Raw genomic sequence first — 144,179 nt, 5'->3', positions numbered from 1 at the left:
GCGGTTCAGAATGAAAGTGATGACAGGTTCTCTTTAGGAACCCCTCTAGGGTTCATCATAGTACAAAAAACGAAAAAAAGTGATCACCTTTAGATGTGGATATGAGCAAAAGCAACTCCTCTAAGGAGTTGTTCACATCACGTTTTAGCTGTGCTGTTATAATTCAGGATACTGTCAGAAAGGTATTTTACTTTATGAAAAATACCTTATTCCTTATTATACACCAACGCATTTTGAACCCTCTTAATCATGGTCTCTTAGTTGCTGTGTGGCAAAGTTTCAATCCATGTGAGGAGCAATGGTAGATGTTATAAACACCTGGGCCGGCATCCTGAGAGGAAACATTCCACACACGCTACACATCTGATTAGAGCTGAGGAGAACCAGTCCTCCATTTTTTATGTCATGAACCCCGGAGTCCAGGGGCACCTCTTACATGCTCAACCTACAGGTTAATCAACCAAGAGACGTATTCAACAATTCTTGTCGGAGTGCTGACCATTATACTACTTGATTTTCCTGTGTAACTTGGTGTATCCGCATGGTGTATGTACTTGCATCTGTAGGTTGCTGTTGCAATTTTTGCTTTTTGTTTAGAAGATCAGGCCATTCTGCAGAAACATACGGCCACACTTATAGCATTTCTTTCTTATAGGATCCTGGTTTGTGTGCAGATTTCCATCCTAATGGAAGAGAAGTTTGTGTGGGTCTGAGTACAGGAAAGTAAGAACATAAATCGATTTCTCACTTTTTCTTTTGTCTTTCTATAACACATCTATTCTTTTGTATCTCCATATAATTTTCCATGTGTTACGTGCTAGCGGCTGTAATCTTCTGTCTCTGACTTTCAGTGTTTTTATCATTTAAACACACTTCTGACCTGTTATAGCAACATGTGTATTGTGGGGTCTGGGTGCTGAGACCCCTGCCAATTGCTACAACGAATCATCGCTTCTATAAACTGCTAATGCGAGCGGTCTATGGTTATAATGAAAGCTTATGGAACTTCCAGTAGACGGAATGGTCAGAAGTTCCATAGGCTTCCATTATAATTCTGTCGACTAGCAATTTTAGCAGTTTTGAGCGGAGATGAAGTGGCAGAGTGCGTGCTGCTAAACATGTCTGCCTCTTCATTCTAGCGATTAGAGGGGGTCTCAGCACCCGGACCCCCACTAATACACACTTCTGACATGTTGTTATAACTTGTCAGAAATGTATTGAAATGATAGGTACCCTTTAAGGCTTTGTTCGCATAGTGGTAACATTTTATGACTCCTTTAGACATCACTGTGTGTTATAGCCACATGTTCCTCCCCTACAGGTGGCTGGTCCTGGATCTGCAGTGCAGCAAGATTCTATCTGTGCACTCTGATGGAAATGAGCAGCTTTCTGTGGTCCGATACTCTCCAGGTGAGGAAAAGAGGACATACGTGCTGCTTTATGATATAAAAAAATGCATTGTACAGTTTGTATTCCAAGTATGTATCTTTTAAGTCCCCCATTGACCAAAAGAACCATCTCCTTCTGCAAGGATCATCCCATGGAAATGTCAAGCAGTTCCATGTTTAAAACTCTACCTCGTAGATGAAACCTTTCTTTTATCTGCTCCTATTTTGTCCTCTTCCACGCTGCATGGTTTTCCTTATACTGTGTTTTTTTTGTCCTCTCTTATAGATGGAAACTTCCTTGCCATTGGCTCTCATGATAATGTAATCTACATGTACAGCACAGGCCAGAAGGATCATAAGGATTATTCTCGTGACAGCTCTGTAGAAGAGAAATATAGCTCCCATGAAGAAGGTGAAAGTCCTGAAGGAGAGGGGGATAGCTGTGTGTATGAGAGGACGCAGCAGTACACACGATATGGAAAGTGTGTGGTGAGTTATCATGCTTTATACTTAGTTTTTCTCATCCTCTTATGATCCTGCCATAGTTCATGATCTGCATTAACACTAATTTTAGAATTGAGTCATAAGATGTAGTACAGTGCCCCCCCCCCAGGTTACAACAGCCTTTCCTGGGCCATAGTAACATGAAACCATATTTACAGGGTTATTCCAATCTGAGACATTTATGGACAGGGAGGTCGCTATAGAAATAGCTGATCCCACTGTCTTCTGCTGTTTCCATAACTCAAGTAGAAGAAATGTAGGTTATAGAGGCAGTAGGTTATAGAGGAGGTGATCTATGCCGTCTCCAAAATTTCCATTCACTTCTATGGTAGTAGTGTAACACATTGATTTCAGCTGTTTTGTAATCCAGGCTGCCTCTCTTTTCAGTTCATGCCTGGATACAGTAACCAGTAGCTTCCTACCAGGCAGGACGGTGGCTGGGGACCCCAGTTCTGGAGATAGATGTGGGTCCCACAGGTACAACCCAAATCCATTAGACATTTATGGCATGTGGTAATAAATGCCAGATCTGATCTGGTCCCGTACAAGACATCCTCAGATTCATCATAAGGTTTTACATTTAGTTGACTCCTGCTATAGAGGACATCTAGATCTAAGAGAGAGTTACGAGGGGAAGAGGAAGAGGGGAAGGAGTCAGTTAAAAGAATGGAGGCTCGCTTTGTACAGTCTAAGTTGGAATCAGACAAAAAAGAGTGGGAAGAGGCAAGTTGGAAAATATAAGTTAATCTTAGAGAACAGGGCCGATAGTACCTTGTTTTTTCAGGGGTAACAGAAATACCTAGAGGGTGGCAGGCCTGGCAGACTTCTGTCCTCCATGCTAAGGGGTAAAGCAGGTCCCACAAGAATTCTGGCAATACGTAATGATAGAGGGGTTATTGAGAAGTCCCATGAGGGGATTAAAGAGGTATTCCGCAAATTTTATAGTGAGTTGTATACCACAGAATTATCAGTGGGGAATAAGGAAGTAGAGGATTATATGAATTCTTGTGAACTGCCACAGCTCTCGGAGATACATAAAAACATGTTGGAAGCAAGGATTACGGATGATGAAATCTGGAGGGTGGTGAGAGAGGCCCCTTGTTCTAAATCCTCCGGGCCAGATGGTATCCCCTATGAAATTTACAGAGAGTTTGGCATGGTACTGGTACCTAAGTTAAAGGATTTATTCAATAGTATTGTGGAATTGGGGGACCTCCCGGCCTCAATGTATGAAGCAACAATTACTATACTGTTGAAGCCAGGGAAAGAAGAACTAGATCCAGGATCGTATAGACCAATCTCTCTGCTGAACTCGGATGTAAAGATCTTAGCCAAGATTTTGGCAAACAGACTCGTGAGAGTGGTAGAGGGGTTGGTCTCTAGGGATCAGTGTGGGTTTATGCCTGGTCGCTCTACAGCGGAAAATATTCGGCGGTTGTTTGGGAATCTGCAGGGGGGTTGGGGGGATGACCGCTCCATCCTGTCATTGGATGCGATTAAAGCCTTTGACAGGGTGGAGTGGTTGTTCCTCTGGGTACTTTTAAAGGGTTATGGGTTTGGACCTAGATTCATACAGCTGTTAAAAATAATGTATCGTAGTCCTAGGGCAGCAGTGTTGGTTAATGGCGACCTATCGGAGCAGTTTGTTCTTGGTCGGGAAACGAGACAGGGTTGCCCTCTCTCGCCTCTCAGAGAGAGAGGAAAAAATATCATTATTTGCGGATGATAGATTTGCGGGAGAGTAGATCAATGCCCCTTGTTCACTATGGCGGACAGAGTTTGAGTGAAAGCAAAGAAAGTAATCGAGCCTAGGGGTGTATCTCAATGCACCCCCATGTTTAATAATCTTCATTTTGCCAGAGTTGGCGAAAATTAAGGAATGGAAATTTTGGCACTCGTATGGTTTGCGATATGTGGCACAGTTTTTTTTTTCGGATTCTGGGGTGTGATAAAGAGTTAGAAACGCCCAAGTCTAGTCAAATGAACGGGTAAAACAGTATTGGGTTATGGTAACAAAGGCGTACGACAGTTGATAATTTGACCGTAAAATAATATATGCAGAAAAGAAATACACCCGTTTAATGGCTTGAGTAAGTGGCTTAGTAAGAACCAGTGGTGTAGGTTTTCCATGATTCTTATAAAAGATTGTGACCTGTGGAGTACACGAGAGGCTCTGGAATTTTGGTGTTAACTAAGGGGAAGATCAAGAGGGTGGTCGTGGGGGGGGGGGGGGCAGGGCCGTCTTAACAAAACAATGGGCCCCTGGGCATAGCTGTGAACTGGGCCCCCCGACCCAAGATCAATTCCCTGCATCCCCCCTACCCCCAACCTTGTGCTGTGCAGCCCCATGTGGGTGTATATTGTACTGTATAGTTCTGTATGGGTGTATATTGTACTGTATGGTTCTGTATGGGTGTATATTGTACTGTATGGTTCTGTATGGGTGTATATTGTACTGTATGGTTCTGTATGGGTGTACTGTATATTGTACTGTATGGTTCTGTATGGGTGTACTGTATATTGTACTGTATGGTTCTGTATGGGTGTGTATTGTACTGTATGGTTCTGTATGGGTGTATATTGTACTGTATGGGTGTATATTGTACTGTATGGTTCTGTATGGGTGTATATTGTACTGTATGGTTCTGTATGGGTGTACTGTATATTGTACTGTATGGTTCTGTATGGGTGTGTATTGTACTGTATGGTTCTGTATGGGTGTATATTGTACTGTATGGGTGTATATTGTACTGTATGGTTCTGTATGGGTTTATATTGTACTGTATGGTTCTGTATGGGTGTATATTGTACTGTATGGGTGTATATTGTACTGTATAATTCTATATGGGTGTATATTGTACTGTATGGTTCTGTATGGGTGTATATTGTACTGTATGGTTCTGTATGGGTGTATATTGTACTGTATGGCTCTGTATGGGTGTATATTGTATTGTATGGTTCTGTATGGGTGTGCATCGTTCTGTATGGATGCATATTGTTCTGTATGTGTGTATCCTTCTGTCTGGAGCAGTTTTGCAGCATCTGTGGGGGGGTCATTCCTCTCCTTTAATGCTCAGGAGCAGAAAAAACAAAACAAAACCACAAATAGGAACCAAGCCTAACATGTGTAACGATATATATATATATATATAAATAATCTTTACACATGTTAGGCTTGTTTTTACATAGTGCAAACCTGGCCATACATGCAGTCTGGGGGGGGGGGGGGTACATCAGCCTCAAGTGTATGGGGGTACAGCAGCCTGAAGGGGAGAACACAGCAGTCTGGGGGGGAGGGGGTGCACATTGCAGCTTGGGAGGTACAGATCAGCTACAGGTGAACAGGGGCAAAGCAGCCTGGGGGAGAGGGGGCAGCTATGGGGGAACAGGGGTAGGGGTGTGTGTGTGTGTTCTTCTCCCTGCCCAGATCTGCACACTCCTCCCTCTTCTCTGTCCCGACCTCCCTGCTATCTACAGCCCCAGGTACCTGACATTTCCTGCAGTGGAGCCCAGGACAGGAGGGGGATGGTCAGGAAGCCCTGTAGCTGTAGGTTAGCAGCCTGTAGCCTCCTGCTCTCCACACTGCTGATCTCCTGCTATGGCAGCACAGGCTGCAGCTGCTGTGAGGCCCAACACATAACCATCCCAAGGCCTGCTGGGGGCAGGAAGTCCCAGGCCAGGAGGAACATGGGACCAGTCCACAGGGGGCGGGGCTTAATGGAGGGGGGAGCTTCAGCCGCCCACATCACAGACCGGCCCTGCAGCTTATTTATGTGAGGAGAGGAGAGCGCTGGGGCAGTGCGCAGCGTCAGTGCGGCCCTGTAATGTACTGGGGAGAGGGGGGCACAGCGTGGCTCATCAGCTTCCCTTCCTTTCTGCAGGGTAGGCGGCTGCCACTGGGGCCCCCCATGAGTCATAGGCCCCCGGGCAGCCGCCTACCCTGCCCAATGGGAAAGACGGCCCTGGGGGGGGGGACTGCCTGCGTGCGCTCGGGTGGGGGCTGCGCCTTGGTCCGGGGCTGGGCCGGACAGACATGTATATGGTTTTGATATTTTTTTTTTTGTAATATAATTAAAGGTAGGATATCCTGTATTTCAGTGACTTTAGGTGGAATTTGCCTTGGTGTGGCCTCCGAGTTGATTGTGTTAACAAAATTTTATTTCTTGGGGGCCATGGTTGACTATAATAAATGGTTGGCTTGCCACCAGCGGAATATGGAAAAAGTGTGAGACCTCCCTAGTGTTATACAAGGGTTTTAAGTGCTAGGGGGTCTGGTGGTGGTCCGACATCCATCTGGGGAAGGTGGGTGTCTGGTGGACCCGCTGGGTGTGAATGAACTGGTGAATGAGGGAGGCTGCGCAGGCTTGATCTGCTGAAGAGGGTCGTGGATGTAAAGGGTAATCAATTTTGATAGGAAGGAATTTTACTTATTTATTTATTTATTTTTATTTGTGTGGTGTTTTGTTTTGATGTAAAAATTAATAATATATATTTTACTTTTTAATTTTTTATTTAGAATTATATGTTTTATGGAAGTAGGTTTTGTAGTGCAGTTATGTGTCCGGCTTTGCCTGGGTGGAGGGGCGGCCCTCGCGCGGGTGGGCGGGGGCAGGAACCCTGCGCGAGTGCAGGTAAATGCAGATTGTACAGCTAATGGGAGGAGGAAGTAGGGGAGAGATAAGCATTACCACAAGAATTGTGAATTAAGTTCGGAGCCTCTCGTGACTCCACGGGAGGAATAGGTTTTGTACTGGTTTAAGGGTATATACGAGTAACTGTTCCTTGTGAGGGTGGGAAGGGGTATTTATGAAATATTATGATTGTGAGTGATTTTATAAGATATGTTAATTGTATATTTGTTAGGCCCCGTTCCCACTGAGCAAAGCTAGCGACGGAATTGTCCGCCGCGGAATGCCGTTAGCCTCCCGCTCATAATGGGAGTCTATGGGAGGCGCGCGCTCCTGCCCTGTCCGCGCTGAAGAATGAACATGTTCATTCTTCAGCGCGTACAGAGCAGCAGCAGCGCGCGCCTCCCATAGACTCCCATTATGAGCGGGAGGGTAAACGGCATTCCGCGGCGGACAATTCCGTCGCGGAATTCCGCTAGCTTTGCTCAGTGGGAACGGGGCCTAATAAAGATTAAATTAAAAAATAAATAAATAAAAGGTTTTACATTTAGTTGACAGTCTTGCCGCTTGTCCCAGCGGTCAGAGCCCCCGCAGTCAGACTCCAGGATTATCACATGACCAATGTAGAATTGCCACTTATTCTTTATTTTATTCCCATAGGGACACTCTAGCTTTATCACACATTTGGACTGGTCAAAAGATGGAAATTACATCATGTCAAACTCCGGAGACTATGAGATACTATACTGTGAGTATTGAGAGCAATATATTTTTCAATCTTAACATTAATGGATAAAGATGGAAGTTTTCCACTTTAAGGCTAGGTTCACACTATGTAACTGTGTGGCTGTATTTTTTATGCGGCTGTAAATGTGCGGATGAAACTACGGCCGTGGGAAAAAATAGACATGCGGCTGAAAACATACGGTCATTTACTTGGAAATCTGTTTCAACTAAAAATAACAAATAAAATCTTAAGAAAGTGATGCAAACACCTCTGGATGCATCTGGGAAAGCAGGGAAACAGTTTACATGAATTGCTATTACCGGGGTTTGCGATCCTCTGCAGTAATGCCGATGCCTCTCATGGTTAATATATTGAATCAATAAAACACATTTTCTTTGTAATAAAGTCCCTTTCATTGTTCAATAATTTAATTGTAACGAATCCATCATTTTGCAATTAAATATACTGTTAAAATAAATATATATATAAATAAATGTATATTTATATATATATTTATTTTTTGACAATATATTTAATTGCACAATGATGGATTCGTTAGAATTAAATTATTGAACAACGAAACTGATTTTATTTCAACGAAAATGTGTTTTATTAATTAAATATTAATTAGTACAGGAAGCTCCAGTAAGCCGTTAATTCATATGCCGGCAAAAGAGCTTTCTGTACTAATCATCACTTTACTTTAATGAAAACATCAAATGTTTCTTCTAATTATGTTATGACAATAGCATTATTAGAAGAAACATTTAGAATTATATGTGCGCTCAGCTGATTGGCTGATCGGCTCAGCGCACATATAATTAGCGGGTCCGCAGCACAGTGACTTCATTGTGCTGCGGACCAGCGAAGAGGACACATCGGGGTGAGTATAGAGCTCTCCCCACCCCCTCCCCAGCACTGCACCCCTCCCAGCAAGGAAGGGGGGTCACTTAACCCCTTCCTTGCTGGGATGGGTGCAGTCTGACATCAGTCTGGCCCCCAAGGGGTTAAGGGGGATACAATACATCCTCCCTTAACCCCTTGGGGGCCAGACTGTAAGCAGCGATCTGTAAAGATGCTGCATACTGTAAGGAGCACAACACTGCTCACAATGATGGGTGTTGTGCTCCTGTTTGTGTGTTTTTTGTGTGTTTCTCCCTTTTTGTTTTTCAGATATCGGTATCCTGGGGATTACGTCGGATTCCGTGGACTACGTCGATGACCAGCGGTTGTTTGTTGTTTTTTTTTTAATAAAATGGTCAATGAGGGGTGTGGGGGTGTTTTTATTTGAATCAAATGTTTTTTTAACTTGTGTGTTGTCTTTATTTCTTTACTTTATAGACTTAGTAGTGGAAGCCGTCTAATAGACGGAATCCATTACTAAGTTGGGGCCTAGTGTTAGCCGGTATAAAATGGCTAACACTAACCCCCTATTATTACCCCAGTACCCAATGCCACCAGGGGTACTGGGAAGAGCCGGGTGCCAGTGGTCCCGGAGCGTCAAAATTGGCGCTCCTGGACCGGGCGGCAGCAGGCTGGTAAGATTTAGGCTGGGGAGGGCCTAAAACAATGGCTCTTCCCACCCTGGTGTTACCAGGCTGCTGTCGTTTGGTTTTTAACCCGGCTGGTTATAAAAATAGGGGGGACCCTATGCGTGGTTTTTTTTAAATAAATAAATAATTTAAAAAAACCGCATAGGGTCCCCCCTATTTTTATAACCAGCCGGGTTAAAAACCAAACGAAAGCAGTCTAGTAACACCAGGGTGGGAAGAGCCATTGTTTTAGGCCCTCCCCAGCCTAAATCTTACCAGCCTGCTGCCGCCCGGTCCAGGAGCGCCAATTTTGACGCTCCGGGACCACTGGCACCCGGCTCTTCCCAGTACCCCTGGTGGCATTGGGTACTGGGGTAATAATAGGGAGTTAGTGTTAGCCATTTTATACCGGCTAACACTAGGCCCCAACTTAGTAATGAATTCCGTCTATTAGACGGCTTCCACTACTAAGTCTATAAAGTAAAGAAATAAAGACAAGACACAAGTTAAAAATTTTTTTTTATTAAAATAAAAACACCCCCACACCCCTCATTGACCATTTTATTAAAAAAACAACAACAAACAACCGCTGGTCATCGACGTAGTCCACCGAATCCGACGTAATCCCCAGGATACCGATATCTGAAAAACAAAAAGGGAGAAACACACAAAAAACACACAAACAGGAGCACAACACCCATCATTGTGAGCGGTGTTGTGCTCCTTACAGTATGCAGCATCTTTACAGATCGCTGCTTACAGTCTGGTCCCCAAGGGGTTAAGGGAGGATGAATTGTATCCCCCTTAACCCCTTGGGGGCCAGACTGATGTCAGACTGCACCCATCCCAGCAAGGAAGGGGTTAAGTGACCCCCCTTCCTTGCTGGGAGGGGTGCAGTGCTGGGGAGGGGGTGGGGAGAGCGCTATCCTCTTCGCTGGTCCGCAGCACAATGAAGTCACTGTGCTGCGGACCCGCTAATTATATGTGCGCTCAGTCGATCAGCCAATCAGCTGAGCGCACATATAATTCTAAATGTTTCTTCTAATAATGCTATTGTGATAACATAATTAGAAGAAACATTTGATGTTTTAAATTAAAGTAAAGTGATGATTAGTACAGAATGCTCTATTGCCAGCAATATGAATTAACGGCTTATGGAGCTTCCTGTACTAATTAATATTTAATAAATAAAACACATTTTCGTTGAAATAAAATCAGTTTCGTTGTTCAATAATTTAATTCTAACGAATCCATCATTGTGCAATTAAATATACTGTCAAAAAATAAATATATATATAAATATACATTTATTTATAAATATATTTATTTTAACAGTATATTTAATTGCAAAATGATGGATTCATTAGAATTAAATTATTGAACAACGAAAGGGACTTTATTACAAAGAAAATGTGTTTTATTAATTTAATATATTAACTATTAGAGGCATCGGCATCGGCACCATTGCCGGCTATTTTTGAAGTACTCCGTACGGACCGCCTGTCAATCCACGGCCGCGTTTCCAGCCGCAAACAATGGTCTTGTTCATTTTTTACGGGTCCGTTTACGATAGGGCCGTAGATTCATACATAGTGTGCACTGTGCAGCCGTATATCGTATACTTTCCAGCGTACGCATGAACCACCAAAAATACCGCTGCACAATTACAGCCGCAAATACAGCCGCACAGTTACATAGTGTGAACCTAGCCTAAGGGTACAAACCCACACACCGTATACGCAGCAGATACGCAGCAAATACGCAGCAGATTTGATGCTTTGTTCAGTTATTTAAATCTAATCTGCTGCGTATCTGCTGCGTATCGCAGCAGTAAATACACTGCATATACGGTGTGTGGGTTTATACCCTTAGGGTAGCTTCACACGTACCGTATCGCAGCTGATTTTCTGCTGTGGATACGCAGCAGATTTGGCTAAATGAATGAACACAGCATTAAATCCGCACTGAAAAATCCACTGATCCGCTGCGGATTTTACAGTGCGGATTTAATGCTGTGTTCATTCATTTAGTCAAATCAGCTGCAATACTGTACATGTGAAGCTACCCTTAGGTGTTTTACAAATGTGGTTGCTGGCATTCTTACACCTAGCTGCTGAAGTATTACCAAAAAACTGCACAAGCAAACAAGAGTTAAAGGGACCCCCCCACATTGAATGCTAAATGTAATGTTAAAATACATAGTGCTCTGTATATATATATATATATGTCCCTGTCCCTGATTCCATGTTACCTCTAGTTTCTGGTAAAGGGGTCGTCTGTTATTCTGTGCACATTGGCCTGGATTAGTTTGAGACATGCAACCCTGTAGTGCTCATCATTAATGCTGGTTCCTCTGTGAGCAGGTGAGTGTGTCGCAGACTAGTATAGCACTTTGTGCATAGGATACTTTGAGAAGCAGACATCCACTTTATCGGAATTAAGGGGCAATATAGAATTGGAAGAACCAGGGCAGAAAGAGGCCGCAATTATTTTAGAAATGCAGCATTTACTGTGACCTTGTAGGTGAACGTAGTAGGCATATTGACAGGTAGCTATCTGTTTGAGGAAGGAGTAAGAGGCAGAAGTAATCTACACCTGGTTGTGTTGGTAGATAGATATGCGTTGCATGTAGATAGATGTGCGGTACAGTCACTAGTACTAGCAACACACAGAGTCTGTTGTAGTAGTAATTAAAATCCGGGTATAGATGCAGCAATAGACGATTCTTTATATGGTCACCACCATCATCAGGGTCCATGCCAATTGTGTGGTGTAACAGGGCCCTCTAATGGTAGAACAGAGTAGGTTTAGATGTAATAAATCTTAAATCTATGCAGATTGTGTAATTCAACCTATAGAGGTCGTCCAGGAAAAATTTACTCGGCCCCTATCCATAGGATAGGGAACAAGTAAGAGATTGTGGGAGGTCCAGCGTTCGTACCCCCGCCAATCTCCGTATCGGCCCCTGGCTTCTCTGTTATGAATACACTTTCCAGCTTTCTCACAACAAAGGAGCCAGGGTCCTGATACATAGATTGAAGGGGGTTAAGGAGGTTGGATCCCTGGATCACTTCAGTTCGATCTCAGTCTCCAGAGGCGAAAGCAGTGCAAAGTGGGTGGTGAAGCAGGAGCAGGAGGTGGTGGAGTTACGGTGCCTGCAGTTGGGTGAGTCAGGAGCTGACCTGTATGAAGTGTACCTTCTCTGAAGAAGATCCTGGCAGTGCCACCTGTCTGTCAGGTAACGGCAGGCAGGGTGAAAATGTACCAGTGGTGAGCCCCAGCAGGAGGAGGGTAATGGAGGCACTGTGCAGTCTGAACAGGGGCATGGAGTGGCTGTGCCCCAGAGTTGGGTCTGCCTTCTGGGGGTTGAAGGTGCTCCTGAGGGGGGTGCCTAGCTGGTAGATTAGAGTTGGGATGGGCCTCAATAACATGAGGTAGACCCATGCTGGATGTCCTGCCCACCTGATGTTTCACAACCTTGCATTATATAATAATATACGCTTTATAAAGAATTTTTCCCTGTAAGAGATGCCGGACTTGTCTTAACTTTTATGTTTTTCAATTCTCCTCCTATCAAGGGGACATCACTGGAGGCTGCAAACTTCTCAGAAATCGTTATAAAAACAAAGATCGTGAGTGGGCGACATACACATGTGTACTAGGGTACCACGTGTTTGGTAAGTGACTTGTATATAGCTACTGGTATTATAGGTATTACACATTGACAGCCTGTAGGAGGAGGAACCTAAATGGTTTCTTTTTTTTTCATAGGGGTTTGGCCAGAAGGCTCTGACGGGACAGATATTAATGCGCTCGCCCGCTCCCATGGGATGACCATGATCTCAGTTGCAGATGATTTCTGTAAAGTTCATCTCTTTCGCTATCCTTGCAATAAGCCTAAGGTATAAAGCCTGACAGCGTTTTACCAATTACAATGTAAGACTATTATTGAAAGCGTAATATAAGTCTTTAATTATTCATATCACATATGTCTCCAATAGGCACCAAGTCACGTCTATTCGGGTCATGGAAGTCATGTGACCAATGTTCGCTTCACTCACGATGATAATTTTCTCATCTCATTGGGTGGAAAGGACGCAAGCATCTTTCAGTGGAGGGTTGTTAAAGCTGGCACCATTCCTCGCAGCCAGTCACTGTCCTCCACCTCCTCCATAGACGCTGCTCACTGAGCGACATCTCTTAATACACAAATCTTTGATGAACTACTTGGCGAACACAGACCAGTGATGACTTTTGTGTCTGCAAACATCCATTGTTGTTGTACTTAATAGTGTCACATAAGGTAACTCTGAGCCAAAGTCGCGCAGGTAACTGCTGGCACTGGTGACAAATTAACAGCCTGCCGCCATTGTCAAAGAACCAGATGTTAGTACGGTACAACAAAGCCAATAGTTTCCGACATGCTAGCTGTGCTGCTTTAAGCTCACCATATTTCCCTTTTATTCCCCTACACCGCTTCCCTTAAGGTGGTATCTGATATAATAAAAGGTGTGTGTCTGGGCTGTGGCTAAAAAGCAATCAAACAAAAAACCTTACTCACCTGCCCTGATCCCCTACCCTTTAACATGAAGGAAGTGACCGCTCAGCCAATCACTGGCTTTAATGGTGACCCATCTCTGCCAGTGATTGGCTGAGCAGCTCTTGATGTGTGTCAAAACAAAAGCAGAATGCATTACTCAGCCAAGACTCAGCATCAGGACAGATGTTGTGGGGGTTGAAGCAGGTGAGTAAAAGTTTTTTTTTTTCCCTCTTAACTTTTAGCTCAACCTCAGCCCGAATACACACCTTATATTTATTCAGACAACCCCTTTAAACTGCTATACTGCTCAAGACTGAGCCATAGGTATTAACACCATCTTAACTACTGAAGCACGAATACACATAATACTGCAGTAATAAACTCACAATGTGCCTCATATACTGTATCTTGAATATATATATAGTATAAGTCTCCAGATTTTTTAAAGAGTGAAGGATAGCACATCTATACATATTAAGGCTATGTTCACACTACGTATATTTGAGGCTGTATTTGGTCCTCAAGTCAGATCCTCATAGCAACCAAAACCAGGAGTGGATTGAAAACACAGAAAGGATCTGTTCACATAATGTTGTAATTGAGTGGATGGCCTTCATTTAATGGCAAATATTTGCTGTTATTTTAAAACAACGGCTGTTTTATTGAAATAATGGCAGTTATTTACCGTTATATGACAGCCATCCACTCAGTTTCAACATTGTGTGAACATAGCCTTTCTGTGTTTTTAATCCACTCCTGGTTTTGGTTGCTATGAGGCCTGAAATATACAGCCTCAAATATACGTAGTGTGAACCCTGCCTAAAAAGTATTAGCTTTAGGGTATGTACACAATACCGAATCCAGGTGGATAACCCACCGTGGATTCCTCCGCTCCCACACATCTCCGTCCGTCCCATAGACTTCATTCTATGCACAGGCAGATTAAGCCGTCGGCCCAAAGAATTGACTTGACTTGGACAGCAGAATCCGCCTGACAATAGAATGAAGTCTATGGGACGGACAGAGATGCCCACGAGTGGGGGCGAGAGGTTGGTTATCCTCCTGGACTCCTTAATATGCACATACCCAAAGAGAGGAATAGGCGAGAAATTGAAGAGGAATTTCCGCTTGAAATTCCTCCTGTAAAATATGAACAGAGCAATGTCCCATTGTGTTCAATGGAATTTCCGCTCTGTCGTTCACACTGCAGAATTTTCGAGCAGTATTTTCTGCAGCAGATCCGCTTTCTGCCCTTAGGGTTTGTGCACACTACGGAATAGGTTCATTTTTGGGCAGACAACGGAATCTGCCTGTGCATAGAAGGGAGTCTATGGCACGGGCGGAGATGCGTGCAGCGGGAACGAGCTGCGGAATCCGCAGAAGGTATTCCATCCAGATTCCGTAGTCTGCACATACCCAAAGAATTGACATGTCAATTGACATTGACATGGCAATATTCCTGAAGTTTAATTCATTTTTTTTTTTTTTTAGCTCAAATACATCCATACACATTGAGCCTTTTCAATATGGCAGCTGGGTATGTATTCCCCACTCAGGCCCCCATTATATTATATGCTCTACTGACTTCTGTGTGACTGACTGACTACAGAATTACAACATCACCTCAGGGTGGGTTCACACTATGGAATTTGCACAGGATAAGTTCCCAGGGACACCATTCTATGGTCGGGCGAATTCCGCCGTCAGCTGAAAGAATAGAATGTCAATTCTTTTGGCAGACGAGGGAATCGGCCCGGCCATAGAATGGTTTCTATGGCACGGGCAGAGATACGCGCCACCACGATCGAAGGAATCCGATACGAGCGAAGGAATCCGCCGGAACGTGTCTGCGTGGATTCCATAGTGTGAACCCACCCTTAGAGATCCGTCCTGGCAGCTCAGACCCCTCTCCATACAGTCCCATCCTCCTTGTTCCTCTGTATATGCCCCCCCTTCATTCACAGAGATGAAGGTAGAATATCTCCTTGCTCTAATTGACCAGGAGAGCAGTGATATAATGGGTGAGTCCATACAGTGTGACTCGAGCAAGGCTGTATCCATGTTTTTTGGGACTCCTTGTGGCTGCATCCAACTTCGTCAGCCTTCTGTATTTAAATGCCAACCGGTCGCACTCGCGCATGCTAGAGTCACGCTCATCTCTACTGGAGTGCTTCTTTAAACATGGAGAATCCCTGATTTATATGAAATGCTACTAGCAATAATTACACTGTAGACAATCCTGCAACTTACGCTCAGTGACATGAAGCTTTCTATTCCATAATGTCTCATTCCATGCAAACAATGCAGACACCGGGCCACAACCCTTACATGAGAGCCGCACCTGCTGAGTGGAGAGCCACGTGCCTTAGATTTATACACCCCCTTCCCCACGCTCTCATAGTGCATCTTCCCTCTTACCACCTCCAAAGCACTTTCTGATGACCCCTTAATGTATATAAAGGTATATGTTTCTTTATTGTCCTACAGTTTATATGGATTTTTATTAAATAGATATATATGAAATAATAAAGACACAGCGTTCTTATTAGTGTGCAGAATTTTTTATTGTTTATTCTAAACGTTTGTCACCTGCACATCAAACATAATCATGTGACCTTAAAGCGACTCTGTACCTACAATCTGTCCCCCCCCAAACCGCTTGTACAGTCAGATAGCTGCTTTTAATCCAAGATCTGTCCTGGGGTCCGTTCGGCATGTGATGCAGTTATTGTCCTAAAAAACAACTTTTAAACTTGCAGCCCTGTGTCAAACTGGCGTGGCCTAGAGTGTCTGTGCCCTAGGCTTGAACCGCCTCTCCGACCCTCCTCCCCACCCTCTTCACCATTAGGAATGGCCCTGGCAGAATTTTTCCTATTCATCACTTGTCTGAACACTGCACTTAATGATCCAACTCATGTGCCGTGCTCACACAGGTGATGAATAGTAGAAAACCTGCCTGGAGCATTCCTTATGATGAAGAGGGCGGGAAGGAGGGACAGAGGGGCGATGCAAGCCTAATGCACAGACACTCTAGGCCACGGCAATTTGACACAGGGCTGCAAATTTAAACATTGTTTTTTAGGACAATAACTGCATCACCTGCCAAACAGACCCCGGGACAGACCTTGGATTAAAAGCAGCTATCTCACGGTACAAGCGGTTTGGGGAGGCAGATTGTGGGTACAGAGTTGCTTCAAATTACAGTACAGTGAATCCTTGGATTACACGTAACTTGGTCTGAGAGAGTTTTGCAAGATAGTGACATTCCACTGTGGTGAAATGCCCTCATACATCAGAAACAAGATGGTGCACACAGAAATAGCTCCTTGGGCATGTAAGTGTAAGGCTGTGTTCACACATATTGTTTAATAAATGTTATGTTGCTGCGAATTGCTGTAAAATATCGCTATTTTACAGTGATTGTGCAGTTTGCTCCAAAATAGCACTAATTAAACCCTATGTGTGAACATAGCCTATAAGTGTTGCTAAACTATACCTTGTTATAAGTGTACTTACCTTAGAGTGACACCTAGTGGAGGAACATAAGTAAACATAGTATGTAGTACACATTCATCCTTTGGCTAGCAGTGCCACCTGTTGGTGTGCTTAGTGATCCATGTTATACTGATGGTGCGTTTACACAGACAGATTTATCTGACAGATCTTTGAAGCCAAAGCCAGGAACAGACTATAAACAGAGATCAGGTCATAAAGAAAAGACTGGGATCTATCCTCTTTTCAAATCCATTCCAAAATCTGTCAGATAAATGTCTCTGTGTAAACGCACCCTGAGAAAAGCCCATTGACTAATTGACTAAAGGATTATCCAGCACTACAAAAACATAGCTACTTTCTTCCAGAGACAGCACCACTCTTGTCTCCAGTTTGGGTTGGGTTTTGTAATAGAGAGGAGCGAACCGGGTTCGGGTTCGAGTCCATCCGCACCCGAACTTTCGGCATTTGATTAGCTGGGGCTGCTGAACTTGGATAAAGCTCCAAGGTTGTCTGGAAAACATGGATACAGCCAATGACTATATTCATGTTTTCCACATAGCCTTAGGGCTTTATCCAACTTCAGCAGCCACCGCTCATCAAATGCCGAAAGTTCGGGTGCGGATGGACTCGAGCATGCTCCAGGTTCGCTCATCTCTATTTTGTAACTCATTTCCATTGAAGTGAATAGAGATTAAAGGGGTTGTCCAACGAAAATCTTTCAGAGAGCACTGTGTCAGACTGAAAATAAAACAACCTTTTTCTGCAGGACATACAGCAGCTGATATGTACTCGAAGACCTGAGATTTTTTTAATAGAAGTAAATTACAAATCGATAAAACTTTCTGACACCAGTTCATTTTAAAGAAAAAGATTTCAGTTGGACAACCCCTTTAATTGGAAACCAAACCTGAATTGGAGACAAGAGTCGTGTTGTCTCTGGAAGAAAGTGGCCATGTTTTTGTAGCGCTGGATAACTCCTTTAATGTTAAAGGGGTTTTCAATCGCTACAAAAACATGGCCACTTTTGCACCACTCTTGTCTCCAGCTTGGGCAGGGTTTTGCTCCTCAATTCCATTGAAGTAAAAGGAGCTTAAAGGGGTACTCCAGTGCGGCGGGTCCCGCATCACGTCGCTCCAGTGCCCGGTTCCCGGCCGCTTCCGGGTGACTGGTCACTGACTGGCTGAGCGAACCTGAGACGTCACATCTTGGGCCCGCGTCAGACACCCGGAAGCGGCCGGGAACGGTGCACCGGAGCGCCGCGATGCAGGACCCGCCGCTGGCGCGGGGAGGTAAGTGGACGTCTTTTCCCTCAGCCACCCCTGGAGTACCCCTTTAATTGGAAACCACACCTGAACTGGAGATAAGAGTAGTGCTGTCTCTGGAAGAAAGTGGCCATGTTTTTGTAGCACTGGATAACCCCTTTAAGCACCAAAATATTGTAAAGCAGTGTCCCCATGTCCCCAGTGGGGATTATAATCTAATCACTCTTATAGACTTGAACTAGGGCAAATGTCATAGGAAATAATCTATCAGTATTTTGTGTAAAAGGAAACCAAAACCCCAGAGGAAACCAGCACGGGGAAACATACAGTGTACATGCAGATGTGTAGTGCTTGATCTCAAATCCAAGACCCTGATGGTGCATGACAACAGTGCAAAGCTGTAACATCTTGTTAAACATCAGGACCAATGTACTTTGCGGTCTCTCATACATAGGAAAGCATGACGTCAACCCCCCCCGCACGGGTTCACCATGATGTTGCTGAAAATGGTAGGCAACATTGCAATGCTACTGGTGAATGAATGGGGCGTAGTTTCTTCCACATGCTTTCCTAAGTGTATGGTAACAATTTTCCACTGCTAAATTTTATTTTCATATATTTTTTAAGTCCAACTTTTTTTAGTTATATTTTAGACCCCCAGGAAGTGAACATGCATGGGTGTTCAGCCCAATGTCAGGAAGACCTCAATCTAACCCTCAGAGGCCATATTAGACCCGAGCAACGACCTAAAATCTGCAGTATCCCTGAACTCTGTCCAGGCGTACCAAGTCCTGGAGAAGTTGGAGTCCTACATTAAGTCTTCCATTCTCATCAACTCATTGACTTTGTTGATCCCCAAGAAAATTGGTGGGGGAATAGTTAGTTTCCAATAGAGAGGTATACAAGCTCTCGCTGCCATCACTAAGAAGCGCAGGAGCAAGCACCCCAGAAAGAGCTGGGGTGAGGTCCAGTGAAAGTCCTGTTACCTTGCGGGTAACCTCTTTAACCTTATCCCAGAAAGTTGTTAATAAAGGTCAGAACCAAAAAATGTTTTTGAAGAAGGTGCTGCAGTACTTTCCAGGGCCTGGCCTGGAGGACCTTATATAAGAGATTATCCCTATTTCTTCAGCATCTAAAAACTAGCCAGATCGGGCTGCTGTCCTGCGGTGAGGCTGCTGTAGGCCAGGAAAACGGAATCCTATCCATGTTGGGGGATTAGCTTCTCTTTTCATCCTGATAACTTGACAAGTTTCAAAGACAGCAGTTGGGTAAGAGCAATTAAAGCCAAGGACTCTGCTGCAAAGTGCTAGGTTTCCTTAGGGCTCTCCCCGATGACTATCGTTACCCACTATGTGGCGCCTGTGTTCCTGGAACTGTGTCACTCAGTTTCCAATGACAGCATTAGGCGGAAGTTTACACCTGTGGATAAAGGAACTCCTTCTACTAAGCCCCCACAGCTGAGTACCTGAGGATCTGGATAGGTCCAAACTTTTTTCCTACCAAGCAGGTGGCCCACTGTCACCACCGGCAGTCAGTCAGTCAAGGTTTATTGAAGTCAGTCTATTCAGTCAAGCTCAAGTCTATTCAAGAATACCTGTTAGGAAAGCAGTGATTGTCTTAGGCTGCGTGCACACTACGGAATTGCCGCGTATAACCCGCGGCATATTCCGTCGCTCGTCTCCGCACGCGGCGGCGCGCATTTCCGTCCGTGCCGTAGACACTATTCTATGCACGGGCGGATTCCGCGTTCCGCCAAAAGAATTGACATGTCAATTCTTTCGACGGAACGCGGAATCCACCCGTGCACAGAACAGTGTCTATGGCACCGGCGGAAAAGCGCGCCGCCGCGTGCGGGGACGAGCAACGGAATACGCCGCGGGTTATACGCGGCAATTCCGTAGTGTGCACGCAGCCTCATGCAGTATACCAGCGAGCAGCTGTGAAGTCTAAAAGTATATTCCAAGTCCTACACCTATTCTCAAGGGATCTCAGTCAGCAGGTTATCTACTGTGTCTGTATTGCACCTTTATTGAGAAAGACTGTTACTCTCTACCATGCCTTTAAGAAGTTCCTACAGTACAAATTTGCACCTGTTTACTCCTCACATGGGTGTGTGTCTGAGACCCGGGGAGGGCACATACCACTCGGGCCCCGTGACAAAAACTGAAAAGGTACACCACCTGCCCTAGCTAATACCACCTGGATACCCTGGGTCAGGGCCGGGACAAAGGGTAGGCCAGGGTAGGCGATGGCCTAGGGCGCCATCTAGTGGTGAGTTACAGGGGGCGCAATTTCAATCTCCAAAAAAAAAAAAATTACTCCAGGCTCCTGTACTCCTGGTGGCCTTAGAGTGCTGTCCTTCCCTGCTCACCTTCAGCATCCTCATGTCCTCCCACTCTCTCCCCCTCCTGGGCAGGCAGTGTGAATATCCCCTCACCCCGAGCAGGATCATTGCTCTGCCCTGAAGATGGCCTGCAAGGACCTGCTAGGACCTTTCACTCGGACTACAGAGGCTCCGCCCCCTCCTCACCATGTGACCTCCTCACTATCTGGCTGCTGTCTGGTGAGTTCACTGACTGATTCTCATCATCCTGTAGGTGTAGGGAGGCTGGGAGTGCTGGGAGAGGGAGGTCACCTAGGTCGCAGGGCTGCCCCATATAACACTGCCCCATATCCCTGCACTGTTCCTCTATACACAGCACTTCCCATATTGTTCCCCAACCTGTGGGTCACCAGCTGCTCCAAAACTACAACAGTCACAGCATGATGGGAGTTGTAGTCCTGCCACAGCTTGGGACCCACAGGTTGGTGAACACATGTGTTTATTATGTACAGGCTAATTCTCCTGACGCTGGTGCTTTATATCCTTATTGTATTGGGTCCTTGTACTGGGTCAGGCAGGATCAGTATATGATGTGTATATGGCGCTGTGACTGTGCTGTCATGGTATAGGGGGGGCGTATGTGGCAGGATCAGTATATGATGTGTATATGGCGCTGTGACTGTGCTGTCATGGTATAGGGGAGGTGTATGTGGCAGGATCAGTATATGATGTGTATATGGCGCTGTGACTGTGCTGTCATGGTATAGGGGGGGCGTATGTGGCAGGATCAGTATATGATGTGTATATGGCGCTGTGACTGTGCTGTCATGGTATAGGGGAGGTGTATGTGGCAGGATCAGTATATGATGTGTATATGGCGCTGTGCTGTCATGGTATAGGGGAGGTGTATGTGGCAGGATCAGTATATGATGTGCATATGGCGCTGTACTGTCATGGTATAGGGGAGGTGTATGTGGCAGGATCAGTATATGATGTGTATATGGCGCTGTGACTGTGCTGTCATGGTATAGGGGAGGTGTATGTGGCAGGATCAGTATATGATGTGTATATGGCACTGTGACTGTGCTGTCATGGTATAGGGGAGGTGTATGTGGCAGGATCAGTATATGATGTGTATATGGCGCTGTGCTGTCATGGTATAGGGGAGGTGTATGTGGCAGGATCAGTATATGATGTGTATATGGCGCTGTGCTGTCATGGTACATGGTATAGGGGAGGTGTATGTGGCAGGATCAGTATATGATGTGTATATGGCGCTGTGCTGTCATGGTATAGGGGAGGTGTATGTGGCAGGATCAGTATATGATGTGTATATGGCGCTGTGCTGTCATGGTATAGGGAGGTGTATGTGGCAGGATCAGTATATGATGTGTATATGGCGCTGTGACTGTGCTGTCATGGTATAGGGGAGGTGTATGTGGCAGGATCAGTATATGATGTGTATATGTGACTGTGCTGTCATGGTATAGGGGAGGTGTATGTGGCAGGATCAGTATATAATGTGTATATGGCGCTGTGCTGTCATGGTATAGGGAGGTGTATGTGGTAGGATCAGTATATGATGTGTATATGTGACTGTGCTGTCATGGTATAGGGGAGGTGTATGTGGCAGGATCAGTATATGATGTGTATATGTAACTGTGCTGTCATGGTATAGGGGAGGTGTATGTGGCAGGATCAGTATATGATGTGTATATGGCGCTGTGACTGTGCTGTCATGGTATAGGGGAGGTGTATGTGGCAGGATCAGTATATGATGTGTATATGGCGCTGTGACTGTGCTGTTATGGTATAGGGGAGGTGTATGTGGGAGGATCAGTATATGATGTGTATATGGGGCTGTGCTGTCATGGTATAGGGGAGGTGTATGTGGTAGGATCAGTATATGATGTGTATATGGCGCTGTGCTGTCATGGTATAGGGGAGGTGTATGTGGCAGGATCAGTATATGATGTGTATATGGCGCTGTGCTCTCATGGTATAGGGGAGGTGTATGTGGCAGGACCAGTATATGATGTGTATATGTGACTGTGCTCTCATGGTATAGGGGAGGTGTATGTGGCAGGATCAGTATATGATGTGTATATGGCGCTGTGACTGTGCTGTCATGGTATAGGGGAGGTGTATGTGGCAGGATCAGTATATGATGTGTATATGGCGCTGTGACTGTGCTGTCATGGTATAGGGGAGGTGTATGTGGCAGGATCAGTATATGATGTGTATATGGCGCTGTGCTGTCATGGTATAGGGGAGGTGTATGTGGCAGGATCAGTATATGATGTGTATATGGCGCTGTGACTGTGCTGTCATGGTATAGGGGAGGTGTATGTGTCAGGATCAGTATATGATGTGTATATGGCGCTGTGCTGTCATGGTATAGGGGAGGTGTATGTGGCAGGATCAGTATATGATGTGTATATGGCGCTGTGCTGTCATGGTATAGGGGAGGTGTATGTGGCGGGATCAGTATATGATGTGTATATGGCGCTGTGACTGTGCTGTCATGGTATAGGGGAGGTGTATGTGGCGGGATCAGTATATGATGTGTATATGGCGCTGTGACTGTGCTGTCATGGTATAGGGGAGGTGTATGTGGCAGGATCAGTATATGATGTGTATATGGCGCTGTGCTGTCATGGTGTAGGGAGGTGTATGTGGCAGGATCAGTATATGATGTGTATATGGCGCTGTGCTCTCATGGTATAGGGGAGGTGTATGTGGCAAGATCAGTATATGATGTGTATATGTGACTGTGCTGTCATGGTATAGGGGAGGTGTATGTGGTAGGATCAGTATATGATGTGTATATGGCGCTGTGACTGTGCTGTCATGGTATAGGGGAGGTGTATGTGGCAGGATCAGTATATGATGTGTATATGGCGCTGTGACTGTGCTGTCATGGTATAGGGGAGGTGTATGTGGCAGGATCAGTATATGATGTGTATATGGCGCTGTGACTGTGCTGTCATGGTATAGGGAGGTGTATGTGGCAGGATCAGTATATGATGTGTATATGTGACTGTGCTGTCATGGTATAGGGGTGGTGTATGTTGGAGGATCAGTATATGATGTGTATATGGCGCTGTGACTGTGCTGTCATGGTATAGAGGAGGTGTATGTGGCAGGATCAGTATATGATGTGTATATGGCGCTGTGCTGTCATGGTATAGAGGAGGTGTATGTGGCAGGATCAGTATATGATATGTATATGGCGCTGTGCTGTCATGGTATAGGGGAGGTGTATGTGGCAGGATCAGTATATGATGTGTATATGGCGCTGTGCTGTCATGGTATAGGGGAGGTGTATGTGGCAGGACCAGTATATGATGTGTATATGTGACTGTGCTGTCATGGTAAAGGGGAGGTGTATGTAGCAGGATCAGTATATGATGTGTATATGGCGCTGTACTGTCATGGTATAGGGGAGGTGTATGTGGCAGGATCAGTATATGATGTGTATATGGCGCTGTGACTGTGCTGTCATGGTATAGGGGAGGTGTATGTGGCAGGATCAGTATATGATGTGTATATGGCGCTGTGCTGTCATGGTATAGGGGAGGTGTATGTGGCAGGATCAGTATATGATGTGTATATGGCGCTGTGACTGTGCTGTCATGGTATAGGGGAGGTGTATGTGGCAGGATCAGTATATGATGTGTATATGGCGCTGTGACTGTGCGGTCATGGTATAGGGGAGGTGTATGTGGTAGGATCAGTATATGATGTGTATATGGCGCTGTGACTGTGCTGTCATGGTATAGGGGAGGTGTATGTGGCAGGATCAGTATATGATGTGTATATGGCGCTGTGCTGTCATGGTATAGGGGAGGTGTATGTGGCAGGATCAGTATATGATGTGTATATGGCGCTGTGACTGTGCTGTCATGGTATAGGGGAGGTGTATGTGGCAGGATCAGTATATGATGTGTATATGGTGCTGTGCTGTCATGGTATAGGGGAGGTGTATGTGGCAGGATCAGTATATGATGTGTATATGGCGCTGTGCTGTCATGGTATAGGGGAGGTCTATGTGGCGGGATCAGTATATGATGTGTATATGGCGCTGTGACTGTGCTGTCATGGTATAGGGGAGGTGTATGTGGCAGGATCAGTATATGATGTGTATATGGCGCTGTGCTGTCATGGTATAGGGGAGGTGTATGTGGCAGGATCAGTATATGATGTGTATATGGCGCTGTGACTGTGCGGTCATGGTATAGGGAGGTATATGTGGCAGGATCAGTATATGATGTGTATATGGCGCTTTGCTGTCATGGTATAGGGGAGGTGTATGTGGTAGGATCAGTATATGATGTGTATATGGCGCTGTGACTGTGCTGTCATGGTATAGGGGAGGTGAATGTGGCAGGATCAGTATATGATGTGTATATGGCGCTGTGACTGTGCTGTCATGGTATAGGGGAGGTGTATGTGGCAGGATCAGTATATGATGTGTATATGGCGCTGTGACTGTGCGGTCATGGTATAGGGGAGGTGTATGTGGTAGGATCAGTATATGATGTGTATATGGTGCTGTGCTTTCATGGTATAGGGGAGGTGTATGTGGTAGGATCAGTATATGATGTGTATATGGTGCTGTGCTTTCATGGTATAGGGGAGGTGTATGTGGCAGGATCAGTATATGATGTGTATATGGCGCTGTGACTGTGCGGTCATGGTATAGGGGAGGTGTATGTGGCAGGATCAGTAAATGATGTGTATATGGCGCTGTGACTGTGCTGTCATCGTATACGGGAGGTGTATGTGGCGGGATCAGTATATGATGTGTATATGGCGCTGTGACTGTGCTGTCATGGTATAGGGAGGTGTATGTGGCAGGATCAGTATATGATGTGTATATGTGACTGTGCTGTCATGGTATAGGGGTGGTGTATGTTGGAGGATCAGTATATGATGTGTATATGGCGCTGTGACTGTGCTGTCATGGTATAGAGGAGGTGTATGTGGCAGGATCAGTATATGATGTGTATATGGCGCTGTGCTGTCATGGTATAGAGGAGGTGTATGTGGCAGGATCAGTATATGATATGTATATGGCGCTGTGCTGTCATGGTATAGGGGAGGTGTATGTGGCAGGATCAGTATATGATGTGTATATGGCGCTGTGCTGTCATGGTATAGGGGAGGTGTATGTGGCAGGACCAGTATATGATGTGTATATGTGACTGTGCTGTCATGGTATAGGGGAGGTGTATGTGGCAGGATCAGTATATGATGTGTATATGTAACTGTGCTGTCATGGTAAAGGGGAGGTGTATGTAGCAGGATCAGTATATGATGTGTATATGGCGCTGTACTGTCATGGTATAGGGGAGGTGTATGTGGCAGGATCAGTATATGATGTGTATATGGCGCCGTGCTGTCATGGTATAGGGGAGGTGTATGTGGCAGGATCAGTATATGATGTGTATATGGCGCTGTGACTGTGCTGTCATGGTATAGGGGAGGTGTATGTGGCAGGATCAGTATATGATGTGTATATGGCGCTGTGACTGTGCGGTCATGGTATAGGGGAGGTGTATGTGGTAGGATCAGTATATGATGTGTATATGGCGCTGTGACTGTGCGGTCATGGTATAGGGGAGGTGTATGTGGGAGGATCAGTATATGATGTGTATATGGTGCTGTGCTTTCATGGTATAGGGGAGGTGTATGTGGTAGGATCAGTATATGATGTGTATATGGTGCTGTGCTTTCATGGTATAGGGGAGGTGTATGTGGCAGGATCAGTATATGATGTGTATATGGCGCTGTGACTGTGTGGTCATGGTATAGGGGAGGTGTATGTGGCAGGATCAGTAAATTATGTGTATATGGCGCTGTGACTGTGCTGTCATCGTATACGGGAGGTGTATGTGGCGGGATCAGTATATGATGTGTATATGGCGCTGTGACTGTGCTGTCATGGTATAGGGAGGTGTATGTGGCAGGATCAGTATATGATGTGTATATAAGACTGTGCTGTCATGGTATAGGGGTGGTGTATGTTGGAGGATCAGTATATGATGTGTATATGGCGCTGTGACTGTGCTGTCATGGTATAGAGGAGGTGTATGTGGCAGGATCAGTATATGATGTGTATATGGCGCTGTGCTGTCATGGTATAGAGGAGGTGTATGTGGCAGGATCAGTATATGATATGTATATGGCGCTGTGCTGTCATGGTATAGGGGAGGTGTATGTGGCAGGATCAGTATATGATGTGTATATGGCGCTGTGCTGTCATGGTATAGGGGAGGTGTATGTGGCAGGACCAGTATATGATGTGTATATGTGACTGTGCTGTCATGGTAAAGGGGAGGTGTATGTAGCAGGATCAGTATATGATGTGTATATGGCGCTGTACTGTCATGGTATAGGGGAGGTGTATGTGGCAGGATCAGTATATGATGTGTATATGGCGCTGTGACTGTGCTGTCATGGTATAGGGGAGGTGTATGTGGCAGGATCAGTATATGATGTGTATATGGCGCTGTGACTGTGCTGTCATGGTATAGAGGAGGTGTATGTGGCAGGATCAGTATATGATATGTATATGGCGCTGTGCTGTCATGGTATAGGGGAGGTGTATGTGGCAGGATCAGTATATGATGTGTATATGGCGCTGTGCTGTCATGGTATAGGGGAGGTGTATGTGGCAGGACCAGTATATGATGTGTATATGTGACTGTGCTGTCATGGTAAAGGGGAGGTGTATGTAGCAGGATCAGTATATGATGTGTATATGGCGCTGTACTGTCATGGTATAGGGGAGGTGTATGTGGCAGGATCAGTATATGATGTGTATATGGCGCTGTGCTGTCATGGTATAGGGGAGGTGTATGTGGCAGGACCAGTATATGATGTGTATATGTGACTGTGCTGTCATGGTAAAGGGGAGGTGTATGTAGCAGGATCAGTATATGATGTGTATATGGCGCTGTACTGTCATGGTATAGGGGAGGTGTATGTGGCAGGATCAGTATATGATGTGTATATGGCGCTGTGACTGTGCTGTCATGGTATAGGGGAGGTGTATGTGGCAGGATCAGTATATGATGTGTATATGGCGCTGTGCTGTCATGGTATAGGGGAGGTGTATGTGGCAGGATCAGTATATGATGTGTATATGGCGCTGTGACTGTGCTGTCATGGTATAGGGGAGGTGTATGTGGCAGGATCAGTATATGATGTGTATATGGCGCTGTGACTGTGCGGTCATGGTATAGGGGAGGTGTATGTGGTAGGATCAGTATATGATGTGTATATGGCGCTGTGACTGTGCTGTCATGGTATAGGGGAGGTGTATGTGGCAGGATCAGTATATGATGTGTATATGGCGCTGTGCTGTCATGGTATAGGGGAGGTGTATGTGGCAGGATCAGTATATGATGTGTATATGGTGCTGTGCTGTCATGGTATAGGGGAGGTGTATGTGGCAGGATCAGTATATGATGTGTATATGGCGCTGTGCTGTCATGGTATAGGGGAGGTGTATGTGGCGGGATCAGTATATGATGTGTATATGGCGCTGTGACTGTGCTGTCATGGTATAGGGGAGGTGTATGTGGCAGGATCAGTATATGATGTGTATATGGCGCTGTGCTGTCATGGTATAGGGGAGGTGTATGTGGTAGGATCAGTATATGATGTGTATATGGCGCTGTGACTGTGCTGTCATGGTATAGGGAGGTGTATGTGGCAGGATCAGTATATGATGTGTATATGGCGCTGTGCTGTCATGGTATAGGGGAGGTGTATGTGGCAGGACCAGTATATGATGTGTATATGTGACTGTGCTGTCATGGTAAAGGGGAGGTGTATGTAGCAGGATCAGTATATGATGTGTATATGGCGCTGTACTGTCATGGTATAGGGGAGGTGTATGTGGCAGGATCAGTATATGATGTGTATATGGCGCTGTGACTGTGCTGTCATGGTATAGGGGAGGTGTATGTGGCAGGATCAGTATATGATGTGTATATGGCGCTGTGACTGTGCTGTCATGGTATAGAGGAGGTGTATGTGGCAGGATCAGTATATGATATGTATATGGCGCTGTGCTGTCATGGTATAGGGGAGGTGTATGTGGCAGGATCAGTATATGATGTGTATATGGCGCTGTGCTGTCATGGTATAGGGGAGGTGTATGTGGCAGGACCAGTATATGATGTGTATATGTGACTGTGCTGTCATGGTAAAGGGGAGGTGTATGTAGCAGGATCAGTATATGATGTGTATATGGCGCTGTTCTGTCATGGTATAGGGGAGGTGTATGTGGCAGGATCAGTATATGATGTGTATATGGCGCTGTGACTGTGCTGTCATGGTATAGGGGAGGTGTATGTGGCAGGATCAGTATATGATGTGTATATGGCGCTGTGCTGTCATGGTATAGGGGAGGTGTATGTGGCAGGATCAGTATATGATGTGTATATGGCGCTGTGACTGTGCTGTCATGGTATAGGGGAGGTGTATGTGGCAGGATCAGTATATGATGTGTATATGGCGCTGTGACTGTGCGGTCATGGTATAGGGGAGGTGTATGTGGTAGGATCAGTATATGATGTGTATATGGCGCTGTGACTGTGCTGTCATGGTATAGGGGAGGTGTATGTGGCAGGATCAGTATATGATGTGTATATGGCGCTGTGCTGTCATGGTATAGGGGAGGTGTATGTGGCAGGATCAGTATATGATGTGTATATGGTGCTGTGCTGTCATGGTATAGGGGAGGTGTATGTGGCAGGATCAGTATATGATGTGTATATGGCGCTGTGCTGTCATGGTATAGGGGAGGTGTATGTGGCGGGATCAGTATATGATGTGTATATGGCGCTGTGACTGTGCTGTCATGGTATAGGGGAGGTGTATGTGGCAGGATCAGTATATGATGTGTATATGGCGCTGTGCTGTCATGGTATAGGGGAGGTGTATGTGGCAGGATCAGTATATGATGTGTATATGGCGCTGTGACTGTGCGGTCATGGTATAGGGAGGTATATGTGGCAGGATCAGTATATGATGTGTATATGGTGCTTTGCTGTCATGGTATAGGGGAGGTGTATGTGGTAGGATCAGTATATGATGTGTATATGGCGCTGTGACTGTGCTGTCATGGTATAGGGGAGGTGAATGTGGCAGGAGCAGTATATGATGTGTATATGGCGCTGTGACTGTGCTGTCATGGTATAGGGGAGGTGTATGTGGCAGGATCAGTATATGATGTGTATATGGCGCTGTGACTGTGCGGTCATGGTATAGGGGAGGTGTATGTGGTAGGATCAGTATATGATGTGTATATGGTGCTGTGCTTTCATGGTATAGGGGAGGTGTATGTGGCAGGATCAGTATATGATGTGTATATGGCGCTGTGACTGTGCGGTCATGGTATAGGGGAGGTGTATGTGGCAGGATCAGTAAATGATGTGTATATGGCGCTGTGACTGTGCTGTCATCGTATACGGGAGGTGTATGTGGCGGGATCAGTATATGATGTGTATATGGCGCTGTGACTGTGCTGTCATGGTATAGGGGAGGTGTATGTGGCAGGATCAGTATATGATGTGTATATGGCGCTGTGACTGTGCTGTCATGGTATAGGGGAGGTGTATGTGGTAGGATCAGTATATGATGTGTATATGGCGCTGTGCTGTCATGGTATAGGGGAGGTGTATGTGGTAGGATCAGTATATGATGTGTATATGGCGCTGTACTGTCATGGTATAGGGGAGGTGTATGTGGCAGGATCAGTATATGATGTGTATATGGCGCTGTGCTGTCATGGTATAGGGGAGGTGTATGTGGCAGGATCAGTATATGATGTGTATATGGCGCTGTGCTGTCATGGTATAGGGGGGGCGTATGTGGCAGGATCAGTATATGATGTGTATATGGCGCTGTGACTGTGCTGTCATGGTATAGGGGAGGTGTATATGGCAGGATCAGTATATGATGTGTATATGGCGCTGTGCTGTCATGGTATAGGGGAGGTGTATGTGGTAGGATCAGTATATGATGTGTATATGGAGCTGTGACTGTGCTGTCATGGTATAGGGGAGGTGTATGTGGCAGGATCAGTATATGATGTGTATATGGCGCTGTGCTGTCATGGTATAGGGGAGGTGTATGTGGCAGGATCAGTATATGATGTGTATATGGCGCTGTGACTGTGCTGTCATGGTATAGGGGAGGTGTATGTGGTAGGATCAGTATATGATGTGTATATGGCTCTGTGCTGTCATGGTATAGGGGAGGTGTATGTGGCAGGATCAGTATATGATGTGTATATGGCGCTGTGACTGTGCTGTCATGGTATAGGGGAGGTGAATGTGGCAGGATCAGTATATGATGTGTATATGGCGCTGTGACTGTGCTGTCATGGTATAGGGGAGGTGTATGTGGCAGGATCAGTATATGATGTGTATATGTGACTGTGCTGTCATGGTATAGGGGAGGTGTATGTGGCAGGATCAGTATATGATGTGTATATGGCGCTGTGACTGTGCTGTCATGGTATAGGGGAGGTGTATGTGGCAGGATCAGTATATGATGTGTATATGGCGCTGTGACTGTGCTGTCATGGTATAGGGAGGTGTATGTGGCAGGATTAGTATATGATGTGTATATGTGACTGTGCTGTCATGGTATAGGGGAGGTGTATGTGGCAGGATCAGTATATGATGTGTATATGGCGCTGTGACTGTGCTGTCATGGTATAGGGGAGGTGTATGTGGCAGGATCAGTATATGATGTGTATATGGCGCTGTGACTGTGCGGTCATGGTATAGAGGAGGTGTATGTGGTAGGATCAGTATATGATGTGTATATGGCGCTGTGACTGTGCTGTCATGGTATAGGGAGGTGTATGTGGCAGGATCAGTATATGATGTGTATATGGCGCTGTGCTGTCATGGTATAGGGGAGGTGTATGTGGCAGGATCAGTATATGATGTGTATATGTGACTGTGCTGTCATGGTATAGGGGAGGTGTATGTGGCAGGATCAGTATATGATGTGTATATGTGACTGTGCTGTCATGGTATAGGGAGGTGTATGTGGCAGGACCAGTATATGATGTGTATATGTGACTGTGCTGTCATGGTATAGAGGAGGTGTATGTGGCAGGATCAGTATATGATGTGTATATGGCGCTGTGCTGTCATGGTATAGAGGAGGTGTATGTGGCAGGATCAGTATATGATGTGTATATGGCGCTGTGCTGTCATGGTATAGGGGAGGTGTATGTGGTAGGATCAGTATATGATGTGTATATGGCGCTGTGACTGTGCTGTCATGGTATAGGGGAGGTGTATGTGGCAGGATCAGTATATGATGTGTATATGGCGCTGTGACTGTGCTGTCATGGTATAGGGGAGGTGTATGTGGCGGGATCAGTATATGATGTGTATATGGCGCTGTGACTGTGCGGTCATGGTATAGGGGAGGTGTATGTGGCACGATCAGTATATGATATGTATATGGCGCTGTGACTGTGCTGTCATGGTATAGGGGAGGTGTATGTGGCAGGATCAGTATATGATGTGTATATGGCGCTGTGCTGTCATGGTATAGGGGAGGTGTATGTGGCAGGATCAGTATATGATGTGTATATGGAGCTGTGACTGTGCTGTCATGGTATAGGGGAGGTGTATGTGGCAGGATCAGTATATGATGTGTATATGTGACTGTGCTGTCATGGTATAGGGGAGGTGTATGTGGCAGGATCAGTATATGATGTGTATATGGAGCTGTGACTGTGCTGTCATGGTATAGGGGAGGTGTATGTGGTAGGATCAGTATATGATGTGTATATGGCGCTGTGACTGTGCTGTCATGGTATAGGGAGGTGTATGTGGTAGGATCAGTATATGATGTGTATATGGAGCTGTGACTGTGCTGTCATGGTATAGGGGAGGTGTATGTGGTAGGATCAGTATATGATGTGTATATGGCGCTGTGACTGTGCTGTCATGGTATAGGGGAGGTGTATGTGGCAGGATCAGTATATGATGTGTATATGGCGCTGTGCTGTCATGGTATAGGGGAGGTGTATGTGGCAGGATCAGTATATGATGTGTATATGGAGCTGTGACTGTGCTGTCATGGTATAGGGGAGGTGTATGTGGCAGGATCAGTATATGATGTGTATATGGCGCTGTGACTGTGCTGTCATGGTATAGGGGAGGCTCCTGTGCTGCATCATTTTCTCTGTTCCTGAAGTCTGTAGCGCTGTATATTCCTGTTAATACCTATAGCACAATGTGCACTATCATTATACCCGAGGGGCCTGGTGTGTGACACTACTACATTCAGGTGGCATGGTGTGTTACCGTCAGGGGGTACAGTATACACGGTCCTGTTACAGTCAGGGGGTACAGTATACACGTTCCTGTTACAGTCAGGGGGTACAGTATACACGGTCCTGTTACAGTCAGGGGGTACAGTATACATGGTCCTGTTACAGTCAGGGGGTACAGTATACATGGTCCTGTTACAGTAAGGGGTACAGTATACATGGTCCTGTTACAGTCAGGGGGTACAGTATACATGGTCCTGTTACAGTCAGGGGGTACAGTATACACGGTCCTGTTACAGTCAGGGGGTACAGTATACATGGTCCTGTTACAGTCAGGGGGTACAGTATACACGGTCCTGTTACAGTCAGGGGGTACAGTATACATGGTCCTGTTACAGTCAGGGGGTACAGTATACATGGTCCTGTTATAGTCAGGGGGTACAGTATACATGGTCCTGTTACAGTCAGGGGGTACAGTATACATGGTCCTTTTACAGTAAGGGGTACAGTATACATGGTCCTGTTACAGTCAGGGGGTACAGTATACACGGTCTTGTTACAGTCAGGGGATACAGTATACATGGTCCTGTTACAGTCAGGGGGTACAGTATACATGGTCCTGTTACAGTAAGGGGTACAGTATACATGGTCCTGTTACAGTCAGGGGGTACAGTATACACGGTCCTGTTATAGTCAGGGGGTACAGTATACATGGTCCGGTTACAGTCAGGGGGTACAGTATACATGGTCCTGTTACAGTCAGGGGGTACAGTATACAAGGTCCTGTTACAGTCAGGGGGTACAGTATACATGGTCCTGTTACAGTCAGGGGGTACAGTATACAAGGTCCTGTTACAGTCAGGGGGTACAGTATACACGGTCCTGTTACAGTCAGGGGGTACAGTATACACGGTCCTGTTACATTCAGGGGGTACAGTATACACGGTCCTGTTACAGTCAGGGGGTACAGTATACACGGTCCTGTTACAGTCAGGGGGTACAGTATACATGACCCCCACATACAGTATAGCCTCCTGGCTGTCCACGCATAGCGTACAGTCTATTCTGGGGGGGGGGCGCCATTTGTCTTCTCTGCCTAGGGCACCAAAACTCCTTGTCCCGGCCCTGCCCTGGGTTACTGCATGTGTCAAAGTGTCACAGGGACTGCAGAGACCACCACCAATAAGGAGAATTAACTGGGAGAAGCACATAGTAGTGCTTTTCCCTCCCCATCTTGCACAAATCTCCACCTAGAAAATCCATTATAAGTCTACGGGGCCCTGGATGAAAATTAATGACCTTTTCCTGTGACATGTGAAAAGTTTCCCTAAAGGGAAACAGCAGACACATCTAACCAGTTATGTCCCGACACAGGACACTAAGGATGAAGGTAGTTTCCATTCCTTGATCCTCACTGCCTTTTTTGTTAAGTTTGTAGTTTATTTCCTATGCAAATGAGGCAAATTGATGCACTGGGGCAGGGCTACTTCCCTCGGTGCACCGACCGGCTGACCCCTCCTGATGAATATTCATTCGACACTCTGCTGTGATGAGTGCCGGAGTGACATCACTAAAGAGCATGCCCTCAAAATTCATAAGGAGAAGTGGTGCAGATCGGTGTTTTGACGGTGGTAGCCCCGCCCCCAATGCACCAAACCACCTCGTTTGCATAGGGAATAAATTATGAATTTAACAAAAACGGCACTGAGGAGCAATGTTAGGAAACTACCTTCATCCTCAGCACCCTGTGCGCTATCAGGACATAACAGCAGGTTAGAGGCGTCTAACCTGCTGTTAGTTTCCCTTTAATGATACATATGCTTTAAATATTAAAATGTACATGGCAACCCAAACCTCCACCATCAACTGTGTCTGCACAGAAAAGTTTAAACCACTGTGCCAGGCAAACTGTAAGGCTAGGGCTTCATGGTGAATTTGGCCACGACAAGGGTCACAGCCAGAGATTACTCTGTCACACTGAAGAACGTAAGTGGATAAGTCAAGAAGGTCCAGAATTCCATCCTTGGTGGATTTCTGGTCATGACTAACTGCAGTTTACACCACCACCCCATGAACATACATTAGCTGCCATGCAGTAGTGCCACAAGGTGATTTTTGGCCTTAAAACCCTTATTGTGGCGTAACTCACCATGTAGCCCTAGTTTTATTGGTGGGTCATCTAGTAATGATGAAATGCGGGACAAATAGATTAAAGTTATGGCTACCTGTAAAGATCTGGATGCAGGTCTTTGCTGTGGAACAGCTGTAGTATGAATAAATGGGGCCGCAAGTAACTGCAACCCTATGATACAAGTAACTGCTCCAGGATAGATTTCTTGGAACCTAAGCCACACCTGTCAAACTCAGGCCCTCCAGCTGTTTCAAAACTACAATTCCCATCATGCCTGGACAGCCAAAGCTAAAGCTTGGCTGTCCAGGCTTGATGGGAATTGTAGTTTTGGAACAGCTGGAGGGCCTGAGTTTGACATCCCTAGATCTATAGTAGCGGCCACTTGTAGGCCACAAGGTGACCACGTACTCATGTCCCTTGGTTACAATGCAGCACAGTCAGGATCTGGCAGAATGGGAGCTGAGCCGGGACCGGTAAGTACGACAGCATGGGCGGCGGGAGGGAGGTCAGTACTGTTATTATGTTACTGTACAGGGAGGAAGCACAACAAGAAGCCTCCATTATATAACATGTCAGGGCCCAGGCTGGCTCCACATGTTCTGAACCCGAGCTCCCATTTCTTCTACAAGAGCCGCTGAAAATCCCGACAACATCCGCAACCGGGGAAACACAGCCTCAGACACGTCTTTAGACTTCATTTACTATCTTTTCCTGGTTTGAAAAAAAAACGTGTGAACACAGCCTACTGTAGAGGATGGCTAACTAGCCCTCTGCTACTCATCCTGACAGGTCAGCCACGCCGCACATGCGCACTACTGTCGTGTACCACACTACACTGTGACAGGCGTTTGGCCCGCCACCATTGGTCACATGATTAGCAGTGCTTGAATCTCATTGGCTCCCTTGCTAACTAATCACTGACCTCGACCATGTTCGGCTATTTCCGTTGAACCACCTCGTGTATTTTCGGAGTTCCTCGTCTTACTGCCGGAAGTAATTCTTCTCACCAGCTTTCCTTATTCTGTGCCCGGAAGTCCTCCCCCCTCCTCTTCTTCTCCTTACCGGAAGTATCCCCCTTTTCTTCTCTCCCCCCCCACCACGGGCACCGGAAACACACTCGGCGCCCCGAGTTATTGTGCGCGGGAGAGCGAAGGATGGCGGCGAATATGTACCGGGTGGGCGGTGAGTACCGGTCCTTTACCGTTCATAGACACAGGAGAGGCTGCGGTGCGGGTCGGGTGTGCAGGGAGCCGTGTGCGGGCCGGGCGGCGCGGCTCCTGCATAGCTCTATACAGCCCGGCCCGGGGAACCAAGGCCGCTGTAGAAACCGCAGAGTAACCGCACTGTACAGGCTTCACTTCGGTGCGGTAATCTGCCAACCCAGGTGTGTCTGACAGAAGGGGCGGCACGCCGTCATTGTGCCCCCCATTACTATATACCCTGCCTGCAGGGGGCGTATGAGGAAGAGCCGGTAATGTGTCTCCATACCGGGGGGATGTGTCCGCATACCGTGCGGGTGGTTGGAGGATTCCGGCCTGAGCCCCAGGGATGTAGCCGCTCACTATCCGCTCTCTCCTCTTCTTGTTACTTTATTGTTATATTTATAAACAGTGGAAACAAAATGTTACAAGACGAAGCAGCTTTGTAGCCGCACATTCAGCAGTATAAAGGACAGTTCACACTGAGGAATCAGCAAGGAATGTGTTCTTGGGAAATTCTGCGTGGAATCCACAACGAAAGTTTTCCACCCGGAATCGCCTCCGTAGGATTTCTGCGCCTAAAAATTTCAGGGCGGAAAATCGCTGCTCAATTCCCTTCCAAAGGGATTCTGCCGGTGGTATCTGACGTGTCAATTCTTCTGACGGAAAGTGGATCCACCGCAGAAATTCGGCTGGGTTTGCACTGCGCTTTTGCGATCCTTTTAACGTATATGCATTTGTGTGCCATCCGTTTGGAGCCGTTTTTCCATTGACTTCCATTATAAAAAAAAAAAAAGCATCGAAACAAATTATTTTTTTTTAACGTACACATAAATAGTGTTGACTGTTTTTCTGTCCGTTAAAACTCACCATTTAAAAACGGATATGTTGAATGGATAGGAAAAACGCAGTGTGAAATCAGCCTTAAAGAGGTACTCCGGGCTGGGGTCATTTTTATTGTACTTCCTGGTCTGAGCTGCGGCTTGAGACGTGACTTCTCAAGGCAGCTCAGCCATTTAGCGGTCGTAGTGGAGTCCCGCCTCAGACGCTAAATGTCTGAGCTGCCTTAAAGTGACTGTACCACCAGGCCCAGGCTGAAGCACTGGATACGGGCCGACCCACCCTTAGTGGGAGGAAACCCCCAGCCCCCTATGATAGGAGGGGCTGGGGTTTCTTTCCACTAAGGGTGGGTCGGCCCGTATCCAGTGGTACAGTCACTTTAAGACGTCACGTCTGAAGCCTCAGGTCAGACCAGTAAGTGGCAGCCGGACGGGAGAACAGGGCGGTGCGATCCTGGACCCGGCGCTGAAACCCGGCAGGTAAGCGTCCGACACCTTTTATGTGCACCCCCTCCTTGGCCATACAATAAAAATGACCCCAGCCTGGAGTACCTCTTTAACTGCAGAATGTAAATTCCATTGATTTCCATAGAATGTGGATCTGCACTGTATTTTTACGTGGATTCCTCCGTGTGAACTGGTCCTTAAATATAGACAGGAACAAAGTGTGAACTTAGGCCAGGGTCACCCTGTGAGCAGTATATGTATACTAGACTTTTATAGGTTCCAGCTGCTGGATAGAAGAATGCTGTAGCCTCCATCTAGGTAACCAGTATACATCTCTGACCCAGTATACAAATGACCCCCTCTATAGATCTGTTTAATGCATGTGTCGGCCCCAACCTGGTGCTTTTGTTATACTAAGGTGCCCTTTTAGAGATGAGCGAACAGGGTTCGGGTTCGAGTCCCTCCAAACCCGAACGTTCGGCATTTGATTAGCGGTGGCTGCTGAACTTGGATAAAGCTCTAAGGTTGTCTGGAAAACATGGATAAAGCCAATGACTATATCTATGTTTTCCACATAGCCTTAGGGCTTTATCCAACTTCAGCAGCCACCATTATCTGACAGGTTTGTGCAGCCAAAGCCAGGAAGGATTTGAAAAAAAAAGAAAAATCTCAGTCTTTCCTTTATGACCTGTTCTCTGGTTAGTCTGTTCCTGGCTTTGGCTGCAAAAATCTCTCAGATAATCTGTGTGTGTAAAGGCACCCTAAGACAGGGGAGGGAACCTTGGCTCTCCGGCTCTTGCAAAACTACAACTCCCATCATGCTTGGACAGACAAAGCAATCACTTTGGCTGTCTAGACATGATGGGAGTGGTAGTTTTGCAACAACTGGAGAGTCAAGGTCTTGTGCACTTAATGGTGGTTTTACACGTAACGATGTATCGTTCGAATTTGCACGATAACGGTCAAATTGGAACAATAATCGTACGTGTAAACGCAGCGAACGATCAAGCGACGAGTGAAAAATCGTTCAATTTGATCTTTCAACAAGTTCTCAAATCGCCGTTGATCGTTCGCAAAAAATTCGCAGATCGTTCAGTGTAAACAGTCTTTCAACGATTTCCCCTATGTGTGAGATAGGCTTAAGCGATCGCAAAACGAATATTCCGTACGATTTATCGTTCCGTCTAAACGCCGATCGTTCTAAAAAAAAAATTGTTCGTTCAAAATCGTTAATCGTGCGATTGGGCGAATTATCGCTCCGTGTAAAACCACCATAAGCCTTCCAGACAATGCTTAAATGCAGTGTGAACTTGGCCTTAATCAGGGGTATGTGCAAGATTTCACACCTGTGTGACAGCACCCATAGGCTAAATGCATGGATTTTCTGCATGGAAAATCACATCTGCAGCAGAATACAAAGTAGATGTGATTATTGAAAACTCATCTACACACAGCAGACATTTTCCTTATGCACCATAAAATATAGCCACATTTTCAATACAACAATGCTCTTCATTAAAGTCAATGGGAAAGTGGCCACGATTGATTCCATATCTGCAGATGATAAACATACTCATTTACCTGCTTTTGCAAAAAAAAAATTTTCTTCACCTGTTCACTCATTGGATAAGGCTCTGTTCACACTTGCATTCAGGGCTTCCACTCAGGATCCTTTCTGTTCTCAAGTGTGATTCTTACTGTTTGGAAGACACTTTTATCTTGTTATAAACAGAGGCCACGTTACATACTCTCAACACTAACAAAATAAAAGGCTAAACTGTATTATTAATTCTGCTACTGGCCTCAAATACCACAAAAATCCCAAACATGTGAACGCACACAGTCTAATATAAGGGTGGGCAGATTTTGAGCCCCAATTTGAGAATTGTGCTTCAGATTATGCTGGAGCTGTTCTCAATCTTCCCATTGGCCTGTCACCAGTGTTGCACCATAGGAATGACAGCTGTCCAATTATAACGGACGTCATATTGACAGCGTGTGAACTCAGGCTCAAACATGCTTGCATCATATAAACGTAGACCTTTCATTGATGGTCTTGTTTGTTTTGGTCCGAGTATTTGGTGCTCCACCAGTTAGGGCTGTATTACACGGGCCGATCACTTTAGTAAATGAGCGCCGCTCTGGTAGATTGCAGAGCCTATTACATGGCTCGATTATTGTGCTGTATAAGTTACCTCTCCCTGGTCTCTTCCTGGGTTCTCCACGCTCCCTGTAGCCGCCACTACAATGTCAGAGCCGGTCTCTAAAGAGACAGGCTGCTCAGCCAATCACTGGCCACGGAGGACCCATCCCGGCCATTGATTGGCTGAGCAGCCTGACGCTGCGGGGAGTGTGGTGAAGCAAAGGGAACACTGGGGAGTGTGGAGAGGTAATGTATACAGTTTATTATTTTCTTTACAGATTAATCACCCATTGGCCACGCATCGCTATTACATGTGGTGATGCGCGGTCGGCAGCCAATCATTTTAGGTCAGGACACGATCATCAGAGGATTGATGTCTTTATTACATGGAGCGATGATCTACCGAATCCGTGTATCTGACAGATCTTCGAAGCCATAGCCAGGAAGAGACTATAAACAGAGAACAGGTCATAAAGGAAAGACTCCTGTATTTCTGGCTTTGGCTTCACAAATCTGTCATATAAACCTGTCTGTGTAAACGCAGCCTAATTGGGCCCTTTGAGATTGCATATTGATTAGATTAAGCTATCTATATCATCCTGCTTATGCTGCATTTACACGGAGCAATAATTCGCCCAATCGAACAATTAACAATTTTGAAGTAACAATGTTTTTTTTTTATAACTTATCAGTGTTTAGACGGAACAATATATCGTTTGGAACAATCGTTATTGCAATCGTTTTAAAATCGCTTAAGCGATCTCGCACACAGGGTGAATCGGTGAAAGACTGTTTACACAAAGATCTGCGAATTTTTAGCTAACGACCAACGACGATTTGAGAACATGTTGAAAGATCAAAATGAATGATTTCTCGCTAGTCACTTGATTGTTTTCTGTGTTTACACGAGCCAATAATCGCTCAAGTGCAATTGTTATCGCAAAAATTTGAATGCTAATCGTTCCGTGTTAACACACCATTAGAGATGGCTTAATCTAATTAATATGCAATCTGTATCATTCGGCAAAGTTCTTTGGATATCTTGTAGCCTTGTTCACCTGTCTGGCACATGCTGCGTGTGCTGGCATTAATGTTTAATTTTTTTTCCTGCACAAAGCCATCAATTGATTATGCTGCGCTTACATGGAACTATTCAATTTTTCGCGATAGCATTTGAGCAATAATTGGCTTGTGTAAACACAGCGAACGATCAAGCGACGAGCCAAAAATTGTTCACTATGATCTTTCAACAAGTTCTCGAATCATTGTCGGTCTTTCCCTAAAAATTAGCAGATCACTTTGTGTAAACAGTCTTTCAAAGTATTCACCCCATGTATGAGATGGGCATAAGCTGTCTTAAAAACGAACATATAACAATTTTTTGAACAAATTTTCTAGCAATTATTCGTCTAAACGCTGATTGTTATAAAAAACATATTTTACGCCGGACTTATAAATGCCCCAGCAGCTCCGGCGCTACGGGGATTTATGTAGAGGCGGACTGCCTCTACATAAATCCCGTGCGCACCGCCGAAAACCTACGCCAGCTGAGGACTGGAGTAGGTTTTCGGCGTACATTTGGGCGGAACGGACGGTAAATCGCGCGGACTCTGAGTCCACGCCCACTACACGCCCCCTTTCCGCCCCCCTGGCGTACTCGGCGGAAAGTGCCGATTTGCAAATATATTATTCGCAGATCGGCCATTTGCGTATAAAAAAAATACGCAAATCGGCACTTTCCGCCGAAAATCATCCGTTTGCCGGATGATACATGTGGCCCATTGTGTGTAGCTGCTCTTGCTATGGTGCTGTATACAATCCATGCATCTGCCGCTGTTACCTGGATCTCAGGTGTTTGGGGAAGTGCTTTGTGTTAATTTCAATGGACTGAACGTTGAGAGACATGCTGCTGTTGCCTGAGGCCGTCTGAACATGTTAGGTAGCTGTCAGCCAGACAAGTCACTCCTCCACACATGGCAGAATCCATCTTCAATTACATGTTTATAGGACTTCCTCAAACAACTCACACCATACCCCACCCCCCACCCAGATAAATGGAAGAAGGGGGGGGGTAAACATTGATTTGTATTGATTTCGACATCTGGACATATGGCAGATGGGTCTGGCAGAAGGTTGTCTCCTTCATCCCTGTTGAACAATTCTCATGATCTAGAACCATCTTAGAGCATGTGCACAGGTCTGGTAGGTGGGGGGTCCTAGCTCCTCATGCTCCTGGGGTGCTCGCTGTCTGTAAGGGGAAGTGTCATCAGTAATAGACTAAACACTGCAGAGGAGCAGCCATTGCAGTCATGCAAAACCAGCTGCTGAATTATTTAGAAGCTCAATGTAAGATAAAAGATATCTATCTCCATAGGAAAGCAGCTTCTAGGGTGTAGTACAGAACAGATCACAGCTGCTGCCAACCTGATGGCACTGAAGGGTATTTCTTACAACCACAAACAAGTGTGATATAGATAGATGTAATACATTTCACTTCCTCTGTAAAACAAAAAAAACAATGTACAGCTGATGTTCTGTACTATATACATTTTTTTTTTCCTTTTAAAGGGGTTATTCTGCATTAGAAAACCATAGTTGCTTTCTTCCAGAAACAACACCATACCTGTGCATGACTGTAGGTCTTTGAACTAAAGACAAAAATAACCCTACCCCGTTCTCTGTTTTTCCCGTGTGTGAACATGACCTAAGGGTACTATTAGACAGGCCGATAGGGGCCCGATAACAACTGTAGACGAGTGCCGATCTGCTAGATTGGCGCTCATTTACTGGGCCTATTACACGGCCCGATAATGGTTTAACAAGGGCTGTAAGGACATCGTTACCGATGTCCTTGCAGCCCTTACTTAGAAGGTATACATCACGCTCCAGGACAGGCCGCTCTGAAGCTAGAGTGTGCGGGACCCGGGGAGAAGCGGACTGCAGCAACAGCCCTGGAGCGTGGTGTATTACATGTAGCGGTGCGCGGTCGCGTCCGACAATTATAGGTTCTAACCTATATCAACGATCAGCTGATGACAACGATCATCGGCTGATCGTTGTCTTTATTACACGGAGCGATAACCGATTCGGCCGATTATCATTCCGTGTAATAGTATCCTAAAGCCGCGATCTCCAACCTGCTGCTTTTTACCTGTTACAATACTGTAATGCTGAGCATGCTGGGAGTTTAACTTGCTAGCATCTGGACAGCCTGAGGGTATGTTCACACTACGGGATCAGCGCGGAATTTAAAGTGAAGCTCGCACAGCGGACTCTGCTTTAAGCTCCGCTTGTCCCATTGATTCAATAAAATGTGTCACGCACACTCAATGTCATGACATTGACATGTCAATTCTTTGGGCGGATGACAGAGTGCACCTGAGACATCCTGTTGATAAGTTCTGCGCTGATTCCGTAGTGTGAACATACCCTCAGGTTGGGAATGACTGCCTAAAATCCACTTTTACACTGGTCTTGTTCTTCCAGTTGGGGCACAGGGGGCAGTAGGCCTTGTACTGGGTGACCGGCACTTTATGAAGGGACCCTGCAGTTGCTCTCAGAGCTGTACCTCAAGCTGCAGACATTCCTGTTGATGGCTCCTGACAAGTACACTGATCATGCAGTTTTCCTAAAGGTGTTCTGTTGCATGTGACCTTTTGCACATTGGGTGGGTCAGTTGCCATGGAAACTGTCCAACATTTGGCCGGTATTGTGCTGTCGTATTCTAACGTGCAAGACGTGTACACAGTACCTGCCGGGTGTTGGAGGCATCTGTCCCACCCAGTGTTCAGCAGCGTCTCTCCATTTCTGATGTTAGATCATATGCAGGATACCCTTTCAGAATTCCAGCATTGATGTGGTCTGCTCTGAAAGGGAGGGGTGACTGAAACTACTGGAAGTGCCATAGATTTGCATTGTAATACACAGGAAAAGCCATCAACATTAGATCAGTGTGGGTTAAACTCCAGGCACCTTGGTGGTGCAGCATTGCTCTGTTCATGTGCATGGGCTAATGCTGCTGTACCTGTCACCGCTATTGCAGTATGGTGACTATGAGCTCTCAAAAGCACCAGGGCCCCTTTATTTCATGCAGCTGATTTTGAGGGGTGCTTGAAGTTGACCCCACAGAGAACCAGTATTGACAATTGAACCCATTTATGGATCCAGAAAACCCATAACATCCTGTATATGCCCCTGCATGAAGGCTAAGCTTGTACGTGCATAGAGCAGTGGTGGGTAGACATATTTATCCCCCACCCCCCTTTCCTTAATTCAGTCATTTCTTTTAGACTGGTATATGAAACACCATTCTTGGCAAATGTGCACGTCTGCCCTATTAGCTCCTAATGTCTGTAAGGAGACAAAGTTCTCTATATGCCAGTAATGGAGTCCTTGCAGAAGCGTCACGCTCATTGCCTCTATGTTTGTGCAGTCTATATGCTGACACCATTGCAGTAGTGCTGTCATTTGCTGAAGGGGAAGCTTGTTAGTGTGCGGGTAATCCTGTACTGTCAGCAGGAGGGTAGCTCCCCAGTAACCGAAATATAGCAGCATATAACTATAATATTAATATATATATAAGCACAGCACTGCTCGGTATATAATGTAACATCCCTAACCAGCAGTGTAAACAGGCCTGTTTGTGGAGATGCATTACATTTGTGTGTATCTGAATCTGTCATGTAATAGCCTCCAACACACCCAGTTCTGATATGCCAGGCCAGCATGGGTCTGTGTACTCTTTTTCCGTATAGTAAAGCGTTGTCGCTTTTAAGCTGAACCAGTTTCTGTCGCTGCCTGAATAGACGATAAGTTATTAGAAGTGGAATATTAGATATATTTCTTTGTTTTCTCTGCAGATTATGTGTATTTTGAAAACTCCTCAAGTAACCCGTACCTGATCCGCAGAATAGAAGAACTTAACAAGGTGAGGGAACGTCATTCATAGAGCCTTTTGATGTAATGAATTGTGATCAGCAGGTGATAAACACGTCCTTTTCTATTATAGACTGCGAATGGTAACGTAGAAGCCAAAGTGGTCTGCCTCTTCCGACGCCGAGATATCTCCAGCAGTCTAAACAGCTTGGCGGACAGCAATGCACGTAAGTTTGGATTTGTCATTTGTTACGTTAATATATTGGCTAGGGCTGCTTAAAGCACAGCGGGTGACTACGGCTGCACTAACACGTTCTGTGAAACTGGGGATGGTTAACTTACCCCCCGGTCTTCTCCCTGCCTTCTTTCAATCAGCAGCTTAGCAGAGAACTTCAGCCACGGATTGGCTTACTATGCCAGCCTCTGGTGAAGAATGAAGACGTCTGTGGCGAGTATGAAGGCTACCCCCCCCATCTCAACAAGGAAGGGGGGCACTTAACCAGGCTTTGGCTCTAAGCCAATCAGCGGCTGAAGCAGTTTCCTTGCTTAGCTGCTGATTGAGGGCCCTTGCACATTGAGTAAAAGAGGCTGAATTAACAAGCTGAGTCTGCGTGGCAGATTCCACTTGTCATTCCTATTGCTTCAACATGTTCATTCTTTGAGCGGAGAGCCGAGGCGCAAGAGAAGTCCCAATAAAGAAATCAGCTGGTTGGCTAACCGCGGGGAGGCCCCGAAGCAAGCAGGAGCCTGGAGCAGGTGATGTATGCTCCAGGGCTGTGGGAGTTAACGGTGCAAGTATGTCAACCTATTCAAATGTATGGGCAGGTATCTGCAGCAGAATTTGCTGTGTGTGAAGGCAGCCTTATTGCATAAATACATTGTTAGAATATGTAAATGTTTTCTAAGGGGTTGATGAGCAAGAACACCTTGGTGCGGTAAATTGAAGGGTAGGGGACACAGTAAGGTTGCCTTTTTGGCATTTTTAAGAACTTCTTACAGTAGCCATTACATGTTCTTTAATATCCTGTCTTGTTATCCTGTGGATATGCCATAAATGTCCAATAAATCTGGCTCTCCCTTCTGGGATTTGCACCTATTCAAAGATTGAGGGCCCTCTGGTCTGGTTCCTGGAGATGGCCCAGAAGCCAAAAATGGCTAAGAAGTATGACCCCTCATCTATTAAATGTTTATGGTGTATCTTGTGAATATAATGTGGTACTGTAAAACTATTTTGGGCCAGTTTATATGGAGTAAAACTGGTGGAATTCTGTGCCGTGGAATCCTGCCAGCCTCTGTGTCATACAGGCAGTCTATGGGAGGGCTCGCACCTCCTGTCTACGCGTGGAAGTATTGACATGTCATAGACTGCTTGTATGCCACGGAGGCTGACAGGAGAGTTCCGCTGCGGAAATCCGCCCGGACTGGCCTGGCTTCTTTGTGTTGCTGGAGACTGTAATATGTCTTGAGATGATCCAGGTGTAACATAGAGGTCTATTGCTAACTGACCACTTATTCCTCTATGTAGGGGAATTTGAGGAAGAGTCCAAACAGCCGACTGTGGGTGATCAACAGAGACACCAGCTAAAACACCGTGAGCTCTTCCTCTCCCGTCAGTTTGAGTCTTTGCCTGCTACACACATCAGGTAGGTGCTTGGTACAGGCACAGTAGCCTCCATATTTCCTCTATAAGTAATATATTTTCTTAATAAATTTTGTTAGTGTTTTGGGAATGAAGGAACCTTTTTCTGTGTGTATTCATTAAAAAAAAGTTTTAGGTCGTGAAAAAAGGATTCTTCAATTGGCTATAAGGAATTTTTGTTAAACTAAGCAACTTGTTAATAAATACATAGTCATTAACACTTTTTTTCTTTTTCCTCTACAGGGGTAAATGTAGCGTAACTCTGTTAAATGAGACAGACATTCTGAGCCAGTACTTGGAGAAAGAGGTACATTCATTCTGTCATTTCCACCTCCTTGCTCCTCATTTTGTCTTTGACACCCTGTAGTAATCTTATTTGCTGTTTTCAGGATTGCTTCTTTTACTCGCTGGTGTTTGACCCAGTACAGAAGACGCTTCTGGCTGATCAAGGGGAGATACGGGTCGGTTCCAAGTATCAGGCAGAAATTCCTGACCAGTTAGCGGAAGGTAAGTGACAGGATTGGAGTAGCTTTTATCATAATGGGCCTTTTAGACTTGGTTTGTTTCCACTCATTCTAATCCTTCTGTAGTTTTATGCGGTTATAAAAAAAAAAAAAAAAACTAAGAAAAACTCAGAAATGAAAACATTTGCTATACTGCTCTCGCTGTGATATGTCAGAGGTTTCATAAAGTAATACTTGCCCTTTAAATCCTTGTTCATATACATGTTCTTTCAGGTGAATCTGATAATCGAAACCAACAGAAAATGGAAATGAAAGTGTGGGATCCAGAGAATCCTCTTACAGACAGACAAATAGACCAATTTCTTGTGGTTGCTAGGTAAAGTGTTTTCTGCTTTTATTATTTGTTGGGACATATCCCCCCACCCCGTTAAGCCATGTATCTGGTCCTTTTTAAGTGTCTCTTATTATAATCTCACTATTGTATGTATCTCTTTCTAGAGCTGTTGGCACATTCGCAAGAGCATTGGATTGCAGCAGCTCAATAAGACAGCCAAGCTTACATATGAGTGCAGCTGCCGCTTCTCGTGACATCACACTGGTTAGAATAACCTTCCTTCCTTTTTTTTTTTTTTTAATCTTATTAATCCTTTTACAGTACGGATCTGTGGAACAGGATATAGGAAAGATACCATGTGTTTCATTGCCCTAACAGCTATTGGACAGTGTCCACAGGTTGGAATCTGAAAGGGTAACTATTATAATTAGCGGGCGGCAGGATATGCTTTAAAAAAAACAAAACAAAAAAACGCTGTGCTCCCGATGCAGGCACACACCAGATACATATTTCTTCCAGCAGCGCAGTTTATTGCACTGAGCAACCAACTGCGCTGCTGGAAGGAATCCATATCCGGCTCATGCTTGCATTGAAAGCGTGGCTGGTGCAGCGGGTTTTTTGATAGCGTGTCCTGTCGCCCGCTAAACATTAGTTACCCTTTAAGTTATTGCTATGGCTAGTATAATTTGGTTAGGGCTTATCTTCTAATATCCTATTGTGCCCATATTAAAACCCAGATTACTACAATACAGGGTGCAGGCCTCATTTAATATTGGGGCAGCTTGAATGTTATGACCTGGTGTCTTTAAGAGAAGGATAAATCTTTAAGTGACAAGTTAATTGGAAACTTGGTTCTATTTACCATTTTAGCTGCATCTCCCTGCTCGGCTTTCTGAGCTGTTTATGTTTATAGCTGGTTGTCTACGTTCCCAACCAACTCTGTGTTATCTGTGTTGGCTGGGCTGATAACTTATTCCGCTCTGCTCTGAAGGTAGAGGTGGTCGGGATCTCAGAGCATAGCTCCTCTGCTTTGCAATGTTATCTGCAAAAATCCATCTTCACACTGACCGCTTCCAGCCCCATGGAGCTGTCAGGATGGTACTTGGCATGGCAGAGCTGAACAGAACAGCAGTGTGCAGAGCAGAGGAGCATAGTGCTGACTGCCATAACAGCCAATGGCTGTGATGATGCCCGCTTTTCACCCAAAGCAGGAAATAAAAGCAGGCCAGAAGTATGAAAAGGGGGAAGTTTGGCAGCAGAGAATAACACTTTAAGAAAAATCACAGGCTCTTCCTGTCCCCATCTCCTTCATGATCTGTAGGGAAAGGAGGGGTGGGAGGGATACAGGAATTATACATGTTATCGGCCCTCTTAAATGTAATGTAATGCATATGTATATGTGAGAAAAGCACTATAGTTTGCCAAAAAAGACGCAACACCCTCAGCATACTGCTTTTTTGGTAAACTGCCACAGAGCCTCAAATGCCAGAGAAGAGAAAAAAAATGTCACGCTAAAAAGATGCTGTGTGTGTAAGGCATATCATAAACTTTGGCGCATAAACGCTGGCAGTTTTACAAGAAAAAAACAACAACAAAATTCCTACTTATCACAGACCGAACAGGAAGTTTTACAGGGAACCAATCACCTAAAAATCGCTTATTAACCTTGCAAATTATATTTTTATATAAAGATAATTTTTTAAATAAGTATAAAGTAGCTATCAGAAGCATATAGAAGTAAGATGAAACATGCTGTAATACAACAATATAGCCAAATTAGTATGGAGAAATATCACTTGAGCAAAGTGGTCAAAAAAGAAAAGAACAAAAACACAGACAGACAATAGATGAGTAGAAAGAAAGGAGAAAGATAGGGTGGGTAGGGAGGGGTATGTGCAGCTAATTTAGAAATTAAGACAACTAGACAAAACAATCTGCACAGACCGTAGTTACTTAATTAACGAGACCTTCTTAAGATTAATTGTAAACTCTTGTTCTTTTACTTTGCTGGCGTCTCTCAGAGATACCTCCCAATGTAATATATGAAATTAGAGTTCAGAGATTGAAATGCAGGACATTAAAGATTAATTCCAACATGTGACAATGCAGATGCGAGTGGGGTTAGCGGATTCTTTTGAAGTCAGCGAATGAGAGATAGTATGTACATCATTGTCTCAGTATAATATGCTCTTTGATCAATTGCAAACGTTCTAGTATTCAATGCTGCCTTCTTTTGTTTTGCGGAGGTGTCTCCGAGGCGCCAAAGCATGGAATTAAAGGGGTATTCCCCTCAAAACTTTTATTAGTTAGTTAAATCTAGAAGCATACTTACCAGCGTTGTGTAATATGCTTCTATTTCCATTTTTGCACCGTTCCTCCACTTGCCAGGCTGTTTCTTCCTCTCAGTTGATGCAATCAGCTCTTCTCCACATCCACTCCGACACCGCTCCTCTTCTTTTCCTCCCTCCGGCCGAGACGGGGACACGTGATGCATAGGCAGGGCAACAAACCAATGAGAGCTAACCCAGCCAATAGGAAGCCACAGAATGATCATGTGACCTCTGAAACCTCTTCAACAGCATCTGAGAAGATTCTGCTTTCTCCCATTGAGCTTCACAGCCCTGTCCCCCAGCCCCCGTCACACATGTATCACCCTGGCCCACCGCAACATGGCCCTCCCCCTCAGACAAGTGTCAGCAGCGTCTCACTGTGCTGGCTCTCCCCTGATCAGCCTCCGTGCAGCCCCCCCTCCCCCTCAGACAAGTGTCAGCACCGAGGGTGATGAGGGGAGAGCCAGCATACAGTGAGGGGCTGCTGGACACTTGTCTGTGTGAGGGAGGGGGGGCTGCACGGAGGGTGATGAGGGGAGAGCCAGCATACAGTGAGGGGCTGCTGGACACTTGTCTGTGTGAGGGAGGGGCTGCACGGAGGGTGATGAGGGGAGAGCCAGCATACAGTGAGGGGCTGCTGGACACCTGTCTGTGTGAGGGAGGGGGGGCTGCACGGAGGGTGATGAGGGGAGAGCCAGCATACAGTGAGGGGCTGCTGGACACTTGTCTGTGTGAGGGAGGGGCTGCACGGAGGGTGATGAGGGGAGAGCCAGCATACAGTGAGGGGCTGCTGGACACTTGTCTGTGTGAGGGAGGGGGAGGGGGGGCTGCACGGAGGGTGATGAGGGGAGAGCCAGCATACAGTGAGGGGCTGCTGGACACCTGTGTGAGGGAGGGGGGCTGCACGGAGGGTGATGAGGGGAGAGCCAGCATACAGTGAGGGGCTGCTGGACACCTGTCTGTGTGAGGGAGGGGCTGCACGGAGGGTGATGAGGGGAGAGCCAGCATACAGTGAGGGGCTGCTGGACACCTGTCTGTGTGAGGGAGGGGGAGGGGCTGCACGGAGGGTGATGAGGGGAGAGCCAGCATACAGTGAGGGGCTGCTGGACACTTGTCTGTGTGAGGGAGGGGGAGGGGCTGCACGGAGGGTGATGAGGGGAGAGCCAGCATACAGTGAGGGGCTGCTGGACACTTGTCTGTGAGAGGGAGGGGGAGGGGGACCTGCACGGAGGGTGATGAGGGGAGAGCCAGCATACAGTGAGGGGCCAGCGGCTGGGAGGAGATGATGCCAACTGATACATTTGTCCAGGATGGGGGGGGGGGCTGCTAAAAGAAGATGCTGCTGCCAATGCTGGGGTTGTGCAGGATAGGGTTGTGAATTGTGAAGGTCCTCTGTTTACTTTCTAATGTGCTGCATGTGAGCTGGGGGCGGTACACATGTGGACCAATGACTGCGCCGCAATGCATGATGGGAAATGTAGTTTCCAGGGCAGTGCCATGTTAGCTGTACACTACTATTCAGAGAAGTTCAAAAACAAGAACGGCTGCACACAGAGAGGCGTGAGACTGCTCAAATTACTCAGAAGAAGGTGGTGAGTATGACTGGCAAGGTTATTTAGCATAAAATTTTTTTTGCTCCTGAGGGGAATACCCCTTTAAGTCAGCTGCACAAGAAAGAGAAGGGACAGGACACAATAGGATAAAAAAGAAGAGAAAAAAAATCGCTTATTAACCTATGGAAATATGCACTGCATCACCCAGCACACCTCTCACACATGTTTTTCTACTCTGTCCATAAGATGTATAAGCCACAAACTCACTTTTTAAAACGTGCTGTACCGCACTGACGTGAGGAACGGGGCACGCCTGTGTGACGTCACAGCAATTATGCATTTTGAATCACGCCCAGAAGGGCGCGATAACAGCTGAGGAACGTTCAGGGGACCATGACTACCTGAAAGAGGCTCACCGCCCAGATGACTGCCTGGGGCTAATTTGAGTACAGCACGCCAGTTTTAAAAAGTGAGTTTGCAGCTTATACATCTTATGGTTGGAGGGTAGAAAAACATGTGAGGGGTATGCTGTCCAGGCATGATGGGAGTTGTAGTTTTGCAACAGCTGAAGAACCAATATTCCCTACCCCTTAGAGCCCTATTACACCGGATTATCATGGGGAAAAACCGTTATATCATTCAAATTAAAACAATAATAATTTCATGTGAATGTAGGCAACAATTGAAAAATAGTTTGTGTCGATTGCATCGATTGTATAATTTTACATTCGTTCACTAATCGTTCAGTGTAATTTCATTTGCTGGGATCAGATGGTGTAAACGATTGTAGTAACTAATGGTACTTTTACACGGAGCAATAATTCGCCCGATCGCACGATTAACTATTTTGAATGAACGATGATTTTTTTTTTTATAACGATCAGCGTTTAGATGGAACGATACATCGTACGGAAAAATCGTTATGCGATCGTTTTGCGATCGCTTAAGCCTATCTCACACAGGTGAAATCACTTAAAGACTGTTTACACTGAACGATCTGCGAATTTTTTGCGAACGACCAACGATAATTTGAGAACATGTTGAAAGATCAAAATGAACGATTTCTCGCTCGTCGTTTGATCGTTCGCTGCGTTTACACGTACGATTATTGTTCGAATTTGATTGTTATCGTGCAAATTCGAACTATAAATCGTTCCGTGTAAAAGGACCATAACAGCTATCCTTCTGTGTAATATGTAAATTGTGAGATTTTAGTATTATTTAGGAAAACTTGATTTAAATCCTCATTTTCTAATGATAAATTCCCTTTAACTTTTGAAAAAAAATATGTGCCCTTTGATTATTCCTTTTAGCATGGGGTCTTGGCAATACCGCCCCCCTAAATAAATGAGTGAGCAGGTAGATGTCATTATTCTGCCCGTAGCTATAAAGTCCTGGGTGTCATTTAGGCCATTTTTTCCCCAAAAGTTTGAAGACTGTTCTGGCAGCAAGAGGGTTAGGATTAGAGATGAGCGAACAGAGTTCGGGTTCGAGTCCATCCGAACCCGAATGTTCGGCATTTGATTAGCTGGGGCTGCTGAACTTTGATAAAGCTCCAAGGTTGTCTGGAAAACATGGATACAGCCAATGACTATATCCATGCTTTCCACATAGCCTTAGGGCTTTATCCAACTTCAGCAGCCCCAGCTAATCAAATGCCGAACATTCGGGTTCGGATGGACTCTAGCATGCTCGAGGTTCGCTCATCTCTAGTTAGGATACATCTGTGGATATAGAGATGCTGTTAGCTTTGTGTTGATCTTTCACTACCTTTTTTTTAGTTTCATGCCATGGATACACTACAGAGGAACGGTTATGATCTTGCTCGTGCCATGTCCACTCTTGTCCCTCAAGGAGGTCCTGTTCTGTGCCGGGATGAGATGGAAGAGTGGTCTGCATCAGAAGCCATGTTATTTGAGGAAGCATTGGAGAAATACGGAAAGGATTTTAATGACATTCGGCAAGACTTTGTAAGTTGCATGAATGCTTTGATCTGTGCTATACCAATCACTTTCCTTTTAACCACAAAAATAAAACACTTATTTCCCCCCTTCCTTTTTAGCTGCCTTGGAAGTCTCTGGCTAGTATTGTTCAGTTCTACTATATGTGGAAAACTACAGACAGATACATCCAGCAAGTAAGAACTATATATGTTATAAATATTGCTTGTACATCAAACCTGTAAGGACCTGTTAACCATCCATATTGTTCCTACAGAAACGTCTGAAAGCTGCTGAAGCAGATAGCAAACTGAAACAAGTCTATATCCCAACCTAGTGAGTAAAGCACTTGTTTTTTTGTCTGTCTGGATGCATCTATCTACCGCTTCACACTGCATTTTTGCTGTGTCTGCTGGGGGGTATATGTCGTGAGATGTGAAGTTCTACTTATGAGGGATTCAGAGTGGTATTCATCATACACAGACTTTCTTTGTAGAAAAGTAAGCACAGACTCTTTCTTTGTGGAAAAGCACTGTTCCACCCAGCAAACAAACAGAAACCCTGATGACAGCCACCCAAATGGAAGCCAAAAGTTCCACAATTTTTGGTTTCTGTCGGGTGGTTGAGGGTCTGTGGATAAGGGCCCTATTACATGGAAACATATTTGTGCAAAAAAATTAAATAGTTCAAATTTAAGCAATAATCTTTCTGTGCGTATCTAGGCAAAGATCGAACAACTAAAGGCTGTTGGTATGATGAGGAAGCGGGCACCACCTGTCAGGTGACCAACCTGTAGCGCTTCCTCATCATTGCTCACTCGCTGTCTGTGCTATTACACACACACACTCACACACACCAAGCGGGAAGTGTTGTGGGGGGGTGCTGCAGGAGGGACGTCATTCCCAAAAGGGCCCTAAGTTCACACCACGCTGTATGAAAAGTTGTGAAATAAGTAGGAAAAGCGCCTAACTCAAGTTTTCCTATTTAGCACCAAACCCAACCCCAATCAGATTATTTCCGTTGGCGCCAAGCCAGGACTGAATGGAGCTGGATTCCAGAAAGGTCTAACCTGTGAAAGCTGCCACAGTAAGCTCACTCTTCACTTACTAGCTGGTCCTACATGTTACCAGTTATCTGTACATATTTCACTCTTTGGGCTTTGTCTCAGATAAAAAATAAATGTTTTCTCTCTTGCAGCCACAGTGTCGGCACAGTGGTATGCATGGGGCCCCCCCAACATGCAGTGTCGACTTTGTGCTTCTTGCTGGATTTATTGGAAGAAGTATGGAGGACTTAAAACGCCAACGCAGCTTGAAGGTGCAACTCGCAATATTGGGGTATGTTGTTTAACATTGCTGCTACAGCCATGTGAGTTTTCAGTAACCTAGAAAATAAGCGGGAATACTAGGTGAAGGAGTTTACTAAAGTGAATTGCTAAAATATTTAAAAGGGTTATCCAGTGATATAGATATAGATATATATTTGTGTTTATCTGCCCTGTTGGAAAACATATAAAACATGTTATGCTTACCTCTCCATGCTCCCCCAGTGTCCCCTAATGACTGCAGCTCCGCTACATCTGAGACTAACTTGTCTGGGGAGTTATGGTCCGCGCAGCCAATCACTGGCTGAGACAGGGCAGTGCTGCGGCCAGTGATTGGCTGAGCGAGCTATAAGACAAGCTAGTCTTGGAAGTGGGGGCTGCAGTAAACGGGGACACTGGAGAGGCCACATCAGGATACCGGGGGAGCATGAAGAGATAAGCAATACCATGTTTTTTTTTTTTTGTTTTTTTTTACCAACAGTGCATATATATATATATATATATATATATATATATATATATATATATATATATATATATATATATATATATATATATTGGATAACCCCTTTAACTTGACTAGTAGTAGTGATTAGTTGAGAAGGGAATATCTCTTTTTAAGGAATGCAGTGAATGTTGTAACACTATTGACTTTCTTATAACTTTAGGAGGCTCACCCTCGTAGCCATCTCTCTCGGCCTGAAGCTCAGAGCTTATCTCCATATACCACCAGCGCGAACCGTGCTAAGCTATTGGCAAAGAACAGGCAAACGTTCCTTCTGCAGACGACCAAATTAACCCGCATTGCACGTCGTATGTGCAGAGACATCTTGCAACCTAGGCGAGCTGCACGCCGACCCTATGCCCCGATCAACTCAAATTCCATTAAAGCAGAATGTGAGTCTTATTCTACCATGCGTCATGGTCCCCTCCCTTCCCACACCTTGTAAATGTACAAAACCACTTAGCATGGGATCTTTTCTTACCAGGTTCCATTCGCTTACCGAAAGCAGCTAAAACGCCTCTGAAAATATCGCCCTTGGTGCGTCCACCTCTGGCAGCCATAGTAAAAGAGCTTGGTAAGTAGCAGACACTTTGTGCATTATTTATGCCATTTATATTAAAACTTGTAATGTTCTGATAAAGGTTTATTCTTTCCTAGCTGCTCAAGCACCTCTGAAACCGAAGACTCCTCGTGGGACAAAAACTCCAATAAACCGTAACCAACTGAGTCAGAGTAGAGTCAGTAGTATTGGTGTTTTACCCGCCAAAAGAGCATTTGAAGCTGTAAGTATATGATAACTGAGAAAGTGTCTGCCAAATTATTCCCATCTTGGCTTTGAGACTTAAAATTTTTAATGTCCTGCGTTTAGGCCTGGGTGACATGGCCAAAAAATAAAAAGTTTAAATCTCAATTTTCTTTTCTTTTTCTTTGCTAAATCCCCAATGTACCTATTCCAAATTTTCCCTGCTGTAGCCTCCCTACCTCCACCCCCTTTGTAGGCAAGGAGAGGAGAGCTGCTTCTGCAGACCCTGCACTGCCACAGTATATATAGACTCTGTATACAAAGCACTGAGGCCTGCACAGTGTACATGGAAGAGACTGCCACAGTATATATAGACACTGCACATACCATGGTAGTCTCCATGTACACTGTTTACAGCGCTGTGTCTTATCCACCTAAGAGTGAAAAAATTAAGTGCTAGCTGGCCTTTACTCACCAAGTTCCTCTTGAGTATTTTGAGCCATCTCCTGTCTTTCTAGCTTACAAGTTTTTCTAAAAGCCGATCCATAACCAAGATACTACGTTTCCATCATGCATCTCCCTGATTGGTCCATTTGCATACCTCCCCCTTAGCTTTCTTTCCTGCCCACTGCTGTCATTACTATTGCACAGTAAACACAGGACAGGTTTTTTTCACTGATTTTGCATCACATCACCCCAATATGTATTCCTTACTAGCTGATGTAGACTCATCCAGACTCTAAGGCCGCATTCACACGTTCCGTGTTCTGCACGTAATGGACTTATCCTCGCCCAGGCAGCATCTGTGATAAGATGCTGGGAGTGGGGGACTGTATTCAAATGCATTGCGCTGTAATGACAGCGCCTGGCAGCTGATTCATTGTAGCGTGGCGCATATGAATACAGCTCCTCCGCTCCCAGCATCTAATCACAAATGCTGCCCGGGCGGAGTAGAAGGCCGTTACATGCATTCCACGTCTGTGTTCCATGCAGAACACGGAACGTCTGAAAGCGGCCTAAGAACATCTATAACACCTACAATATACAGAGCTGAGACACAAAGACAGGTACATATGCCTGCATTCACTGATGGCAAGCAAAGATAGAACTATAACTTTCATATTACAGAAACTTAGGCTCACGGACACATGTAAGTCTATGGAAGTAGCACAGGTGCGTGGAGATGATGCCTCCTGGGAGTCTGGTTACCAAGTCAATTGACAGCTAACCCAGCCCCCAGAGAGGAGTTTACATGTCCTGTGACTACAAAGGGAGGGGGAAGAGGGAGCTGAGCGTGGTCAGAGTAGAGTGTTTTTGTTACACGGATAACGCCTTTAACTACGGCCCCTCCTCTCCCGATCCACAGCTGGCACCTATCAGGCCTCAGACTTTCCTGTGGCCCCAGTGCCCAGCAGCATCTCCTCCATGTCCATATATCTGGAGCAGCCCATCCCCCGGCCCGCTGCCATCCTCAGTGTCCGTTCTGTAGAGCTGGATGCCGAGCTGCTCCTGGCTACGTGGTCTGCAGGGGCAGACTGACCGCTGGCTCCCCCTTCATTCAGAGGGCAGAGTTGTTTTTTTTTTTTTTTAAAGTAGCGTTTATGATTTTAAAAAAAAAATCAAATTGTGAGGGTCTTCAATGATGAATAATCAAATTAATTTACTTAATTGCCCAGCCCTACTTACTGTTTACTACAGTCTGTACTCTGTGAAGGGATCGCTTGCAGATTAGAACGAAGCGCTTTGTTGCTACTATAAATTTGCTCATCCCTATCTGCACTCCGCTCATCAGGCTGTGGGGCACTGTGTCTGCTCTGTGCCACTTCTCCCCGGGTGCTGGAAAAAAGATGTTTTCAGTCCTGGTAAAATGGGAGAAGTTTCCCAGGACCGGATCCAATCAATATTCCTAGACATTGCTGTACTTCACACTCCTAATGCTAAAGATTGTATTGAAACAATCATGCATAGTTCTTCTTTATACTAAATTTTGTATCTTTTCTTCCTTTAGGTATCTGGTGTGGGGGTGGTTCCTCCATTCTCTTCCAATGGTCGCTCTTTCTCATCAGGTGTCCGTTCTAGCAATCAACCCAATGTCAAGAGACAGAAACTCAATCTTGCCGATGCCCCTAATCCTGTCGTTTTCGTGGCTACTAAAGACACAAGGTAACTAAAAACCTGGCTATGACTTGTAAATGTCTGTTTATAGAAACAAAACTCAAAAAAAAAATTCTAATTTAGTATTTTCAAGAAATAAGAAATGACTTGGTGTGTAATTTTCACACACCGTGTATACTAACCAGGATATATTTGGTGTCAAGAGAGATATGTAACTTTAAAGGGGTTGTCCTAGTTTTGCTGTATTGTCTATAGGTCTTTGTTACAACATTGCTATTCCATTGCTCTGTGTTTTAAACCTGTTGTCATTGTCTCCTCTACAGATGCTTAAGAAAATCCTTATCACACATGGAGATGCGCCGAGCTGCCCGACGTCCCAATCAGCCTCTGAAGTTGAAGCTGCCACTGCCCCCACGACCACCTGGGCTTTTGCCCTCCCTCACCACACCCCATCCTGCCAGTACAAGTGAACCAATTGTTTTGGAAGACTAAGGGACTCAAAAAACGACCATCTGTAGAAAAACAAGTTCTGTCCCCATCAACCTTCCTAATCAGTACTGCTCACTCGGTGCTTATCTCACTGGCAAATGCACTTGAGGACAAAAGGACCCTGAGTAAAGACCTCCCATTTTGAAACCCAGCTCCCAAATCCCCCTTCTTCCTAGCAGTGAGAGGGCCTTGTTTTTTTTGCTCTTTCGCTTTCCCCCACTTTCATTCTACCCATGTCCTTTTTATTTTAATATATATTTTTCTTCATATAACTCCCTTTCCTTGTTGCTGGGGGCTCTAATGCTCTTGGCTTGCATCCCTGATGAATTTTTTTTGGTATTTTTTTTTGTTTAGTTTTTGCTTTTTTTTGTACAATGAAATAATTTGAGGTCCACCAGTAAAATAAGACAAAAAAAGTAAGAAAAGTGTGGCGAGTGTTACATATAACTTTGTGGTTACTGTTGGGAAAGTCACATAGGCACCATGTTATAGAAGGTTTTGGATATCTGATTATATGGTTTAAGGAAAACATGTCTTTGGCCTTAGAATGAGTCAGTTTAAAAAGGTTATCCAGGATTTAAAAAAATACAGCTTCTTGCAAAACCAGCCTTCCCCCATCCCCAGGCTGTGTGGTATTACAATTTACTTCAATAGAACTGTACTGGAAAACCACACCCAAACCGAGGATTTAAATGATGCTACTTTTTTTTTTTTTTTTGGGGGGGGGGGGGGGGGGGGGGGGGGGCTCTGTCACCGCCAAAGGATAAAGTATGCGGATTCAAAATCTGTAATTTGTACCTTTTCTACTCCTTTTGTATATTACATTGTAAGCCTACATACTGGGCCTGTTGATGCATAGAATATAATGAAGAGGACTACTTGGACTCCTTCATTTGTGGCTTTATAGCAAAGAAATACAAGAACATAGAAAGATAAAAATTGCAGATATAGAATCTGCATTGTATACTCTGATGTAGAATTAATTGATAACTTATAGGGGTTGGCCACTTTATAGTAAAATAGCTCAGTGTATAGTATTAAGTGTACTCACTGTATATACTGACAGCAGCTCCCTGTGTAGCTCATAGAGCTAAAATCACACTCCCCTACTCCAGGCTGTGCTGTCCTGCTCTGTGGTGATTCTGTCCATAAGATGGCTGATATGTGACCATGCCCCGCACCCAGTGTCCATCACTGAGCCTGTATATGTCTATGGAGGACACGGGGGCGGGCATGGTCACATGCTCCTCCATGTCAGCTATTTTATGGAGAGAAACAAAACAGAGCAGGGCAGCCCAGCCTGGAGGAGGGGAGTGTGATATTAGCTCTATGAGGTACACAGGGGCTGCTGTCAGTATATACAGTGAGTACACTTACTAATACTGCACACCGACCTATTTTACTATAACGTTGCCAACCCCTTTAAGTTTAGCGGGTGTTTTGGAGGTGACAGGGTTCCTTTTAGGCTTGGACAACACTCTTAGGCTACTTTCACACGTCACATGTTCTGTTTGTGAAACACAGATGTTGAATGCAAGTCCTGGACTGTTTCCCAGCATGGCATGATATATCAACATTTTTTGAATCGCTGTGGCTCTGTCATTACAGTGCAGCTGTGATTCAAAGAGTTCCCTGGCTGCACGCATTATGTTGATACATCAACATGAGCGAACCGGGTTCGAGTTGAGCCGAACCCAATCGTTTGGCATTTGATTAGCGGTGGCTGCTGAACTTGAATAAAGCCCTAAGGCTATGTGGAAAACATGGGTATAGTCATTGGCTGTATCCATGTTTTCCAGACAACCTTAGAGCTTTATCCAAGTTCAGCAGCCCCAGCTAATCAAATACCGAACGTTCGGATGGACTCGAACCCGAACCCGGTTCGCTCATCTCTAATCATGACGTGTGTCGAAACAGGTCAGGACTTTAATGGCCCAGCATTTAATGTCAGTCTTTCACAAACACAACACTGGATGTGTGAATGCAGCCTTAGGGTTTTTTGCCAATTATAAGGCATATGATAGTCTCATACAGAGTGTATCGAGGGGCTAAGGGATGGTTTTGTTATCTTTGGCAGTCCCACAGTTAGTAAATGAAGCAGTATGCGTGCTCAACCACTGTTCCACTTCCTTGAGGGACATTGGTACCTCCAAGCTGTTATGCTGGACGCAATAGACTATAAAGATCTGTCTCTCCTAAGGAGGTTCATTGAAGATTTGAAACCACACTGATGCAAACAATGGGGATTTTATATTGACACAGCAAAAAGCCTTAGACTCCACACTATGTACTGCGTCTCTGATACATGTTAGGGTCACTGACCAGGCATTTAAGATGTAGCAGCATTTAACATGATATAGGCAGGGTAAAGGAAATTGAAAAAGGGATGGAAAGATGATGTGGGTTATACTGGATGTGTGTGTATATCCTATGTACTACACATACATGGTACCTGAAATCTATTCCAGATTTTAAGGAGTTTAAGACCGATGGGTGAGATGCTGGCCTTGAAGGGGTTAGAAAAACATGTTGGCTTTTTTTCAGATAAAAATAACACACTTGACCACAGTGTGGCGTAGTTTTGCAGCTCAGTTCCATTGAAGTGAATGGAGCTGAACTGTAATACCACCCACAACCTGAGGACCGGTGTAGTGCTGTGGTTTGGATAACCTCTTTAATAAATTCCCCCTTTTTATGCACTGGTGAAAAGTCTGCATAGACTGATGGCATGAATTGTTAACACAAGAATATGGTCTCGCTCCCATGTAATACTCCACTTGATATCCACCACTTCTCATCTAAAGCATGTGACTTTCTTAGAATATCCTCTTCTGCTACGATGTGTACCATTCATTTGCCATCACATACCGAATGCATGTGCCTTGAAAGGCAACAAAAATGGTTGGGGTACTGCTCTTCATTGTTTGAAGAGACTTTTGATGTAATCCACTGTTGGGGGGGAAATCTGGAAAGTTTCTCAAAGTCCCAAACAGCCTGACTGCTGTGCCATCTGTAACACACTGACTTCACTTAGTGCTAGCCACATTACCTGCTGGTGTGTGAGGAAGGGCAGCACTTATGTTTCCCTGGGCTGGAGTGTTCATGACTGGCTGTAAGTCACCCACTTGCACAGGGTTGCCCTACCTATGGATCTCCAGCTGTTGCAACACTAGAGGGCATCATGATTTAACAACCAGGTAAGTAACCTTTTAGAACAATGCTATTTAAAGTGACTGTATGCCCAGGCTGAAGCACTGGAGGCAGGCTGACCCACCCTTAGTGGGAGGAAACTCTAGCCCCTCTATGATTGGGTTCCATTCATTCTAATGGAGTCACGTCATGGAGGGGCTGGGGTTTCTTCCCACTGGGGGTGGGTCGGCCCGCCTCCAGTGCTTCAGCCTGGTGGTACAGTCACTGTTCCCTAGGTAAAATGCTCCAACCAGCTAACATCTACTACAGTGTCACCATGGTTTGTAGGAGGTAAGTACTTCTAGGTTACAATACCTACCTACAAACCAGAGTGACATTTTAGAACAGGGATAGGGAACCTTCACCTGTCCAGGCTTGATGGGAATTGTAGTTTTGCAACAGCTGGAGGGCTGAAGGTTTCCCATCCCTGTTGTGGATGTGGGCAGGTTGGAACGTTTTACCCAGCTGAACAATACGGATACAGCAGTGATGAATAAACGGATGTTTTATTCCAGGTCACAGATGAACAAACGTGCATTCCAATAAACAGTAACGTCCATTTTGCGTTACTACGCTTCGTCTGGCTCGGTTTGTTTATCTGTAACCTGAAATAAAACATCCTTTTTAGAGATGAGCGAACCTCGAGCATGCTCGAGTCGATCTGAACCCGATCATTCGGCATTTGATTAGTGGTGGCTGCTGAACTTGGATAAAGCCCTAAGGCTATGTGGAAAACATGGATATAGTCATTGGCTGTATCCATGTTTTCCAGACAACCTTAGAGCTTTATCCAACTTCAGCAGCCCCCGCTAATCAAATGCTGAACGATCGGGTTCAGATCGACTCGAACCCGGTTCGCTCATCTCTAATCCTTTTACTCAGTGGTTAGTGGCGATTCTGTTTCTCTATTGTCGGGATTTGGTTTTGCTGGTGGAGCTGAGCACTGCCGAGTGGTATTCCGACCCAGGACCAAGGCTTGGATTGGGAACTGCATGTGGAGAGAGGTCTGAGTGCCCACACTTCCTTTCTATGGTTGGGGTATTTTACCCAACGCTCATTTCCTTATCCTATTGATGTCTATTGACTACTGCGTCCGAAGGGGAAGCCTAGATGGTGAGAAGCTGCGTCCCTGCAGGTACATTCATTACTGGGGATGTGCACAATGTACGACTGATGGTGCGTTTACACAGACCAATTAATCCGACAGCTCTTTGAAGCCAAAGCCAGAACAGACTATAAACCGAGAACAGGTCATAAAGGAAAGACTGAGATTTCTCCTTTTTACAAATCCACTCCTGTCTGATAAATCTGTGTAAACATACCATAAGGTGAGTGAGTTCTCAGCTACCATTCAGCCATACATGTTGCTGGTGGTCAACAAAACAATTGAGTATCTCTGAAATCCATGAGTATAGCTGACCTCAGTGTATTAACCCTTGAAGTGGATGGGTTTTAGCTGTACCATGTCCAGTCAAAATGTATGGATCTGTTCTCATAGATTCCAAGGATCCCTCCCGCCCATTGTCCTGTAATGGAGGCCTGTTACACATGCATAGCCATGGCCACCATGGAGCAGGGGCCAGTACTAGAAAGGGTGTTATGCCATACAACAGGTGTCCTGCATGATGACTTACGGCTGTTGCACAACTACAATTCCCTTGATGCTTGTACTGTCTAGACATACATGTATATTCTGCTATACTGGGGGCAGACAGCAGCAAGAAGCGGCAACGACCCCAATGAGACTAGAGAGCGACCTATCACCTCTCTGCTCCTTTGTCTCTTACCTCATTAATATTAATGACGTCATCCGCGCCAAATCAAGGTTCCCCAAGCGGTCACGCCCACGCCAGAAGTTGATTTCAGCGCTGGTGACGTCATCAGTGTGCGCCGGGCAGCATGGCGGCTATGGAGACTGGAGGCTGTGATGAGATCCCTTCGGATGTACAGTCCACCGATCGGGGCGGGTTTCGGTGCCTCCTGTGCGGTATTAGCATCCCGAACCGTAAGTGGCGGCAGGAGGGGTAATTTCCTCCGCAGATTAGCACTGCAGCTATCACGCCCTTTCCGGTTTGGTGACATTTGCAGCACTCAGACAGCAGGGGGCGCTGGTTTGTAGCTTGACAGCCACACGACATGTGACTATATCTCTGTGTAAAGGCCCTATTCCACCAACAGATCTGACCACAGATTATCTGCCAAAGATTTGATGCCAAACCCAGTAGTGGATTTGAAAAGAGGAGAAATCCAGTTTTTCCTTTATGACCTGTTCTCAGATTATAGTCTGTTCCTGGGTTTGGCTTCAAATCTTTGGCAGATAATCTGTCGTCAGATCTGTTGGTGGAATCGGGCCGTTAGAGATGAGCGCGAATCGGTAGCTGAATAAGGTGGATGGAGTCATAGAGAATGTAGCTGTATCCATGTTTTCCGGGACTCCTTAGGGCTGCATCCAACTTCCTCAGCCACCGGTACTCATATGTGGAACAATGGGAGTGGCGCATGCATGTGACCCCTCATCTCTACTCTCCATATAAGAAACAGTGAAGCGTAAGGAGAAGGACATGTGGTAACATACAGGAGAGCTGTGACTCTATTGTGTGCAATGCCAGTGGTGTGTCCCCCATCATTACTGCTTAAAGGGATTATTTCCTATACACAGAATAGGGGATAACAAGCTCAGACTGCAGATACCCCACTAATGAAAACATATAATTCAGCTGCAACTTAATATAGATGCATTGTTTATATATATATTTATAGTATTTGGTGATAAATCATCTGCCTTTACACTCCTGTTATTGTCATTTCTCTCATGCTACCACCACAACCTTAGTATTTACTCTTAGGGCCCTATTACACCGGACAATTATCGTTCGCATAATTGTTAACGATTAACAATCTCAAACGACCGCTATTGCGAAAGACCTGAAAATGTTCACTCATTTCCATGGAACGATAATCGTTACTTATGATCGTAATTGCGATTGTTTTTTCTTCGCTATTTATTCGCTATTGCGTTTGTATCTATTGCGAACGACCGAACGATGTCTTATTTAATGCGAACATTTTGCGAACGAGCAACGATAAAAATAGGTCCAGGTCTTATAAAGCAATCAACGATTTCTCTTTCGGTGCTTAATCGTTAACTGCATTTCAACCGAACGATTATCGTTTAGATTCGAACGATTTAACGATAATCTGAACGATAATCGTCTGGTGGAATAGGGCCTTCACTCTCCATTAGGGGCGTAGCCAGGATTCATGGAGCCCCATAGCAAAAAAGAAAAAAACACGCAGCCCCCTCCACCACTCCTCCAGTATGCACAACCCAAACCGCTGAAGTTGTGCCCCCTTTGTAAAAAATAACATGCATGCATACATACTCACTTCACTTGTTCCTTTAAAGTGAATGTACCAGTAGTTCATCACTTTTTTGCTATTTACATGAACAGACCAGCATGGGGATGCCAATGCCGCAGAATGTTTATTTTTTGAACCACTGCCCAGTTCCAGTGCACAGTGCCGGTCTATTCCCAAACACTGGCTGGGCATGAAGCACTGGGGGCAGGCTCGCCGGCCCCAGTGTGATGATCTTTCCTTCCCTCTGTGTCGCGGCTCCATTAGAATCAATTGAGCCACGTCACAGAGGAGAGGGGAGATCATCACACTGGGGCCGGCGAGCCCGTCCCCAGTGCTTTGTGTCCGGGAATAGACTGGCACCTTGTGCGAGACTAGGCAACGATTCAAATAAAGTGATGTACCTAGTGGTACATTCGCTTTAAGCACTGCCAGTGCGCTTGGGAGTTGGGGGAGACAGCTTATGCTTAAAGTCAATGTACCATCAGGCCCGTGCTGAAGCACTGGAGGTGGGCCAACCCACCCCCAGTGGGAGGTAACCCCCGCCGCTCTATGACGTGGCTCCATGAGAATCACGCCATATCATAAACGGGCAGGGTTTCCTCTAACTGGGGGTGGGTCGGCCCACCTCCAGTGCTTCAGTACGGGCATGATGGTGCATTCACCTTAACTCCTTATGTACGTCAGAGTGTAAGTGGCACAAACATTCCTTACATGCTGCAGCACAAAAAAGGGTTAAAGAGCAGAAGACAAGGAGATCTGCTTTTCTGCTCTGCACTGATGACCCCTGGCCTTTGCACGTCTTTCTACCTGCTGAAGAACAGAGGTCAGAGGTTATCAGTGCAGAGCAGCAAAGCAGAGATCCCCTTGTCTTATGCTTTTTAACCCTTTTCTGTTTCATCATGTAAGTGAAGTTCTGGCGCGGTTGCTCCCGCACAGGGCCTAGGAAGGAAACCCTGTGGCTCTTACCTGGGGACTCAAGGTACACATTAGTGCAGGAGCTGGGCATGCTGAGGTGTTGCAGAGGCCACTGTCTCTGTCAGGTGGGAGGAGGCGGGGCATGTCTAGCAGCATGGAGGCTTTGCAGAAGGGCCCGGGACCCATAGCAGCCTTAGGCTTCCTGAATTGTCTATCTCACAGGTCCCAGCCTCACTGACCATCTGCAGGGACGGCGTCATAAGCAAATGTGTGAGGAGCGAGATAAGCGCCAGCAGCAGCAGGAGCGCAGTGTGTTTGTTAGCGGCTTCTCAAAAGGCGCCTCTGAGGAGCAAATCAAAGAGGTCTTTGAAACCATATCCCCTGTAAAGAACATTGTGATGGACAAAGAGCGGGTGAGTAAGGACGACTTTCACCTTTATGTTCCTTTTCTCTTATACCTTCAGGATCTTAAGACCCACATACACATTACAGTCTGTCAAAGTTACAGTGGGGTGGGGGGGCCCAATCTTGGTTAACAGCCCGGGGACTATGGTAAAGTTAAACCGCCCCTGATTAAAGGGGTTATGCAAGCTTAAAGAAACATGGCTGTTTTCTTCCAGAAACACCTCTCCTGTCCTAAGTAGTTTGGGTGTGAGTTTTGCAGCGCCGCTGTTTTTGCTAGAAAGTTGTGCTTTTTCTAATTCTAGCTAATCCCTTTAATATTTGGTATGTCTACTCCAGAGGTACATACAATGGGGGAGATTTATCAAACATGGTGTAAAGTAAAAACTGGCTCAGTTGCCCCTAGCAACCAATCAGATTCCACCTTTCATTTTCCAAAGAGTCTGTGAGGAATGAAAGGTGAAATCTGATTGGTTGCTAGGGGCAACTGAGCCAGTTTCACTTTACACCATGTTTGATAAATCTCCCCCAATGTTTCCAGGTCTTACTTTTCGTTTGAGAGAAGAAACATGCCACTGCCATAACTTTTTGTTGGAGCAGGTCTGTGCTGTGCAGGAACTGGTATACGTGAGTCTTTAATGTGGGGTTACTGTGAAGTTCTAGACATTGCAGATAGATATATATATATTCCTGCATTGAAAAGCTAAGAATGGTGGGACATTTGGGGGTTTAAATAAAGATTCTGCATCATGGTCTTGGAGAAAAAGATGCGTTCATATGTCCGTACAATTTTTTAGACTATGGATGTACGTAGGAATGTTTGCATTCACTGACAGCAAACATCTTGACAACTAAGCCGTTAAAACAAATAGTGAACGTCCTAGGGCATCCACATGTCTGACGTCAGGGATGATAGTGGGGTTTATAGGGGTTATTTCCTATTGACAGGATAGAGGATAACTACATGATTGATGAGGGTTCAAGCACTGAGGTCCATGTGAATGGAGTGACAGTGATTCTCCTTGCTCCATTCATTCTCTAAAAGGCCTGTAAACAAATTGTATGGCTCTGTTGACATAGACATTAGGAGCCACTATATGGGTTTTGATCATCTTTATAGGAAACCTTGACAGAGCCCCATTGTTATGGTCACCATACACTTTAGATGGCCGAACCCACCGCTCACAGCAGATTTTAATGTATACGGGGCTCTCCCTAATGTCCACCGATAGAGGATGTTGGTGCTGATAGGGGTCGGGTGTGCTGGAAAATCGATGCTTGACCCCTTTGTTTTGAGGAGAGGTAAACCGCAGCGAGAGAGCTCCCACCCATTCCCATAGAGCACACAGGAACACAGAGTGCCGTCATTTGGTATTTTTGTTACTTTCTCTAACAATATTTCTCTCTCTTTAGGGTCTCTATGCCATTGTAGAATTTGAGAGTCAGGAAGGTGTATGCCTAGCACTCTCACAGACTAGCATTACACTAGAAGGTCATCGTCTGAAAGTGAAACCACGCGAAAAGAAAGAATTTAAGAACAAGAAAGGAGCAGCCCACCGAAGCCTGCAGCCCCCTGATCCGGAAACTCTCAGCAAGCAACTGATACGCTGTACTGATGTGAGTGTTAAAGGGGAACGCTAAAGCTTGTGTAAAGTAAACTAAAGGGGAACCAGGCACCATCCTAAAGTACTCTGTGACCTGGGGCAAAACCACAGCTTCCAGCATGCCTTGAGCGTCTGCATCTGACAGGGCACGGTAGGAGGGAGAGATCACTTTCAGCCCTCCAGCTGTTGCAAAACTACAATTCCCATCATACCTGGACAGCCAAAGCTAAAGCTTTGGCTGTCCAGGCATGATGGGAATTGTAGTTTTGCAACAGCTGGAGGGCCGAAGGTTCCCCATCCCTGCTTTAGGATGTCAATACCTCTATAATACTTTCCACCAGTAACATGGACATATATACTTACATAGAACCAAGATCACGTTTGTGTTGGTGCTACCAACACTTTTGCCACAACATCTTTAAGGGCTGTTTTACCTCTTTATCAGGAGGTTAGGCAGGATTCACACCATGATTTGTGCCTTTGAGTCACGAATATATTGGGAAGCTGTCAAAATGACATGCAGATGTATCCCTTCTCTGCTCAGCATGGGCCCTGTTCATATCAATGGCCTGAGCAAACTCAGCAAATGACTACTTTTGGGTAGTTCTCTAAACTTATCCAAAATTTGACTGAAAATAGTGCTTCAATCCACGCTTCTTGGTCTGAGCCAAACCTCGAGTACACTCGAAAAATGACCTGAACACAATCACTATTTGACTATGCTGGGACCATTGCGACGTATGAGCCCTCTTCTGATGCCAGTAGGGATAGTTTCCTGATGTATCCACGCCTCAGAGGCAGAAATCGAGGTGTGAACGAGCCCTTAGAGATCCCGCAGGAAGCCTGGTAATATTTGTTGGTCTTTCTGGTATATCTATGCAAATCTCCGAAATATTTTGTTCCATTTTGAAAAGTAGATAAAATGCAACAAAAACAGAACTGTGCTTTACGATTGGGACTGTGTTCTTGGGGGTTGTACTCATCCTTTCTTCTTCCAAACACTGCGAGTGGAGTTGATACCAAAAAGTTCTCTTTTGATCTCATCTGACCACATGACCTTCATGTCATGGTCACTGACAAACTTCAAATTGACCTGGACATGTGCTGGCGTGAGCAGGGGGACATAGCGTACCCTGCAGGAGCCCCAGACCAAAAAAGATTGACGATCATCTTGTGTTTCTTCCATTTTGTAATAATTGTGTCAACACTTGTCTTCTCACCAAGCGTCTTGTCTATTGACCTGTAGCCCATCCCAGCCTTGTGCAGGTCTAGAATTTTGTCGCTGATGTCCTTAGACAACTCTGGTTTTGGCCATGAGGGAGATGTTAGTGTGATCGATTGAGTGTGTGGTCAGGTGATTTATTTATTTATTTTTTTACACACGTAACAAGGTACAATTAATACAGGTAATGAGTGCAGGGTAGGAGTAACTCCTTAAGGAAACACTAACAAATCTGTGAGAACCAGTACTCTTGATGGTTGGTAGGTGATCACGTACTTATTGCATGCAATAAAATGGTGATAATTATTTAGAAATCATACAATGTGATTTTCTAGAATTTTTTATTTTTTTTTAATGAATTTTACCTCTCACAGTTGAAGTGTACCTACAATAAAAAAATATATATGCACCTCTCCATTTTTTGTAGGTGGAAACATTTGCAAATTCTGCAATGTGTCAAGTAATTTTCCCACTGTCTAATTTGTATTGTATGTTAGCCCAATGATAGTCCAAAATGAAAATTATGATCTTATGATCTAAGTGTTACTTACTTATTGTGACTGATGGAAACAACATACTTGTTATCTCTTGAAGGTAGAAGATCAAACAAAAAACATTGTCTCGCTCTGCTCCCCATCACATCACGAGAGCCGTCTGCGGGAGCTGCTGCTTTCCCTCCTTCGAGAAACATTTACAGAGTTCTTTCCAGGTCAGCAATAGACAACTCCTCCACGTTTCCTTTGCACGACTTCTGATAAGTCTCCCGACTTATTGTGTGTTATTTATTCCGGAGTTTACCTGTTTTACCAGGTTGTCAGCTTCTTCCATTTGGCTCCTCTGTAAATGGTTTTGAAATCAGTGGATGTGACTTGGATTTGCATTTGGAGCTCGGTGAGAATGAAAAAGATGTGAAGAAAGATGATGAGGGTGTAGAAGAGAAGATGGAGGGTATAGGCCAGCCAAGTGGGGAGAATACTGCAGTGGAAGAAGAACTGGAGGAAGACACATCTCCCAAGAAAGATGTTGAAGAACTAGGAATGGAAGTTGAGAATGATGATGAAGAAGTGAGTTGTCTGCAATTAACCTTAGCATGTGCCCCTGTCAGTAGGTTTATTGTGTCCTATCTCGGGGTAGCATGAACTAGTGACAGAGAAGCTGACCAGAATGATGTATCACTTACATTGTTCTGTGCAGCTGATCCAGAGACGTCCTCCTGAATAACATGGACAATAAGTAGTCCTCTACATTATGTGCATGAGCTGAATAGTCCTGGATATTTATGAGAAGCAGTAATCTATCCGTGCTGTATATAGGCAGTCAACTGTCAATCAGCAGCTGGAGGGTGGGGGGAGGGGTGTGGCAAGAATCCTATTTTCCTGCATATTAGGTGAACGGCTAAACACAATAATGTAGGTAATACACCAATCTGTTTAGCATTTCTGTCACTAGTTTATGCTGCCCTCATTTGAGGTGGCATATACCTAGGGACAGATTCCCTTTAAAAATCTTTGCTGATAAACAATATTGTGGCAGATACTTCATGAAGTTCCTTGTCCATTCTTGGACGCCATCAGAGCTTCCCAGCCAGAAACTTTCTTCCACTCCGCACTTTGGTATTGCAGGAAACCACTGGACAAATGTTTTAATGCAAAATGTCTCAGATGGCTGTCTGCATTACCAGGAAAATGTAAGGCTTCATACTGGGAGTTGTTGTATCTCACTGTGTGCCTATACGATAGGATATGTTACTGCCTTCCATCAAAGGTATGAGTCCTCCTAATAATTACCTTTGATGGAAGGCTATCAAGACAATCCCAGTGGGTCTTTACCATGGGTTACAGCTTCAAGGGAATCTGTTACTCAGTTTATGATGCCTCAAATGAAGGAAGTATAAATTAGTGAAAAAAATGCTGAACAAAAGGGTGTGTTACATTCTCTTCGGCCGTTCTCCCAATATGCAGGAGAATGGGCTTAAGGCCTTGCCACTAACTCCGCCCCTGGCTGCTAATTGACAGCTGTCTGCCAATACACAGTATAGATAGACAACTGCCAGAATGTGCTGGTCCTCATGAATATCCAGGATTACTGAGCAGAAGCACAAAATGGAGAGAACTACTTATTGTTCTTGTGAATCAGGAGGATATCTCCTTATTAGCTGCACAGAACAATGTAAGTGATACTGGTCTGCATATTTGTGAATCTTGAGGTTTAGCTGTATTTTTATTAATAACTGTGTTTGCTTTAAAGAATATCACGCCTGGCCTGTCACTGCAGGGACTCTCCCATGAAGAGATCCTTGATGTTGTTGGGAGAGTCTTAAGGCAGTGTGTTCCTGGAGTACATGGAGTTCAGAGTGTTCCCTCTGCCCGCCGTCCAGTTATACGCTTTCAACATAAGACTTCTGGTCTGAGGGGAGATATCACCCTAAATAACAGGTAGGACGTGTATCCATGCCCTCACTTTACCTTTCCTTCTGCCAGTGTTTATTCATGTATCTTTTCTTCTCACCCAGGCTTGCTCTACGTAATTCTTCATACTTGCGCCTCTGTTCTGATCTAGACCCTCGGGTGCCCCAGCTTGTGTACACTGTGCGATACTGGGCCCGGGTGCATCAACTTGCAGGTGAGAAGAAGGGGCCAGCTTGGAACTATATTGATACTGGGTTACGGGAATATTTGTTGTATTAAAGGCAGGGTGGATTTGTTTTAAATCAAACTGATTTAAATCACGATTTAAATCACGATTTAAATCACGATTTAAATCACTAGTCCGGAAGGCTTGATTTAAATCAGTGATTTAAATCAAAGTTTCTACCTAAACTAGTTCTTGCTACTTTAACATGCAAGTAGATGAAGATTTTTAGAATCACTTTTTATATTACTTTTTTCTCCCCAGTTTAATGGGTTAATCATTCATATTTGGACACCACTGTTCTGTTGTACTTAGGAAGGAGAAAAATAATCCTGAACTTAATAACAATTTAAATGGATTTATTCAACTGAAACAATAACAACATTACAGCATACGTTATTTGCTTAAACAAACATCCATGTTAACTAATTTGGCTAAACAAAAAAAAAAAATAGTCCAAACAATCAGAAACATATTGTCTAACTTCTTGGACTTGGTACTGAAGGGGATGATTCTGTATTCATAGGTTTGTAGAACAATAGGATTAAGGTCTTTTTCTCAACTCTGTTCATGTTGTAACATTTGAGAACATATACAGCCTTTATTCTACTGAGTTAAACAACTCAGTTTTATCTCATGATGGAAGAACCTTTGGATGGTAAAATATTTTCCTCAAAAAGCAGTTTATTGAAAAAAATCCGATTTAAATCAAAAAAATCCGATTTAAATAAAAAAAATCAGATTTTTTTGATTTTTTTAAAAAAATCATTGATTTTTATCCACCCTGATTAAAGGGCTTATCCCAGCAACAACGCTTAATACATATCCAGCGGTGGGCATAGAACCACCGTTCTCAGTGGGCCTGTTCTCAGTGGGGGCTTATCTCCTATACTGTGGTTAGGTGATAAGTGGTGATGTTAGGAAAACCCATTTAAATCTGACTCATTTCCTGTTGTGACTGTGTTTTCTTTGTATTTGTGACTCCCAGGTAACCCACTCGGGGGCGGACCACTGCTGAATAATTACGCATTGACACTACTTGTTATATTCTTCCTCCAAACAAGAAGCCCTCCAGTAATTCCTAGTCTGAGCCACCTGAGGGAGATGGCTGGTAAGTTGTGAAACCCCATTTACTCTGAGTACGTTGTACATGGAAACCCCAATGACTTCATTTTGTTACTTTCAGTGGATAACGCCTCCCATGTTATCGATGGCTGGGACTGTTCCTTTGTTTCTGACAGCGCTCAGATTCAAGCTAGTGAAAACCAGCAAAACCTGGGTGAGTTCCTATTCACTTATTATTGTCTATTTATTAATGAAGGTTCAATCAGGTTATGCTTGAAAATATTTCTGTCCATGAACCGTTATAATTTATAATGTAATATTGTATTCTGCATGAAAGTGTAGATATTGCATTATAATATATTGGAAACTACATCCAGCTACCCATTTCCCTTAAATGCATTAGATGTTTCTAAACAGTTTTAGGGAGAGAGATAAAAAAAAAATACTGGAAAACTCATCCTGTCCATCTTGTTGTTTTTTATGTATAAAAGGGCTAAATAAACAAAATACATAATCTTGAGCCTTAAACATTGTAAAGGACACAAAGAGAAGTTAAGAACATACCTAGAGTTCTGGTCATACAGAAGTGACTAGGACCCTTCATGTTAAGTGGCCAGGATTTCCCGCCGCCTTGTCTTAGCGAGAGTGACGGCTCTGGTGGTCTCCTGATGCTGGAGCTGTCCCCAATGCTGAGAGGAAGGGTTGAGGAAGTGCTCAGTGCACAAAGCTCTAGGCTTTTAGAATGAAGGGTCTGCCTCCTGGGCACTTACAGTAGTGGTGCCTGTAACACTTTAAGACTTTAGGTGGTTGACATTTTGGCACTTCTCTGTTTGATATTTGGCATATGGCTCTGAAAGCGACATGTGTGGCCACAGTGCTCAGCCGAGTGTTACTACCTAATCATTGTAATGAAGGAAGGGAGTCTTAGCAATGGAACCCCACCTATCAAAACTTCTGACATGTTCTCATCTTCCCACATTCTGCTCAGCCCCACCGCGTTTCCGGATTCAGCACAGGTGGAGCGAGGATGCGGTGCAGAGCAGAGATTGCTCGGCTCTGCTTTGTCTTGCTGCGGCATCACACATGCTGTCAGGGACAATCCAAGCCCTGGAGACATGTGGGATGTCAGAGGGAGACATGAGATGAATAAAAACATACTTACCTGGTCCTGTCACTGCCTGGCCACCGCTATCAGTTATGAGTGGGATCCAAGACAACCACTGTCAACATGACGGCAAGAGAAGAGGGCAAAACTTCAAAAGAAAGCAATTTTGCTAATGCAATGCATTTTAAAAATGACTTTCTTTCGCGTTTCCCATCACCTAACAAAAGTTTAGGGGATCAGAATACCCCTTTAAAGTATCTATAACAGATTTACTTATAGTGGAGATGTGACATTACAGAAACAAAATGCTACTTTGAGGAACTGAGAAATAACACTTATAATACTAAGTAACAAACATTTGTCATATTTAGAGATGAGCGAACCTTGAGCATGCTCCAGTTCATCTGAACCCGAACGTTCGGCATTTGATTAGTGGTGGCCGCTGAAGTTGGATAAAGCTCTAAGGTTCTCTGGAAAACATGGATACAGCCAATGACTATATCCATGTTTTCCACATAGCCTTAGGGCTTTATCCAACTTCAGCAGCCACCGCTAATCAAATGCCGAACGCTCGAGTTCGGACGAACTTGAGCATGCTCGAGGTTCGCTTATCTCAAGTCATGTTTCACATTTTTAATTTCTCATCCAAATAATCTTGCAATGTTTTATCTTTCCAGGCTCTCTACTTTCTGAGTTTTTCAGTTATTTCTCTTCCCTGGACTTGCATTCCAATATTCTCTGCCCTCGCGATGGCTGTCTCGTCCCCATCCCTCTTCCCTCACCCCCACCTCTCTGGACTGAAGGTTTCCGTATTGGCTCCTTTAATGTTCAGGATCCATTTGAGTTGAACCATAATGTCTGCGGTAATGTTAGCTCCCGGATAGCTCGCCGCTTCTCCACTCAGTGCTCATCTGCTGCTAAGACTTGCCGCTCTCCCTTATACCAGCTACGATCTTCATCCCGTCCCTGGGGCATCACTTTACTGATACAGCCTTCAACCTCCGAAGGGGACAAGACTGAAGGGACAGACATTTCTATACCTACTGGAAAGGCGTCATTGGAGGAAGTAGCTTTGGCTGTGAAGACTGTTTTGGTAGAGGTGCTTCTGTGCAGCTGCAAACAGGATAGTGGGAAGGATGGTGCCAGTGAGAAAAGCTGTGGAGAGATTAACCATGAGGTGCCCTGTGTGGGTGAGCTTTTCATTGAGGATAAAGAAGCTGAAATGGAAGGGGAACATGCCAGCGAAGATGTAACAAAAAATGAGAGGAAAAGGGAAAGGCTAGACGAAATCCAGAGCATCAGCCCAAAAAAGAGGAGGATAGAGGATGGCAGCAGCCATTGTGCGACTGATCAGCAGAGAAACCCTCCTGAGAAAGCCGCTTGTAAAAAAGGCAATACATTAAAAACTGCCAGAAAGTCTCCAGAAGAAGGTGGTGTGCTGTCCATGAAGATAGACGTCTGGCATCAGGTGTGGGAGGGCAGGCGCAAGGTGCGGAGGAGCATGCAGGGGAAAGAGACACAGGGCATCAGACTGGAGACTGCAGTGTCCCGGGCCCTGTCCCCAGGCACTATGGAGGATGCCAGGCCAATAATGCAGATCACTGTAAGAATTCAGCCGGGCACTGAGGGCAATGCACAGGTCCATCTCTCCCCAGATTCTGATGACTACGGCTGTAGCACCACCTTTTTTCACTTTTTAAAAATCTTTTTGCCTCGTATGGTGGAAGAGGTTCTAAGCCATAAAGATTAAATGTATTTAGATAGAATTTAGGCTCTATTTGTGAACCTAGCAGTAGAGGGCATTGCAATTTCTTTGTGTCTCTACAGAATGTCTTCTGTGTGTCTAAGAAGGTAGTGTGTATGGTTAGATCAGCCCTATAGATGTACCATAGAGGTTTCCTGTTTCTTATTCCTCATAATTAACGTTACAAGGTTTCCACCCCCCATTAGCAAACAATTATGAGTCAATCCTACCTTTCTGTAAGGAAATAGGGATAGTGAACAAGTTTGATGGAGGTTGTAATGGGGTCAGCTGCAGGACAGGATCATATATTCACATCCACATCAGATATTCTGTAAAGAGCCTCCTTTTTCTGGTGCTACTATGGGCTCCATTGGACGCTGTAGATGTACATGTGACCTGTAATTGAACAGAAAAATGGACTCTAGATGTGACCTTCTGCTTATGGAGCCCCCCCTCTATGTTGGTGATTTTACAGATGAGTGTGTATTTTTGCTACACCTGAAATGTAAATAAGGTTTTATGCATATATTATATTTTTGTTCTGTGTTTTGCAAGAAAAATGACTCTTCAGTCAGGGATGTGTGGTTGTGGTCTTTTATTTAGTCGTCATATTTGTCTTTCATCCAACTTGTTCAGCCACTAGTATTCAAATGCTGAACCATCAGACTTGAGCATGCTTGGGTTGCGCTCCTCTCTGGTCTCTTTCCGTTCAGGGAACACTCTATCAACGTCGGCCAGCTGATCATCCAAGGATTCTGAGCCTAGCTCCCAGCTGAATTTACAACTATGACTTTGGGAAGCACAACACTAGCAACAAGGCCCATAGGGCTGCATCCAGCTTTTTTACCCACTGGTAATCAAATGCCAAAAGCTCAGGCTTGGACGGAGCAGTGCATGAGTTGCGCTTATTTCTATAGTCTATATAAAGCTAGGCTGGACAGGTTGCTTTTTGTAACCATTCTCTATTCTGGCCAAGATGTGAGGATCCATAAGCACAGGGTTCCCAGTTACTGACTGTATTTTTTCCTTCTTTTTAAGTAGACATTAAAAGTGTTGCCTACTTACATATACGCTGCAATATTATACTATTCTTGTTGCTCAGATGGCAGAGCATTAAGAGTCTCTAATAAGGAGAATGAGTAATATTAAGATGAGCAAATTTACAGAAATAACAAAGCAAAGTGCTTTGTGATCTCTGCGATCTGCCTCCCTACCGCTCCATGCTGCTCCTCCTTGGGTGCTAGGGAAAGCTAGATCCAGTCCTGGGGAACTTCTCCCAGTTTTCCAGGACTGGATCCAGCTTTTCCTAGCACCTGAGGAGGAGCGGCAGTGAGCTGAAAGGCAGCCGGCTGATAAGCAGATAGCAGAGATCACAAAGCGCTTCACTTCATTATTAGGGTGCGTTCACACATAATGGATCCGCAGCGGATTGACGTCCCGCTGTGATTATGTCAGCAGCCCGCCTCGTTAACCCCCCGATCTGGCTTGCTTCGGGGCTCCCGGTGTCTTTACAACTCGCTCAGCCAATCAGTGTGCTGTCTGTTACGTGTGAACGCAGCCTTAGGGTAGCTTCACACACACTGTATCGCAGCGGATTTTCTGCTGCGGATCTGCAGCTCATTTGATGTAAATAACTGAACACAGCATCAAATCTGCTGCAGATCCGGCACCGAATTCGCTCACCTCCAATTAATACAATAGTCACACCAAGAATTACATATTTTATCACGTTATAGAGATAAATGATCTTAAATTTAGGATAGGCCAAGCAACTAGGAGTCATGGACCTCTTCTCAGGGTCTGATGTAAGATGAAAGCCATTGAGGGTCACCCATTAAAGGGTTGGTCAGGCCCATAAGAATCATAACATACCTCATTCCCGGCTGCGGCTTGTTTTGCTGCCTACACGGTCTTATACGTTGCCCGTTTGAAGCTGCTGCATGCGGGCAAAACCACATCTGCATTAAATGGCTACTCAATGTTGGCACAAATCCTACTGATATTTGCCACTAAACATGGGCATGGTTTCACCTCAATGCAGCAGTCACAACGTGTGCCCTACACGCAGTGTCACAGCCAGACCTCAATGGTCACATGATTTTGCCGGTATTATCACCAGCATTGGCCACCTTGGTTTTACAGGCATACAGCAGCCACAACCTGTGCTGTACATTATCTACAGACAGAGGAAAAGTAATTGGACAGTGGTCGTAGCAAAACGGAAGTGGAGCTGTTGGGAGTGAGGTAAGTGTGGCCCCAACAATCCCTATAAATTTCTAAACATATGACCGGGGGAGGAAGGGCTAGAAGAGATTTGTTTTATATTGGTACTTAGAGAGGACATCTCACCCCCAGATGGTTGGCCAGACAAAATTTAGCAAAATTGCAGGATGTCAAGCGTTTGGTATTTTATCCTTTTTTTTCCCCCAAGAAATAATGGCGTTTTTGGCATGTGGTGTACCACACATGCCCATTGCTGGTCTATTCAACCTCTATGAGGTTTATGAAGATAGCTGAAAGCTGTATACATCTGTCTCCGGTGGTCCTGCCTCTTCACTCTAACAACCTGCGGGGTCTTGGCACCAGGACCCCCCACCAATACAAACTGACTAGTCAGGAGTTGAAATGATAGATACACTTTATACTTGGATCTGGAATGAAGATGGTTTGTACTAACAAGTCCTGGACACAGAGTACAGTAAACCCCCTCCAGAGGACCCCAGTATCCAGACCAGATTTGGGTGTCTCAGAAATGTCACTGTATTACTATTCATGGCAAGAAGCACATAGTGAACATGGCTTATTGTCAATCGGCAAGAGACATGTTCCCATTCAGCAGATAGATGTAGGATTTGTCTATACATGTGAATGGGACTGAGCACTCGCACATAGGTTGGCATCCCATATACTGACATGAGGTGGAAGGTGTTGGCAGATAAAGATGCTCACATTGATGTCATTGCTTGGGAGGTTGAAGTGGAGGGGTTGGGGTGGCCACCTCAGGCTGCAGTCTATCTATCAGTAGCCAACACCATTCTGGACAACACATGTCTGGTGTGTATGGAGATCTTAAAGGGGTTATTCAGCGCTACAAAGACATGGCCACTTTCCCCCCACTGTTGTCTCCAATTCAGGTGCGGTTTCCAATTAATCTCCATTTACTTCATTGGAACTGAGTTTAAAACCCCACCCAAACTGGAGACAACAGCCCCGTATTACACTGATAATACACAGAGAGGGGGAATCCCACATCACACTGATAATACACAGAGGGACCCCGCATCACACTGTTACTACACAGAGAGGAGGGACCCCGCATCACACTGATAATACACAGAGGGACCCCGCATCACACTGATAATACACAGAGAGGGGAGACCCCGCATCACACTGATAATACACAGAGAGGGACCCCGCATCACACTGATAATACACAGAGAGGGACCCCGCATCACACTGATAATACACAGAGAGGAGGGACCCTGCATCACACTGATAATACACAAAGAGGGACCCCGCATCACACTGATACTACACAGAGAGGGACCCAGTATCACACTGATAACACACAGAGAGGGGCCCTGCATCACGCTGATAATACACAGAGAGGGGCCCCCGCATCACACTGATAATACACAGAGAGGGACCCCGTATCACACTGATACTACACAGAGAGGAGGGAACCCGTATCACACTGATACTACACAGAGAGGGGGGACCCCGCATCACACTGATAATACACAAAGAGGGACCCCGCATCACACTGATACTACACAGAGAGGGACCCAGTATCACACTGATAACACACAGAGAGGGGCCCTGCATCACGCTGATAATACACAGAGAGGGGCCCCCGCATCACACTGATAATACACAGAGAGGGACCCCGTATCACACTGATACTACACAGAGAGGAGGGAACCCGTATCACACTGATACTACACAGAGAGGGGGGACCCCGCATCACACTGATAATACACAGAGAGGGACCCCGCATCACACTGATAATAGACAGAGAGGTGGGACCCCGCATCACACTGATAATACACAGAGAGGAACCCTGCATCACACTGATAATACACAGAGAGGGGCCCATGCATCACACTGATACTACACAGAGAGGGACCCCGCATCACACTGATACTACACAGAGAGGGACCCCGCTTCACACGTATAATACACAGAGAGGGGCCCCGCATCACACTGATAATACACAGAGAGGGGCCCCGCATCACACTGATACTACACAGAGAGGGATGTAGTATCACACTGATAATACACAGAGAGGGACCCATGCATCACACTGATACTACACAGAGAGGGACCCCGCTTCACACTGATAATACACAGAGAGGGACCCCGTATCACACTGATACTACACAGAGAGGGGGGACCCCGCATCACACTGATAATACACAGAGAGGGACCCCGCATCACACTGATAATAGACAGAGAGGGGGGACCCCGCATCACACTGATAATACACAGAGAGGGACCCCGCATCACACTGATAATACACAGAGGGACCCCGCATCACACTGATAATACACAGAGAGGGGCCCATGCATCACACTGATACTACACAGAGAGGGGGGACCCCGCATCACACTGATAATACACAGAGAGAGGGGCCCCGCATCACACTGATAATACACAGAGAGAGTGACCCCGTTTTACACTGATACTACACAGAGAGGGACCCCGCATCACACTGATAATACACAGAGAGGGGGGACCCCGCATCACACTGATGTTACACAGAGAGGGACCCCGCATCTTGCTGATAATACACAGAGAGGGACCCCGCATCACACTGATAATACACAGAGAGGGACCCCACATCACACTGATACTACACAGAGAGGGATCCCGCATCACACTGATACTACACAGAGAGGAGGGACCCCGCATCACACTAATAATACACAGAGAGGGATCCCGCATCACGCTGATACTACACAGAGAGAGGGGCCCCGCATAACACTGATAATACACAGAGAGAGGGGCCCCGCATCACACTGATAATACACAGAAAGGGACCCCGCATCACACTGATAATACACAGAGAGGGACCCCGCATCACACTGATAATACACAGAGGGGGGACCCCGCATCACACTGATACTACACAGAGAGGGACCCCGCATCACACTGATACTACACAGAGAGGGGGGACCCCGCATCACACTGATACTACACAGAGAGGGGGGACCCCGCATAACACTGATAATACACAGAGAGAGGGGCCCCGCATCACACTGATAATACACAGAGAGGGACCCCGCATCACACTGATACTACACAGAGAGGGACCCCGCATCACACTGATACTACACAGAGAGGGACCCCACATCACACTGATAATACACAGAGAGAGGGGCCCCGCATCACACTGATACTACACAGAGAGGGGGGACCCCGCATCACACTGATACTACACAGAAAGGGGCCCTTATCACACTTAGTTGAGTCTAGCCTGGCCCAGAGTGATTCTGGGAGTAAAATGTTGCATCAAAGTGTGCAGATCAGTGGCTCAAACTAATTTAACCCTTTGAAAATACCACTTTTGCTGTCCAGGCATGATGGGAATTGTAGTTTTCCAACAGCTGGAGGGCCAAAGGTTTTCCACCCCTTTTTAAAAACATAACTTTCATTTGACTCTATATAACTAACAAATCCCCCTTAGCTGTCACCATAATGTCCTATGTGTTATGTGATTAGATAGAGAGCAGCTTTCTTATCCACAATAAGCAGCCAAGTATAAAATGTATATATAGACTGTATAAAACTAATGGGCAGTGTCAGGTGATCGCTCCTACTACCATTACTAAGCAACTGAACGCCGCTGTGTTTCAAGCGTCACTTTCAACTTACTGTCAGCCATGTGTGGTATGCCCCGGGGTGTTATGCTGGAGGAGCGTCCAGTCACTTGCTAGATGTTGAGGTGTGACACCAGTTCTATGGTGGTTGCCCGAGATACAGCTGGGCCCAGTAATGTTGTATCGTGACGTCAGTGCCGGTTGGGCACACAGGTATGGTGGCACACCTGCTTTTAGTTTCAAGGGCCGGTTGTATCTTGTTCCCCTGTGGACAGTGTCCTGCCGGGCTGCTACAGGGTCCATTGGTATGATGTCACGGTGGGCCGGAGCGGTGTAGTGACCTTCCCAGACTATTGGGACTGCCACAGAAAGGGGAAATGTCCCAGGGATGTAGTGTACACTGTCGGTGTGAGGTGAGGAATCACAGAGTCTCTTTATCATAAATAATCTCGTTTTTACTTGAAAAGAACTTGTGTGCAGCAAGTTATACAGCTGTGCCTTGACAGAGTGCGATACACTTGATAGTTCCCTTGATAAAGCGCTCGATAAGACACTTAATAATACAGCAACCAGTTCTGTGATAGGAGTACAGTGAAGAGTATAGTCGTGCTGACTGAGTAGCATGTTGCGAGACACAAAGAATCAGAGGAGCAGAGAGGAGGATGTTGTGAGAGTCCCAACCTAAGTCGTACTGTGCTATGCCGGGATGTTGGGGGATGAGGTAGAAGAATACTTAGAAGAAGAGAATACTTGTTTCCGTGTATTGACCTTTGGGTGTTCGCACCACCTCTTGCCCTACCAGTATCGGGGAAACCGTCCTAGCGGGTGACACAAGACCCGAAACCTTGGGATGAGCGGAATGCTGAGGATTTCCTGCTGATAGTCGCTCTGCGAGATAGAGTTCCTAGGCTCTTAGCCACTTTGCTCTATCCGGATCAGTTCCTAGCTTACTGCTATCTGTGGATACTGTCCTGCACTGTGACTCCCCTAGTCCATGGAGTGGGTTGAGATGATATCTGACTTGTCCTCCCCTGTAAAGGCTTAACACTGCATAGTGTTGTGTAGAGTAGACTGAGAAGAAACTGTGAGCTATGTATTGTCTCGCTTCCTACCCATACGGGGACCTGACTAAGGGTGCGTGCACACTACGGAATCCGCGCGTATGACCCGGGGCGGATTCCGTCGCTCTTACCCGCACGCGGCGAAGCGCACACTATTTTATGCACAGGCAGATTTTGCCGAAAGAATTGACATGTCAATTCCGCCACTTTTGCTACGTGTGAACATAGCCTCATCGGTGTGACATCAGTGGCCCAAACTATTTAACCCTTTGAAAACACCAGTTACGTATTCAAATCAGGTAAAAATGCCCATCTGCCCACTTTGATGCCAGCTTTTACACCCTGAACCACTTTGGGCCAGGCTGAACTCTCTTGGGTATGATGAGGGGCATCCCTATCTGTGTATTATCCGTGTGAGATGTGCGGCCCAAAGTCAACACAATTTCGTGTTTTTACTCTGATGCCCATATTTATGCCAACCACTGGGCTGTCTTTACCTCCATTCCCCTCGGGGAGTTATGGTTATTATAAATGTCCTGTAAAAAAAATGGCTAAAAATTTAATTCTGTGAATAAGAAACTGCTGAATAAGAAACCAACTTCAGCATGGTCCAGGAAACGTGGTGGGACATGGGACATGATGAAAGTTTTAGTTGTGCAATAGACATACAGACACATTGGGGAGCAATATGGGGTTGAGGGTGAGCAGTCACACCACAGTCTCCTCACCATGGAGAATCACATGACATATAGCAGCAGCCATAGAGCCAGCTGCAGTATCCATCATCCTGAAGCCTTCCACGTCCACTATACAAGGTGCCACCACTAGGTGGCGCAGCCTCTGCTCTATATCACGACACCCGCCGGCGTCTCTCTCTTTGCGGTCGCTGACTGGTGACGTAGAGCGTTTGCTGCACGGCTCCTCCCTTTCTCCTCGAGTGAAGATGGCCGGTGGGGTGAGTAGAGAATGGGTCCGGGAAATCTCACCGCATCCGCCCGCCACAGTCATCCCGACGCCCGGCAGTCGGTCTCCTGTGTGGGGCAGGGGGTGCTTGTTCTTACTGTGTCGGTATTTTCCCCGACCCTTCTGTCTCCGGGTTGACAGTTCCCGCGAGATGCCGGCCCCCTCCCGGCTACACCCGGAACTGTGCGGCGCTGTCCATGTGTGTGTATGTGCACGGGGGTGTGCGGTGTGGAGCGTACCACTGTGCGGGGGGATCCTGGCAGCGCCTTCTCCTTCTCTTATCACCCCGGGGCTCATGGCAGCCTCTCTCTGCGGCTTCGTACAAGAACCCTGAACAAAGCGCCATGTGTGACCTGTCACCTGCGTCCTGCGGCTCATTGTGTTCTATGGCCCAGCACTTAGCATTGCTTCTCCAGTTCTTTTGTCTTGTCACAATCAGCTGTCAGTGACCTGTCACTAGGGGGAGGGGCAGCTGTGCCAAGGGCTGTATACTATATACAGTGTGTGCTAAGGCCTATATATACTATATACAGTGGGTGCTAAGGCCTATATACTAGTAGTGGTCTCTGTGCCTAGGGCTGTATACAGTGTATATAGTAGTGGTCTCTGTGCCTAGGGCTGTATACAGTGTATATAGTAGTGGTCTCTGTGCCTAGGGCTGTATACAGTGTATATGTATGTAGTAGTGGTCTCTGTACCTAGGGCTGTATATAGTAGTGGTCTCTGTACCTAGGGCTGTATACAGTGTATATGTATATAGTAGTGGTCTCTGTACCTAGGGTTGTATATAGTAGTGGTCTCTGTACCTAGGGCTGTATACAGTGTATATAGTAGTGGTCTCTGTGCCTAGGGCTGTATACAGTGTATATAGTAGTGGTCTCTGTACCTAGGGCTGTATACAGTGTATATGTATATAGTAGTGGTCTCTGTACCTAGGGTTGTATATAGTAGTGGTCTCTGTACCTAGGGCTGTATACAGTGTATATGTATATAGTAGTGGTCTCTGTACCTAGGGCTGTATATAGTAGTGGTCTCTGTACCTAGGGCTGTATACAGTGTATATGTATATAGTAGTGGTCTCTGTACCTAGGGTTGTATATAGTAGTGGTCTCTGTACCTAGGGCTGTATACAGTGTATATAGTAGTGGTCTCTGTGCCTAGGGCTGTATACAGTGTATATGTATGTAGTAGGGATGTCACGATACCAGAATTTTGAGTTCGAGTCCGATACCATCTTTTTCCGATACTCAATACCATTTCGATACTTTTGAAAAAAAGCACTTAAAATACAAATATAATGACACCCCCCCCCCCCCCCCCCTCACCCAGACTGTGGGTATGATGCCCCCATGCACCACATTTTTATTTGTGACTTTTTGATCACTTTTTTTGTTACTTTTTAATGGTTCGGACAATTCCGCATGCAATGATGCCAAATGTTTATTTTTTGACATGAATAAAAGGGAAAGGCGGGGATTATTAGGACTTTTATTCTGAAATTTTTTTAATTGTCATCTGCCTCATAGGGGTTTTTGTCTTCCCCTGGATCAGCACAGTAGTATTTCTCTAGTTTTTTTTTTTACACTTTTTAATTCCCTTGTACCTCCCAGCATACCTTGTGCACTACAACTCCCAGCATACCTCCTTGTCCACAAAGAGGTATGGTGGGGTTGTAGTACACAAGAAGGTATGCTGGGAGGTACAGTGGTGCAGCAGCAGCCTCCCAACACAACAACTCCCAGCATACATCTTTGTGCACAAGAAGGTATGCTGGGAGTTGTAGTGCACAGAGGTATCCTGGGGGTTGTAAGAGGTATGCTGGGGGTTGTAATGCACAAAGAGGTATGCTGCTGGGAGTTGTTGTGATGGGAGGCTGCTGCTGCACAACTACAACTCCCAACATATTTCCTTGTTTGTTATAACTCCCAGCATACCTTCTTGTGCACTACAACCCCCAGCATACCTCCTTGTGCACAAGAAGATATGCTGGGAGTTGTAGTGCACAAGAAGGTATGCTGGGAGTTGTAGTGGACAAGGAGATATGCTGGGAGTTGTCGGAAGGCTGCTGCTGCACAACTGCAACTCCCAACATCTTCTTGTGCACTAGAACCTCCAGCATACCTCTTTGTGCAAAGAGGTATGCTGAGAGTTGTAGTGCACTAGAAGGTATGGTGAGAGTTGTAGTTGTGCAGCAGCAGCCTCCCGATCCCAGCAGCAGCCTCCCGATCCCAGCATACCTCCGTGCACTACAACTCCTAGCATACCTTCTTGTGCACAAGCAGGTATGCTGGGAGGGGACTGGCCGGTGTGAGGGACCGCAAAGTGCAGCGGCGGGTCCCGGGGGACGGAGGGGAGGGGTGGATGAAGGGCTGGACTGGCGGTGCAGAGGTGGCTGCCGGGGCTGACAATGGGGGGCAGGACTGGAAGGACGCAGCCGCGGCGGGGGAATAGTTAAATAACTGCCACCCGTAATATCGCGGGCTGCAGTCATTAGCAGTGGGGGCCGCTCCATATACAGCAGACTTCTGCTGCATATGGAGTGGCTCTGGGGGGTGGGGGTTAAATGCCACTGTCAGTTGTGACAGCAGCATCTACCCTGTAAAATAGCCGGCACTAGCGATCGCTATGTGCCGGTTATTTGAAGTTGGCGCCACCGGGAGCGGAGAGCGCGTGGGCGGAGGAGGGGACGACAGGGGGCGGCACACAGAGAACACGGCCGGCGCTCAGCTAGCTGCCGGCCGTGGTCTCTGCGCTGTACTTTATATTAAGCTGCGCTATTATGCAGCTTAACATAAAGTATCGATACCAGGAAATCCTGGTACGGAACCGTTTTTCTGCCAGAAATATCGATAGTAGTATCGATATTTCGGTGCATCGTGCAACACTAGTATGTAGTAGTGGTCTCTGTACCTAGGGCTGTATATGTATAGAGTAGTGGTCTCTGTATCTAGGGCTGTATATGTATAGAGTAGTGGTCTCTGTATCTAGGGCTGTATATGTATAGAGTAGTGGTCTCTGTATCTAGGGCTGTATATGTATAGAGTAGTGGTCTCTGTATCTAGGGCTGTATATGTATAGAGTAGTGGTCTCTGTATCTAGGGCTGTATATGTATAGAGTAGTGGTCTCTGTATCTAGGGCTGTATATGTATAGAGTAGTGGTCTCTGTATCTAGGGCTGTATATGTATAGAGTAGTGGTCTTTGTATCTAGGGCTGTATATGTATGTAGTAGTGGTCTCTGTACCTAGGGCTGTGTATATATAGTAGTGGTCTCTGTACCTATGGCTGTATATAGTGTATATGTATAGAGTAGTGGTCTCTGTACCTAGGGCTGTGTATGTGTATATATAGTTGTGGTCTCTGTGCCTAGGCCTGTATATAGTAGTGGTCTCTGTGCCTAGGCCTGTATATAGTAGTGGTCTCTGTGCCTAGGCCTGTATATAGTATTGGTCTGTCAGGCTTTGTTCATCTATCCCTATGTACCAGTCTCGCTATGTACCAGTCTCGCTATCTGTCTGCCATGCTGGGCTAGTATTGTACCAGTCCTCCCAGCTCTGCTACTGTACTGGTGACTAGGTGTGTCCCCGCGTCCGTCCATGAGACATCATCTTGTGAGTCAGGACGGTGGCCCGGATTCGGCGTCTGCCTGAATGGGCTTCATAGGGTTACTGGAAGACTTCTCTAATCCTGTAGTTAAAAGGGTTTGTCCTGTGCAGAAAATCCATTCTATATCCACTACTAGGGATTTATGGGTAAATTGGGTGTGGGGGGTGCCCTGTACAGGGCTCAGGCAGGTGCATAGTGTCTACAGCTCCGCTCCTGCATTATACAGGGGGCTCAGTGATGTGTGTGACTGGGCACTGTGTAACACTTAAAGGGGTTATTGCCTATCTACAGCGTAGGAGATGAATGGTCTGTGGAGGTCTGACTAATGGGGGAGGGGGGGGGGATCTGACTCCTAGGACCACTACTCATCATGAGAACGATGCTCTCTTATCCCTGTTGGGTCAGACAGAAGCTGCCAGGGACCACCCCGATAAGTGTGAAGGTGATGACTGGTCCCTTTAGGTGTTCTCAGTGAGTAGGACTGGAGGCAGATCTGGGTTATAAGGTTGGGGGCGGGGAGGTGTATGGACGAGATCCAGTAAGTAGAAATGACCTGCATGTTCTGTGTTTTTCTCTTCTTGCAGACTCTGTACACATACCCTGATAACTGGAGGGCATACAAGCCCCTCATCGCTGCCCAGTATTCGGGGTTCCCCATCACTGTTGCTTCCTCTGCTCCAGAATTCCAGTTTGGTGTAACCAACAAAACACCAGAGTTCCTGAAGAAGTTTCCTCTGGGCAAGGTGAGGACATGGGAATGGTCTCACATATAGTGGACAGCATGTATACAGAGAAGGTCATAAAGATGAACAGCGTCATTCATTCCTACATATTTAGGCGGTAGAATCAGTGTTGGATAATTTCACACTCTTATTTATTAAAATTTACCCTGTAAGTTTGTTTTTTGTTTTTTTTAAAAGTTTTTCCAAATTCTAGAATAAGTCTTAACTTTTTTAAAAAAAAATTTTTTAGGTTCCAGCATTTGAGGGGAATGACGGCTTCTGTCTGTTTGAGAGCAGCGCCATCGCTCACTATGGTAAGTCTATTGCCTGTCATGTGTGGATACATTGTATACCATATGGGCATCAGTAACTTAAAGGAAATCTGTTGGGTCCATATGGGGTACAAAGCTGCAGACACTGGCTAATGGGTCGTAGGAATGATGCCTTGTCTTGGCTAATGGCCATTTCCATTTGCAGAATTCTACAACTGCATTTTTCCTTGGAAGGTGAAGTGCCACAGAAGTAATTCTGAGCCACAGCATGCAGAACTCCTCCCCCACCTCTCCCTTCTTTGACTGATGTACAGGGGTGAAGGCTCATCCTGTACAGTTAAAGGGGTTATCCAGCGCTACAAAAACATGGCCAATTTAATTAAAGTGACACTGTCACAACATTTTTGCATTTTGACTCCATCTCCCCCCCCCCCCCCCCCCCCCCCACTCCACTTCCAGTGGTTTTATTTATTCTCTGAGGCCGCTGTACACAAGTTCAACACTGGGAAGTGTTCAGTGGCCCTATAGAGAATTAGTAGAGTGCTGCATGCTGAGCACTCTATTCATTGCGGCGTGATTGCCTCCCCGTTCTCAGGATCTTAGGGATAACAGCTCATATGGGAATACCCCCTTAAATGGGCTTCATGGCTAAATATTTGGTTAAATATTAAATACAAGAGGTTTCTCTTGTATTTTATGGCTGCTTTGTGCTAGTCAATTCGCTTATACATATATATTATGAATTTAAATGTGCTGCCCTCCATGTAATAGCTAGGCTTCATTACGTCTTACACCTGTGTCCTGGTGGCAATAGAGCTTTTTTACCGTCTTATTACTCGGAGGCGGCTTTTATATTAAAAAAAATAAATAAAAAATTGCTACTATTTGCTCTTAGTACTTTCTAGCTGTGAGTGATGACAAAAATAACTGGTTCAGGTTTTTGCCACCACGTGTTTCTGACTTTGTCCTCGCACCTCTTTCCTCTCCTCAGTGGGTAATGAAGGACTCCGTGGATCCTCCCGCCTAGACCAGGCCCAGGTCCTTCAATGGGTCAGTTTCGCAGACAACCACATTGTCCCTCCGGCCAGCGCTTGGGTTTTCCCAACTCTGGGGATCATGCAGTTCAACAAGCAGGTAATAAATTTTGTCTATAAATGATGATCACTATTCAATGGTGTGTGTATTATGTATATACACACTATATAGGGTCTTTCACTACATTCAGACTTCTGCTTAACGTGAACCTATCACCAAGATTTTCCGGAAGATCTGATAAAATGCTGCCTTACCATGTGTCATGTATCTTCTGGAGAAGCTCTAGCTGCTCAAATGAAGTCTTTTATTTCGGCGTGCGAGACATGCCAGGAACTAGTCATCTGGGCCATGACTAGTCTGGGTTCTCTGCCTGTTTGACAGGAAAAGAGGCTTCTAATTGGCCTTTTTTTCCTGTCAATCATTCCACAGAGCGCGCTGACAGGCAGATAGCCATGATAGTCACGACCCATATAACTAGTTCCTGACGTCTTACACTGGATTAAAATACTTCGTTTGAGCAGCTAAAGCTTCTCCAGAAGACACAGGACACATGATGGTGCAATGTTTTAGCAGATCTTCCAGGCACTGCTAGTAGCGTTACCCGGAAAATCTGGGTGATTGGTAGGGCTGGGCGGTATACCGCAAAAATACCGATACCGTCACTGGGGTCGGTTAACCGACCTCAACTCTGCCAGGACGGTATCTGCGGTAATTTTGTATTTTTAGCTCCCAGAGTACCCTCTTTCCTGTATCCTCAGAGCGCTCCTGCACGCAAACTCGCGGCCCGGCGTGATCGCTGCACGTTATGTGCAGGGACGCCCATATCAGAGCGGGAGTAGCAGCAGGGTCCCGGTGAGAATGCCCGGGGGCACAGCCGTCCCCCCGCACCCGTCCAGTCCGAGCGCCGGCCCTCCCCCCGTCCCGCTGTACTTGTCCTGGCCGGCGTCCCTGCACACACAGGACATTAACATGTGCAGCGCTCACCGGCCCGAGGATGTTAATGTCTTGTGTGTGCAGGGACGCCGGTGTGCGCGGGGAAAATGGAGGAGCAGCAGGGTCCAGGGGAGAATAGAGTGCACAGCCTTCCTCCGCACCCGTCCCGCCGCACCTGTCCTGTCCAGTGTCCCTGCACACACAGGACATTAACGGTCAACGCTTGCTGGCCGGGACTGGTGCCGGTTCCCCCGAACCCCCCCCCCCCCCCCATCCCCCGGCCGCGCGAGCACTGCACATGCTAATGTCCTGTGTGTGCAGGGACGTGGCCATGTCACAGCTGAAGGTGGAGGAGCAGCACGTGGGGGCGGCTGTCCTGTAGTTCCCTCAGTAACAGTACAGGACTATAATATAGGAGGGATAATTGGCTGCAACAAGCAGGATAATAATTGGCTGCTGCAGCCCATGCATTCCTTCTATGTTACAGCCCTGTACTGTTACTGAGGGAACTACAGGTCCCAGCATGCAGCTTTCTATACAGCAATACACCCCTGCCCGCCCCCCTATACAGCAATACACCCCTGTCCGCCCCCCCCCCCCGTATAATCATACACCCGTCCGCCCCCCTGTTTACCCATACACCCCTGTCAGCCCCCCCCGTAGTCATACACCACTATCCACCCTCCCCTGTATACTCATACACCCCTGTCTGCCCCCCCCGTATACTCATACACAACACTGTCTGCCCCCCTGTATACTCATACACCCCTGTCCGCCCCCTCCGTATAGTGATGCACCCCAATCTGCCCCCCCCGTATACTCATACACCCCTGTCTGCCTCCCCGTATAGTAGGGCAGAGAGATAGAGAGATAGATAGATTGTACTGTACTGTCACCTGTATATACTATATACCCATCATATATATACTCTGGGTACCTATAGTACATGGCTATATACCTGTATATACACGTCCTGTAGTGTGTACATAGCTGTATGCTGTATATCTGTATATACATGTCCTGTGGTGTGTACATAGTTTGGGTTGCTGCTCATTAAGTTACTGTACTTTTTTTTAACTTTATAGAAACAAACTATCCCCAGTTTGGCACGACCAAGTGGGTGTGGCTTACAAAGGGGCGTGTCATAGTTATCGTCCAATTATCGTTACCGCAGCTACATATGCGATAAACCGCGATATTAATTTAGGCCAATATCGCCCAGCCCTAGTGATTGGTTTGTTTTAAATCCATCCTTCAAAATGTAAAGGTTGCAGCATGTGCACTGACGGCATGGCTCCTTTTGTATATTCAGCTTCACTTTCCTCCTGGGACCTCTGTGGTAGTCTCGCTAGTTTCTTCTCCCAAATCCTGCCATAAGGCTGGAAGCGCAGCATTTTTTAGAAAACTGCCACTGCAGGTTTTGTGCCAGAACCAAAAAGTCCTCCCTTATATTTCCATTTTCCTTTCCATTTGAATCCACTTCTGGTTTTGGCACAAACTGCAGTGGCAAGTTTCCAAAACTGCTCTTTTCAGCGTAAAAGTTTGATCGATCATAACCAAATTAGCATCTGTGCTCCAAAGATAGGGTAGCATGGCATTGTTGGTTGGGGGAGAGGAGAGGGGACCAGTGGTCTAGCGTCTTAAGTTAGAGAAATAAAAGCAGGAAAAACTATGAATAAAAATGGAAAACTGTGGATTTTGAACCTAATGGTATATCTGGTGTATCTTTTAGGCAACAGAACAAGCCAAGGAGGAGGTAAAACTTATCCTAGCTTCTTTGGATGCTCATCTCCAGACTCGGACGTTCTTGGTTGGTGAGCGGATCACACTGGCTGACATTGCTGTTACATGCTCCCTGCTGTGGCTTTACAAACAGGTGGGCTTCTCCTCAATCCTCTGATTCCATTTCTCTTTTCTAAACCTTTAAATATCAGTGTTTAGCTTCTCCTGTGTGGTTGCCTCTTAAAACCTGTTTTGCTTCCCACAGGTCCTGGATCCGTCCTTCCGCCAGCCTTTTGGTAATGTCACAAGATGGTTTGTCACATGTGTGAATCAACCCCAGTTCCGTGCAGTCTTGGGAGAAGTGAAGCTGTGCGACAAGATGGCTCAGTTTGATGGTGAGTGTCTAAATATGAATCTTCTCGGCGGCATTACAGTAGGGGAAAAGTGGCCATGTTTTTGTAGCGCTGGATAACCACTTTAAATATATAAGCCTTGTTTTTGGAAGAGATGAGCCACAGCTTTGGCAGTGGCTTATCCCCTCCCCATAGAAAACACATGCATGTTTCTTATGTTGCATATGGAAGTTGGGAAAAGATAACTGTACACATAACATGTATGGGAGTAATGTAGTCCATCCAACACTGTACCTGCAATATTTATTGCTATGAAATGCTTATGCTTTTTTTTTTTTTTTTTTTTTTTTTATAACAGCTAAGAAGTTTGCAGAACTGCAGCCTAAGAAAGAGACCCCCAAGAAAGAGAAACCTGCAAAGGAGCCGAAGAAAGAGAAGGAGGAGAAGAAGCCCGCTCCTGCCCCAGCACCAGCCGCAGAAGAGGATCTTGATGAGTCTGAGAAGGCTCTTGCAGCGGAGCCTAAATCAAAGGATCCCTATGCTCTCCTCCCCAAGAGGTATGGGCCTTTCTATTCTAGTGTTACGCTGTTTCATGTTTTCCCACTTCTGTAACTGAAGACATGTTGGGGGGTGTATGAAGATCTTGCTACACAATCAACACAACACGATACAGATGTATAATACACAATCTTCTACAGATCTTTCATATATGAACATACACTTAATGTGAAAAAGCAGATCTAACCTGCTGAGTTGCTGTATTGCACAGGAGATGCTGAGGAGGAAGGTAAGTTTCTTTCTTTCTCCTTGGTTCTATTTCTGTTATTGGGTGTTTTAAAGTGACACTGTCACCCCCTATTTGCATTTTGACTGCTCTCCACAGGTGTAAAGGGTAAATGTTACAGCTTTCATTACTTATTTTATATCACACCTCATGGTGCTTGTTCTGGTAAAAAGTCGTTTTATCACATGTGGGTGGGGCCTTGCGTCTTTTGTGCCACTTAGTCCCGCCCCATCCGTGATGCATCGCCGCATAGGCCATTGGAAGGGCCAGCCTAAAGCTCTAGGCCCCACCCCCTAGTTTGCCCCACACCAATGGCCCCTGAAGGGGAGGGGCCTATGCGCCAATGATGGCATAGATGGGGCGGGGCTAATTGGCGATAGGGGGGGGGCGATGTGACACATAGGCCGCGATGCCCCGCCCACATATACCAATACACAGGTGATAAAAACAACTTCTTACCAGAACAAGCACCATGAGGTGTGATATAAAATAAGTAATGAAAGCTGTAACATTTACCCTTTACACCTGTGGAGAGCAGTCAAAATGCAAATAGGGGGTCACTTTTTAAGCTTCATGCTAATTTTTAAAGTCCTGCCCCTAGTGCACCAAAACTCCTAATTATCATTAAGATTAAGCTCCTAATAGCACGGAAACTGCACTAAAGATGAAGGTAACTTATCCTAAGCGCCCTGTGTGCTATAGGGGCATATCTGCACGTTTAAAGTGACTCTGTACCCACAATCTGCCCACCCCAAACGGCTTGTACCTTCGGATAGATGCTTTTATTCCAAGATCTGTCCTGGGGTCCATTCTGCAGGTGATGCAGTTATTGTCCTGAAAAACAACTTTTAAACTTGCAGTCCTGTGTCAACTGCTGTGGCCTAGAGTGTCTGTGCATTAGGCTGGCACAACCTCTGTCCCCCCTCCCACCCTCCATCATTAGGAATGCTCCAAGCAGATTTTCTACTTTGCATCACCTGTGTAAGCACGGCACATGGGCTGGATCGTTAAGGCACCTGTGCAGTGTTTTGAAAGTGAGGAGTAGGAGAATACCTGGCTGGAGCGTTCCTAATGATGAAGAGGGCGGGGAGCAGGGACAGAGCTTCTGCCAGCCTAATGCACAGTCACTCTAGGCCAGTTTTTCTATACTTCAGTCCTCACCATCAGATCATACTTTGAGGATATCCTTAGTATTTCACAGGTGATATAATTATACTCGGTGCATCAGGTGTTATCACAGGTGTTCTTTGTATGGGATAGCTTTAAAATATGACCTGTTGGAAAGGCCTGAGGACTGGAATTGAGAAGCACTGCTTTGGCTGAGCCTTATGTTGCCAATCATTTCCCAACATGTGCATGTGCTTGGCTTGGATGCATATGTTAACTAACTTGCCCCTCTTGCCTTAAAATTTAGGCACGGAAGTCAGAAAATGCCCATGAACACTAGATGACTATTCTTGCCTAAGTTAGCGCTTTCAGCTGATGTGTAAGGCAATCTTCTAGGCTGTTATGTTGTGTTTACACAGATTTATCTGATCATTTTTGAAGCCAAAGCCTGGAATGGATTTGGCAATAGGATAGATCTTTCTTTTTATGACCAGTTCTGGCCTTGGCTTCAAAGATCTGTCACATAAATCTGTGTAAACGCATTAGGTATTCATCTGGCACAGACCAAAAAACTATAAGGGCCAGTTGACATGGGGTAAAATCAGTGGAATTCCGCAGTTGCCCTCTCCACGGCGGAATCCCACCTGCCTTAGTGTCCCGCAGTGTCTATGGGAGGGCTTGCGTCCTCCACTCAAAGAATGTACATCCATCTGAATTCCGCCGGCTTTAGTGTGAACATACCCTAAAGTGACGAAAGACTAACATCACTATCACATGGATTTTTACTAATATGTATGGCTTTTGCCTGCCACATACATACTGTATACTGTACAAGCTTGGTACACAAGGTGCTTCTGACAACTTGTTAAAGGGTCTGTGTCTCTGGGTAATATATGTACGTACTTCCAAGGCTAAAGCCATTGATTTATATGCATATGTAATAATAAGGCAGTCACTAGAGGGCACCCAAACTCTGCTTATGCTTTTTATGGTAATTTGCTTCAGTTCTGCTAGGGCTGCACCATTGGTTGTAGCCCATGCTGCTTTTTACCTTTTTTAGCTAATCTTAAGGAGGATTTCAAGTTAAAGTGTACCTGTCATTCAAAACACACTTTTTAAATATTTTTACAGACATCAAAGTTTTGATCTGTTTTTTTGTGAGTAAAGGCTCAGACCCTGACAAATATAGGGCATGTCAAAAGACCCATACGCATTAAACACCTTGCATCCTGCTAGGGCTAAAAACTAGAGCATGACCTGGTCTACTGCTGGCAAGGTTGACTGCCCCAGTGCCAGTGTTCTTAACCTTTATAACACTTTCTGCCCATGGCATGATTGGCTTCTGTCTGGTTCACTGGGCACAGATCAGAGCGCCAGCAGTGGATTGGCACCAAGTCCTACAGCTAAACGAGATGCAGAAAAAGGGGCTTTTGCAGAATTCCCCACCAGTAAGTCCTGTCTCAGTATGGGGAGCTCTTCTATAGTACACAACGCTTGTTAATGTTGTAGATTACGTTAGCTGGCGATCGTGTTTTATTAAAACACAGGGTGGGCTGTTAATCTTCCTGTGTGACTGCAAAGGCTGTAGGGGGGCTGGTTTGGCTTCAGCATCCAGATTATTAAGAGAACAACTTGTCCTCTCTGTAGTTTTGGCCATACTGTGCTCTCATCTTTCCTAATATCTCTTGGCTTTGCCTTCCAGTTCCTTCATTATGGATGAATTTAAAAGAAAGTACTCCAATGAAGACACACTGTCTGTGGCGTTGCCTTACTTCTGGGAGCATTTTGACAAAGAGGGCTGGTCCATCTGGTATTCCGAGTACCGTTTCCCAAATGAACTCACTCAGACCTTCATGAGCTGCAACCTCATTACAGGTAGGTGATAATGCAGCGTCTTGAGGGTCTGCGGGCTGTCTGTTCTTGGCTACAGTGTAAATGTTGATTCTTTTACTGCATTGGTTTGTAGCGCCTGCCTGTTTCAAAGTATTGCTATGATGCAAGCAGTGACAGGAGAGCGGAAATTTAACATTTTGGATCATTTGCGGGGTCCTGAGTTTAAAGCGAACAAAGGATACCATCTGCACAAGTGTTCCTTTTTTAAATCTCCCTGGGTTTCCTCTCACATTCTTAAACTTAATTCTTGGTTTTCGGTTTTGTTTGAGATTGAATCATTGTGTATCTGAAACAAATGTTAGATGCCTCCTAGATGGGGCGGTTGTCCCTCTAAGAAATAGTAGACCAGAGCAATGTCGGTGAGTTCACGTTCTCATTTACGCTTAAAATTTCCAGTGCACGCATTTCTCCTGTTAAAAGCCCCTATTACATGGGGCGACAGAGGAACAAATGAGCAATGTTAGCGCTCGCTGCGGGTGAGTGCATCGGAGCCTGTCCGGGAGACCGCTAGATTGTCCGGGCAGCCCATAGCAGCGGTCTGCTGCCGCTGCTCCTATTCCATGGAGCGTAGGCAATAGATCGCTGCTATACAAACTACTGCAACCATCAGCCAACAGTGTTTATGTCTGCTGCTTGTTTTCTATTACACAATCGTTTTTTTTGTAGGGCCTAAAGAATGGGACCTCATCGGATCTCTTGAGGCTCATGTTAATAGCTGTATATTAAAATGTTGACCTAAAAGGGATGTTCTGTAATAGGAAAGTCAGTGCCATAAACTTGATGGGTTGAGAGACACACTGGCTTCTGCCTACACAGCCTGTCATTGGCTCTGACCAGGTCCACACAAGCCTGAGCTTGTGTCATAGGTGCAGGATTTAGGTGTAAGCAGCACTGTTTGGGCTGTTCCCAAGACGGGGGTAAGGCCAAGGTTGAATGAAGGGACAAGCTGCTGGGTCTCTTAAAGGGAGTGTTGAAAAACATAAGGAAAATCTTCTGATGTCTTATGTTACATTCCTAAGATAGGGCGCAGCTTGGGAAACTTGTTCAGTAACACTGTGTGGGAGGAGGTTATCACACAGAGATCCTGGCTTGCCTGCACCCTGCTGTAAAGATGCTGCTGTTGTGTTTGGCAGCTTGGATGTAACCTGTTGAATTGTCAAGTTAACATGGTCATTAATCTTGGCGGGACAAAGCCGCCTATGGAGCAGCAAAGCCTCAGGTTCCTATTCCTGTTTTCCGAGCTGCTGGGTCACGCCGCCTTAATGCTTATAGTGAATCTGTTAGCTCATCTGTATGCTATGGGCTTATGTGCAATAAAGTTATAGCTTCTAGAAAGCTGACACTCCTGCCTAAAAAGATTTTAAAACTCAAAGGCCAAGGAGGCTGTGCCGACCAAGCCTGGTATAAAAACCGCATTTATAACTTAATCCAAAGGCCTTCCGCTTTATAAAAGGTGGTGATTGTTCTTTTTTTTTTTTTTTTTTATTGCATCTGTTGGTCTGCGTCTCATGAGATGCAGATTCTGACAAATGTCCTTTAAAGTCACGGTTGTCTGCTAGCCTTTAGGAAGCTTGTAAACAGAAGTAAAATTCTGAGACTGCAAAATTGCGTCAGTCTCTTGTGTGTTCAACTGTGTATATAGGTGGAGGTAGTTTACATGAATATTGCAGCAAAAAGGGCAAACCCTCTTTATGTACTATCTCTTACCCCTTCCACACCTCCAGGCACCTAGCAGTCTACTGCAGGGATGTCAAACTGTGGCTTTACACAGTTCCCATCACACTTTAACTGTTTAGGCATGATGGGAATGGTAGTGTTGGTGCACTTTGACCCCTGCTGTTTAAAAGAATGTGAAGATGTATACAATGTATTCTGCCACAAATAACTTTTTTGCATCTTCCCTTGGCAGGTATGTTCCAGCGTTTGGACAAGCTGCGTAAAACTGGCTTTGCCAGCGTTATCCTGTTTGGAACCAACAATGACAGCACAATCTCCGGAGTGTGGGTGTTCAGAGGCCAGGATTTGGCATTCACAGTAAGTGTGAAAGAACTGGGCAGAAGCATTTCATATTTCGAACATTTGCAGTGTTAAAATAACTGATTCCGTATGCCGCAGTCAGATCTCCTGAAGTCTGCACTTCTCCCATTCTGTGACTAGAGGATATTATGACGCAGAATGTGCTTTTCTGCAAATATAGACCTGTCGGATCACTTGGAATCTTAGTTTATATTTGATGCTTGACTATATTTGATGCTTGACAAGTCGATTAATAACTAAATCATGTTTTTTCAGCTTTCCGAGGATTGGCAAATAGACTATGAATCTTACACCTGGAGGAAGCTGGACACAGATAGTGAGGAGTGCAAAACTCTTGTGAAAGAATATTTCTGCTGGGAAGGAGAATTCAAGCATGTGGGCAAACCCTTCAACCAGGGCAAAATCTTCAAGTGAGGATCCTGGGGAGGGAGAGAGGAGCTGTCTGTCCATTGAAGAGCAGTTTCGGGTGTGCTGTTAACTGGCCTCTTCAAACGCAACATTCAGACCTTTTAACTTAAGACGGCAAACACAAAATAAAATAAAAAAAAAAAACATCCACAGCTATGTATAGTGTTTTTTCCTTTTTTTTTTTTTTTTTTTTTTTTTTTTGCCCCCTATTCCCCCCCCCCCCATGAAGCTTGGATGATGCTAAAAACCCACTGACACAAAGTGAAAGTAACTTGTGCCCTAGGTTTGCAGATTTCCCTCAAGGTTGTGTTTTTGGCAAAGTGTACCTTATGATCCAGGCATAAAGTGGGTTTAAAAGGAAAACCTACAATTATAGATAAGTCTATAGGTTCATCCTAGAATAATGGTGCAGCTCCGTGTGCACCTGTTAAAGCGCACAGGAAATAAATATATACAAAGCGCACACAGAGTGAGTACTACACAGTGGGCACTCCTGTGTGGTATCTCAGGTGAGTATAATTTTATGAGCTGTGCCTGAAATGCCACACAGGAGTGCCCACCTTGTTGTGCTCCTTCTGTCTGTGTGCTTCAGACACATGGGTTTTAAAAGGTGTTGTCAGGAGGTAAATTCTTCTTATGTGATATACTTGAGGATGGTGTAAAAGTAAAGAGGTGATCAGGGCTGTGGAGTCGGAGCTAGTTTTGGCTGGAGTCGGGGGAGGGGGGGGGGGGAGAAAATGTACCTTTCAAAATTTTATAATCAATATATTTTATGTTCTAAGGACCTTTCTGCCATATATCAGTAATAAAGCACTGGCCCTATTAGATAAGGGTGGTCGGGGAGAGGTTGTCGGTCACTATTAGGCAGTTTGTTTCTGAGCTGGAATAGTCATTGTGTGGGGGGAGATCTGGGCTTTGTGAATGCTGGATGATTGTATGAGCAGCAGTGTGATATGAAGATATCCTGTGTAATATGGAGGAGAAGAAGCCGTAAGTAGTCTAGCAATAAACTATTGCAGTCAATGTAGTGGTTTCTCTGTCAGAAGATTGTGTTTTTTGTTTTTGTTTTTTTGTTTTTTTTTTACCCCCCCCCCCCCTTCTTTAGTGTGCTATGGCTGCAGCAGGCTGTCTGTGTGTTGGAGAGGCAGAAATTAAAGGTGTATTCTGGGCATTAGTGAAAAATTCAGGGGGGATGGTGTCGTGTGGTCATGATATAGAAGTCCTGTTTACCTGCCTCTAAAGTGCAGCGTCACAGCTCATGGTCCCCGCTGTCTCCCAATCCTGTGATGTCATGGCCCCAATCAGAAATGCCCGCTCAGTCAATCAGTGGTTGAGGTGGGGCACAGCTGCAGTCACTGACTGGCTGAGCGGGTACTTCCTGTGGGCCCACAATGATTCAGGAGTGCGGACGCTGACAGTGGAGAAATCTGGGCCTATGGCTGACCCCTCTTTATCACAGAGATCTGGCATTGTTAGTGTTTTGTGTATGATTAATATTTATATAGATACATAGATTGTTAGCAGGAAAAGACCACCTGCTCCATCAAGTCTAGTTCTGAGTGGTTCAGGACATGGAGGCTTGAGACTAGCTGCATCCACTGCACACACAGTAGAAGCTGCTTTACATCTTATTCACTTTGAAGTTGCCCCAGGATCATGGAGGTCATTACACAGAAGCTTGTGAGCCAGATCTACTTTACACCAGTATGATAAATAACTGCTGGTGTCTGACTGGCAATTTATGAAGGCGCTGGGGTCTGCAGTCGGTCCCTGATAAAATCGGGAGTTGGAGCTCCTGCGTAGCGGCTCCACAGCCCTGGCAGTAATACTTGCCTACTTGGAGCCAAGTCGGACCTATGTAGGTAGGGTTTTTTCTTGTAAACCGCATCAAGGTCAATCTCTATACCTAGAGATCTGTGGAAGCCGATTCAGCCGTGTACACGTGTATTTAGATAGGTGTGTGTGAGATCAGGCTTATTTACTTATGTATTGCTGGGGTTATCGACTGTTCAGGAGCATAGCAAATGTGGTGAAGATCTGTAATGGCTTCCTTTTTCCTGAGAAAATAGGAAGAAACCTACAGCCATAGTAAAGCCCTTACATTAGAGAGAGATAATCTGTGTGGAGTTTTTCCTTGAGGATTAGGCGCTGCACGGCAAGTCCAAGATCCTTATTAAAGAAGTTGTAGTAGGTCTAATAAAACCACTTTTATTGCAGATTATTACAATTACTACGACACCTATCCTCCTGATAAGGATCTTGGACTTGCTGTGCAGCACCTAATCCTCCACACACTGGACCTCTGACTGTGTTCATCTTTCTCTGATTCCTGCACCGAATTGCTCTGGTACCTGCAAGGGCAGCAGATGGCCAATAAAAGTGATTGGTGCTATTGGGCTCGTAGCACGGCCGCCCAAGGTGAGCACCACCAGTAATCCACTTTCTTATTTCCATGCAAGCTGCAGTTTTACACTATGCGCCGTACACTTTTTTTTTTTTTCTATAGGCCTTACATACACACCTCCACAGTCCGCTGCCAGGATCAGTTTGCAGAGTTTGTCCACATCAGCCATGCTTGTAAACTAGATGGGTGGGGGATGTTGCCTCAACCAGCCAGTCTTCTGGATGTGGAGAGTAGCAAAGTGCTGGGCATAATTTGGGCTGCGTTTACACAGATATATCTGACAGATTTTTAAAGCCAAACGTTCTATAAATGGAGAACTGGTCATAAAAGACAAATTTCTCATTTAAAAAAAAAAATTCTATTCCTGTCTTTGGCTTCCAAACATTAACATAACATGTGCAAAGAGTTGTTTGATAGATCTGATATGTGGTCCGTACACCTTTTCAAATGGTATTCATAAACTTGTATATGATGCATTATGCACACTACTTAAAAAATTGCCACCAGTTTTATTACACAGTAAGCACAAGTGGTGCTCCATTAACTTATAATAGAACACATTGTGGTCCTGACGTCTTATTTGATGGGGGGAAAAGACTGAAGGAAATGTTAATGGCGGCTCTACAGCATGGACGCAGCATTATTTTATTAACCCTTATAACTGGTTACCTCCTTGGGGCGTTCAGCTTAAACTTCTTGTCACAAGAGGGCACACACTCCGTAATGTTGAAACAATGCTTTACAGGAAATGGCACAGATGTGTGGTGGGTGTAAAGGCCCTATTCCACGGAACGATTATCGTTCATAAACTCGCTCCAACGACCGCTCATTAACAATCACTAAACTTTTTTTTTTTTTTTAAGCGAACATTTAAACTAGAGATGAGCGAACCGGGCAAGGTTCGGGTTCGTATGAACCTGAACTCTCGGCTTCTGATTCCCGCTGTCTGCCCGCTCCGTGGAGAGGGTGGATACAGCCCGAGGACCTCCTAGAAAACTGGGATATAGCCATAGGCTGTATTCCAGTTTTCTAGGCGGTCCTCAGGCTGTATCCACCCTCTCCACGGAGCGGGCAGACAGCGGCAATCAGAAGCCGAGAGTTCAGGTTCATACGAACCTGAACCTCGCCCGGTTCGCTCATCTCTACACATAACGTTAACGATATATGTAGTGTAACGATTATTTTGCGGCCGTTTAAAACGTTCGCCGGGGTGATCATGACCATACGACACACCTTTTTTTTTTTTTTTTTTTTTTAACCTTTTTACGAACAACTGAAAGATTTCTAATTTTACTAACCGATTAGCGAATTCTTTCAAAGACCATCAAATTTTTTTGTCATGCTGAAAAACAATTTTAAACGACAATATAACAATTTTGCCTTTGTCGTTCACTCGTTTACACCAATTCTACGAAGCGATTATCGTTAACGAGCGGTCGTTGGAGCAAGTTTATGAACGATAATCGTTCCGTGGAATAGGGCCTTAAGGGTGCTACAGGCTTGCGGCAGTGAAAGGGTTAATTGATGTCTTCATATCCCAAGTATGGCTATCCAGATGATCAATCTGGCATATATGACTGTTCACTGAACTGCTCTACATTTATGGCTTAGCTGAAGCCGTTCTCTTTGATATATTGTGTCCCATGAGGCCAACAAATGCCTTCTATGTCCAGTAATGTCTGATTTCGTGCTGTATCAAGGCAGTAATTGTTTTCCTTGCAGACACACCCCTGTACTCCACTAATCTAGAACATCTCCTATCTCGGCCATCACCTACTCATGGACCATAAATTACACAATGTACTAAATGCAACCCCCTCTGAATTGTTGGCCTCTATTCTGGGTAGTGTAGTGTAGAGCTGCTTCTTGCACTGTCTAAGATTTGTATAGTTGGAATTGACAAATGCAATCAAAATTGTCGGATGATCTTGAATTAAACGGAGACTGAAATCTGCCATGAAAATTTCTTTTAAAGCTCCTATGATCTTTAGTTTTAGGAGAATTTGTATCACAAGCGTACCCAAGGCCTTCCCAGAGGACTGAAGAAAAGCCCATTTAAAGAGTTACTGTCATTTGTAGAAACTTTCGACATGTCAAAAGCTACTGATCACATCAGGTTTCACTCCTTAGGCTTGCTACAATCCCAAGTTACATCGGTTGTCAATCAAAACCTGATCTGATTGACACCAGGGAAGAGGTGTGCTGCTGTGCACTCTCTCAGCACTTTCATTACAGGATTACAGCACGAGATTACAGCAGGTCTCAGGAGGGAGTCCTGGTGTGATCAGTAACTTGACATGTCTGAAATTTAAGTCTTTACAAATGACTAATGATTTTTAAAGGTTAATTTAACACGCAACAGATTTGTAGAAAAGAAAAAAAAAATCCAGGTCTTTCCTGCAGAATCATACTAGACTATAGTTTCAAAAATTTCTCTGACAAATCTGAATATGTACCGTGCTGAGGGCTGTAACCTCCTTGCCTCCCCTTTTTTTCCTGTTTCTGCTTGTATGATCCCTGATTGCCAATCAAGTAGGGATGGGAAAGGGGTGAGGATGGATTCCAGTTTACAGCACTGCAGCAGTTTGGAACCTGAATTGGAGAGATTTGTGGACATGGGTTTTCAGCCATCTTGATTGTTCTTTCCCCACTGAAATTTCAAAATGCTGCCTATAGTTCCTGTTTTGCAGAAAGAGAGGAGTCTTTTCACTGCACTTACCCTAGGCCGCAGTGCGGTACAAGATGGACCCCTTTTCCCGCTATTTTCTCGAAGTGGGAACATAGCCTAAAACAGATCTTTATAAAAGACCTCAGGTGTGAGTATAGGATCAAATAGCTTTTTCCTAATGGCAACATTTCTCTTAGAAAACTCCTAAAATTTGCATACAGGGGGTGCCTTCATGGAGAGGACCTACCAGGAAAATTACCTGTGGCCGGCCTGTATTTGGAGTTTATGCTGTGCTTGAAGCCCCGGACACCCCACCAGGAGCATTTCATGTGTGAAATGAGATGGTGTATTTAACGGTGTGTTTACACAGATTTATCTGTCAAATCTCTCTGTATAAACGCACCCTAAAGCCCCTATTCCACGGGCCGACTGAGAGGAGCAAATGAGCACTATTAGCACTTGTTTGCACCTCGTTCTCCGCTCTCTGCCGCCGCTATTCCACGTGGCAGCGGCAAGCGGGTGAGTCCGGGGGGTGCCGTGGGGAGGTGCAGGGATGTTGCCCGGGTGATCGCTAGATCATCCGGGCAGCCCATTGCATACAACAGTGATCTTCTGCCGCCGCTCCTGTACCATGGGGCGACGGCAGCAGATCGTTGCTGTATGATTCGTTTGTCTTTCAACGACACAACGATCAGCCGACATGAACGATGTCGGCTGATCGTTGCCTTCTATTCCACGGGACGATTATCGGCCGAATACGGACGATAATAGTTCTGTGGAATGGGGCCTTAAACCTACCATGTGTGATACTGTCTACTAAACTGATGTATTAAAGACTAGCATGTGTGATATAATAGGTTTAGATACACCAGCTCTGTAGCTAATGTGTGATAATCTCTACTAAGCAGGTGTATCTAAACCTATTGTGTGATACAGTCTACTGAACAGGTGTATCTAAGCCTATTGTGTGATACTGTCTTCTAAGCTGATGTATCTAAGCCTATCATATGTGATGATGTCCACTAAGCAGGTGAATCTGAGGGCGCCTATACACAGAGAGATTTATCTTAAAGATTTATGAAGCCAAAGCCAGAAACAGACTATAAACAGAGAACAGTTCATAAAGGAAAGACTGAGATTTCTTCTCTCCTGAAATCCAGTCCTGGCTTTGGCTTCATAAATCTGTCTGTGTAAAGGCACCCTTAGCCTATCATGTGTGATACTGTCTACTGAGCTGAGCCAATGTTTGTAATACTCGCTTTACACAATAGATGTAAACCTGTCCTGACCTGAGAATGCTACCAGTTGAGTATATGTTATGTTAGGTATTGTGCACAGATGATGTTATGATGGTTAGTAGTGCGGTTGTGGTTCTGGTTTGCACATGTGGCTGTTATTACAGTGGTGTGTTTGATGAGAATGAGGTTGGAGCAGCTAATACATTTATGGACTTGTATATACTGGAAATATACACTCACCGGCCACTTTATTAGGTACACCATGCTAGTAACGGGTGGTCTTCTGCTGCTGTAGCCCATCTGCCTCAAAGTTCGACGTACTGTGCGTTCAGAGATGCTCTTCTGCCTACCTTGGTTGTAACGGTTTGAGTCACTGTTGCCTTTCTATCAGCTCGAACCAGTCTGATCATTCTCCTCTGACCACTGGCATCAACAAGGCATTTCCGCCCACAGAACTGCCGCTCACTGGATGTTTTTTCTTTTTCGGACCATTCTCTGTAAACCCTAGAGATGGTTGTGCGTGAAAATCCCAGTAGATCAGCAGTTTCTGAAATACTCAGACCAGCCCTTCTGGCACCAACAACCATGCCACGTTCAAAGGCCCTCAAATCACCTTTCTTCCCCATACTGATGCTCGGTTTGAACTGCAGGAGGTTGTCTTGACCATGTCTACATGCCTAAATGCACTGAGTTGCCGCCATGTGATTGGCTGATTAGAAATTAAATGGTAACGTGCAGTTGGACAGGTGTACCTAATAAAGTGGCCGGTGAGTGTATATAGGAAAGGCTGATGACATCACAAAAAAATATTACACATAGCTGCCCAGGTGACATACCGTCAGTCACTCACTACAAGGGTGGGTTCACACTACGGAATTCTTCACGGATAAACTCCGCGGAATTCTGTCGGCTGTCCGCGCGCTTTCCGCCGGCTCCATAGACACCAAGTGACATGTCACTTCTTTCGGCGGATAGCGGAATACGCCGGCCCATAGAATGGTGTCTATGGAGCCGGCGGAAAGGCGCGCGGACAGCCGACGGAATTCTGCGGACATTATCCGCGAGAATTCCGTAGTATGAAAGCACCCCTACTCAGTAGAGTTACATGTGAGTGATCGCTCTCGCTTACTGTGAATGGCACTTGATTGGGTCTATATTTGCTTCTGTATACAGTGGTACCTTGGTTTAAAAGTAACTTGGTTTAAGAGCATTTTGGTTTAAGAGCTCACAGTTTTTTAAAATTGTGACTCGGTTTAAGAGCATTGCTTTGGTGTAAGAGCTTCCTGTACTGGGTGGAAGGGGGTGTGGGGGAGGGGCATGGTCTGCACAGGGTGGTCTACAGCACTGTACTCTGACCCAGGAAGTCTTCCTCACCTTACAAATCATAGCAGATCCACTTCAGGCTGGGGCTTGCATCAGGGGACAGGACTGTGGGGGTAATCTCTCCATAGCTGTAACCCCTCTCTCCCCGGACAGAGAGTGCTGCATGTATGTGCCCACATATGTCCTGCTCATTCCTTCATGCTCCCTGCTGTCTCTGTCAGCCCTAGTGTTTCCCATCCTCTCCATTACGGTACAGTAACTTTTAATATCACATATCCTGGTGAATTTCGATTACAAGCAAATTCCCAGAACGAATTATGCTCGTAATCCAAGGCACCACTATATATATATATATATATATATATATATATATATATATATATATATTTGATGGACAGAAACAATTAACTACAAGCAAGAAGCCAAGAAAGAACTGCTTCTTAGTCTGCCTGCAAAGTGCTTGGGTCCAGATGACATGTAAGAGGAGAAAAACTTCTATCCACCTCCTCTGCCCCAGCAATATCATTCATCACCAACACCTGGAATTGTCAATGTTAGGATTTTTTTAACCAGCTAATCTGAATATAACAATTTTTAAGGATCCATCGTGCACCACCTGATAGAATATTGTGCATGTTTGGGTCTAGTAAGAAACCAGAAACTTTCTAGAGCAACATCCAAAGTTTATTAATGCCAATCTAATTTCTAGGTCAAAAAGAGGGACATGTAAGGGGAAAAGAGAGACAGACGGACATTTGCCAAAAATAGGGACTGTCCCTCCAAAAGAGGAAGGGTTGGAGAAGGCAGACAAAGCCAAGAAAAGTGGCAAGATCCCAAAAATGTAAAAAATGCCAGAACCCAGTAACATCAGAAATCCGCCATCCAAAGGAGCGAAAAAAGATGATGATGATGAGGGGGAATATGATAACGGCAGCAGTTGCCATGATGAGAAAGCCACCAAAGGGGACATCTATTTGGAAGAGCCTGTTATGTGATGGAACTTGCCAACGGAGGGGACTTGTTTGATTTTGTCAAAGTACTGGCCTTTTGATACCGTTACAGTAAAGTTCATTACGGCTAAAGTGGTGTGTGGCACAGAGTTCCTGCATAGAAAAAAAAATTATCCAACATGAACTGAAGCGATCCATTCTTCTCAGATGTCAGTTGGGAGGACCTGGAAGCTGGTAAAATGGTTCCACCAGCAATATTAATGACATTGTCTGTTGACCTCAATGTGGAAGAAGCTTTGGCCTTTGCTGAACTATTAAATATCATCATATCTGAAGATCAGCTAATCTTTAAAGAGTTCAGCTTTGTGTGTTCGTAGTGGTCAAAACAGTATTATCCTGTCATTATTGACAAAGAAGATGCTGATGATGATTGCTTCATGTACACCATGACCTTTACTGATCTCTTCTCCAATTTAAATTTATGGGACTTTTTTTTTTTTTTTTACACCAAACTTGACCTTAACTACTGGATTTGATCAAAACAACCAGATTTTGGCTGTGCAGAACCTTTGTAGGGATTGTGTTAAGAGGCGGTGCACACCCTTCATAGGGCTTGTGTTAGGGGGCAGAAAGCAGTGAGAGAGCTTCGTGAATAGAGGGTGTGGGGCTCCCTGTTGGTGCCTTCACCTTGCCGCGGGAGCTTGCATGCCTTAGTGATCAATAGAGCTAAGCTGGCTGGAGTAAATGCTCCTGGTGAGGTCTCCCATGCCAGACAGGTCAAAGGGGAGAGGCTAGACTAAGGGTGGTATTACACGGAACGATAATCGGCCGAATTGGCCCGATTCGGCCGATTATCGCTCCGTGTAATAAATGCAACGATCAGCCGATGACAACGATCATCGGCTGATCGTTGATATAGGTTAGAACCTATTTTCGTCGGGCGCCGACCGTGCACCGCTGCGTGTAATAGCGGTGCGTGGCCGGCGACTAACGATATACATTACCCATCCACGTTCCAGGGCTGCTCAGCTGCTTGGCTGAGCAGCCTACCAGCTGACAGGCCGCTGTGACGCTAGAGAGCGCGCGGGACCCCGGGAGAAGCGGACGGCAGGAACAGCCCTGGAACGTGGATGGGTAATGTATGCCAGTTTAGCAAGGGCTGCAAGGACATCGGTAACGATGTCCTTGCAGCTCTTGTCAAACGATTATCGGGCGTGTAATAGGCCCAGTAAACGAGCAACGATCTAGCAGATCGCTGCTCGTTTACAGGTATTATCGGGCCCTGCTCGGCCCGTGTAATACCACCCTAAGTAAGGCACCCATAGATATCAGAGTATTCATACAAATGAAGTGCTTGTGGGTGAGTGATGCATGTCAGAATGCAATGAATGGCCTGGCTATTAAAGTATTATCCAGGCTTAAAAAAAACATGGCTGCTTTCTTCCAGAAAAAGCACCTGTTATGTCCTCAGTTTGAGTCAGCAGCTCAGTTTTATTGAAGTGAATGGAGCCGAATTGTAATACCACACACAAGCTAAAAGACGGGTGGTGCTGTTTTTGCAAGAAAGTTACTGTGCTATAATCCTAATAATTCTAATCCTGGATAACCACTTAGAGTAGGGCTTGTGTACAGAACCCATCGAGACCTAGGAACAGGGCTAGACTGGGACTTAAAAGTAGTCCTGGCAGTAAAATTACTAGGGATGAGTGAAGCAGCTAAAAAACGTTGTTTCGCGGGGTTCACAAACTTTGGGTCGGATTTGTAAAAATTTGCAAATCAAATACAAATGATTCTCATTAAAACAGGCAAGCTATAAAAACTACAATAGTGGGACTAGGGCTGGGCGATTATTCAAATTAATTTGATTAATTCGCCCAGAATTGTAGAATCTATGTGAAATTCGTAAATTCGATTTTTACAAGAAATCATTGGGGGAGGTGAGGTGTGCGGCGGCAGCGGTGGGTGGAGAGGAGCGGGGAGGTGTGCGGTGGCAGCGGCGGGTGGAGATGAGCGGGGAGGTGTGGAGCGGATGAGCTGTGCGGGCGGCCTCCAGCCGCTTAAGCTAGCAGAGTCGCCGCTGACCCGCCGCCCCCTAGCGTCCTTGTCGCACATGGAGCGCCCCCTAGTCTCTCAAGGAGGTCGCAGGGACTGCAAGGTGATCGCATCAATGCGAGTCCTGGAGCTGTTTAGCAGGATCGGGAGGTGCAGTGCAGATCCCTGATCCTGCTTTACAGCTTGCAGACTCGCAGTGATGCGATCACCTTACCCTGCAGTCCCCGCGGCCTCCTCCAGAGACCGGGGGGCACTCCATGTGCAGCTGGGAGAGGAGGCAGAGGAGGAGGAGGGGTGTGTGCCCAGCTGCCCCAGTCCCCTCTCAGTCACCTCCAGCTGCCCTCAGTCACCCCAGTCACCCCCAGATGCCCTCAGTCACCCCAGTCACCCCCAGCTGCCCTCAGTCACCCCCAACTTCCCTCAGTCACCTCAGTCACCCCCAACTGCCCTCAGTCACCCCAGTCATCCCCAACTGCCCTCAGTCACCCCAGTCCCGCCCAGCTGCTCCAGTCCCCTGTCACCCCCAGCATCCCTCAGCACCCCAGTCATCCCCAGCGGCCTCCAGTCACCCCCAGCATCCCTCAGTCACCCCAGTCATCCCAAGCCCCCTTCAGTCGCCCCAGTCCCCTGTCACCCGCAGCCGCCCCAGTCACCCCTCATCTATACCTGTACTACTGCACCCCTCTTGTATACCTGTATTACTGCACCCCTCATCTATACCTGTAGTACGACTGCACCCCTCATCTATATCTGTAGAACTACTGCACCCCTCATCTATACCTGTAGTACTACTTCACCCCTCATCTATACCTGTACTACTACTGCACCCCTCATCTATAGCTGTAGTACTACTGCACTTCTCAACTGTACCTGTACTACTGCACCCTTTATCCACTATACCTCCACTACTACACCCTACCTACATGGAGGCACAAAGAAGATCTCCTATACTATATGGGGGCACATAGTGGCACATATTTGGGAAAACTACTATGTGGCACAGAGGGAGCTTGTCTACTACATGGGGGCACAGGGGGAGCTCTATTACACTGAGAAGCAATATAGTTGTTGTCTGAAAGGTCATTAAAATAGTATCTGACGCTGCAGCGAGAAAAATGTTCTGTTTAGCAAAAAAGACAAAAGAAATTGAGATTTAAATTGAGAATCGTCCAAATTTTTTTAAAAATCGAGATTTTATTTTTTTGCCTATATCGCCCAGCCCTAAGTGGGACTATTACAGAGTAGCATTTATTTTCAAAAGATGTAGTTACAGTGTAAAAAATTGGAAAATGACAATTTAGAAAAATATCATTTAGCCAGTCAATCATCCATACCGCTATGGACAGCAGTGGACCTTGGTGGATCAGCGGCATAATATCAATTTTCTCTCAGGTAAATGAGTGGCGTAAAATTACCCTTTCTCTAAGGGAAGGAGTGGACATTGGTGGACCAGTGCCATCAAATCACCTTTTCTCCTAGGACTGCAATGGACATTGGTAAATCGGTGTATGATTACCTTTTCTCCATGGACATCATTGGACGCCGGTGGATCAATGGCGTTAAATTACACTTTCTTCCAAAATCGCAGTAGACCTTTTAAAGCAGAAGCCCAATTAAGGGTAATGGTCCTAGAAGACTCCAGAACAGACATCGGTAGGTGGCAGCGGCAACACTCTGACTCTTTTTGACCCTAAGGTGTCTAGAACAGACATTTAAGGGTGGTAACTGTAGCAGAAAAGAAAGAAAGAGCACCTAATGAATAGACACACACACACAACCTAATCTTTTTTTTAACAAGTCAAGTAAAATTACTGTAATCCGACAGTTAAACTGAATGGGCCATTCAACTGCCAAAAAATGGAAATAAACACCTAGGCAATTGGGATAGTTAAATAGACTGGAAAAGCCACCTTCAAAAGAGCGTACCATGTTATAGGGAATGGAATCGAGAAATCAGCAGATTCGAGAAAGCATTATATTGATTATATTAAATAAAAGAATGGCAAAGTTTCCAACAACCTTAAGTTGGAGAAGATTTTCCCACTCTACTGTATTGTACTGTACTGTACTGTATGTAAAAATATGGCAGAAATAATGTGTTCAAAAACCTTGCGGAATCTGGGCCTGCTTTCATCAACTCTCATGATTATTATATGGGGTACAGCAGGAGGCATTATTTCTATATAGGGGTACAGCATGGGATATTATCACTATATGGGGGAACAGCAGGGGGCATTGTTACTATATGGGGGCACACAAGGGGCATTATTACTATATGAAGGTCACAGCAAGGGCATTATTACTATATGGGGGTACAGCAGGAGGCATTATTTCTATACAGAGGTACAGCATGGGACATTATTACTATATGGGGTACAGCACAAGGCATTATGACTATATGGGGGCACAGCATGGGACATTATGACTATATGGGGGCACAGCAGGAGGCATTATTACTATACAGAAGAATACAGCAAGCGGCATTATTAATATATGGAGTACAGCAGGGGGAATTATTACTATATGGGGTTCCTAACTGAGCTCTCCAACCTCTGCTTGTTCCGAGGTGCCATTACCCCTGGGAAAGCTGGATGATCACCAACATACAGAGTACAAGATGCTGGGAAACCTGGGTGACCTCCATCATACTGATTACAAGATGCCGTGAAAGCTTAGTGATCATAATGATTACAGGGCAACCCATTCATTCTTCGGGTGGATGGCAGAATCTGCCTGACCATAGAATGGAGCCTATGGCACAGGCCGAGCTGCGAGCCGCGGGTGATCCGGGAGTTCCAAAGTGTGCACATACCCTACAGTGTGGAGCAATACAGATGGAACTTTTGTATAGAGGTGAAGATGGTGCTGGAGCAAAGAACCTAAGATGTTTGTTTTGCATGTTCTGCAGAGATGACATGTGGCTTGGAGAAGTCTTCATGATGGCTGGGCCAGATGGAAAAAGGAGAAGTAAGCAACTCCAATTGGAGAAGACGCCCCCTGTGAGTCAGGGGCGCATTAACTTGACCATAGGCCCGGGGCTGTTCACCAAGCCTGCCCAACCCACCCCCACCGCCACCCCCACCCCCACCCCACTGTAAGTATGGCAGCACTAGCATGATGTTCATAGTACAGGATAGATAATGTCATGATGCCCTGATTTGTGCAAAATTGCGGTAAAAAAAGCAGCGATTTTTTGAAAATCATGGCAGAACTGTAGCCAGGAGGCAATACATCTCTGAAAGTATAAGTCTTTTTGGGGGGCCACGGGCCTCCCAGGAGCTTAGGGCCCCGGGCTGCCGCCCAAAAAGGACCTATTATAATCCATTACTGCTGTGAGTCACTGGATGTGCACACTTATCACTTATATAGTGTGCACAGCCTGTGTATCTATTTCTACATGGGTCAGTGTATTGGTGGTGGTGGTGGCGGGGGGTAATGGCCTTTGTATAATGTATATGGTAATATACACACCGTCAGGATTAAAAATTAAAGTAACGTCCCGAAATGGAGATAGTTACAACAGAAAGTTCATACCTGAGTTTAAACCTGTGTGAAATATTGCTATGTTTAAAGGGGTGTTTTTTTTCTAATCCTTTAATGTAGGGCTGTCAAACTGGCAGCCCTCCAGCTGTTGCAAAACTACAATTCCCATCATGCCTGGACAGCCAAAGCCTTTTCTAGAAGGAACCTCTTCAATGTTTTGTGAGAAAGAAGACTCTCCTACAGTCACACATACACCAATCAGGTCTACTGTGACACTGTTAATGGGATTTACATGCCAGTTCAACAATTTTTGGCTTGGCTAAAAACCTCCATGTCACCACACCCATACTTGAAGGGACCAATGGGCCACCAGTCCACCCCGAGGTTTACTACCGTGTTTCCTTGAAAATAAGACAATGTCCTAAATAAATTTTTGCTCCCAAAGATGCACTGTGTCTTATTTTCAGGGGATGTCTTACTCCTCTAAACCTCTTCTACCTCTCAGCACGCAACTCAGTCAGCACGACTGTATCTTTTTCTCACAACTTCACAGCACAGATCAGGTTACTAAAGATATTATCAAGTCAAGATCCTGATATATATATATATATATATATTATATATATATTCACTGTATTGAGTCTTCCTACAGTAAAGAAGAGTTTATTTATTTTAACTGGACTCAGTGGTTATTTTTTAACCACCTACACAGCCATTGCTACCTCCTTGGGTCACCTCCCCTTTCTGTGGCTGGCGGTACCAATAGTCCGGGTGGGTCACAGCTCCACTCCAGACCACTGTGATAAGTATTCAAGGGACCCCCTCACATCCCGGCAGGTCACCGACCACAGGGGAAAGGGTATAGCCAGCCCCTTTAAAATAAAAGCAGATGTGCCAGCATACCTGTGTGCCCAAGTGGCACTGGCGTCACGACAACCTAACATCTGTCTGAGCTATACTCCGACCAACCACCCGGGAGGTGGTGTCACACTTCACCATCTTGCAAGTGACCGGTCGAGCCTCACAGCGGAGCTGAGGCACCACAACACCACTCCTGGCCACTGTGATAAGTGGACCAGCAAAAGCACCAGAGCCCACCTGCTGTATACCCCCTCAGCACCCTGGACCACAGCAGTTGGGTTCATGCATGTCTGGGCATCTAGCATAGTTGCCACCTAGTGTGCAAATTCTGGGAATATGTTGAAGGACACTAGGATTGTTGGATAGTGTGTTTAGGCTCTAACAGTGCACAGATACAACACACAGCTCAATACAAAGCTATATAATGGTAGACATCCCGATCGCAACAATGGCCGTAATTTTACGAAAAGATACGTTGTGTGAACATAGCCTTATGCTGCATGGGAGTCGTATAGTCTATAGCACTAGGATGTAAGGATTGCCCCTGATCAGCACATCACTACACCTATAGGATTAGTTGAAGCTGTACTGTGCAAGGATTGGACTAATGTATATACCTAATGATGGGGGAACAGAAAGATCTGGACCGTCCAGCCAACCACATATTCCTTATCACATACTTCCATAGGACATACAACATTTTATCCGTAGTGTTCCTTTCAGTTTATAAAAGGAATCTTCCAAAGCAGGAATTCTTGCCGTTTCAGCCATTTTATGCCATTAGTGGGCTGCAGTACCAGCTTGTTCCCAGTCAGGGGCAGTATGTGCATGTGGTTTTCACAGGTTTCCTAATCTGAATTCCATTATAAAGGAAATATCTCTGTATGTAGTCATAAAGAGACAAAAGTAAGTTTTTAATAAAAAATCCACCCTGCTGGTTTAAATAGACCTAATTGAGATGGACAGGGAAGGTTTTTTGTTTTTCTTGATTTGTCTTTGAAGTAACCAGGACTAGTGTGTGCATGTGTTCAGGATCAGTGCAGATACCTTACGGACACAGATGACATCTGGATAACTGGTTATCCCCATACCTATAAGATCTGGAATATCCATCATGATGGAAAATACAATATTTAACACTGACCTTAAAGGGATTGTCCAGGATAAAACAATTGATGAGGTGCCGACACCCAGCTCTCCTGTTCAGTGCCCACACTACAGTGAGAAGAAAGCTGGAAGCAGTGTCCAGCTCTGTTCCGTGTGCAGTGGCAACTCTGGTAGACTACAGCCTTGGTTTCCATTCACTTCAATGGCAACCGCTCCATTAATTCGTCACCACAGCTACACAAGGAACAGAGCCAACTGCTTCTGGATCCGTTCCTTCTCCTCTCTCCTATGCAATGCAATCTTTTCTAGGTGGTAAAATGCACAGAGCTGGGGGTTTGTTACTGTTGTAAACTGTAGAATTATATGCCATTGATCTGGATAGCCCTATGCAGCGCAGCACACATTCCTGAACTGCGGCAATGGAAATAGACGTCATTCATTGTAGATATAAGGTCTCTTCATCTAGGACATTTCAGAAGACCATGTTGATTAGATATTCTTTTAAGGTGGTCTGTCATATATTGTAAAGTTCTGTACACTGTTTGTGGTGGTCTTATGGGGAACCTGTCATGACTTTCACAAGCCATTGGGATGGTCGCCAGCAGCTTCTCTGTACCCCAGCAGCTTTGATTGAAAGCTTTCTTGTTAGGGAGAGATGATGGTGGGGTAGGAAGAAGCAACAATGACCACCCCAATGACTCATGGCTTAGGCAGCATCTGGGGCGGACATAGACTGCATAGGGCCCCTGTGCAAAAAAGTTGCCAGGGCCCCCCATACGCAAATCAGCAGTATATGTAGAAGTATAGAAGTAGAAGTCTATGCAGAAGTATATGTCGTGCAATCATCCCCGTCACCTAGCTCCCTCCCATGCAGCGGATAAACTCTTTAGTTACCATCTATCCCATCCCTATCTGCCTTCCTCCCTCCCCGTGCTGCCCACTCATGTGCCTCCCTCCCCATGTTGCCCACTCATGGGCCTGGCAGGCCCCTTTGTTGGCCTGGGCCCCTGTGCAACTGAACAGGCTGCACAAGTTATATGTCCACCACTGGGCAGCATAAAAGGTTCCCTTTAAGTTGGCCATACACATTAGATAAATGTTAATCCAACCTGTTGATTTCTGAGGGATTGGCGGACTCTCCCCCAGTGGCATATATTGGGGTATATTGCAACCATCAGACTTACTTACCCCCACCCCTCTATAAGTGTGCATGTGTATAAGGGGATCCGGAGAGATAGCGTTCAGCCAAATGAACATTCTGTGTATGGCCAGCATCTAATCCTGAATATGAATTCCTAGGAGTAGGATCAGGTATGGGAAAGACTTTACACAGTGCACAGTAGGACAACAACAGCTGCAACTATAAGACAGGGCAGATGATATTAAAGGCGTTAAAAGTAAAGATATTGAGACAGCATCTAAGTGTCAATTCACACATGGGTACTTTATTACACCCGGCAAATGCATTTGCCGGGTGTAATAAAGTACCCACGTGTGAATTGACACTTAGATGCTGTCTTAATATCTTTACTTTGGACTTAGGCGTGCATCTTCCTATCTGTGGATTTATCAGTCAGGTGCTGTTGTGACTGTGTTTTTTGGATATTAAAGGCATTGCCTAGTTTAGAAAACCTTTTCATCTCTTGTCAATAATGCTGGAAGTTCTCTTCTTTTCCACATTTTACAGACAACCCATTGATTTAAATAGGGTTTGTAATACTTCATTTCCCCTGTGGTGACACGGAGAATCCCTGATCACTGGGGCACCTTAAAGGGGTACTCCGGCCCAGGGGTATTTTTAAGCTATGGCCGGGGAGGGGGTGGTTATGGACGGCGGACTCCGCTACGGCCGTTGAATGTCTGAGCTGCCTTGAGACCTCACGTCTCATGCCGCAGCTCACACCAGGAAGCGGCCGCGGAACAGGTGTACTGGGTGTCGTGATCCGGGACCCGGCGCTAGAACCGGGGAGGCAAGTGAGGCCATAGCCTCAAAATACCCCTAGACCGGATTACCCCTTTAAGATCTTATTGTCACATGATCCTTCTTACCACTAGGAACATGAGGACCAGTATAGGGTGATAGGAGTGATGTTCTGTACAGCGCTGTAGAATATGTTGGCGCTATAAAAATAAAATAAACAATCCTGGGGTGCTAAACTGGAAATCGGGAAACTTTAGTTCCTTGAAGGGATTGAGTTGTATGGTACATCAAAAGACCCTTGGGACCTTGTAACCTTACTCTGAAAAATGACCCTGGAGAGACCGTGACATAGTTCCTGCAAGGCCAGACATTAGTGAAGCACTCTATGAGCACTGATCTATGTACAGTACCTTGTGGAGTTCTTCATGTTATGATGTGATGATATATATATATATATATATATATATATATATATATATATATATTTTTTTTTATGTTATGATATTAGATCTAGTAGTGTTTCATTTTTTTAAGCTATCTGGTTTACAGGCCTTTGAATTTTGCCATATTTAAAGGTAACCACGCTACGTGCCCATGTGATGGCAAAATATTTCTGTTCATAGGAAGAGGGAATATATAGAGTAAAAATATATTTACTCATTGAAAAAGGGTAGGCTTCTGCTATAAGGGGCTGCGGCAGAGCTCTCCTGGTACCATCTCATCTAGCAGTCTAGTAGACATGACTCTTTCAGCATAGCTGATATTCCTTTGATGGCTCTGCCACTGCCACCATTATATACACTACATCAGTCAAGGTTTCTTATATAGAAAAATAGTGTAGTTGCAAGATACTTGCCTTCCCATCTGAAGAAGTTATCTCCGTTTATTGGTATTATAACTACAGTGTGCCTGTAAAGTTACTATCCCTGTGCCATAGTCATTTATAATATTCCACTACACGTTCCCTGTGCTTATTACATGTAAAACAACCCACCTTCATCCCCTTGTATCCAACCAGATTTCAGCTTTCATTGGTCCAGAGTAAGTTTGAAATGAAGCAATTGATCCCATTGGTTGGTATGGACAATATTAAAAGGCTGTTCCAGAGAAAATAAATAGTTTCCCAACAACAGAAAGTTTGCAAATTACTTCTATTTAAACTCAAGCCTTCCAGTACTTACAATCTTCTGTATTCCCTGCAGGAAGTGGTGTATTCCTTCAAATCCGACATAGTGCTGCCTACCGCCACCTCTGTCCATGTTGGGAACTCTGTCCAGAGAAGGAGAAGTTTGTTCTTGGGGCTTTCTCCATCTTCTGACAGAAGTTACAGCAGTGAACACTGTGTCAAATTGGAAAGAATACATAACTTCCTTTGGGATACACAGAAGCTGATAAGTAATAGAAGGCTTGAATATTTATTTTAGGGAAATGTACTAATCTGTATAACTTTCTGTTGCTGGTTCTGGAATCCCCCTTTAATACTTCTTTTTTGAACCATTTTATACACGCTGAATAATCACACAGTTATTAATACTTTTCTGTGTTGAAAATATAAGGAATTTCTATTTCTATCTATTGCCGCCTTTAGACCGTTACATTTTTCCACAGCCTTCTCCTCAGTACTGCTTCCTTCTTGTCTATTAGTATGCACTTCCTATTTCTATAGCTATAGGGAGAACATGGCTTTGCGTGGTAAACACAATACATGGTTGGTGTCCTGATCAATGTCCTGTAGAGCAGCTTATACTTCAGATTCTTGTGGTCGTCCTGCTATAAACCAGCCAGGTGTAGTATTGTGCACCACTGGTCTTTTCAGAACGGACCTTATAGTCTAAAAACAATATTTGTATACATTGTGCGAATCCTTTAATCTGATCCGGCCCCACCCTACCTCCTCGTGGTTGCTGGTCAAAAGATCTGCGTAGTTCTAGCCAAACCACATGCAGGAAGATGAGTGACTCATACTCATGGGTATCATTATCGCTAACACAGTCACAAAGCATTCCCTTTCTAATGCCACACAAAAATGCAAACATTACATGCCCAGCACACAGCTCCTCATTGTTTCCAGCCCCCCTTACATGTTATTCTTCTATTAAATATTAAAATCAAAATTGCACTGAATATTCCCCTGCACTCCGCATACCTCTCTCTGTATCTCAGTATAATGTACAATTATAAGGCTTTATTGTATCGATCTCTTGCAATCGTGAAGTGCCCAGCCAGCCAGGCAGCCATAGGGCCCTATTCCACGGGACGATTATCGTTTGGATAATCGTTAACGATTAACGATCTCAAACGACCGCTATTGCGAAAGACCTGAAAACGTTCACTCATTTCCATGGAACGATAATCGTTACTTATGATCGTAATTGCGATCGTTTCTCTTCGCTATTTATTCGCTATTGCGTTCGTATCTATTGAGAACGACCGAACGATGTCTTATTCAATGCGAACGATTTGCGAACGAGCAACGATAAAAATAGGTCCAGGTCTTATTAAACGATCAACGATTTCTCGTTCGGTCGTTAATCGTTAACTGCATTTCAACCGAACGATTATCGTTCAGATTCGAACGATTTAACGATAATCTGAACGATAATCGTCCCGTGGAATAGGGCCCTTAGGGCATGTATTACTGTAAATGTATCAAGAGCACAGACTTCCCAGCTCCAATGATTAAGTCTTCTTCTGGTTAAGTCTTTGTTAAACACTCTTAAAGGGTTTTTCAGGGATTATGGGTAAATTATGGGCAAATGGTTTTCCAGGCTTAAAGGGTGACTGTCATTTAAATGTCACTTTTCCAAAATCAATGACAATCAATCTGTGTCCATTATGGTCTATGGAGAGGGGAGGGGCTGAGGGGGAAGAGGGAGCATGGAGAGGAGAAAAGCCAACCCTACACAAACAAAATCCTGCAATCGTATCTCACCAAGCTCCCAGACTAGCAGTGACCTTTCTGACCTGTGAATCCAGTGTCTTATGTGCCTGGACAGCCTCCAAACTGTACAGCTGCTTATCTGCTCCTTCTGCTCACTCATCCCACTCGCCTCCCCCCTCCATAGGTTATAATGGGCACAACAAACCCACCTTTACTTTGCTTCTCTGTAATGTAGACGGCTTTGCCTGATAATGCACAGATTAGCAGTGGGGGTGGGGGTCAACTGCAAAACATCTTTTTGAGTATAGAAACAGACTTTTTTGCCTAATAAAACCTATTACTGAGTTTCTCAAAATCGTGTGCACTGTTGATTCCTGCAAAAAAAATAAAAAAATAAATGACAGTTACACTTTAATTTATTGATGATCTCTCTCGTCAATTTCAGATCTGTGGAAGTACGGCAACAAGAGCCACAGCGCCACTGTTAACGAGCTGTGTAATAGGATCAATAAACGAGATCTTATCTAGCAGATTGACGCTCACTTATATTAGTGATCGGGCCTTAAGGTAACACAGAAGACCCACACTCTTTAGGGTGTTACAATAAGGCATCAATAAATTTATCCCAGAAAAGCCCTTTAAGGGTACATTCACACGTACAGGATCTGCAGCAGATTTGATGGCGCAGATTTGGATCTGCAGCAGATCCGCAGCAGATTTGATGGCCCAGAATTGATTTGCTTTCAATCTGCAGCTTCAAATCTGCTCCATCAAATCTGCTGCAGATCCTGCACGTGTGAACACACCCTAAGGGTGCCTTCACACCTAGCGACTCGCAGCGTAAATTACGCTGTGAGTCATCTAGGTCCTGGCAGATCACTTTCACTACATACACGCAGCGGCGTACTGCTCTCCCGCCTGGCCAATCAGTGGCTGCGGCTGGGCAACACACTGATTGGCCGGGCGGGAGAGCAGTGCGCCGGCCACATTAGTAGTCACAGAAGGGCAGACAGATGGACCACAGTAAAGACCTAAGGAGACCTATGGAAGGTGCAATGATGGACATCTATAAAAAAAATTTCCAAACTACAAATCAGAACCGTTTGTAGATAGATAAAGTGCTACCTCTGTTCTCCGACTTAATTAGTTCCAGAGGGCAGTTTGAGAACTGAGCAGTGTCTTCCCATAGAAAATAATGTAAATGTGTTTAATTGGTTCCAGCATCTACCAATAATTACCTATAATACTTGCATATATGCATACCTCCCAATTGTCCCGGATCTAGCGGGACAGTCCCGATTTCGGGGTCATGCCCCGCTGTCCCGGAACAGGCCCCAAGTACCTGGCCCTTTAATTGCGAGTGCTCCTGATGAGCAGATGCGGGGCTGTGCTCAGCTTCCTCTAGTGGCCGGAAGCTGCATTCTGCCTCCGGTCACTAGAGGCCTCTCTCATCCCCTGCGTTCCGGCGCGGAGCAGAGGAGTGACATCACCGGCAGAGCGGTGAGAAGAAGGAGAAGCTGGAGGGCTGAAGCACATAACCTGAGTGAGTATGTGCTTATTCTTTTTTTTTTAACAAACGAGGGATGGTGGGGACAGCTGACAGGGAAGCTGACAGGGAAGGTGTTCATCATGGGAGTGCTGGGGGAGGGGGTCTTCATCTCTTTGCTGTCTGACTGCTCTGCATTCCAGCTGGGGTCGGAGGGGGGAGGCGGTGCAGTCAGACAGCAGAGTGATCAGCAGTGACCAGGACCGCTGCCAGACTGGAGGGGTAGGGGGCCACAGTTACAAGCGGGAGGGGAGGGAGGGGGTGCCGCTGCTGCCACACACTGACCACTGACTGACATTGAAGGCCATCTGACACTCAGCAGCTGCGGCCTTCAGTATGAGTCAGTGGCCGCTGACAGGGTGAGATGCTCTGTCCCTTTTAAAGCCCTGAGTTCACATACCGCACAGCTCCCAGCCCCCGAAGCTCTTATCTCCAGCCCAGCGGCACTTACATTCATCTTCTCCCCTGCTTATCTTCTCCTCACACAGAGGAGAGTGCAGGGGCCGTGGGACTGGAGATAGGAGCTGCGGGGGCTGGGAGCTGTGTGTGAGGCTGTGCAAATAGCCACTACTGCTGAGAAATCCACTGCTGTGCTGCCATGTGAGTCTTTTTTTTTATTTTTCTGGTACACATCTATCTATCTATGTACAGATATTCTGCAGCACGCCAGCATACGTGGAAAAATGTGATTTATTACAAAAAGGTACAAAAAATTCAAAGATGCGACGTTTCGACCCTCTCACAGGATCATTATCAAGCATTAAGATCCTGTGAGAGGGTCGAAACGTCGCATCTTTGAATTTTTTGTACCTTTTTGTAATAAATCACATTTTTCCACGTATGCTGGCGTGCTGCAGAATATCTGTACATACTATTGGGGATCCCCGAGCCAGGGGACTGGCTCTGTACAGCACCCGCTTCATAAGTGTTTGGATGTGCGGCTTTCTCCTCTATCTATCTATCTATCTATCCTTCAGTCTGGAGTGCACTCTAAGACCTGGTGCAGGAGTGCCAGCAACGGAGAGTGGATAAATGTCTCCTCTTCAATATAATCAAGAGGTCGCAGCACATCCAAATCGTGCAAAATTCAGTGTATTTATTTCATGATAAAAAATTAGCACTGGCTAATTTTTTATCATGAAATAAATACACTGAATTTTGCACAATTTGGATGTGCTGCGACCTCTTGATTATATCTATCTGTCTTTCTGTCTGGCTGTCTGTCTGTCTGTCTATCTATCTACCTTTCTCCTATCTATCTATACCGTATCTATCTATCTATCTACCTTTCTCCTATCTATCTATACCGTATCTATCTATTTATCTATCTATTATCTATCTATCTATCAGATAGATAGATAGATGATAGATAGATAGGCGATAGATAGATAGATAGATAGATAGATAGGAGATATATAGATCGCTAAAACGATAGACTCGCATTTATGGCCGATTTAGGGGCGTGTCTTGGGGTTTAGAGGTGTGTCTTTGGGTGGGGTTAGGGGCGTGTCCATGTCCCTCTTTCCTCTCAGACAAAGTTGGGAGGTATGTATATGCACTCCAGCAATCTTATATAGTACTGTACAGGATGGGAGATGGTGGTGCACTGACTGTACACTACTGTACTGTATATGCACTCCAGCAGTCTTATACAGTACTGTACTGTATGTGAAGCCTCACCAGTGCTAAGCTCACCACAGACCTAAACCCACCATCCACACTTGCAAAAACGTTCTCATACCGAACAAAGTTCGTATTCCGAACATTACTTCTGTGTAAATTTTCCTGTGAATACGGAACAGTACGAATTTAGATTCCTTTGAACATGGAGGCACTGTACTTTAAGACTGGGTGCCAAAAAAAGTGAGAACCAGGCAAGAGTTTGAGAACTGAAGCAAACGTTTCTTGAAAATAATATTTGAGAACTGAACAGTTTGAGTTCAGAGCAATCTTAGAAACCAAGGTACCACTGTATTAAAGGAGAAGTCCAGCGAAAATGTTTATTAAAGTATTGTTTTGCCCACCAAAGGTTATACGAATAACCGATATACACTTATTACGGGAAATGCTTATAAAGTGCTTTTTTCCCTGCACTTACTACTGCATCAAGGCTTCACTTCCTAGATAAAATGGTGATGTCACGACCCGACTTCCAGAGCTGTGCGGGCTGTGGCTGCTGGAGAGGATGATGGCAGGATGCTCAGTGTCCCTCCAGTGCCCTGTGTCCCTCAGTGTCCTCCTGCCATCATCCTCTCCAGCAGCCACAGCCCGCACACCTCTGGGAGTCGGGTCGTGACATCACAATTTTATCCAGGAAGTGAGGCCTTGATGCAGTAGTAAGTGCAGGGAAAAAAACACTTTATAAGCATTTCCCGTATATTGGTGATTTGTATAACTTTTAGGGGACAATACAATAATTTAATAAAAATTTTCACCAGACTTCTTGTTTAAGTAAAACAAGTGAAATATCCACATCAATGAATCAGGAGACAGAGAGGGAGAGGAATTTCTGTGGGGTTTCAATACATTGAGTAAAATCCTCAGCAATCCCAGGAAAAAACCTGCAGATCTCAATATGGGTTTGATATACACCTACAAAATGTTTATCAGCAAAACCATATATTCCAATTATTCTCGAAGTAAAACATAAATTTCATAACTTTCTGACATCAAGCTGTACTTTACATTAGAATACATAAATCGTTGGGGAGGAGAGGTCAGACACCCCCATCCATATGTTACAGCACAGGGAAATGTAGACATACATATATAATATATATAGCAAGATTTGATCTAAAGTAATCATCGAATACAGTGCTTGTGCCAAAAAGGAATAATAAGTCAATATAAGAACATGACCCATTTATGGTTTATCCCGCAAAAGTGCTGCAGGTGGTTACCTGAACCTCAACTCCCATACACGTTTCGTTCCCACTTCTACTGTGACAATGGAGTGGCGGTTATGTGGTGTCCTACCACGGGTGTTACAGTTATATACACCCTTCGCAAAAGTCACTGTGTTATATATGTGTATTTGGAAGCTGCACAGCTGAAGGATGTAAAGGGTTATTGTTTCTTTATGTGTTACCTGAATCTGCAGTAGGAATCTATTAGTCCGGGAGGGTCACTACACCACTCTTGCCATCCGTGATCACACTACCCCAAGGGACCCCGTAGCAACCCGGAAGGACACTGACCACAGGGAAAAAGGTACAACCGGCCTTGTAAACTAAAAACAGGCGTGCCATCACACCTGTGTGCCTTCCCGGCACTGGCGTCACGATGTAACACTCCGGCTGTATCTCGACCAACCACCTCAGTCACACCTAACCACTTAGCAAGTGACCGGCTGATCCTCCGATATAATATCACACCGGGGGCTCACCACAGTTACATGGCATGTATATATGTATATATGAAATCCTTATGGATATAATACCTTAAAGAAGTGCATTATTATTTATTATTATTTATTTATAAAGCGCACTTAATTCCAGAGCGCTATACAGGCGACAAGGGTAACAAACAAGAACATTACAAGATCAAAACACATTACGTGAAGGCAGATGGCAGACTGATACATGGGGAAGAGGACCCTGCCCGCGAGGGCTTACAATCTTCAAGGTATTGGGAGAGAAACAGAAGGAAAAGTGCAGCCATTCAAGTGTGATGCAGAGTTATTGTAGGTTGTAGCCTTGTTTGAAGAGATGGGTTTTCAGGTTACTTTTGAAGGACTTGATGGTGGATGACAGCCGGATGTGTCAGGGTAGCGAGTTCCAGAGTATGGGGGAGGCTCGGGCAAAGTCTTGGAGGCGGTTGTGTGAGGTACGAACAAGGGGGGAGTGGAGACGGAGGTCACTGGAGGATCGAGGGTTGCGTGAGGGACGGTAGCGGGATATCAGGTCGGAGATGTACGGAGGGAACAGGTTGTGGATGGCTTTGTAAGTCATGGTCAATAATTTAAAGTGAATACGTTGGGCAATGGGGAGCCAGTGGAGGGATTGTCAGAGGGGAGAGGCAGAGGCAAAGTGAGAGGAAAAGTGGATTAGTCGGGCGGCAGAGTTAAGGACAGACTGGAGGGGAGTAAGGGAGTTAGATGGAAGGCCAGAGAGGAGGATGTTACAGTAGTCCAAGCGGGAAATAATGAGAGCATGGACCAGCAGTTTTGTGGAGTCAGGGGTGAGAAAAGATCGGATTCTCGAAATGTTTTTGAGGTGAAAGCGGCAGGAGGTGGTCAGGGCCTGAATATGCGGTTTAAAAGACAGGGCAGAGTCAAAGGTGACCCCAAGGCAGCGGACTTGGGGGACAGGGGACAGGGTGCAGCCATTGATAGAGATTGACAGATTAGACGGCAGGGTAGAGCGGGATGGGGGGAAAATGATAAGTTCCGTTTTGTCCATGTTGAGTTTTAGAAAGCAAGAGGAGAAGAAGAAGGATATGGCCGACAGACACTCTGGAATCCTACATAGCAAAGAGGTGACATCCGGACCAGAGAGGTAGATCTGGGTGTCATCGGCGTAGAGGTGGTAGCTGAAGCCGTGGGACTCTATGATATGTCCCAGGCCAGAAGTATAGATGGAGAAGAGAAGAGGCCCAAGTACAGATCCTTGGGGAACACCAACTGTGAGCAGACGAGGAGAGGAGGTGGTGTGAGAATGGGAGACACTAAAAGTGCGGTTGGAGAGGTAAGAGGAGATCCAGGAGAGGGCTGAGCAAGTGACGCCAAGGGATGAGAGAATTTGTAAGAGTAGAGAATGGTCGACTGTGTCGAAGGCAGAAGATAGGTCAAGGAGAAGGAGCACAGAATATTGGCGCGAGGTTTTGGCAGTCAGCAGGTCATTGGCCACTTTGGTTAAGGCAGTTTCTGTGGAGTGGTGGGGGCGGAAGCCAGATTGCAGGGAGTCAAAAAGCGAGTTGGATGAAAAGTGGGAGGATAGGTAGACATGCTGTTCTAGGAGTTTTGAGGCAAAAGGGAGAAGCGAGATGGGGCGATAGCTGGATAAGGAGGTAGGGTCAAGGGATGGCTTTTTAAGGATGGGTGTGATGGTTGCATGTTTATATGGAGATGGGAAGATTCCAGAAGTTAGCGATAGATTGAAGAGATGTGTTAAGAGAAGTGCATAAGGGGATATGTGAGATTAGTGTGGGAGGTGGAGCCTATTTACATCATACAATCGCCATCACAATGACACAGGGACAAAAACGCAAAGTGCAAGTGCATACTGAGAAAAACAATAAAAATAATGCTAAACAATAAAAGCGCAAATACATGTCAATAAAGTGCAAAAGTAATATGTGCAAAAAAGTGGCAGTGCTAAAGTGAATAAAAGAAGTGGCACGTAATAAAGATATAGGGCCACATGTATCAAGTGTATTCCGGTCTATCTTTTCTTTATACATGTATCAAGAGCAGTACGCTGCTAGATAAATCCTGCACATCTGAGGCTGCCATTCAGCAGACTCAGAAATCTATGGCAGCTCTGAGATGGCATAGATTTTAGGCTGCATTCACACCAGTAAAATTTTAGGAACCATTTAAGTGATTGTAGCCATTTAAATTATCTGTGCTCCGAAAAAATAGGACATGTCCTAGTGCGGATTGCGTCACGATCCCCCGCCCCGCATAATGTCACCGCATCTGACTGCTTACCTACTCCCCCTTGCTGACCAGCTTACATGTTCACGCTGCCTTCTTCTCCCGGCAGTGTAGTCCAGGTCACTTCCCGTGAGCGTGTGTAAGCCGTCCGGCACAGGGGAGTAGGTGAGCAGTCAGATGCGATGATAGGAACGCACATTATGCCCGTCTGTCATCTCTGCTGCTGGGCGGCAGGGGTGCTGCAATGCTAGGAGATCCGTGCCGCATTCCTCCTCCACTCATCATGGCGCAGATAGTCTAAATGAGGCCTTAGACATAATTTACACAGAAAAAAAATGTAAATTATTGTAAATATTGCGCCGGGGAGGACAAACCTCCCAGTGTGTAATGCCGTGGAGAAAAATTTGCAGCTTGTTGATGGTCAGCACTAGGCGCAGACTATGTTACGAATGGCTCAAAATGCCTGACAATAATGTAAGTGCAGGTGCAGAAAGTTTTCATGTTTTTCATTCATTGATTCACGTAATCAAGGCCTGATCCTGTAGGTTCTCAGTAATATAAGAGAATTTCATCAATAGGAAATATAATAGATTGCCTTGATATACGTAGTTAACACAGGAATTATTCTGCATCCTTTTCTAAGTGCTTTTGGCAATGACCTCACAGGGGGTTGTTTATGCATTTGCCTTCATCACTATAACAATACAATAACGGGCTGAACCCAATGTGCGCTGTTGTCTAGATGCTCTCAAGTATATGTACATTCCCTGGTAGATCTAGTCGTACATGACAAAGAAAAAGAACAAAAGGCACAGCTGCAACAAACAAAAAGCGCTGAAAATGTCTGCTGAAACACGTGCAGGCATAGCTCTGCCAAAACGTTTGACCTGTTACTGTGCCTGAGCAACACTTTCCAGTCAAATGTTGCAAACATATTCCCTTTTGATTACTAACATCTGAAAACATCCACAAATTTAAAGAGAGACGACTTTAAATTTACCATGATCCCTAGAGCCTTAAAGGGATAACAACTTTTGATACAACTTGTGTATATCTGATAGCAGGTTGTTATGCTGGGTTTACACGGAGCGATAATTCGCCCAATCGTACGATTAACGATTTCTAAGTAACGATTTTTCTTTTATAACGATCAGCGTTTAAATGGAACGATATATCGTACAGAAAATTTGTTTTCCGATCGTTTTCCAATCGCTTAAGCCTATCTCGCACATAGGAAAAATCAGTGAACGACTGTTTACACGGAACGATCAGCGATTTTTTTGCGAACGATGATATAAGAACCTGTTAAAAAATCAAAATGAACGATTTCTCGTCGTTCGCTCGCTCGCTGCGTTTACACGTGCGATTATCGTTCGAATTCGATCGTTATCGTGCAAATTCGCACGATAATCGTTCCGTGTAAAAGTCTTTCTCTGTTTAATTGTTAGAAATGTTGTTAGTCTTTCTCTAGAAACAGAGACACCAAGCTTGGCTGCAGGGAATCTGTCAGCTCCTGGGCCCTACCCAAGGTGCTGTACCTGGCATTCCCCTAGTGAGCATGTTACCTTTTGGTAATTTGGAGTGCAGTGGATTATGTACAATTCTACTGTAATGAAGAGTCAAAGAGGAGTTGTTTTTGCCGCACCCTGGCACGCCTCATCACTCCTTTCTCCTTTTCATGAATAATCAATGCTTCCCGGCCTCCTGCTCGCTCAGCTGTCAGCCAGTGTCTCTGTTTGCAGATCAGTCCTCTGTAGGCAGTTTATGTCTGAAAGAAACGCTCAGATATAGTTTAATCTCTGAGCTCAAATGTGTTGGGGCTATTGTCCAGAGTTAACCTGTCTAGAGACCTGCCCGCAGTTTGTTCTTTGGTTCAAATCCCCTGATGGAAATAAAATATAGTTCTTTATTTTTTTTTCTTTCTCACTATTGTATCATTTTTAAGGCTATGTTCACACACAGTATTTTTGCTCAGTATTTTGGTCAGTATTTTCCAACCAAAACCTGGTGTGGATTGAAAACACAGAAAAGCTATGTTCACACACTGTTGGAATTGAGGGGATGGCCGTTATTTAATGGCAAATAATTTCAAAAATATTTCAAAACTACAGGTGATGTTTTAAAATAACTGCAATTATTTGCCATTAAATGGCGGCCATCTGGACGGCCATTAAATGGACCCTTCCTTTTAGACATAAACTGCCTACAGAGGACTGATCTGCAATCAGAGACACTGGCTGACAGCTGAGCGAGCAGTAGGCCAGGCAGCATTGATTATTCATGGGGAGGGAGGAGGAAGGAGTGGTGAGGCATGCCAGATTGTGCATAATCCACTGCAAGGACAAATTATCAAAAGGCACCATGCTCACTAGGGGACTGCCAACTACAGCACACTGTCAGCACCTTAGGTAGAGACTGGGTGCTGAGAGATTCCCCTTAATTTGTGCTATGTGCAGTAGATGATTCCATCCTGAGCCTGTCTGTCTCCTCTAGAGGATCTACACTGTGCCTGAAAGGTAAATCAAATATGCAAAATCCCCTTTGAAAGATAAATCAAGGCTTCCCCTTTATCTCCCATGTCTTATCACCACCCATATAGTTCTGGGCAGCTGTCCCTTGTATAGTTTGTCATCATATTATCATGGTCATCAGTAGCAATAGCATCAGTTCACTGCCTAGACCAGGACTATCTTTGTGATGTAACCATTTACTTGCTGTAATACAGTTGGTGTTTTCTTTTCTGTCCACATAGCAGCTTATAGTATGTCAATACTTGCAATCTATAATAGTATACTGTAAATGTCATAAGGCTGTAAAATGGTATATGTCCATCAATTTCTATCAATTACTACTAAGGGGTAAATGAAAGTGCTAGACTGAAATTTAAAGCGAACCAATCACTGCAATTATCAGTGTAGCACTAGGAGCAGCGCCAGAAAGACTTGCTAAAATGTTGCCTTACCACATGTTTCGTTTCTCTTGTAGTGACTGCAGCAGCTGAAACAAAGCTTTTTATTCCAGTGTTGGTGAGAAGCAGAGAGCCGGGAACTAGTCATTTGGGCCGTGGCTAGTCACAGCTCCCTGCTTCTCAGCATGCTCTGCAGGATGATTGACAGGAAAAGAGGCTTCTAAACTCCTGCTTCCCAGCATGTTATACTCAGAATTAGGGATGGTCCGAACCCTCCGAGGTTCGGGTTTGTATGAACCCGAACGCTCGGCATCAGATTCACGCTGTCTGCCCGCTCCGTGGAGCGGGTGGATACAGCGGGAGGACCGCCTGGAAAACTGGGATACAGCCATCGGACCATCCCTACTCAGAATGATGTGGTCACCCAGCTTTCCCAGCATCCTATACTCAGTATGATGTGGTCACCCAGCTTTCCAAGCATCTTGTAGTCAGTATGATGGTGGTCACCCAGCTTTCCAGCCTTGTACTCAGAATGATGGAGGTCACCCAGCTTTTCAACATCTTGTACTCAGTATGATGGAGGTCACCCAGCTTTCCCAGCATCCTATACTCAGTATGATGTAGTCACCCAGCTTTCCCTGCTTACTATACTCAGTATGATGTGGTCACCCAGCTTTTCCAGCATCTTGTACTCAGTATAATGAAGGTCACCCAGCTTTCCCAGCATCCTATACTCAGTATGATGTGGTCACCCGGCTTTTCCAGCATCTTGTAGTCAGTATAATGGAGGCCACTCAGCTTTCCTGGATCTTGTACTCAGTGTGATGAAGGTCATCCAGCTTTCCCAGCATCTCATAGTCAGTATTAAGGAGGTCACCCAGCTTTCTAGCATCTTGTACTCAGTATTATGGAGGTCACACAGCTTTTCCAGCATCTTATACTCAGTATTATGGAGGTCACACAGCTTTTCCAGCATCTTATACTCAGTATGATGGAGGTCACCCAGCTTTTCAGCATCTTGTACCTAGTATGATGGACGTAACCCAGCTTTTCAGCATCTTGTACTCAGTATGATGGAGGTCATCCAGCTTTCCCAGCATCTCATAGTCAGTATTAAGAAGGTCACCCAGCTTTCCCAGCATCTCATAGTCAGTATTAAGGAGGTCACCCAGCTTTCCCAGCATCTTATACTCAGTATGATGGAGGTCACTCAGCTTTCCCAGCATCTTGTACTTATGTATGTTTTTAACTGTAAGGTTCATACAATGAAAGCAATATAGGGAAAATTCATAAAAAAAGTCAACACAGATGACAAGCCACACCCCCGCAAACACATCCACAACAGACCACACCCACAAATAAACCACGCCCCTCATTGCCAAAGCCTAAATGTCCTTGGTAAAAAATTTCAAATATTGGCAACTATGGGTGGGAGAAATCTGTTAATCCTGGATAACACTTTAGGCTGGACACACACTAAATTTTTTGGAAAACTGCCACTGCATTTTTTGTGCCAAAGCCAAAAGCGGATGGAAATGGGAAGGAAAATATAGAGCAGTGCTTCTTAATTCTAGTCCTTAAGGCCCACCTGTAGAAATGCTAAATGCCAGCTTACCGCTTAAGTTCCACAGCTCGCTCCCACTCCACGATACAAGGATATTTCATGCAGCCAGTCTACTCCATTTTTTGTGCCATGTAAACACACAGCAAACAAGACCTACACGGCTGACCCTAAAGCATATCTCTAAATGCTGTTAAAAGCGCCTCAGGCCGCTATGGCTTTCCCCATAATAATATACTTAGAATGAAACAAAAACATAACAATCATAACAAGAAAATAGAAACATTAGAAAAAAAATTAAAGTTTCGGTATGTGGCTCTAACCAGTATGAAAAGAAATCTGGTCGAAACATTCACTTTAATTTGTTTCCATTTTCAAAGGATCAAAAGTAATTGTACAAACTAAAATAACTTTAAATATAGGGATTATTTTTAATACCTGGATGCAAATACTTTGCAGTCAATGTCTGTCTGAAATCTGGACCCTGGGAGTTCACCAAATCCATTTTTATGAATAGTATCATATCAGATTATGATGATTATTGACTCTTGTACACAGCAGGATGGTTTTACAATAGAAATGGTAAAATAGTATGATATAAGCTTTTTTTTTTTATTTTTTAGATTTAAAGGGAATCTGTCACCTGTTTCATGCTGCCTGAACCATGCATAAAACACTGTCAGGCTCCCTCCACAATGATGATCCACTCTAATGCTTTGGTGTTTTAGAGAAATCACTTATAAAGCTGGAGGGAAGGGGGCTCTGAGTCATTGCGGTGGTCCCAGTCTTGTCTGGCCATGAATGATCTGTCATCATTTCGGTACAGGGAGAGATTGATCAGTTAGGGCCAGAAGAACTGGGAGAAGCTGTCTGGTACTGCCCAGAGGACTGCCCTGTTTCTTACAACTTTATCAGGTGACAGGTTCCCTTTAATGGGCATATATAGATTTAGAGATGAGCGAATATACAGTAAAGGCCCTAAACTAAACGATTATGGGTTGTATTTGGTCGTTATGGGCTGTTACGGACGATAATTGTCTCGTGTAATAGAAAACAGCGATCAGCCGACAAGAATGATGCCGGCTGATTGTTGACTGTCGTTTGTCTATCAACAAATATCTGCTGCCGTCACACCAGCAGGAGCAGCACACCAGGAGCAGCAGCAGCAGCAGACCCTTGCTATCACCTATGGGCTGCCCAGACGATCTAGCGATCACCCAGGGCCCCCCCCCTTAGTTCCCTGCGGCCTCTGCTGCACTCACCTGCTTGCTGTCAATGTGTGTAGCAGTGCCGACAGCGAGTGGGGAATGAGGAGCATGTAAGCGCTGACAGTGGCAAAAATTTTTATTAAAGTATTGAATTGCCTCCCAAAAGTTATACAAATCACCAATATACACTTATTACAGGAAATGCTTATAAAGTGCTTTTTTTCCCTGCACTTACTACTGCATCAAGGCTTCACTTCCTGGATAACATGGTGACAGGGGCGTAGCTAGGGGTTCAGCCTAGGGGGGGCGAGTGAGGCTGAGTGGGCCCCCAACCAACGTTACCCATAGGGAACCCCAGCAGGTGACAAGGATTTTTTTGAATAATAAAGGGAATATTCTTCTACATTTCTTATAGTGAATAAGGATACAGAGCCGTGTAAGAGGCTTCTACATCTGGAATATAGAACCATAAAAAAAGTAAAAGTGCTTAACATTAGAAAAATATAGCTGCCTTCTTCCACAGACAGCACCACTCTTGTCCTCAGTTTGATTCTCCTGGTGGCTGCAACCTGTGGGTGACAACCATCAGCCCTGAAGTTCCAGCAATACATCTGTCTACAGCGGCAGGTATCGGAGGATTGTACTACAACTCCCAGCATACCCTGAGGGCTGCAGACTGTCAACCTGGAGCCCCCCTTCCTCGACCAAGTGCATGCTACTGGTATATATATATGGTATTACCAATAATACCAGTATACAAGGGGGAAATATCGCCACAACCACTACCATCACCACCATATTGTTACTGACTAAATCCTCTATACTAAATCCAATAAAACACAGTACCAGATTACAAGTAACAAATAACACCACTACTTACTGACTAATACCAGCACATACCGACTAATACCAGCACATACCGACTAATACCAGCACATACCGACTAATACCAGCACATACCGACTAATACCAGCACATACCGACTAATACCACCACATACCGACTAATACCAGCACATACTGACTAACACCACTGCTGCAACTGAATAATCCACTGTACACAGAGCAATATCACCTCTTCAAGTCATTTAGCAGTAGCCCCAGCTCTACACAGGTTCTATACACCATATACATTACAGTGCAGATATATTTAGTGACTCACAGGGGACGTCTTCTCTGATCAGAGTTCTTCCCTTTTCATCTTCTTCTCCATCTGCCCTGGGCCGTTATGAGAACTTCTCCGAGCCACAAATCCACAGAATCTGCCAGACATACATATTAGGCTCCACACTCTGGCACCATCCTCATCTCTCTACACACTGCACATCTGTATTGGCCCCTTTACACCCTTGTTTAGTGGGTAGGCTGACTCTTATAGATGGCTCCCCCCTGTATTGCCCCCTTATAGATGCCCCCCCCTGTATTACCCCCTTATAGATGGCTACCCCTGTATCCCCCCCCCTTATAGATGGCTCCCCTCCCCTGTATCCCCCCCTTATAGATGGCTTCCCTCCCCTGTATCCCCCCTTATAGATGGCTCCTCCTGTATTCCCCCCTTATAGATGGCTCCTCCTGTATTCCCCCCTTATAGATGGCTCCCCCCCCCCTGTATCCCCCCCTTATAGATGGCTTCCCTCCCCTGTATTCCCCCCTTATAGATGGCTTCCCTCCCCTGTATTCCCCCTTATAGATGGCTCCCCCCCTGTATCCTCCCCCTTATAGATGGCTCCTCCCCTGTATCCCCCCCCCCCTTATAGATGGCTCCCCTCCCCTGTATCCCTCCCTTATAGATGGCTCCCCCCTGTATCCCCCCTTATAGATGGCTTCCCTCCCCTGTATTCCCCCTTATAGATGGCTCCCCCCCTGTATCCCCCCCCCCTTATAGATGGCTTCCCTCCCCTGTATTCCCCCCTTATAGATGGCTTCCCTCCCCTGTATTCCCCCTTATAGATGGCTCCCCCCCTGTATCCCCCCCCCTTATAGATGGCTCCTCCCCTGTATCCCCCCCCCTTATAGATGGCTCCCCTCCCCTGTATCCCTCCCTTATAGATGGCTCCCCCCCTGTATCCCCCCTTATAGATGGCTCCCCTCCCCTGTATCCCTCCCTTATAGATGGCTCCCCCCCTGTATCCCCCCTTATAGATGGCTTCCCTCCCCTGTATTCCCCCCTTGTAGATGGCTCCCCCCCTGTATCCCCCCTTATAGTTTGCCCCCTGCACAGCAGATTAAAAAAAACAAACACACAACTCACCTAACAAGCGCTCCCCCGTCGCTGCTGTCCTCTCTTCTGCCCCCAGCTGATGCGTCCCTCCCTGGGGGATTCCCGGGCAGCGCACACATCCGGAAGCTGAGTGTGCGCCCAGGCCGGGACTTCCGGTACAGGAAGTCCCAGCGACGCGCACTAAGGTTCCTGATACGTGCGCTCCCTGGGAATCCCCCAGGGAGCGACGCATCAGACAGGGGCAAGATTGCCTCTTGCGGCCGCAAGCAAGACCGTGCTTGCGGTCGCAAGAGAGGCATAAAGGAGGGGGTGGGCTCGGCGGTTCGGGGGGCGTGTGCGGATGCGGAGCGCAGCCTCTTGTGGCTGGAGGCATAACGCTGCCTCCGGCCACAAGAATGATTGACACAGCCAGGAGCCAATGGCTCCTGATGCTGTGTCAATCACATCCTGGCCCAGTTGGAACTGTATGCGCTCATTAGGAGTGCGAGAGCATACAGTTCCGGCCACTACTGACGTGTTAATGCTGTCTGCAAAAGCAATAGCTTTTGCAGACAGCATTAACTGTCTAAGACCTCAGTGGGCCCCTGTCTGAGTGGGCCCGGGGGCGACGGCCCCCCTTGCCCCCCACCAAATTTCGCTACTGCATGGTGATGTCACTTCCTGGATATAATGGTGATGTCACGACCCAACTCCCAGAGCTGTGCGGGCTGTGGCTGCTGGAGAGGATGATGGGATGATGGCAGAGGAATGCTCAGTGTCCCTTCAGTGCCCTGTGTCCCTCAGTGTTCCCCTGCCATCATCCTCTCCAGCAGCCACAGCCCGCACAGCTCTGGGAGTCGGGTTGTGACATCACCATTTTATCCAGGAAGTGACATCACCATGTTATGCAGGAAGTGAAGCCTTGATGCAGTAGTAAGTGCAGGGAAAAGAGCACTTCATAAGCATTTCCTGTAATAAGTGTATATTGGTGACTTTTAGGGGGGCAATACAATACTTTAAATTTTCGCTGGACTTCTCCTTTAATAACAAAGCAAATTGCTTTGTTAGCTCTGCAGTCAGATCATCATCTGGCTGCTTTTTAACTCAGTGCCGTTCCTCCCCGGGTGCTAAGAAAAGCTGGATCCAGTCCTGGGAAACTTGGAGAAGTTTCCCAGGACTGGATCCAGCTTTTCTTAGCACAGGATCCAGCTTTTCCCCACATGCAGAGCAGCACTGAGGCAGTCGAATGATAAGCGGACTGCAGAGCCAATAAAGTAATTTGCTTCATTATTACTGTATATTCATTCATCTGTATATAGCATCAATCAGCTTTCCCCCTCTGTAAACTCTTCTAGTACTGTCCGGCATTGCAGCCTATACAACTGAACTACAGTATGAGACATGGCCCCGGGACAGCTCTTTTTTGTAACTCTAAGCAATCCCTTTAATGCATGTCTCCCACATCTTTTTACTTAGTATGTCCGTGTAATGGAATGCAATCCCAGTAGATATCCTAACATAAAAACTTTAAGGAATTTATCAATACGAACAGCTATATGCAGAAAACAGTATGGGTCCTAGAGAGCGCCTCATCACATGTCAAGGAGGTGTGGACTCTTCTTTATTCTTCATGCTGAGCACCCTGGGTATTATTGTATGTTGACACTGGCATTTTCAGCAGTGGGTGGTGGCCCAGTAATGTGATCTTTGCACACAGCTTATAATAACACATGATCCATCTCTTCTGCATAGCTACTTTTTCACATAGTATACATACTGTATATGAAGCACTAGAATACACTCCCAGTCGTTCCTTGGTCTATAAAGTATATCTCAGTATCCAACGCCAACAAATCCTGTGTTAACAGTAAAAGTTAACGCATACAGGAAACACAATGAGTCACATATGGGTATAATTACTGGCGCCTGGCAACCTCTTCCTATTTCAGTATTATACTCCAAACACTACAAAACAACAACCCACACATCAAGTTTGCTGCAAACACCTATACCCATCCTGCTAGGCTCCCTCCCCCCATGTGCTCAGCACTGCAGGTCGGAATGTGAGAGGCACATTCCATACAGTGTCAGGATTCCATCCTGAGGATTCACTTCCCAACTAGTCCCCTGGGCTCCGCTCCTGCCCAAATACCTGCCAGGGTTCTTGCAATGAGTGATAACATGCACATTTATCAAGGCAAGGCTATCTCCTTATGGAAAAAGGCGGACATCTTCACAGATCTGCTGCAGCTGTGCTGTAAAAGGAAGGGTGATGCACATTCAAAAAAAAAAAAAAAATCTTGTCTGTTTCTGTTAAATTGTTACATTTTATTCCCTTAGGAAGCAATAATGGCCACTATTACACTCCACTATTACTATTGGCAGCTAGCTTCCCAGCAGTTATAAATAAGTAATGTTCCACTCCTGTATTGCGGCCTAACTCCTCTAAGGTATCGGTGTCCAAAGTAAGATTTCTCATGGGCATCCTTTAGCCATGAGAGCATGAAATGCAAAAATAGAACACAAAACAAACAGAAACATAAAATGCATCTATAAAAAGCATAAACATAAAAAGCACATACATATGCATAGCCATACTTACACCAAAATAGATGCTGGACAACTGCCCTCTTTAGGGTATGTTCACATGGAGCATATATGCTTCAGATTTTATTCTGCATTGCATAAAATCCATAGCAGAAGTAAAGTCTTTAGCATAAAATCTGTGTCATATATGCTATGTGTGAATGTACCCTTACTGAGAGCCTGCCTGAAAATGTTTACTACAGCTGCCGGAATGTCCCCCAATATACATGCCTCAAATACAACACTGGCAAGAGTGTGCTGCTCTAGGTGCCTGCAGGTAAATGCCTCACTAGTGTCTGCAGGGGAATGCTCCTATACTAAGTGCCTGCAGGAGAATGCCCATATACTAAGTGCCTGCAGGAGAATGCCCATATACTAAGTGCCTGAAATAGAATGCCCATATACTAAGTGCCTGCAGGAGAATGCCCATATACTAAGTGCCTGCAGGAGAATGCCCATATACTAAGTGCCTGCAGGAGAATGCCCATATACTAAGTGCCTGAAATAGAATGCCCATATACTAAGTGCCTGCAGGAGAATGCCCATATACTAAGTGCCTGCAGGAGAATGCCCAGATACTAAGTGCCTGAAATAGAATGCCCATATACTAAGTGCCTGCAGGAGAATGCCCATATACTAAGTGCCTGCAGGAGAATGCCCAGATACTAAGTGCCTGCAGGAGATTGCCCATATACTAAGTGCCTGAAATAGAATGCCCATATACTAAGTGCCTGCAGGAGAATGCCCATATACTAAGTGCCTGCAGGAGATTGCCCATATACTAAGTGCCTGAAATAGAATGCCCATATACTAAGTGCCTGCAGGAGAATGCCCATATACTAAGTGCCTGAAATAGAATGCCCATATACTAAGTGCCTGCAGGAGAATACCCATATCCTAAGTGCCTGAAATAGAATACCCATATACTAAGTGCCTGCAGGAGAATGCCCATATACTAAGTGCCTGCAGAAGAATTGGAGCAGTGGCACTGATTAAGCACGCACTGCTTGTGACTGAAGGGGACGGGGAGTGAAGCACGCCTTTCTTTGCCTACATGCTTAGGTCATAGAAAGGGGGCTCTACAAGGGGCAGGGTTTAGCAGGGTATATATATTACAGGCCGGAAACACGTGTTAACACACCAGCGTGTCCGGCTGTGAGGTTCTAGCGTTACCACCCTCCCGCCCCTTTTATTAGTATTTTACCAATGTTGTTGGTTGTTGATCTGTTTTATGTTGTATTTGTCACAGCTGGAGCGGGGGACGGACCTTGCTGAGGTGAAGGAAAAGGAGCGGCGAGGCCACCTGGCAGGACAACAAGGACATGCCCACCGCATCTGCGGTGGCCTGCCATTCGGTGACCTCGCCAGGAAGGCTTCAGAGCAAGGTCCTATCCTTACGTCATTTTATTCTGGTTTATAATGGTTTTAATAATAAAACAGCTGTGACCTACCCCACGCAATTTAAGATGGAATGGTGTCACGAGTCATTTGTAATAAGTTAAATTAGAATCATCCTTTAAGTTAGGGCTCCTAGGAAAAGGGAGGCAATGGTATACCGTCAGTCGCCCATATACTAAGTGCCTGCAGGAGAATGCCCATATACTAAGTGCCTGTAGGAGAATGCCCTTATACTAAGTGCCTGCAGGAGAATGCCCATATACTAAGTGCCTGTAGGAGAATGCCCTTATACTAAGTGCCTGTAGGAGAATGCCCTTATACTAAGTGCCTGTAGGAGAATGCCCTTATACTAAGTGCCTGTAGGAGAATGCCCATATACTGTTTACCGTTGCTCCGTGTACAAGTAGTGGCTACTGACGGGCCCTTCCCTTCTTCTGCACGGCTCTGTGGCTAACCCATTTTTGTAATCCCTTGAGTTGCAGGCAGCAGTCAATGGTCTTAGGGAGTGGTGCCTGCAGCTTACTCATTCAAGATTCATGGAAATATAAGGAGACATCATTCTAAGCATTCTGTTGTACTTGAGGATCATTTTTATAGAAATCTGAGATCCAATGTGCTTTGCACAGGGATTTTTCTATGTAATCTCCACCTAAGAATACAGGTTGATAGCCAGCAGGCCCCCATTAAGCGGGTCATCCAGGATTAGAAAAGAAAAACACAGCTACTTTCTTGCAAAAACAGCACCACCCGTCTCCAGGTTGTGTGTGGCATTGGAGTTCAGCTCCATTAACTTTAATGGAACTTATTTGCAAAACCCACACCAAAACTGCGGACAGAAGAGGTGCTGTTTCTGGAAGAAAGTGGCCATGTTTTTCTAAGCCTGACAAACCCCGTTAACCAGGGTCGGACTGGAGCACCTGGGGCCCACCGGAGGAAATAATTCTTGGGGCCCACCATACTAAAATAATGCACGACCACCACAGTTGTGTAATAGAATGTGTTTACATGGCTTCACAATATAAAACACAATGAGGGAGATTTACTAAGGAGTCTTATATGTGCAACTATTCTAATGGGGATTGGTGTGTATTTTGTTCTAATATCTTGTGACTGATTCATTAAAATGTAGCACTGCCATAGTAAATGCATCTAAATAAAAAGGCGCAAAAAAGGTGCAAATATGAAAAAATTGCGCAGTTTTATTCACCCGGTACTGACCAGATGTAAGCTTGTGCCTGTTTTTGCGACTTTTTAAGTCGCAAAACCGTTGATAAAGGTCCCCCAATGTTTATTAAGGAAATACACTTTAACTTAATAAAGAAATAAATAATACATGTTTAACTTAAAGGGGTAGTGCGGCAGTAAAGAATTATTCACAGAATAACACACATTACAAAGTTATACAACTTTGTAATGTATGTTATGTCTGTGAATGGCCCCCTTCCCCGTGTCCCACCACCCCCACCCGTGTACCCGGAAGTGTGGTGCGCTATATATACCTGTCAAGTGCTGACTCGTCTCTGATCTTCAGTCAGCGACGTCGTCTTCGGACGGCCGGGCCGAATCCCTCCGACCGACCTGAGTGCCGGCTGCCCTCTTCAGCGTCATCAGATGCTCAGCCGCGAATGGCTGAGCACAGTTTGGCTCAGCCAATCGCGGCTGAGCAGCTGATGACGCAGCCACGTCATCGGCTGCTCAGCAGCGATTGGCTGAGCACAGTTATGCTCAGCCAATCGCGGCTGAGCAGCCGATGACGCGGCAGAGGGCGGCCGGCACTCAGGACGGTCGGAGGGATTCGGCCCGGCCGTCCAAGGACGACATCGCTGACTGAAGATCAAAGACGAGTCAGCACGTGACAGGTAATGTATAGCGCACCACACTTCCGGGTACACGGGCGGGGGTGGTGGGACACGGGGAAGGGGGCCATTCACAGACATAACATACATTACAAAGTTGTATAACTTTGTAATGTGTGTTATTCTGTGAATAATTCTTTACCGGCGCACTACCCCTTTAATAAATAGAAATTCTAGACAGAAAAGAAGTCCCTGTGGGGGAAATTGCATAACAAGAAAATCTGTATAGTGTTATATAAATCCCTTTGCCATTCAGTGGGATGATGGGGGCTGTAGTCATGTAACACACCAGCTATCAGTGGGATGAGGGGGGTTGTAATCATGTAACACACCAGCTTTCAGGGGATAATGGGGTTGTAGTTATGTAACACACACCAGCTATCAGGGGATGATGGGAGATGTAGTCATTTAACACACCACCTATCAGGGGATGATGGGATTGTAGTCATGTAACACACACCAGCTATCAGGGGATGATGGAAGTTGTAGTCATGTAACACACACCAGCTATCATTGGGATGATGGGGGCTGTAGTCATGTAACACACACCAGCTATCATTGGGATGATGGGGGCTGTAGTCATGTAACACACCAGCTATCAGTGGGATGATGGAGCTGTAGTCATGTAACACACCAGCTATCAGTGGGATGATGGGGGCTGTAGTCATGTAACACACCAGCTATCAGTGGGATGATGGGGGCTGTAGTTATGTAACACACCAACTATCAGTGGGATGATGGGGGCTGTAGTCATGAAACACACCAGCTGTCAGGGGGATGATGGGGGCTGTAGTCATGAAACACACCAGCTGTCAGGGGGTTGATGGAGGTTTTAATACACCCCCTAGTAGTCCCCCATGTTGGTTAGTTTACACAGCTCAGCAGCTCACCCCCCAAAAACGAATGCCAGTCCTCACAGCTCAAGATGCTGACTGGCTGCAGAGGTGCCTGGTCCAGGCCTTAAGCGGTCGGTGACGGTCCACTTCCGCTCCGGTCCGCTCCTTTTCGGCAAGGCCCGCGCGGCGCTGAAGTGACGTCCGCTCGTCACTCATGCGTGACGTGCGTGCGCTGGCGCGGAGCACTGCCTCTTGTGGCTGGAGGCATAATACTGCCTCGGGCCACAAGAATGATTGACACAGACAGGAGCCAATGGCTCCTGATGCTGTGTCAATCACATCCTGGCCTAATAGGAACTGTATGCGCTCATTAGTGCGAGCGTATACAGTTCCGAGTCCGACCATTGTGCGGCGGGGACGAAGTCGAGGTGGGGGCTGAAGCCAGGGAGGGATCCTCCGCCACCAGCAGGGGCTGGCCTAATCGCGGGCCGCAGTGGCAGCGTCCGACGCTGGGGCCCACTGATGACAGGCAGCTCACTTTTTAGCTGTCTGGGGGCCCCAGCTGCCGGTCAGGCAGTAGGAGTGGGGGAGGGGCCCACTGGAGGATCCTACGGTCCTCCGGTGGCCCAGCCCGACACTGCCTTTAACAACCTCCTCAGAGTGACCCCATAAACAGTGTCAGCAGACTGGTCCACACAAACTATGAAGGATACTACACCAGCGCTGCCTTCTTCACTTTATGATTGGACCCCACCAACCATATAGCGATAATATAACAGAGCAATATAAGGTATGTTCTGAATGTATTTATTGATACCTATTGAGTTGTCCCTTAGCATAAAAGGCAGTCTTAGTAAAGAGGAAATAATAGTGGAAATCTATGAAAGTTCGGATTTAGGGCCCTATTACAGGGAGTGATATCGGGTCGATTTGGCCGATTATCGCTTTGGTAATAGAGAGAATGATCAGCCGTTGAAACGATCATCAGCTTGTGGTGGTGCACCCACGCGGTGTTATGGAAGTGATACGGCCGGTCACTTGCTGAGTGGAATGCTGAGGGTTCCCTGCTGACAACCGCGCTGCGAGATAGAGTTCATAGGCTTCTAGCAACTTTGCTCTATCCGGATCAGTTCCTATACAAGTAGTTCAGCAGCACTAAAAAGCAGTGTAGACGGGTGCCTATTGTAGTCTCAACCACGGATCAGTTCCTAGGCCTTCTGCCTTTGTGGATACTGTCCTGACTTTCCTAGTCCACGGTGTGGGTTGAGATGGTCTCTGACTTGTCCTCTTTTGGAAAGAGTTTAAAGCGACTCTGTACCCACAATCTGACCCCCCCTAAACCGCTTTAAAACTTGCAGCCCGTGCCAAATGGGAGTATCTGTGCCCTAACTTTGCACCATCCCTCCCTCCCTCCTCCCCACCCTCCTCATTATTAGGAATGCTCCAGGCCGATTGCCTTCTATTCCCCACCTTTGTCAGCCCGGCCCATGGGCTGGATCGTTAAGCACCTGTGCAATGTTCAGCATCTAGAAAATGTTCCAGTGGCATTCCTAATGATGAAGAGGGTGGGGAGGCCAGGGCCCACTGTAGGGAGTGTTCTAGCTTGTGTCCTTCCCCTACAAAGTCCAATATCTAAGAACCCCTTCACTTCCTCTACCCACGTGACTTCCTATCTACAGCCTCTGTAAGGTGCGCTGTGAATGGGTGAAGAGTGCATACAGTATAAGTAAAGAAGGAGATGATAGGATAGGAGAAGAAGACACTCTCATTGGTCCACTAATCCATGTGGCACATAAACAAGCAATAACCCTTTCCATACTTCAACTGTGCAGGAACTAAGTACATATACTTACAATAGCGACATCTTGTAGCGAAACTTTATCATTACTACATCACCTTTTACACACAGAAGGTACAGGCCTTTGCGAAGGGTGTAACTAATGGCAACACCCGTGGTGGGACACCACAGTCTCATCGTTTCTTTAGGTCCAGGCTTAAATCATCAGACGTTGGGAGTGCATGTAACAGTGATGTGCAGCCAACGGCTCATTACTGTAGTATAAAATAATAAAGTAATAACTCACCCTATCATGTTCCCTGGTGTTCTCGGAGGCCTTTCCTGGTATCTGCAGCTCTGCCTTCTCTGCACTGACAGACCGCCGGCCACTCAGCCAATCACAGGTCAAGACAGGCCATCGGCCGTTCAGCCAATCACTGGCCGAGACAGGCCACGGCCAGTGATTGGCTGAGCGGCCGGCAGCCTATCTCAGCCTGTGAGTGGCTGAGTGGCCGGCGGCCTGTCAGTGCAGAGAAGGCAGAGCTGCAGATACCAGGAAAGGCCTCCAAGGACACCAGGGAACGTGGTAGGGTGAGTTAATACTTTATTATTTTATACTAAAGGCAAGGGCTGCACGGACATCGCTAACAATGTTTGTGCAGCCCTTGCTGTCTGACAGTCGTCCGGTCTAATTGCATAGTAAACAAGTGCTGAGCTAGCAGATCGACACTCGTTTACAGTCCGTCTAATTGGACTCTAAGGGAGGCATTTATTAAGTCCGGCGTTTTTTACGCCGGACTTAAAAATGCCCCCGCAGCTCCGGCGGTACGGGGATTTATGTAGAGGCGGACTGCCTGTACATAAATCCTGTGCGCGCCGGTGCGCACCGCCGAAAACCTACGCCAGCTGAGGACTGGAGTAGGTTTTCGGCGTAGAATTGGGCGGAACGGATGATAAATCGCGCGGACTCTGAGTCCGCGCCCTCCGTTCCGCCCACTTCCCGCCTACTTTCCGCCCCCTTTCCGCCCCCTGGCGTACTCGGCGGAAAGTGCCGATTTGCGATTATTTTATTCGCAAATCGGCCATTTGCGTATAAAATAATACGCAAATCGGCACTTTCCGCCAAAAATCATCCGTCCGCCGGATGATACATGTGGCCCTAAGCGTATATGTCTACATGCTACAGTGGCAGATTCATTAATAGGCACTCTAGATCATTTCGCCCCAATATTTTAGTATAGCTGGAGGTTGGGCCCAGTTTACCAGTGGCAGCTCTGGGCAATGGGCTAGTTTGCTTTAATATACCTAGGCTGAGTTTAAAGGAATTGTCCCTGATCCTCTTTCATGCTTGTCCTAGCTGTTCCTGGTTCTGGCTCAGCAGTGTTAATGGTTTTTGACACACAGGATGCAACCAACCAGTGGCTAAAACATGCAACCCAGCCCAAGGTTTTTCTATTGCTGAATAATGCTAGGTTCAGTGTGATTAGGATGCTGAGGGGACGTGAATCAAGAATAAAGTTCCCGCCCATCTGACTATTTAGTGAAAAGTACAGATGGTAAAATTAAATAGTAACATGGCTGTATCTCAGGAACAGGCTGGTGTCCAACTCTATTGGACTCCCCTCAAATCCTCAGTTTGACCCCAGGTTCAAACATTGTGTTCAGCATCACTCTGACATTGCTTCTGAAAACGTACATAATATTGTCTGGTACCTAAAATGTATATCTATGACTATGACTACAATAAAAGCCGGCATAGCTGCAGTTATGTGGTCCATTAAGTAAGAAGCCATAGAAATGATGGGTGATAAAAGGAAAGCATGGGAAATTGAATGCAGGTCAGCAAAGGAAAGGATATTATTTCTGTACTGTGGTATTACCTTATACATTATCCCTTTTATCACTTTTTAAATTATTACTTTGCTGCAATGTCTCTATGTTAATTATCCCTGAGCTGTGTTATTGTTATGTACATTACATTGTCATGTACATTGTTATATACATTATCTTTGTACTATGACATCATGGGTATGATCTCCCTGTAGAGTGACATCATTACATACATTACCCCACTACTGTGAT

The 144,179-nt window shown here is 45.5% G+C and overlaps 4 protein-coding genes across 6 annotated transcripts in view; all 4 read left to right on the top strand.

Moving 5' to 3' along the window:
• Positions 1–13,791, top strand: part of EML3 (EMAP like 3) — a 69,929-nt gene extending 56,138 nt beyond the window's left edge. For both annotated transcript variants that reach the window (XM_069965391.1, XM_069965390.1), the window contains exons 17-23: positions 656–723; positions 1,322–1,410; positions 1,675–1,877; positions 7,181–7,268; positions 12,358–12,456; positions 12,551–12,681; positions 12,781–13,791. In XM_069965391.1, the coding sequence (XP_069821492.1) occupies positions 656–723; positions 1,322–1,410; positions 1,675–1,877; positions 7,181–7,268; positions 12,358–12,456; positions 12,551–12,681; positions 12,781–12,969 (867 nt within the window). In that variant the 3' untranslated portion in view covers positions 12,970–13,791. The remainder of the gene's footprint in view (positions 1–655; positions 724–1,321; positions 1,411–1,674; positions 1,878–7,180; positions 7,269–12,357; positions 12,457–12,550; positions 12,682–12,780) is intronic.
• A 22,027-nt stretch (positions 13,792–35,818) lies between these two features.
• On the top strand, positions 35,819–58,206 carry MTA2 (metastasis associated 1 family member 2). 2 transcript variants are annotated; one of them, XM_069965388.1, is made up of 18 exons: positions 35,819–36,031; positions 44,337–44,404; positions 44,486–44,579; positions 45,878–45,995; positions 46,235–46,298; positions 46,381–46,498; positions 46,729–46,831; positions 46,954–47,053; positions 52,454–52,642; positions 52,735–52,809; positions 52,890–52,948; positions 53,601–53,698; positions 53,810–53,949; positions 54,605–54,833; positions 54,905–55,015; positions 55,099–55,223; positions 57,192–57,346; positions 57,622–58,206. In XM_069965388.1, the coding sequence occupies exons 1-18, from the start codon at positions 36,004–36,006 to the stop codon at positions 57,788–57,790; spliced, it is 2,043 nt and encodes a 680-aa protein (XP_069821489.1). In that variant the 5' UTR covers positions 35,819–36,003; the 3' UTR covers positions 57,791–58,206. The 2 variants fall into 2 exon arrangements, with proteins under 2 accessions (XP_069821489.1, XP_069821490.1); XM_069965389.1 differs by having other exon boundaries at positions 35,820–36,031; positions 54,926–55,015.
• Positions 58,207–62,831: 4,625 nt separating this feature from the next.
• TUT1 (terminal uridylyl transferase 1, U6 snRNA-specific) lies at positions 62,832–75,593 on the top strand. The gene is made up of 10 exons (XM_069965387.1): positions 62,832–62,981; positions 65,474–65,664; positions 67,067–67,270; positions 69,074–69,188; positions 69,290–69,543; positions 70,727–70,914; positions 70,992–71,101; positions 72,099–72,221; positions 72,297–72,389; positions 73,958–75,593. Exons 1-10 carry the CDS (start codon positions 62,876–62,878, stop codon positions 75,028–75,030), a joined length of 2,457 nt encoding a protein of 818 aa, XP_069821488.1. The 5' UTR covers positions 62,832–62,875; the 3' UTR covers positions 75,031–75,593.
• Positions 75,594–82,757: 7,164 nt separating this feature from the next.
• EEF1G (eukaryotic translation elongation factor 1 gamma) lies at positions 82,758–97,894 on the top strand. Its single transcript, XM_069965386.1, has 10 exons — positions 82,758–82,859; positions 87,057–87,215; positions 87,445–87,508; positions 88,458–88,600; positions 91,167–91,310; positions 91,422–91,551; positions 91,868–92,066; positions 95,103–95,275; positions 97,203–97,327; positions 97,586–97,894. The coding sequence occupies exons 1-10, from the start codon at positions 82,848–82,850 to the stop codon at positions 97,742–97,744; spliced, it is 1,308 nt and encodes a 435-aa protein (XP_069821487.1). The 5' UTR covers positions 82,758–82,847; the 3' UTR covers positions 97,745–97,894.
• Positions 97,895–144,179: the final 46,285 nt, after the last annotated feature.

This window comes from Dendropsophus ebraccatus, chromosome 4, assembly GCF_027789765.1.
Source record: "Dendropsophus ebraccatus isolate aDenEbr1 chromosome 4, aDenEbr1.pat, whole genome shotgun sequence".
NCBI lineage: Eukaryota > Metazoa > Chordata > Amphibia > Anura > Hylidae > Dendropsophus > Dendropsophus ebraccatus.
The sequence above is the reverse complement of the archived record's forward strand: the minus strand, read 5'-3'. Positions and strand labels throughout refer to the sequence as shown.

Excerpts from the sequence above, each read along its gene's own strand:
- TUT1 (XM_069965387.1), top strand. The coding sequence starts at position 62,876 with ATGGCGGCTATGGAGACTGGAGGCTGTGATGAGATCCCTTCGGATGTA. Across the intron at positions 67,271-69,073 it reads AACTGATACGCTGTACTGAT|GTAGAAGATCAAACAAAAAA; the intron begins GTGAGTGTTAAA and ends TATCTCTTGAAG. Across the intron at positions 71,102-72,098 it reads CCGGGTGCATCAACTTGCAG|GTAACCCACTCGGGGGCGGA; the intron begins GTGAGAAGAAGG and ends TGTGACTCCCAG.
- EEF1G (XM_069965386.1), top strand. Across the intron at positions 88,601-91,166 it reads TCATGCAGTTCAACAAGCAG|GCAACAGAACAAGCCAAGGA; the intron begins GTAATAAATTTT and ends TGTATCTTTTAG. Across the intron at positions 91,311-91,421 it reads TGCTGTGGCTTTACAAACAG|GTCCTGGATCCGTCCTTCCG; the intron begins GTGGGCTTCTCC and ends TGCTTCCCACAG.
- MTA2 (XM_069965388.1), top strand. The coding sequence starts at position 36,004 with ATGGCGGCGAATATGTACCGGGTGGGCG. Across the intron at positions 47,054-52,453 it reads CTTCTCGTGACATCACACTG|TTTCATGCCATGGATACACT; the intron begins GTTAGAATAACC and ends CCTTTTTTTTAG. Across the intron at positions 53,699-53,809 it reads AACCTGTGAAAGCTGCCACA|CCACAGTGTCGGCACAGTGG; the intron begins GTAAGCTCACTC and ends TCTCTCTTGCAG.